The sequence below is a fragment of the Oryzias latipes genome, chromosome 12, assembly GCF_002234675.1.
Source record: "Oryzias latipes chromosome 12, ASM223467v1".
In the NCBI taxonomy this organism is placed as follows: Eukaryota; Metazoa; Chordata; class Actinopteri; order Beloniformes; family Adrianichthyidae; genus Oryzias; species Oryzias latipes.
Genome location: NC_019870.2, coordinates 2,059,133 through 2,164,548, shown reverse-complemented (window position 1 = coordinate 2,164,548; position 105,416 = coordinate 2,059,133). Strand labels below are relative to the sequence as shown.

Here is a 105,416-nt window from a genome sequence, read left to right as displayed (position 1 = left end):
TAAATGGATGGAGTTTGACCTGACTTGTGTTTGGCGCCACCTGGTGGTCACGTGGTGAACTGATTTTCTCAGGTGAATCAAACTGAAGCCGTTTGGCGTTGAGCTTGTGCTGCGTTCAAGTGCTCAGAAACTGATCCGTACGTCTCAATTTACTGAAAAATAAGCTAAACCCGTTGCCATGGTGACTTTAAAAACGGTTCCAACTGTGGGACAGATCTAGAGGGGTCTTCTCCTCCTTTAAAACTCCGCCCCTTTACACTCTGACCAATCACAGGAATAGAACTTGACCCTTTGTGTTGCGGAAACACCAAAGCAGATTAAATGGAGTCTCTCCAGCACAGCCTACAAAAAAAATCCCCCAAAATAAAAGTAGGAATTTTCTGAATCGTCCTCTCATCATAGTCCAACTGTCCAAAGAAAACCATACACTTAAGCCCCGCCCCCAGGTTTCTCTACATCATTGAAGTTTGGGGGCGGTTCCTAGACTCGATTTAAAATTGAGCGACCACAGGGTCATTTTTTGATCCACCTTCCAGAGAAAAAACACATTTTAAAATGTAAAAATAAGAAAACAAACTGCAGAGGAAGTCATCTTCTATTGGCTGTTTTATTTTGGCGGGATGTTCTGATCGCCATTTATAACCTCCACTGCGAAGACGACCACGGAAGTGGAAAAAGAATTGATGATAAAAAACAAAAACAAAATAATCGATGATGTCACGCAGCTCATTAAAGATGACCGTAGACCTCAACCAATGAGAAATCATCAGTCTGGAGCTCCGCCCCCAACCTCCAACTCCTGCAAATTTAGTAAGAAAAACAGATTTTTCTGATCACGTGATTAGAAAGCCCCGCCCCCCCGCAGCAGACAATGACCGCAGACAGAAGGCGACACGGAAAAAGGATTTTATTCATGAACAGTTTGTACGAGCAGCCCGACACGTGACGTCCCACCGGCGTCCGCAACAAAACCGTCCAAATCAAAGAAACGCTGTGGTCATCACGGAATAACATAGTCGATCAAACATCAGCGCCATCGTGAGCTTCATCTCAAAAACCCAAAGCAGTAGTATCCGTGTTTGTGGCGTGACAAAGACGTCGGCGATGGATCCTCTACGGCGAGCGCCGCCGGCTCGCTCCAATAAATATCAAAGAGTCCGAACAAAAATGGTCGTCCGGGACGGGCAGAGACCAGGTCTCTAACGGGTCTTCACCACAAGCAGTTAAGGTCACACGGACAGCCCCGCCCCCCACCAGCTCATCTCCTCCTCTACGTTAAATCTTTTAAATAAGCCTAAAGCGTTTCGTCATTTCATATACACATATATTTATATATACTTCGATTTTTTTACTCTAAATGCCGTCCTCTGAGCCGGAGCGCGTGTGACGACCGCGGGAGTCCGGGGATGAGCGAGCGGGAAATGGCGTTCCAGGAACCAGGGTCTGGCACGCGCCACATTTGGTCACAGTTTGGAGCTCCTCGCCAAAAACCACCGGGCGGGCGGACGGACGGCGTGACAAGCTCCGGTTGGCCCCGCCCACTCTCTGCGACAGTTTTTTGGCACATCGACAATATTAAGTAACACATCGGGCTAAAAAGGTGCAACGACAGACGAAAACCATAAAAACCATTTTGGTTTACAAAAATAAAAGACACCTGCAGAGGTGACCGCATTTCTCTAAGACGAAAAGACCCCCCCCCCGACAGAAAAGGCTAAAACCCAAACGAACCCGATGTCGCCACCCGCCGCTCCGGAAATGCACGGACGCCACAGACGAGGACGCACTACTGCATGGAAAATGAAAAAACCCTGAAATAAATCAATGTTACTGCGTAACGCCGCCGCCCACTTCCTGTCCTTCTGAACGAACATCATCGAGGTTCTAGTGCGGCCGTAAACGCCCCGACGAAAACCATAAAAAAAAAGCTCTGCACCGAGTCACCACGGGTAAAAGCGCCAGAAAAGAAACGTCTACGGGAAACACTGAAAAGGAAGCGTTTGGCTGCGCAGGCGGGAAATATTCAGCAGACGTCCAGAAACAGAAGACGGGCGGCGAGGATTTCCTGAATCTGTTCCGAAACCAAAGAGAACGCAGTAGAAACCTGAGCGGCACGCCCAGCAGGTGGCGCCGCGCTCAGAGCAGCAGGCCACAGGTGTGAATGGCGGTCTCCACGCCGCTTCATCTTCAGCGTCCTCGCCAACGTCGCCGTGGATTTGTCTGAACAGCTGATCGTCTACATGATTGACGGCGTCTATCGGGAAAATGTCAGGCTTTTAAGTTGCAGCGTGGCCTTCTGGGTAACGTAGGAGACAAAAGAAGAGTTGGATCTGTGACTTCAAACGGCGATCGTTGAATCCTAAACCGAAGCTCCGCCCTTCCCCCTCCCCCACAGGTACAGGCGGACAAACACTGAACTGAAAAACACAGAGATGGCTGTTTATATACACCCCCCCAACCCACCCCGCCTGCTCTTCACACACACAGTTGCACCGTCCACCATGGCTGTCCAGGGTTGCCATGGCGACCGGCTGCTGTTCGACAGCCAATGCGGTTGCTGTCTCCATGGGAACTGGCTGCTGGGCAGCCAATCAGAAGCAGTATGGAATGATCACAGTCCCCGCCCACAAACAATGTCCAAGGGAGGGGGGGGGGGGTGTTTGGCAGGAGGCCCCCCTCCCCCCAGCCCCACTAAAATGTCCACATTGGCACTTTATGCACTTCAGTGTGTGAGGGAGGAACACGTGGAGGGGGGGGTGGGGTGGGGGGGGGGGGGTGTGTGTCCATTCTCCCCCCTCCAGGGACAAAGGTGGAGGGATGGGGGGGGGGGGGGGGGGGGGCATGCAAAAGTTCTACACATGCGGACCGGTCCTCCCTTCATCCTCTCCGGGTCGGAAAGACAGAGTGAGCTTCACCACTGGCTGGCTGGCGTATTAGGTGGGCGTGGCCGGTGTGCAGAGTGGGCGTGGCCGGCGCATGGTGTCAGTCCTGCAGTGGTGAGGGGGTGCGTCGTGTGTGTGTGTGTGTGGGTGGGGGGTCTCTGGGTGCGCGTGTGCGTTCACAGGCCGTTGCTGTTGCGGTGTGTGAGGGGGGGTTTGGGCTGGTCCATAACGCCGGCCCGGCTCTTCCCGATCACCTTGGGGGCGCGGCGCAGCAGCTTCTGGGCCTCCGTGAACGCCTCCGTCAGCTCCTTCTTCCACTGCACGAACTCTGGGTCGCTCTGCAAGGACAGCACAGACATGAGCGCCCCGACCGGACCCGACTGGACCGGACTGGACCGGACCTGCCGCGGCGCCGACAGCCCCCACCTCGCACTGCAGCACGAACTGCTTCCCTCCTTTGATGCGCAGCAGGATGCACTTCTTGTCTTTGATCTGCGTCTCCTCCACCGTCACGATCTGCTCCATGGTCAGCAGGTTTTGCTGTGAACACAACCCACCAATCAGCTTTCAGCTATCGGAGTGGGGCGGGGTTCCAGCTGCAGCTAAACGTCCGTCTGCTCCGGAACCGGAGAAGAAAGCGGTTCTGGAGCAGACAGAACCGTGGTTCTGTGGAGTTTGCTGCTGTCTGGACTCGTGACGTCGTCAATCTGCATGGTGGGGGGGCACAGACCAACACGGACCCCCCGGATCGCAGCGCTCCGTTTCTAACAGCAGGTCTGAGCGAAGCTTTTTTATTTCAGTTTCTACGGTCAGTGTTCCTCTAATTGCTCACAGCAGGGGGAGGACGGAGGAACCCGACGTCTGCAGGCAGGGCTCCAGACTAACCTTTTTCACTAGGAGCACTGTGGCCCCCAAAAACTTACTGGTAGCACATTCTCAGATTTTGGTCTCAGTCTGGAGCCCTGGCAGAACCTCTGACAGGAAGGGTTGGTAGTTTTCCCTCAGCATCACCGTTGTGCTCCATCAAGACTTTTGTCTAAGTCACTTCTCTGACGTCTGCAGCAGCGGGTGGGGGGTGGGGGACAGAAGCGGGGAGCTGCTCTGCATCTACCTATGCAGACAGCAGCAGGACTGCGCAGACAGCAGCTGCAGACTCACCGTGTCTCTGTGCTTCTGAAAGTGTCTGAGCCAGCCCTCCTTCGGCGAGGCGGACACACACACAGACACCCGCTCAGCGCGTCCCGTGTGATCATGTGACTCCGCCTGCCCCCGCCCGGCACCGGCGGCCCGACTCACCCGCGACTCGCCCTCGCCCCTCCACTCCACCCGGTTGGGGAACAGGTAGAAGTAGCGGCGCTGCCACTGAGTGAGGAAGGGATTCCCGAGCTTCAGCATGTAGCCGTGCATGATGCAGTCCTTCCCCAGGGCGTAGTCTGCGCTCGCACACACACACACACACACAGGGGTCAGCAGCTGCAGGCACTCGTACCCGTGCACGTGAAGCCGGCCCTCACCTTCCTCGTGGCCCAGCTGCTTGTTCTTGGCCCGTTTGCGAGCTTCGATCTTGTCCGTGTCCGAGTTGACGGCCTCGTAAACCGTCTCCGCCACTTCCTGCTGCCAGCGCTCCGATATGACCAGCGGGAAGTTCTTGTACAGCTCCTGGTCGCTGTCCAGCAGCTGCGGGACATGGACCGGGTTCAGGCGGGGGCAGCTGGGCTCACAGCCGGCCCCCTCCCCATTCACTGACAGCCCACACCAACCTTTGTGCACCTAACCCCAGTCAGCCTGGGACACGCCCACCTCAGGTCTGATTCTGGAGGCTCCTCCCACTTATTAACCCCAAACAACTTCCTGTTTAACCCCTTTCAGTTCATAAAATCAGTTCTGCTTAAAAATAAATACGTCTGAGGAAGTCTTCCACACGTGCGCTCACACGTGCACGGCGATGCCCTCACCTTGATGCCCTTGGTGTCCTCCTCGTCGAACGAGCCGATGTCGAATGCGTCTGCAGCGTTCACCTCCCCCCTGGGGGGGATCAGAGGTGGGGAGTACTGTGGATGGAGGGGGGGGGGGCAAAAGGACAGGAAGACACTGGTCAGAGTGGAGTGGAGGCGACGACCACCTCCCATGAGTGATGTGGTAACCACGGCAACAGCGGCTGCAGCAGCTTTAGACAAACAGCGGACTGGAAAACCTCAAACTGTTGCGTTCATGAACCGTCAGGAGAAAGCAGCTCTCAGCAGACGCTCAGATGCTCTGAACCTGTCAGTACGTTACTCTCACTGCTTTAGTGACAGATGTAGCGCGGTTCTCGAGCACCCGCCTTCTTCTGTCCTGATGCGTACCGTGAATTGATGACATTTTATGACAGGGTCACAGAGGTCAGAGGTCAGCCTCACCTTCTGCAGGTAAACCTGCTGCCAGTCGATGCCCTTGAAGAAGGGATGCTCCTTCACCTCCGCGGCTCTGCAACAGAGACGGACGTTACAGCAGCTCAGTCACAGTTACCGTTTGATCAACGCCATCCGACCACAGGGGGGCGTCGTTGATCAAAGCGTGCGGCGCCGTACCCTCGGCCCTGGCAGCCCAGCCTCTTGGCCACGTCCCGCTGCAGGAGCCCCTCCAGCAGGTCTTTGAGTTCGGCCGTGAACGAGTCGGGCAGCTCCACGTTCTGTGAGGAGGAGGGACACACGTATGAGTGACAGTCACGCCCCTCGTGTCAGTCCACGGGGAAAAGGTCGCCGTTGCCGTGGAGGCAGAGTGGAGGCGGCACACAGCCTTTCATCTTTCATGATCGTAGAATCCCGTCCAGGCGGGTCAACGACAGAATCCTTTTAGCAGATCTGCAGCTGCGGTTGTGTTCAGGTCCTCAAAACAGCACATAAACAATCATGTGTGTGTACTACAGCTCACAAACATCACAGATGGAAAAATGACCCCAAACTGATCGACCAATCAGCACCCGTCTGCTCTCAGCAGCCAATCAGGGCACAGATCGTTGGATCTAACGGATCTCTTTTCTTAATTTTTTTAAGTGTTTTTTTTGTCTGTGGATCTTTGTGTTTTTGTTTATGTGCTGTTCTGAGGACCTGAAAACCTTTTTCCAGCTGCAGATCTTCCAGAAGCTTCCAGATGCTCCACCGTCCCCCTTAAACCCAAGCGCTTGAAAAGGAAGAACCCCTCCAGGAGGGGACGATGCTCCAGTTCAGATTCCTTCTTACAGCATCTTTTCAGACAAAAAAATATAAATATATTTATTAATCTGCAGATAAGTTTAAACTCTATCCTTTGAGTTTCTTGGTGGTGTAAAAATCTCATATTTTCTTTGCATCATTCCTTCGTTTAGTTACGTTAGTAACTCCTCACTGCACACTTTAGCCACTTTTCTCTCTTTTTTAAAACCTCAGAGTTCAAACCTTCATAGAAGACTACGGTCAGTTTGATGGAAGGAAAAAGATCAAAGGTTGTTGTACGTGTAGTAAACTACGAATGGCAGGCTTACAGCCAATCAGGACGGAGAACACAAAAACGACCTGGGCAAAGTGTTTCTTGTGAAAATGCTGACTCAGCAGGTCACTAAAGATGCTGGAATTTGACTCCACTGCAAGAAATGATTTCTGCTGAAAATGTTTCACAAATAAAAATCGGATCTGATTTTTCCAGCTTTTTTTTATCCATGTTTTTTTCCCTGACGACTTCAGGAGGGTGGAGCGGGTGGAGGAAGCTCTCAGGTGTGGAGCGGCCGGGTGGAGGTGATGCTAGGACCTCGGGTGTGTTCTCACCATGGTCAGCGTCATGCGGTCGATCTCGTGTTTGTCTTTGGTCTTGTGCTGCCTGAAGGGGCTGTGCCTGCAGAAAGGGGAGGGGGGGGGGGTTAGACAGATACTCCACATGGTCCAGACAACGAGAGACCCCCCCCCCCCCCACACACACACACACAGTCTCCCTTCAGAGTTAACCCAAAAACACCCAGTTTGAGGTACGATGCTTCGGTCCTGCGTCTGCAGATCCTCAGGTTTTACACATCGACTGTATATGAGAACTGGACCGAGCGACTCCTCCACCCTGGTGTTCTATGTACCAACAGCACATCAACAATGAATCCTAGAAAAACTCCAGGTGGCCCATCCGTGCTCCTGGACCTGTAGTCTGCTATCAAGTGGCGGGGGTGTGGCCTTCCAAAAGGCTCACGCCTGATTGGTCTTCCAAAGAAAACCGGACTCAGACCAATCACTGCTTACTGCCTACGTCTGGCTCCAACATGGCGGCGTCCGTGTGGCGACTGAATTGACTTCACTTGGTTGGAGCCGGAGGGAAACGCTTTTCCGTGGACGACGTCGCTCAGTCCAGTTCTCGCATACGGTCACCGGCTGGACGACCCAGATCTGCAGGATCCGCTGCGGCGAGTCGGTTCTGGGGGGTTCTGACTAGGTCTGCTGGTTCTGACAGATTCTGCCGGGTTTGCTGCTGGGAGTGGGCTCTGGTCAACTGTGAAAATGTGTGTGTGTGTGTGTGTGTGGGGGGGGGGGGGGGGGGGGTTAAACTGAAAAAGAAAATCCACTAAAACTGAATCTGAATTTGATCTGGAAACAGAATATGATGTAAAAAAGATTCTGGGAATAAAACCAACATTTCCTTCGTTTATTCCACGTCTTTTTTCATAGAGTGAGATTTATCCTCCAAAAACGACTTCAGAAAATTCTACTTAGTTCCACTTCATCTATTGATTTCATTTTGCTTAGGAATAGAAAAAAACGGTTTGACATTTCCAGTAGAAGATCATTTGATTTGATTAAAAGTTTAAAGTATTTAGAAAGAATTTAAACGTTTAGCAGAGAGTGAACGACGGCGTTCACGTCCCCGAATTGGACCCCATAATCCAGTTTGATTATTTCATCTAGATTATGCTTTTAATCCAGATTAGCTGTGAGAATTAGGTAGATTTAAATCTGCATATTCCATCATAGAGGCACTGTGACGGCGTGCTGGCTCGGCCTCGCCGTGCACGCCCACACGCAGGCGAGGCGCGTTTTCACGGCAGATCAAACAGCTGCACTCACTCGCGGGTCAAACCCACGGGAGGCCGGAGCGCCGCGCTGCGCCGCGCCGCGCCGCGCCATAAGAGGTTTTGGAGCAGACAGTCAGGATGAAGAGGCCTCTGAGGAAGAGGAGGGGGCGGAGCTTACCCTCGGAGGAGCTTGAACAGCATACAGCCTAAAGAGAACCAGTCTGCGCTGCTGTCGTACGCCGTCCCCTTCTGCAGAACCTCCGGCGCCATGTAACCATGAGTGCCGCTGCGGAATGAAAGACAGCTTCATCGCCTTCATCCTCATCCTCACTGAAAGTCTGCAGCCGGATGAAGACTTACACGCTGGCGTGCGGCTTTTTCTTGGAGAAGTCGCAGGCCAGGCCGAGGTCGGAGATCCGGACGTGGCCGTGCTCGTCCAGAAGGATGTTGGCGGGCTGCACACACACACACACACACACACACACACACACACACACACACACACACACACACCCACACACACACACACACACGTGAGGGGAGGCTGACACTCAGGATGACAAACGTCACAGGATCGAGTCCCTGATGAAGATGTGGAGTGGAGGAGGGGGAGGGGCGCGCAGACGGAGCGTCTGTATGCTGCTCCACTGTTTATTCAAACCTTCAGACCTTTGCAGCAAAATGAATCCATTATTATGGCAACCAGTCCAAACAGAGCAGGAGCAGAGTCAGCCTGAAAACGTGCACGTGCCTTCACGTGCACATGCATGGGAAGAAGAGTGTTCTGCGCTTGTAGCCGGCGTTCAGTTCCCTACAGCATTTCATGACGCCATTAATGTGAGCAGCAGTTTAGAGATCAGACCTGCTCTGAGCTGCAGTGCCTGCAGGCGGCCACCAGGTGTCGCTTTTCTCTGTCGAGCAGAAAAACTCAAGAAACTTTGGCGTCTTTAGACTCAACTGGTTTGGTTTCCTCTCTGCTCCATGTTACCTGTTAGGAACATGCTAGCCGCCGTTCTTACAGAAAACTATCAATGGAATTCCTGCTACAGGTTTAATACCTGATGCAGAATTCTAGATTTAGATCCTTCTAGAACCTCTGAACTGGTAAAGGAGGAGGACATAAAAAGCCTCTGACTGCATTTAAGGACCTGGTTTCTCCTTAAATCTAGAAGCTTCTTCCTCAAAGATCTAGCGGATCTGGATCAGGCTCTACCTTCAGGTCTCTGTAGACCACGAAGCGGTTGTGCATGTGTTCCAGTCCCAGGATGATCTCGGCGGCGTAGAAACGCATCTCCTTCTCGCTGAAGACGCCGTGCTGAGACAGATGGTAGTGCAGGTCCCCTCCTGCACACAAACGCACACACAGAGACACAAACATAGAGACACACACACAGAGATACGCACACAGAGACATACACAGAGACACGCACACACAGAAACACGCACACACAGAGACACGCACACAGAGACACACACAAAAACACACACACAGAGACACGCACACAGAGACATACACAGAGAGACACACAAGAGACAGACACACACACAGAGACATACACAGAGACACACAGAAACACACACACAGAGACATACACACAGAGAGACACACAGAGACAGACACACACACAGAGACACACAGAAACAGACACACAGAGATACGCACACAGAGACATACACAGAGACACACACACAGAGACACGCACACACAGAAACACACACACACAGAGACACGCACACAGAAACACACAAAAACACACACACAGAGACACGCACACAGAGACATACACAGAGAGACACACAGAGACAGACACACACACAGAGACATACACAGAGACACGCACACACAGAAACACACACACACAGAGACACGCACACAGAGACACGCACACAGAGACATACACAGAGAGACACACAGAGACAGACACACACAAAGACACACACACAGAGACATACACAGAGACACACAGAGAGACACACAGAGACAGACACACACAAAGACACACACACAGAGACATACACAGAGACACACAGAAACAGACACACAGAGACACACACACAGAGACACGCACACACAGAAACACACACACACACACACAGACACGCACACAGAGACACACACAAAAACACACACACAGAGACACGCACACAGAGACATACACAGAGAGACACACAGAGACAGACACACACACAGAGACACACACACAGAGACATACACAGAGAGACACACAGAGACAGACACACACAAAGACACACACACAGAGACACACACACAGAGACATACACAGAGAGACACACAGAGACAGACACACACAAAGACACACACACAGAGACATACACAGAGACACACAGAGAGACACACAGAAACAGACACACAGAGACACACACACAGAGAGGCACACAGGGTCATCACTGAAAACCACTGGACAGAAAAAAGGCGGAGCTTGCATGTGGGGGCGGGGCTTGTCCTACCGTTCATGAGGTCCAGGATGAAGCAGAGCTTGTCGGGGGTGTGGAAGGCGTACGTCATGCAGACGATGAAGGGGCAGTCCTGCAGAGACAAACACAGACTCACTTCAACGGACATCAGAACCTGGATCCGTGTTCAGACAGGTTAAAGGTCGGTGGATTTAAAAGGGATGCGTGGGGGCGGGGCTAGAGCCGGACTCACCCCGGTGCTGACCAGCGACAGCATAATCCTCTCGTTGAGCGCCAGAGTCTCCCCCTGCTTCATCTTGATCCTCTTCTTGTCCAAACACTTCATGGCGTACCTGCAGCAGAACGCCACCCGTCACAAACACGTCCGTCTAAAGTTTGGCGTCGATCCGCCGCCACCTCCTTACATCTTCCCCGTGTCGGCCTTCCTACAGCCGTACACCTCCCCGAAGCCGCCGCGGCCGATGATCCGGTGAACGCTGAAGTCGTTCATGGTCAGCTGGGGTGGGAAGGGGGGACACGTCAGGTTTGTGAAAGACGCTCTGACACATGAATCAGTTTGTGACCTCAGCGGCGCCCTGAACCCCAGAGGGCGTGGGGCGGGGACTCACGTGGATGTTTAGCTCCACGTTCTTCCACTGGCAGAACCGCGTGAACTTGTCACTGCGGGGGGGGGGGGGGGGGGGGGAGCAGAGAGACAGAGGGGGTCATGGGTGGGGTCGTCATGGGGGGGTTGTCACGGCAGAGCCGGGGAGAGCTGCACACCTCACCTCTCAATGAACTTCTGGAAGATCTTCCCTCTCAAGCTGTCGCAGATCTCCACGATGTACGGCTGCAGAGGAGCAGAGAAAGCGTCAGCAGGTTCCCGCACTGCAGGATGAGAACGCCAGGAACTCGACCGGAACCGCAGCTCCATTCCCTTCCAGCAGCAGAACTGCAGCTGCCGTCACCTCAGACAGAAAGACTCTGGACGCCGAAGCTCCAAACGTCACGAAGTCGCCTCGACGTTTGTTCAGGTAAAAGCGACTCTAAATGCGCCGTGTGGGAACCTCAGCAGAACCGGCAGTTCCGTTTCATCAATCCTGACTACCAGAGGCGGAGCATGAAGCACTGATGCTCCTCCTCACGCGTGGATAGTTGGAGAATTTACGGACAAAAGCCTATGACCTCCCGCGACCCCCGTTAGTGTCACATGAACCCGGGAGCGCGGCCCCAAACACCTCTCACGAGAATGCAAGGAACCCGAGGGACCGGGAACTCTGACGGGATTCATAGAACTGTAGTTAAAAACGTTTGATTTTCAGCTTCAAATAGACCTGCAGTTTTTAGAACAACCTCTAGTGGGCGACAGCTCTGAAAAAGATCCTAAAGAAGCAGTAATTCTGAAATGAATGAGAAAAAAAAAAGATGTTCGGACCCGCAAGATCCTGGAATCTCTTCCAGTCTGCAAAATGTTTAAATGTCTGGATGCTCACAGGCACAGCTGTGTAGGAACACCAGCGAACAGCGGGTGGCAGCACGGCGGCGTCTCATTTCACCAGATTAAGACGCTTCTCTTAAGTCTTTTCTCGACTTTCCCTCATTCTCATGGAGATTCACGGTTTCTCCAGAAACGGAACCGCCGGCCGTCCAGAACCTCTGGAGGACAAATTCCTTCATTTATTGGAGGTTAAGGGTCACGTCTGTCTGGAGACTCACTTTTATCATCGTTTTCCTGTTTCTCTTTCTTTATGCTAGCATCTTTTTGTCGCTTAACTCCTCCTACATTTTTTCATCTATTTCAACCGTTCAACTGTTCAAATGTTCAGCTCTTTCAGCTTTTTCCAGCTGTGACTTTTGGTCCTTTAAATCCTTGAACTTTTCAAGATATCCCAGGAGTTTTGCCTCCATTGAAATACATGGAGAATCCTTGGTGCAGAGGCTCACCGGTTCGATACCCGGCTCTGGCATTTTTCACAAAGATATCTTTGTAGTTATTGTGCTGTTTTCACTTTTATGGTCAACTTTGATCTTTTCACTCTTTAACCCTTTAAGTTTCATTTTCATTCAGCAATAAAGCATCAGTCCTGCATTTTCATTCTGGTTTTTAAACAGGATTCTGTTTTATGTGAATAAATGTTGTGTAAACTTTGTTCTCTTTGGAAGCTAAAAAAACATCTCCCGTTTCTACCTACCGTGTATTTGTTTTTTTATTTCTTTTCTTTTGGGGGAACTTTGATGCAAACCGTCGTTTTGCGAGTCGTTTGGCGTTTTTACGTGACCCTGCTGAGCAGCCTGGATCCTCAGAGGCCGCTTGGCTTTTATTGAGGAAGTTTCTCCAACAGAACTTTTGATTTTCTTCCCCTCGTTTCCATAAGCAGGAATATTTCTCTCCGGAGTCTCGATAAATCGTAGCTCCTCAAATTAAAGCGCCGGTAACTTTTGGCTGGAATCATAAACGGCCGGTTAACGCGCCCCCAGAGGATTGTGGAATTGAAATTCCTCCCTCCTTTCATAAAGCGGCAGCCCACAGAGGGACCATCAGACGCCCTCTCCTGTGCGACCGTCCGGATCGAAGGAGATGCTTCCTCTGTGGGGGGGTCTGGGGGGGCCCTCAGCTAAACTCTAGCTTTGCCTGCAGCACAGGAGCTGAAGGGAAACAAAGAAATCCTTTCCGGATTGATTTCAGATGTTCTGGTTTGTTTTTAGAGTCAGACGGGTGCACCCCCCTTCAGTTTCTCTGGACGTTTGTGGTTTTAGCTCCGTCCAGGACCTCAGCAGACCTTCAGCAGACCTTCATTCAGTTTAAAGTCAGAGTGACGCGTCAGAGAAGGAAAAGCAGCTGACTAGATGAAGATCCAATAACGTGGAAACACCCAGCAGATCATTTCTGACGAGTTAAAAATGAAGCTTTGAACTTCAGTTTTAGTCTGAACGAGCCTGAAACGGTCGACGAAGATTCAACTTGAAGCCAAATTCTGAATGTAGAAGCAGCATTAAGAGAAATGTCCAAACATTTGTTATTAAAGCTCATTTCTTCGCCTCACAAACCGATTTACTGCTTCCTTCCATCCGAATTCAAATGTCAGTTTTTCATGTCAAAACAAACGACAGATTGTTGAAGAACTGCTGCCAACGACGGAGTATTAAGGTCACCCTAACAGAAATAAATATACAAAATTATGAGAAAAAGCCGTAAAATTATGAGGAAAATGAAACAAAAAAATGAAGTGAAAAATTTAAATCTTACAAGAATAAAGTTATAAGGGATTTTAAAAGAAAGGAGCAAAGATATTAGGAAAAAAGTCAAACTTTTATCAGAATAAAGTTGGATTTTATGCTTTAAATAGTCTCATCTTCCATTTATAATAGAAAAACTTGTGCTTTATTAAATCTAAGCTTCTACATTTAGCTTTAAAATGTTTAAACAAAGACAACGAAACGTTACCTCTTTTTTGTGGTCAAACCTTGAATCCGCTCTTTCCTCGTAACGTTAGGACTTTACATCATAAATGAATGGGTTTTATTTTCTTAAAATGTCGACTTCTTTCTCAAATTTATTTCTTCGTTCATGGTAACAGAGCGACGCTGCTGATGGCTTCAAACTAAACTTTAACAGACAAGAAATCAGGTTTTCCAGCGGAGAACAACTAAATCTTCGCTGCCTCCATTTTTCCTTCAGCGTTTTCACTTGATCCGATGTTTGGAAGGAAGTGGATCGGTGCCGCGTGAAGGAGACGACGGGAGGAAGCTCGCCACGTGTGAAACTCTTCATTAACGGACGTCATCAGGTCCGTGCATGTGCTCGTGCATGTGTGTCATTTACACCCGGGAACGTGAGACCTCGGTCATCACGGATTCCTGTCCCGACTCGCAGGCTTTCATCTGAGCCCCGTGACGGGCGTGCGAGCGTGTGCACCGGCGGCGGCGGTTACCTGGAACAGGCTTGGGGGAACCTGCTTCTTGGCCAGGTGGCTCTGCACGTGGTCCACGGCCTTCTTGGAAAAGGGCTGCAGACACAGAGGAAACGAGAAGACGGCGTTTCGCTTCTGCTTTCTCTGAGCGTCCCCCCCCCCCCCCCACTCAAGCTGCATCAGCTGGGTGTGAGTGTGTCGCATCACTTCCCCTTCAAACCCCCCACCTCTGGAACAGCAATGTGCTAAAGCTTCTGTGACATGTGAATTATTCAGCTTTCATGCAGCTTGCTGTAAATAAATCAAGACTTTAAACAAAAAGCAGAGAGCCGTTGGTTTTACAGAGGAACCCAAACTATTCCCCCTGATGTCACCTCACACCCCCACTATAAAACTGAGGACCGAGGAAGTGGATAAAAAGACGGCGTTGATTAAAACGTGACATGAAAGTCTGGATCGGGCGAGCGGGACAGGATCTTCAGGCGGCGGCGGCGGCTCCTCACGTGAGAGCAGGACAGCAGCTCCTTCATGATGTAGACGTCATAAATCTGCCGGCTGCGGCTCAGACGCTCCTCCTCCGAGTCCAGCTTCTCGTACTCCTTAATCTGAAAGACAGAGGCCAGAGGGGGGGCTCTCACTGCGCTTCCTGGGAGGAAGAAGGTGGATTACCTAATCCCTGACCTAATCCCGCCTGTCAGACGTACCTCTTCGTAGAACTTGAGCTGCGGCACGGCTTCGTCGATCTCGTTAAAGCAGAAGTCCTTGAACAGCAGGAAGCCTGGAAGGACGACATGAGGAGAAGTTATGGAGGACACAAACACATCAGCTGCTGGCAGATGTGTTCAGCAAACACACAGACCAGTCTGATGACTTCCAAACAAGACGGCCCAACTTCAAAGTCCAAATCTGATCGTTTTGACTAAAGTTACTTTTTCAGAGATTTATCAAAGAAATGAGGAAAATGTTCAGATCAAACCTGAAACCAGAAGCATCACGTGACCCAACCTACATCCACCAATCAGGACACGTCATGGAAAGACGTTTATCGCGAGGTCGTTGACCCACAAACCCCAGAGCTGCAGCTCCGGCTGTGCACGAGGCGGCGTGGAGGTGTCCACGTGCACACACACACGCACAGACCATAATTAACCAGAACAGAGCCGGGTATTGATCCTGCTAAGAATTACTGGGAGTGGGATCCTCAAAGTCGCTGCAGACGGATAACTGTGCTGCAGCGGGTCGCCTCTGAGGAGGGGGGGGAGGGCTATGATGCCTGCAGAGATGAGACGCTCTGTCGCCATGGTAACTGCATCCGTGGCTGCTAGCTATGTGTGAACACGAGTGGAGACACGGATGAGACGTTCAGGGGGTTTAAGGGTGCTGCCCCGCCCCCCAGCTGCTGCATGACATCATTCCAGCATCAAAGGCGTCACAGCTGCTGCCGTTGTCAGGGCCTGCATGTTGCGTGCAGCTGAAGCAGCTCCGCACTGATCTTCCCCTGATGAGCAGATTTAAAGTCTGATGGGATTGTCGGCGACCTTCTGAGCGTCACGTAACGCCGCCAGGCCCTAACGGCAGAACACGGGGGCCACGTCTGCTGAACATCGGTCACAGACGGTTCCCTCCGACAGCAGTGTGTCATCGGGATAATTTAAACATCAATAAAGTTGAATTGGAATTGAGCATGAAGAGTTCAAGCGGCTCTAACCGCTGCATCACAGCTGCATCTGTGACTAAGGGTGTATTCAGACTGGAAGAATCCATCCAGACTGAGTCCTGAACCTTGCCTTTGGTCTGCAGTCAGACTGCTGCCAAGCGGAGATTTCTGTTCCGGACCAAAGATTGTAAACAAAACCGCATGACTAAAGACCTCTTCAATCATTGGCCAGGAATTGAGGGGGCGGGGAAGAAACAACAAGAGGCAGAAATCATGGAAGTCCAGTGCTTTGCAGGCCTTGTCCTATAGTTCAAACTTTAAATTTCAGACCAGTTTTTATCGTCTGCATCGTCAGGTTGAACTCTTTTTACTGCTGCAAGGCGGTTACTATGGAGACGTCAGCTATGAAGGTTTGCTGACACGTGTGTACGACATACAGGATTTAAGAAGCCATGTTTATCACGTTAGAAGTGAATTCATCCGATCACATTTAAATGAGTTGCTGTGTCTCATCTTTGTGGTTTATGGCATTGTTTAAAAAGACTTCATAAGGAACTACAAGGTCGCTGTTAGGATGACGTCACAGCGGCGACAGCCGCATAACCAGACACAGAAAAGCGGGTAAGAAGCGTTTTGTGTCTGATAACACGCCCAGTGTTGCTTTATATCTGGCGCGGCTCATCTGATGCGTCATTCCTATTCTGTTAAAGTCGCCTACGGTGGCCCTTTTGGTCCAGTTGCTCCGCTCCGAGGACGGATTGTATTCAGACTGAGGAATGTCAGAGCAAACAGAGAGCGGTTCCCGGTCCCGGACCAGGATCAGTTTGGGTGTATTCAGACTAGGCCTGCACAATAAATCACAAATTTATAGTTATCGCGATTTCAATCTGTGCAATATCCAAAAGTCTGCAAAAATCGCAATAAATGGTAAACCTCAAATGTTTTAAGACAATCTTATGGCAGCTTGAACTATTTAACGAATCACGTAAGTCCCTTTGACCAATCAGATGGAGCTTTTATGTTAGACGCTACCCTCCTGATTAGACGAGGGTCATTTGGAGAACAATTTAAGGTTGTTTGACTCCTACTCAAATTAAGCTTTTGCAGTGAAATGTAAACTTTTTTTCTGTTGCTATTCATTCATTTTTCCCAAGTTATACAGTCATCGCAATATTGAACACAAATATCGCGAGTTTTCCTCATATCGTGCAGCCCTCATTCAGACTGAAAAGTTGTTCCGGATTATCGGGGGAAACGATCTGGTTCACTTTTAGGAAACCAAATGTGTCCCGTCTGAATCCACCCAAACCGTTTTAAGAAAAGAACGTGTTCATTTATATAAATCTTTGATCACCATAAGATCTTTGTTTTCCTTCTGTAAAACTGTTTTCTATAAAGGCTTAAAGTTTGAGAATTTCAACAGAAGAGAAAAGTGTGAAAATGTTCATGTGTGCCAAAGAAAAGTCTATAAAGTGTGTAGTGAGGAGTTTTACAGCCTTAAAAACATCCATCAATATGAAAATAAAGATGAATTCTTTGTGGATTTCATTCTCACAGGTTTATTTTTAAGTGAGGGAACACTGTAAAGAGGCATGTTTCTGTTACTGTCCTGCCCGTTTGTAGTGGGTTTTTTTTTTTTAAACACCAGGGTTTGATGACATCACATCCTGTTTAAATAGCAAACACTTAAAAAAACATTCAAAGCTGAGCTGAGAGTGTTTAGAGGACTCTAAAGAAAATATAACAAGGAGTCACTTTAATTAACGTGCAGTAAAAGCTATGCAGGACTGTACAGGTGCTGACATTTCTGTCCAAATGTGACATCTTAACATGTTGCAGTTGGACGCCAACATGAGCGGGTTCCTCTGAGTCTGGGGGAGGTTAGACGGCCGCTATCGTGGGTTCGCACTCCTTCCCGTGGGCTCTATCGCGGCTGCAGACGGGACGCATCACTTCCCCTTTGCTCCGCTGCAGACGCTCAGGCCCGTCCTCGCATGTCGAGCGCGCAGCAGGGCGTCCGTGTTTGCAGAAGGGTGCCACTGAGCTGACAAATCCCCCCCGCCCACCCGCCTGCTAATGAACGAGAACAAACAGGTTTTAACGGCGAGGACTGAACATGCCAGCGAGGCGTCAAAGGGGGGGGGCAAAAGGCGATCCTTACATCACCCAGGATTAAGCGTAATCTCTGAACACTTCAACACTGCCCAGCTAATTCAACACACGGCCTCTCTCCCTGAGAACACACACACACCTGGAGCAGACATGTGTTCCTCGGAGATTCACCTCATTAGTGAGATCACCTGAAGGCTCTAAAAAACACCAGGCGGCTCTGTGTTCTGTCACCGGGTCCAACTGACAAACACGGGCGCGCGCCGCGGCGTGCATGCACCCCTAACACAGGTCTGGGATCAGCGAAACCACCTTCAAAACTAGTACAGCACGTTCCTGAAAACCTGTCAGGAATGATCCTCCAGACGACAGCGTCTGTGTAACCGGAACGTTCCGACAAAAAAAAAAAAAAAAAAACTCTACCGCAAAACTTTTTCCACCTTTAGCTCAGTAGATTCAGTTGGAGTGGGCGGGGCTTTTCCCACACCTTTATTTGGTTTGTTTTGTTTTCACTGGAACAGACCAAACCCCCTGAAAGTGCCCCTTAAGGGGGTGGTACCTCCTAAAGCAGTAGGTACTGAGAGACCCGTTTGGTCCACGCCAGGAGGGTTCGTCACATAACTCATGTCAGCACCACGTTCTGGACCTCAACAGAACCAAACCATCACAGGAAACACCAGCCGCAGTCCGGACCGGTTCCTTCTGAGAGCGCCCCGTTACTTGGACTAATCTAACCTCTGGTCAGATTTCTGCTGTGCCGTGAGCGTCTGCGCCTCACCTGGGTTTGACCCCGCGTGTCTGGAGATAAGATCTGAGCTGGGAATAAAACACGGCTGGCTGCCTTCCTCCTGACACATAACAGTGATGGAGCGGACAGAGGACGCTGCAGCGTCAACCTTCACTCTGCAGGGACGCCGCCACGTCACTCCAAGCAAACACCGGAGGCAGAGAAAGCCGATTACAGAAGAGGCTTCCTGCAGGTTTCACATTTGACTCCAAGTCTGTTTAGTCTGATTGTAATCAGCTTAAAGTAGATCTTTAAGACTCACAGAGTCCTGATAAAGTTGAGCAGACCAATCACTACAAGAGTTGGAGTTAAATAAGCAGAGCAGAGGTCACATGATGGTGTGATTCTATGTAGAGTCTATTTCATGACCATTGACTGTATCTGAGGTCTGGAACTGAAGCTAGAGTCCCACAGACTTCTATAGAGAAACAAACAGCTGTTACTCTGCCATTCTATTGGTCATTCTTGTGGCTCCGATAACTGAAGTACTTCTGAAGTACTTCAAGTTACAAACTAACCAATCAGATTGCCTCAGTAAAAGTAGGTGGAACCTGCTGGTCACCACGTCCAATGTCCAAAACGTTTGATTTCGTGCAGCCTGCTGTCAAGTAGTAGCAAGTGGTGGCCTTCCAACAAGCCCACTTCTGATTGGTTTGCCACAGTAACGTCGACTCAGACCGACTTCCTGCTTACGTGGCTCTAAAATGGCGCCATCCGTATCACAAAAAAATGGCCACTGAATTGACTACATTTAGCTGGAGGCGATTTTCTATGGGTGACATCCCAGCCAGTTGCTCCAGGTCTCAGGTACAGTCAATGGTCATTACAAAAAAAAGAAATGTGTCGTCTGCATAGACTCCAACCTTTTTAGGGAAATATCTCCTTAGAAACAGCGAATGAACATGTGCACCTCTGCAGTTCGTGTGTTGTATGGTTGTCCTGAAGGCAAATTGTTTTACTGAAAGAAATGGATTTAAATAGAGTTCAATTCCGTTCAAAGCAGACCTAAACTTTCTCAAATGCAGAGTCCGTGTGTGTTAGTAGTATTAGTAGACATGGGGCTGGGTTAATAAAAATCGATCAAATTTGAATCAATTCAAGCTCAATAAAACAATAATCTATCCATAAAAATAAGATATTCATCTTTTGTGCCTTTCCTTTTCCGCAAACCTAAAGCTTAACAGCAGTAAAGCGAACGTCCGCTAGCTTGATGCTAACGTATAATGGAATGTCCCATAGGACGGCTAATGCTAACAATTGTTCAACCTAAACAAACATTTCTGACAGCTTTAGAGACTCATAGGCAGGAATTTTCCAAACTGTCTTAAGGAGGGAAAATATTTTACAGTAACCTTTTGTGGCTTTTTGCTCAAATCTTGTGGAATAAAGTGTAATGCTATAGCGCAAGCTAGAATATTATTGTATTTCTATACCAATATTTTTAAATGTGTAAACCGTGTAAATTCATAATTGTATCGAATCAAATTGAGATGATTGAAAGAATCGTTCCAGACCGGGGAATCGAATCGGTTCTGGAAGTTATTGGTGATATTCAGTCCTGTGGTAGACAGTGCAGTAAAACTGTTTAAAGAAACATTGTTAGCTTACTACATTACAGAAAAAGTAACTACCAAATCTTTTATTTTTTAAAACGCTGTTACTGACTCTTGAACGTTATGCAGCACTTTGAGTTGATTTAATGAACTGTTCAAACCAAAAACAGTGATTATGGACCCCAACGATGGAAAATGATCGTTTTTCAGGTTGTGAGACACGAGACTTACTTCAAACTCCTTAATGTCAATGGCAGGAATGCCATGTAGAGAGAACATTATGACCAGAAGAGAAGAATTTGTGGAAATCCATAACACAAGTATGGGTGTTTACCAAACCAAACATGGGGAAAAAAGAGCGTTTTCTTTCATGTGACGCGGCCGTCGTCATGCTTCGAGTCCTGGCGGGTGGTTCCACTAAGCTCTTCTTCTCAAATGTAAATGTGAACTTGTTTCACTGCTGCTCCGTCTGAGGTGACAACGGCGTTAACATGAAGACAGAAAAGGTTTCTTATGGAGGGTCGGGTGAGTCAGACGATGACTTGACTGTTGCATTAAACATTTGCTGACCTTTACAGAGCAGCAGAGAGACGGCGTCTGTGCATGCATGATGGGACAGAAGTGCATCCCATTTAAGATTAGTAAACAGTGTTCCGTCTTCTCTGGGCCGGGCCGCTCTCCGGCGCTGTTTATCAAGTGCAGAGGCGACGTTGGCTGCAGGAATGCAAATTGAAGAGCTTTGACAACTTGTTTCATGCGTCCACGAGGTGAGTAATAGAGACAGGATGAAAGCATGCTGAATAAATCCACCATCAATCAGCTACAGGGTGCGGCGCCATGAGTTTTCACTGCTTGGTGTTGCTTGACAGCTCGCTCTTGTACATCAGAACGACAGCGGCAGCTCCTGCGTCCGCTTGGCTCCAACAACAGATCGTTTCTGTGTTTACGCGGCGGATGCCGGCAAACATCCCGGAGCAAACTCTTTGTTGAGTTAAAGCCAATTGTTGAAAGCAGGCATGATGCTGGTTTGAACGTGAGCTGCCCGTTCCCAGCGGGCAGTGAACGCCTCTTACAGTGACATCAAGAAAAGACAAAAGAATTCCTATTGCACATTTTGTGTGCTTTAAGAGAAACATTAAAAACGTTACAACAAAAATACGATAAACATTTGAGGAGTTAACATAAAAACTAAGGCTGTCATGAGTAACTGAGTACTCAGGTATTCGCAATCTGTCCCAAAAGTACAAGTATGAATACTTGTGACGTCAGATATCGCGAATTCGCAATCTTCATAAATCTAATAGTTTTATGGCCTCTAGAGGTCACCATAGTTAATGTTTAAGGGGCGCCCACCTATTATGGCCACTAAGGGCCACCGTAGTTTGTGTTTACGGGGCGCCGCCATTTTTGAGTTGCGGTTTTAGAATCTTGCTAAAAGTTTCTTGCCTTTTTTTTTTGACGTGGTGCAGACAGAAAGTGAAAATGAAAGAATTTGTGATCGTCTCCCCAGCGTGGAAAGAGTTAGTTCTGCTGTTATTGGAGGATGAGTGGACTGAGTGCAGGATTCACAGTTTGTCCACGTGTGTATTTTTGTCAATAGTGTAGATGAATGAAGATGTGCATGTGGAGTTTAATATCGGTTATGTCTGCACAATGGAATACTTTGGACAATAGTTCAGTAGTTTGATGCATTTTCTCCCCCAAAACATTCTGTATCGACAGTTTGACCGTTCCATTGGAACGACCAACAGCTACACCAAGGGACATTAAACTAAACAACAACCACGTTAATGCAGTGACTTTTATTGCTACAAATAGAGCGTAGTAAAAATACACTTCAGATAATGTAATTATCGCTCTAAAGTGCAAAATAATTTTGGATTTTTAGTACTTAACATGAACCACGATGTACTTTGGTTTCTAAACCAGCAACAGAACGTCCAGTTAAAGGCCTCAGAACTGGACTGAGGGGACCCAGTGTTTTGGTCCTAGTCAGAACTTGAGCCGCAGAGTTCTGAATAAGTAGATTTCTGGGGGGGAGACCAGTAAAAACAAAGTTACAGTAGTCAAGTCAACTGAAGATGAAGACACGAACTAGTTTTTCCAGATATCAGATGTTGTTCATGTTCAAGGATTAAGTGTCACTAAACCCTCCAGATGTAAGCAGAGAAGCACAGGCTGCTGTTGTGTTAGCTAATCTAGACAATATGTCGACACTATAGACACAAGCAAAGGTCAATTCTAATGGTTTTTACTAAGAAACACAAAGAGGTCAAAGTGCAGCGTCTTCTCTTTGCTTGTAAGTTTGCTAAAACAAACAGAGATTGTGCATCAGTTTCTTTTTGGTGTGTGTTTAAGCACAAACACAATGATAAACATTTGTTTACGTTAGACAGCTGACGGTCCGGTCTAATAACCAGGAAAATCCGCCCGTTTCGATCTGGGACAGTTGATACGGGTTTGTGCACATTCCAGACACCTGAGGGCGTCTACGCCTCCCCCAGGGCTGGAAAACGCCGCGTCAGCACTACCATCTCTCAGTGATAACAGCATGTTTGCATCAATACTTGATGGTATTACAGTAGAGCTACTATTGGCAAAACATCTAAGAAGATGTTAAAAATGACTTTTTCTGTTTGAGATTCATTTTACCCTCCAAGATGGAAAAGAACAAAAATCTTCTGCGTTTATTTCAGTCAAATTTCTTCCATAGAAACTGTTTTTTGTCTTCACGTAGCAAGTCAAAATCCCGCGGCACACCAGCATCCAAAAAAAAAAAAAAAAAAAAAAGCAAAAATTCATGGTCTGTATTGATCGACAGCCCCCCCCCCCCCCCCCCCCCCGCAATCTCACGTGGATTTTTGTGATAATTGTGGCAGAAAAAGCAGGAAGTTGCAGCTGTTTTTTTCTAAGAAATGAACCACCAGCTAAAGATGAGCTTTAGCTGGTATTTTTGTTAGAACTGAGCGACTTTATCAGCAGGATTAAGAACAAGGAAGTGAAGACTTTAACCACTTCTGATTGGTCAGACTGATGACATGTGATTAAACCTTCAAGAATGATTGGCGGAGACAGTTAAAGGGGCGGGACTTTTTCTTACACAGTTATAGCTGCAGCTAAATCGCGGTACCGTGATTCTTATCAAAATGTCTTTAATAGAATTAAATAAACACAAAGAAAAAGTAATTTTAAGATCTTTTATATTCCTAACTACTCAGTGTTTTATCAGGGCCTGTTTGGATGAGCAAAGAGCTGATTTCCTGGAGATGGGAAATGTTTTTAGATCAGTGAATGAGGGCAATTTCTCCACGGCACACTGGTTGAAAAACACTGCTCTAGAAGACCGGAGTTCATCTGTTTGGTCCAGACCAGAGTTCAGGTGAAGTCTCACAACTGCAGAAAGACCTGGACCAGACCAGGACCAGACCAGAACAAAACCCGCCAAAGTGGATGGGTCCCAAAAGACACAAAGTAGCCAAAAATCTTCCAGACTGAGCTGAAACATTTTAATTTATTAAGATAAATTTCAATTAACCCAATAAAGTGCTTTTTCTGGATGTTTTTGTTTTGAAAGAAGTCTCAATTTGTTTTTATTGAAGGATCATAAATGTATCAACCCTGTTTCAATCATCTATTTAGGTTTTTAAAATGTATTTTCCAGATCCTGTGGCCTTAAAACCAACAGCTATCTTCCTTTTTAAAGTAAAGTTTAGATCCAGATTTAGATCCAGACAATCATGGATCTGTTTGTCTAAAAGTGGATCCATCAGAATGGAGCGATTTCACAATGATTTGAAAAACCAAATACTGGGAAATGTAACTTGAGCTTCATTTTCTTTATAAATGTTAGAGAAACTTTCTACTGAATGAGTTCATGGGTTTAAAATGCTCAGGCGTCAATCATCTGCAGCTGAAAATCTCTTGCTCAGAGGCAGATGGAGAACTTTTTCTCCAGCTTGGAGGCCGAGCGTCTCTGCAGTCACTAATGTGTGAAAACACAACAATCGCTCTTCATGCAGGCGGCAGCAGCTTCTGCCTTCAGGGTCAAGTGGAACTTAAGTGCTGTAACTTAATGGAGTTGTCGTATGGATCTCCATCCATTAGGCAACCACACACTTGTGTAGTAAACACATTACACAGCAGCGACGAGGAGATCAGTCGGCAGAGGAGATGGTTCTGATGATAATAATAATAATAATAATAATGGATTGGATTTATCGGCCCTTTTCCAGATGCTCAGAGCGCTTACAGTGAATGTCCATTATTCATTCACACTTGGTGATGGTGAGCTAGTGAAGTAGCCACCGCTGCCCTGGGGCAGGCTGGCAGAGGCGGGGCTGCCAGTACGACCTCTCTGACCATCACCGGGACATCCAGACGCATTCACACACCAGTGGAGGCAGGGAGGGGGAAGTCTCGCCCAAGGACACGACGACGGTTGACCGAGGGGGAGCGGGGCTCGAACCGCTAACCCTTCGATCACTGGCCGACCCGCTCCACCACTGCCGGGGTGAGTCGGCTGAGGAAACTATCAGGACATCAGGATTCCCATTCATCTGCTGTGCGCCACGTTTCTACGGCAATAAAAGCAGATTCATTGAAAGGTCTTCACGCTGGAAACACGGCGGCAGAAACGCTGCATGATGGGATCTGTAGTTCATTTGTTTCCAGCATTGCATATCGCCGGGCCATTAATACCAACAATATAAAATGACATTGCGTGCCGGATATAATGGCCCGCGGGCCTAGAGTTTGACACATGCGACGGGGGGACATCCGGGGTGGAGGGGGTTGCCCATGAGGCCCTATGGGGCTAAAATGGTCATGTGATCACAGGTTGTACATCTCTGACAGTTAAAGTGGCTGGGTCAAAGGTCACATCTGGACCCCTCTTTAATCACTGGTTATAAAAGAACAACTGGATGTACCGCAAATTTATCGTTATCGCAATATCCAGCTCTGCAATATGTATATCGCAGAAGATGGCGGAAATCGCAATAAATTGTAAACCTGAAATGTGTTCAAACAACCTTATGGCAGCTTGAAGCATTTAACGAATCAAATGAATCTCCTTATGGATTTGACCAATCAGATGGAGGCCTATTACGTTAGATGTTTGTCACCTATGTCGACGAGGGTCATTTGGAGTATAATTTTTAAACTCTTATGTTTTTACTTATTTTGCTATTTGTTTATTTACCGCAAATTATATCGTTAATCTCTAATCTCTAATATCGCGAGTTTTCCCCGTATCGTGCAGCCCTAAAATCCCCTGAACGTGTGCCGCCGGAGCACGCCGGTGATGGGGGGAGGTTCCTGTAAAGCAGCGCTCGCCGTCCTGTTCGGGTGTCACTGCGTTCGGCGCCTGCAGAGCTGCTGTCATCCGCCCGGCACAGCAGATGAACAAACGGGCAGGTGGCCGCGCGCAGAGATAAACATGGCGGCGGTTTTCCGTGAGCGCACAGAGGCCGTTTCATGTTATTGCTCGTCTTCAGCAACCCCCCACCCCCGCTTCGCACACACCTCCAATTCTCATCACCTTTTTTATTTCTCCTTTAATCAGTTTCATTTCTCCCTGTTGACAGCACACCCCCCTCCAAAAAAAAAAAAAAAAAAAAAAAAAAAAAAGAGAAAGGATGGCAGCAATTTTGCTGAGGTTGCCACAGCAACCGCAGTTGCCAGGCAACGCACAACTCCCCATCTTCCATTCCAGAAGTCTGACAGATGGAGAGAGAATAACGAGGCAAGAGTGACAGAGCCAGAGAGGAGACGAGGCCACGTTGGGAGAAGAGGAGGAAGGAGAGAAGAATGGAAGGAGAGGAAGAGCTGCGAGGCGGACAGGCGTGCATGATGCAATCCCAATCGACTCGTCGATGACCCTCTCTGCGGATGAAGCCGTTCTCCGCCTGCAGCTCCCGCAGCCCTCCGCTTCACGCTTTCTGCTGGTTTGTCTTTGTTAATAAGCCGCTGTGAAATCGGCGGAGTCGGATTATGAATCAAAGGTCGCGTCAGACTGTGAAGGAGAGCAGGTGCGGGTCGGATCCAAAACAGAACCGTCTCCAGATCCATTCGGGGCCATCTTTTTCTCTGACAGGACGCCTGGCAACCACGTCATCATCACACAATAATACACACCTCCATAACCTGCTTCATGTCGCCTGCAGGGCGCAAAGCTCTGGACACGCGTGTGTCGGCTAACAGGCGATGTGAACATTTTTACCCGGGTGGAAACGGCAGAGAGCGGGTTTCAGAGTGGATGCCACTTCCACTGAAGCTGATGAGAGATGTGAGGCCCGAATCCAGCAGGCCCACGGCAAAGCGGAACCGAACCAATCAGCTAAAGAGGCGGAGCGGGCCGTGACTCAGGGCGGGACCGAACAGAGCCCACAGGTTTCACATGGACATGATCTGACAGACACGGAGGCCTCGGACACACATTCTGAGCACCAAGGCCTTCCAACAGAAGCTGATCACTTTGTTCAAATCCAGCATGGAGCCAGCATCAGTCGGTTCTGCAGCATCAAACACTTTGCTGATGATCAAATGTTTTTAACCTTTAAACAACTTGAGCAGCATCTTGTTGCTGCTGCAGGACAGACGAAGCGTCTGCAGGGTTTTGATGGTTTTCCACTTTTTTCTGAAGTTTCAGATGGAATGAGCTTGGTTCTGCTGAAGTCCTTTTCTCTGCCAAATATAACCATTAGCTCAAAATTGCATTTCTGAACATTCCTTTAATCAAATCGTTGCGAAAAAGACAAACATGTTTTGGAAGCTACGGCCACAAGCGGCCTGCTCCACTCCATTCTGATGCATCATCCACTAGCAGCAGCTTCAAACCGACCCGGGTTACGATCATGGCTCAAAACGTCATAACGGAGGAAAACGGATCAAAGGATGATCGGAGTGGGACTTTGAACTTCATTACTTCTGGTTTCATTAAACCACAATTGAAGCTGGTCAACAGAAACATGTTTAAACAGAAACAGTCCATTTCTTACGAGTTTATGTCAAAGTTAAAACAATTAAAGCCCCACTCCCAGCATCCTCTGATCTGTTTCCAAAGCGTTCCCAGTGGCTCTTTTAATTATGATTATGCTTTTCCAGCCAGAGTCAACTAACGTGTCGTTTTTATTAGGACTTAGTTTCTGCAGAGCCGAAGAAGTTCATCGGAAATTCCCCTCTGAGTTGTGGGCGGGACTGCTGGCGGGCAGAAATCCCACTCCTTCCACTCCTCGTAGCAGAGAGTTCTTTGTTTACACGCTCTCCCGATAGCTTACAGCCCCTCACTCCCCCCACCTAACATTATCGGTGCAACAAAAATGGTTTATCCAGCTCTATCCATCCGTACAGTTTAGATCCAGATTCCAGCTCGGACGAGGAAAACAAAGACATTCCTGGATCTGTTCGTCTGCAAGTGGATGCATCGGAATGGAGCGGAGCTGGGAGCTTGTGGCCCCGCCCAGCATGTTTTCTACAACACAAATACAAGCTTTTTCCAACTGCTCCTGATTCACAACAATTTGAATAAAGAAATATCCAGAAATGCAGTTTTAAGCCTAACTTTCTTTATATTTTGTCTCCACTATCTGAGAATTGCCCCGAGAACATGTTAAAAACCCTATTTTCATGAGAGTGGGTCTTAGGTCAACAGTGGAGTCGTTCTGCAGTGGAGTCTGGTCTGGTCGGTCTGGTCGAACTTCTCTCAGTTGATCCCCGAGGATCTGGACCTGCATGCAGATGTTTCTCCTCCTAAACTGTAGGGGGCAGTATCCCTTCCTCTCCATCCACCAACAAATGGTCTTCTAGAGCCACAACTGTTTTATATTTTTGTCTATGGTCTGTCTTTATAGCACAATGACAACACAAACTGTTACATAACTGACTTTGCTTTAGAGCAGAACCTCACGGCGCCACTGTGCTCTGGATCTCCTCTGCAGCCACAATCGGCCCCTAAACTTTCACTTTCCCTTTTTTTTTTAAATGGTCTGGTTTGTTCATTGAGTTTCCTGATCTGGATTCCTACACTAAACCTAAGAAAACCTCGGTTCTGGAGGATGAAAGCATTCCAGCAGCAGCCTCTCCCTCCTGACCTTGGTTGCCATGACAGTCAGCGAGGCTCGTCGAGCCCAAGGACGAGCTGCTGTGAGGGATAGAAACCTGCTGCAGGTTGATTCTGCTGTGAACAAACTGTAAAAAAAAAAAGTAGGAGCCATGGACTAGAGAGGCAACAACAAACGTCAGCGCAGAGAGAGGTTCTGATCCGGGATTTGGGCTGTGGAGTAACAGGAGAACGATTGTCCGCTCCTCCTTCTGCGTGTTTGCAAATGAACGGCTCCCAGGTTCTGCAGGCCGTGTTTGCATGATGTAAAGTGTGGCAGAAACAGCTACCTCTTGTCACTAAAGCCCCACATTTGACATTCAAATGCTGCCTGTCACGCTCCACACCTCTGCAGTCAGAGTTTCAGCTGACCCAGAACCGGTCTGAAAGCAGGCAAACAAATCCAAACGCAGCTTCTGAATCAGCTGTTTGAGCTGCAGCTGAAAATCCAGAGGAATCCAGAACAGGCCTGGTTTTTGACCGATCTGTCCTTGTTCTGACCCAGCTTCGATGGGATCACTCGCTTAGTAACCCCGAAAAGCCTCCACCACTGTGACGGACGGTTCTGGAGCGCCGTGTGGTCTTTGTTCTCACAGTTGGAGATGAATTTTGCAGCTGGTTCAGACAGAAAAGCCTTTCTGAGCCCGGCAGAACCCGGCGGCCTCACAGACGTGCTCACACCACCGCATCAGCAGGACTCAGCTGCTGGTTTCACTCTCATCACACTCTACAAAACAACTTCAACACCATGTGTTCCCGCTGACCCGAGGTGACCTTCGTCAGACTTTAGGGGATGTGAGGAACCACAAAGAGGATCCAGTTCTGGTTCAGAGCTGAAGTTCTGCACGAGCTGTTCCGGATGGACTTTACAGATTCACACATCAGGAACGTTTCAGGAAAAGCAGAAGATCCAGTAAACGCTCTGGTTCTGATCAGGACCGTTAAGGTTTTCACCTGCAGTCTATTGATCAGTGATCAATAGACTGCAGGTGAAAACATAAAAAGCTAATATTTGATATAGTTTTTTTTAATAAACGTGTTCATTTATTGATTACTGCTCCTCACTTCATTGAAAACTGAAGTGAGGTCAAGTTCTGACCTGCAGACAACCTGACCTCAGCTTATTCAGCTGCAGAAGGACGAGGACCCGAAACGACGTCTGCAGACCTTACAGCACACGGAACTGATAAAGATTGACAGCTGTCAATCAGGCAGCAGAAGCAGGAAGGCCGACCTTGGCCAACGGACAGAATCTTTTTATTTCACAGCATTACCATATCATTATAATATTAAAATCAATTATTGACGATGGCTAAAGTGATTGGTCTCTAATCATATCGCTTCATTTTGTTTCCCATAAACTGATTTACATTCATGATTTTTCTGATGGAAAATAATCTGCACATATTTTTGATACTTGATCTGCTGTAATGATTTCTGAAATGACATAATTATGAAGTACTTCATCTTTGTCCTGGGATTTGATATTTAAGGATTCTTAATGACCTGAAACTGTGTTGGTAAGGTATACAATTCAGATTAATGATAATTCATGAAAAGAAACTGGTATAATTATATAAATTTGCTTGCTTCCACTTCTTTCAATCAGCCTATGGTTTAATAACTAATTATCGTATTGTTTTGTAGATTCTTGCAGATATTGCTTGCAATAAACCATTTCCTAATGTCCGAAAATCATAGATAAGTGCCCATATTAAATGCTCAGAAGCACTGCATCATGGGAGAATGATTACATTTCACTGAGGAGTTGAACCTGCACTCCATAGGGAGACAGAGCAGCGCACAGCCAAGGGAACGGAGAAAATGAAGAGAGCGGCACAGAGGAGAGCTGCAAACGAAGACGAGGAGACAATTAATGCTGGCAATCCTCACGGGGACGAAGAGCGCAGAAAAGTAAGTAAACCTGCCGCAGCCCCCCCCCCCCCCGAGACGTCTCTGAGTAAGGAGGAAGCTGCTGCTAACCAGGACACACAGCAAACCCGCCACGGGTCACGCGGGTCAACCGAGCCAGGCCAAAGAACCGAGCAGCATCCTGCAGGACTTCAGTGATCAAACTGATAAAAAACATCCGAACCGCAACGTTCAGGCCTCCGTGCTTCTGAATCTGACAAAGTTAAAGGCAAAAACATTTCCTTCCTGCTGTGCAGAGCGTGACGACTCAAACGCAGCGATGTGGAAACCTTCAGCGAGGACAACGAGGAGCAGATTCACAGAGTTGCAGTGTTGGTGTTTGTCCTGTGGGGGCGCTGTGCTTCAATAGGGATAATGAAAACTGCTGACTTACCAATTTTCTGGTTGAAGATTTTGTCAAACGTCAGTTCGTCTCTCTCCTCCAGGTACTTCTGCATCACGCTGCGGATGCTGCGGACACACAGGAGCAGGAAGAACAAGATGAATGACCGTCCGCACAGACGCTCGGACCGCTTCCAGGATCCCGGTGGGATTCTGGACCAGGTTTGGGACTGACCGAGTGGAGTGGTGGGGGACCTGGAAACATTTGCGCCACCACGGGAACCGGAAAGAATCAATTACCACCCCCATCCGACCCCCAGAGTCCCATTAACACTCCATCAGCACCGACACACATGGCACTGAACTCCACCTGCACCCACACCTGGGCAGGCACTCACTGAGCATGTGCAAAACTGAGCCATGAACTGAGGGAGCGGTCCTTCTGTGCACGTCCTCCTGATGGAAAACTCTATCCGATCAAAAACAGCTGTTTTTACAGGAAACTAAACATTAAAATGTCAAGATTTTATCTGGTTTACCATTTAAAAAGCAAAATAAACAAACAACTACGTCTCTTAGCAGCAAAAGTCTTTTTCTCCCTCTTGGAGAGCTGTTGCCGTGGAAACCATCAGAGTCTAGATAAAAAGTCCTACTTAGTGTCTGTGATCCAAAACTGTCATAACGTAGAGGTTTAGTAAGGTGAAGGAGGGTTTAGAAATTCATTGAATCCAATGATTCACTTCGTCAGATCGATTCCTGAAATCCTCAGACGACCTCTGATCATTCTGACGAGAAAAGGTTTCGCTGTTGGTTCTTCATAAAAGCAGTCGGCGTCAAACGCCTCGACTCAAACCTAACATAAAAACCAAACCAGTCCAAAACCTCTCAAACCTGTGACGTCTCCCTGAACCGTTCTGATAGAGCACAGACCCGGCCCGTCTGTGCACACAGAACTCAGAGGACACACCCTCCATCTAGACTCCGCCTCTGCTGACGGATGTGCAGTATATACTGGAAATATAGATTTATTGCGACAATTGCGTAAGATTCACGTAATAATCGAGTAGGAACTATGATTTCATCTCAACCGATAAAAAATTATGAAACGATTCACGTCAAGACCAGTCGGCCAAAACGTCTACGCACATCGACGAACGCAAGAAATGCTTATGAATTACGTGCATCAGGCACGGATACCAAAAGAACGACATTTCATAGGTGGAAAATGTACGGCTGTGTGACACGGGTTTCAGGAAAGCCGTCGTTGTTTTCGGATAGCTTTCATCTCCAGCACATTGCCATGGCCCCGCCCCTAAACCTTCATCTAGGTTGGGTCTGTGCTTCCACCAAAGACGGACTCGGTCTCAAACGTGTGAGCATTCGCAAATTTGTGGTTTCCCACAACCGTTCCACGCATGTCATGTACCACGGATGGATAACTTTTATGTTGCTTATGCGGCGCACATTTCACCTTCAAATTACAGAATAAAAGCACGACTCAATAATGAATTGTGGTTAATTTGTACTTCCTGCATGGTTCTAATGTAGTTCATTTGTGGTACATCTGTGGAAATTTCACGTAAAGACCACAACTTTTCTCACTTTTTCCATGCACATTATCAGATCTTTTCGTACAGTTTGAGATCCTCTGGCTCTGGTCTGTTAACCATTCAGACTATAAAAACCAAAACCTATGGAGAGGCTGCGTTTCAGCACTATGGCCCCCGTTTCTGCCAGAGGACCTGAGAGCCGCAGAGAGCATTAATGCTTTTAAGAAAAGACTCAAGACCCATCTTTTTAACCTGGCTTTAAGCTAATTTTTTATCACTTTTATTTATTTAGTTATTTACGTATATATTTATCCATTTTATCTTGTTTTATGAACTTAAACTAGATTTTTAACGCGTTATTTTAATTTACCTTATTTCCGTGTTTTATTGTTTTTATCATTATGTTGACTTTTTCATTCTCATTTTTATTTCCAGTGCCTCCTCAGTTGGGACCCCTCCCTCTGGGTCGGCTGCCGTTCAGCCGCTGCGGCTCTGGATGGGGACCTGCATCACTGCCTAGCTGTGGTGGAGCGGTCCCCGCCTGTGATTCTGCATTTGGCTGGTTATGCTGCTGTTCACGGAGAGGGAGGTTCCAATTATTAGCGTTTCCAACATCTTGTTTTAGGGCTCAGCCTGTTCCTCACTGTCTTTCCCCATCAGTTAGGGGGTGGGAGGTGTGAAAGGAGTGGGGGGCTGTGTGTAGGTACGGGAGGGGGGTCTTATTTTTAAATGTTTGTGCTTGTTTTTTTTAATTGTCATGCTTGTTTTTATGTTTTGTTTTAATGTAAAGCACTTTGTTTTTTACCTATATATGAAAAGTGCTTTATAAATAAAGTTTTGATTTGACCCATTTCCATCTGTCCAGCATAGACAGAATCTATGGAATGTACATAGTGGCTGTAGGATTTACCATCTTCCTCCAAATTTGGCTGTTTTGTTTGTCAGACTCAGTTTTCGGTTGACGTTGATCCCACGTCTCTAATTTGATCTGAAAGTCTGAGCGCGGCGGCCACAGCTGCGACGGGCCGGAGCCTTAAGCTGGTGCTGATGCCAGACGACCACATGCGAGCGCCACGCATGAAGACAGCAGGAAACTGCTGGGGGGTCCAAACTTCCTGCTGGTATCGTCATCAGCTGAATATTGTCAGCTGGAACCAGCAGAAGAGTCTAGAGAACACAGATGGGACATCATTCAGGAGCAGAAAGACCCCCCCCCCCCAAACAAAACCTACAGTAAAGAGACAGCTGTCTGAAGGCGCCGTTGACCTTTATCTGGTTATCTGGTTTTTAAGTAAAGCGGGCTGCAGATGTGTGATATCAGGAAACTGCATCAGCTTGCAAAAATCAGCAGCCGAGTCGTCGGCGCTAAAAAAACAAAAGCAGCTTTCGCTCGGGGGGGCATATGACCGACATGGCAGAGACATCCCCCCCCCCCCCCCCAAAGACGCTCCCTGATAAGGCTGCGTCTTTTGGGGGGGGGGGGGGGGCGCTGACAGTTTATGACGGGATGGGAGTCTGACTGCAGCAACAAGCCAGCGCTCACTTAAGGCGTTACGGGTCGCCTTCGGTCTCCAGAGGTGGTCACCCCAAACGGTGACCAGCTCCCAGTCTGAACGCTGGTGAACGCCTGACGTTAACCCCAGGATGCAACAACAAAAAACTGTGGGTCTGATGACCACAACCGCCAGAGGCAATGGAGCTAATGCACTTTATGAACCAAGAGCGCTGCAGGAATGAAGACAGAGCCGAGCGGTGGAGGCCAAGAAGAGCTGCCATCTTTCAAACTCCCACTCCAATGAAGCTGAAGTCTGAACTCCTGTTTGTTCAGGTCTGCATGCCAACACTTTAACGGACATCATTTTTAGCAGTTGAGTCATGGATGAGAACCATCAACAATTAGCCTTTAGATCAGAATTGTCAGCTCCTTTGAAATCTGCTAAGCTATTAGCTAACGCTTTTATATTTGTAATAGAGTTTCCTGCATTACTCAGACATCTGCAGCTTCTTAACCTGATCACAGAGAAGTTCGACATAAAAAGCAGCAGTTGCACTTTCTGCAAATTTAGCGTTAATTCATAGTAAGGATGTCCCGATCGGGTCTTTTGGGCCCCGATCCAATTCTGAATCATTGGATTTTTAAAATCTACCGATACCGACTCCTGACTTTGTTCAGTTTTTAAAATTGTGTTACATTTCAAAGGCAAAATGAACAGATTTCCCCCATATTTTTATTTTATCCGCCTTCTGTTATAATTTACCACTTAAACAGGGCACTTCTGTGAAGTAGCTCGAACAATCACGTATAAATAAAGCAACTATCAACTAGAAAAAAACGTAACTAGTAAAAATAGGTGATAATTAGTCACGTGAGAAAGTTTGGTGACTAAAGTTAATGTCTTCAGAACGAAACATTAGATCCATTTTGTCAAAGTCCTTCTTAGTCAATGAATTAAATAATAAGTCTCTGTGAAAAACCAGTGTGCACTGATGCTCAGTAGATCGGCAAATATAGACCACAATGCATTGCGTTGGTACAATTTTAGCCAAAAAAAAAAGTATTCCAATGTAATTTTTTGATAAACCAACGTTTTTATCTTCAGAAAACAGTGGATTCATAAATAATCGTCGCAAAACGCTCATCAATTAGATTTTAACTTTGTGAAATCGATGACGTCATATCCGCTGTTTGAAAAGAAAAAATCAAGTAGTGATCGTGGCGTCCGCGTTGCTTTTAAAATTCAGGGCACTAAGATAGAGTCGCTATATGGTTTTTTAGTAGTTAGAGGTTAGGGTGGGAATTTGGACTTTTTCTGAGTCTACTAGCCTTAACAGAAACTTGACTATGTCAGGCTTATTGACCCCCGCCAGGTTATAATAACTGTCAGAAATCCAGGATCTCAGGGGAAAGGAGGTGGTTAGGCAGTAATATCACAGTCTAGCTTACTCCTTAGAACTAAAGTCATGTTTATAACACCTTTGAGAACATTATATTGTCTATATTTATTGTCTTCTACTGTTTTAGATTCTGATCAAATTATAATACAGAGTACAGAATATTTCAGAGAGTTTCTTCTGGGTCAAACTCTGTAAGAAAGCAGTAAATGTTCTGATTCTGGTCTGTGCATCCATTTTCAAACTGCTGGCTCAAACTCAGACAAGTGCCCAGATGATCGCAGGTTCTGCAGAACAGGTTCTTACAGCTTAATTGAAAGAGTGCATGAGAGCGGGTCGATGCAGACTCATTCACAGACAGTTTGAAATACGCCTGTAGCAGCTGTCCAAACATCTTCCAGGAATTACAGAAAGCATCCGCCAGTGAGACATTCGAGTCCTGCCTGCGAGGAGTAAAACCTCGGTGCCAGCTGCTGGCTTTATGCTGACCGGATGATGGGATGCAGATCAGGCCTGCTTGAACTCATTTATCTTTCTCCTGGCTGCGTTTCACCACCGCGGCCTCGGCCGTCAGCTGAGGAGCTCAGCGGGAAAACATGCAAATCCTGGCCAGAAGCGTCCTGCTGCCTCCTGGATGACCTTCCCTGAAGCCGTCGGTTGTTTTTTCCAGCATGACGAAGCAGAACCCCGGCCGGCGCTGGGAGACCCCGCTGCTGACCCCATTCGCCGCCTCGCTGCCCTTCAGCGCATACTTAATCTGTCTGATTTATTCCAGACAGCACACTTGCGTAACACAATCAGCGGAGTCAGGTGCTGAAGTTTACATCTGTTCTTCGTCTTTTTGTTTTTTGTTTTTCATGTTCTGTTTCTAAAATTTACACTAACAGAAGAAAAGATGAATGTTTTCTGCTTACATAAGATCAGATCGTAACAACAGTTTAGTAAAGATCCTTTAGCTGCTCCACGTTTTTCCGTGAAGTCACACTTCATCAGTCCTGGAGTTGAACTTTCCTCAGATTTTTTTGAACATCTCAGTGTTCAGTAAAAAAACAAAACATTGACAGGATTCATTGCCAATCGAGTGCACATTCTAGATTAGATCTTATCCCGAATCACCTGTTCGGATACTTTTCAACATCATTATTCCTCCTTACACAGTTCCAAGCCTGTCCTGAGAAACAAAAACCCTGCAGCTGATGTAGAAGAGATGATGCGCATTGATTCACCGACAAACTTTCTTCCTGGCCTGGAAAACGCCCACAGCGGCATTTATTCTGGGATTATTTTGCATCATATTTTACTGCTGTGTTTTAGTTAAAAGAGTCAAACTTGTTTGGATTTGTTTCCCTGCTAACATGAAACCTATTAGCCTTTATTAGCACGGTCCATGTCCACATCTATCACTATCAATGTCACCAGATGTCGCAAAATAAAAAATAAAAAAGCAGTAACTGTTCCAGCTTGTCCTGCATTTCCAGTTCTTACCACTAGAGTGAGGTGTTCTAGAATAAAACTGCCACATAACACAAAGGACTATGTTTCTCGCTGTACCTGCTCATCTTAATAAATGGAACTGAAGCTTTTAGAGTCTGAGATGCACCTCATGGGTTTGGTTTCAGCTAAAACAGTTTTACCAACTGAATCAATTCTAGAACATGTTTTGCTGTTAAAAATGTTTGTTTTTTTTAAAGACTAGAGCAGGGGTGCTCATCACGTCGATCGCGATCGACCGGTAGATCTTCAAGGACATGAGGGTAGATCACAGGCCAGCAAAGATAAATATCCACAATTATAAAGGACTTCTAAAAAATCTATCAGCAAATCAGAATCCTCACCGCGAAGGACGGGACTTGATTGACATACAGAACGGCCAATCGGACATCCTCCGATACATACGTCACTGCACATGCGCGTTTAAATTCACTGAGCGCAAATTCTGTCTGTCATCAGAAAGTCGCTTTTTCCCCCGTGGCAGGTCAAGTCCCCGGCAGAAGACTTTGACTCTGGTCAACCGGAGTGTTTAATGAAGCCGCCCCACGTGTGTCCTCCTGGTCGATAAATACAAGCTCATTAAGGAAGCAGTGTTTTCCGTGACACGTGCTTCGTACGGAGCCAGCAGCGCCTTTGAAATGCCACGCTCCCCCCCATTGCATGGGTTTCAACAGAGCATGAGATACGATAGGCACTGCTTTCTGTCTTTGCAATAAAAATCTGTTAATACTAAAGTATCTTTGTGTAATCTTACTGTGTAGTTTTTTAATTATCAATGACATTAACAACAATGTACAAACAAACATGTAACTGACAAACATGTACTAATAGTGTGTGCGTGTGTGTGTATATATATATATATATATATATTCACACTCATACACACATCATCTGTGGAACAGCTTCCTCATAGTCTCATTTCAGTTCAGGTCCGGCTTTCATTTACGCTCCACACAGCACAAAGTATGTATGCATATATGAAAATATTGAGCTTGAACAGGAAGTGGATGCTGCATGAAGTGTGTCAATGAGCTACAACGTGGCTGGGTAAATAATCAACCCGGTCTTGAAGTTGTTTGGACTCGTCTCACACGTTGGTCTCTTATCTCCGCTGGCTGAATGTCCCTGCATCCGTACCGTGACGGTAAAAGGCTTGATCAGCTAACTGCTGGTTTATTTGACCTACTGAGGCTTTTAAAGGGATTTCCGTCACTTTTTATTTGAAACAAAAAGCTCTAAACTGTCTGAAATGATAAAGAAATAAAAGAAAAAATACTAACAAACACCAGAAACAGAGGGAAGAAGCATCCAGAGCAGAAACTTATGTTCATCATTACAGATCAACAACAGATTTGTAATTATTGATCAAAATGATTTTTTCGTGGACTACACATAAATTAAGGATATTACATCATCAAAGAATGTTGGGGATTGTCAAAGACTCTTAGACCAAGCCACAGCTCCTTTCTAGATTAGTTCATTTCTCATCTAATTTAATTTATCGGACCATTAAACTTTTATGTCTACAAGGTTTGATCTGAAGAAGTCAAACCAGCAGACCAAAAGTCAGCGTTTTTGGAGGTTGTAGACCCTGAGCAGTCATCAATGATGGAGAAGGGGACATCCAAATGTCCAAATTCATCATTTCTGCAAGACAACCACAAACACATTTGTGACCAACGCTTATTTGAAAAGATCGGCAAACATCTGAGCTGCTTGTGCTGCAGGGAAGTGATGGTTTTTAATAAAAAATAGACAATTCTATTTTTTATTAGGATGATAAAAATAAAAAAAAGCACACTGGGAAGAAGTGGTAAAAAGTCTGTGTCAGCCTCAGATATAAAGGTCTGTGAGGAACAAAACAAAGAAATAGAAAACATCTGTTTTTATTTTCTAAAAACCAGACTTTGATAACGCTCCGTCACAGGAATAATTTGCTCCAAAGGATGTTCTATCTCGCCGTCTGCTCACATGAGGAACGTTTGTGCTCCAGATTCTGACCAACACCTGAACAACTTCAGGACATTCTGAGGTAAAAACAAACTGTTGCTGTTGACGCTCAAAGCAGTTCTTCTGAACATGAAAAAAAGTTGCCTTTTTGCAAGATCTCACTTTTGCAATCAGTACAAACAGAAAAAACAAAAACCTTCACCTGTGTTGTAAGGGTGTGAGCTTATCAACCATCTCATCTACAAATGTTAACAGGAAGCTTTAACTGCTTCTCTCACAAAATATCTGAATTTAGGGATGGGCCAATATAATTTCTTCCGGCTGATCCAGATAACGGACATTTCCCCTGCATCTGTGGTTGATAGCCGACATTTGCAAATACCAATACTTAAGTGTCTACAGTGACACAAAGTTTAGATTTCCTTTTTGTTAGAAATGCACAACTTTTCTTTTACTGGACAATCACATTGTACTTTTGCTTTTTAACAGACAGCAAAGGATCTCATAGGAACAAGTATCCCTTTCAAACCTTCATATAAATATATCTGAAAGCATTCAGACCATGTATTGAATATTGGACATAACTAACCATAAGCTCCCCATTGATCTATTAGGAACAATGTCTATCTCTATCAAAAATAACATTTACCTGAAAACAGTCAATTACTGACTGGAAACATAAGCTTCCCAATCTATTAGGACCAAGTATTCATTTAAAAAATAAAGTGTTTCTAAAAACAGTCAGAAGAATATCTGTAGATTTTTTTAAATCTTTGACCAATACTGATAAACTCAAACTATGCAAATATCGTCCGATACCGATACTGGCACCAATATATCACCCATCCTATCTGAAATAGATTCCTGTCCTGTCAGGGATTTACCGATGGTGGGGCTCATGTTTGAGGGGTGGGTCAGCTGGACCCGTGTTTGACGTAATGAGAGGATGACGGATGGTCATCAGAAGCTCAGTTTTCTTCATGGAGTTTTGAGGCTGTGTGTCGGAGCGCTGGCCCTCAAAAGAGGAACTTAGCATGAGCAGGAGATGGTCATCGAACGGAAGAGACCACCAAGCTGCCGAGTAAGATTTAGAGTTTAAGCTCTGGAGAACTAAGAGACCGATCATCCAGGGGGCTGTGCACAGACCTGTCCTTGTTCAATTTTGATTTCACAATGATGTTTTAGATTTTAACAATGGTTCCTGTTTGTCCCAGTTGTCTTAATAGTGAACTTGAGGTCAAATTCAAAGTTCAGTATCAATGGAAGAACAACGGCGGGTTGCTTTTGGTAACTAGTTCCCTGGTTGTAGCCTACAGAGTATGACAACTAGTCAATGCTTTAACCTTTGAACAAATATTGTTCACAATGCTTTGCTTGAGTCCTTGTTTTGTTTTTAAATCCAGAAGCTTGACAGAAACTATATAAAAAAAACAATAATTTGATTTCTTTCCTGCTTTTTATTCCCTTACCTTTAAACTAACTGCTAAGAGCTGCAGTAAATGTGTGTGTGTGTGTGTGTGTGTGTGTGTGTGTGTGTGTGTGTGTGTGTGTGTGTGTGTGTGTGTGTGTGTGTGTGTGTGTGTGTGTGTGCTTGCTCGTTGCCTTGTATATTTTACGTTGTTCATTGTTTTGACATGTGTAAGGTTTGCTGAACTGTATCTGTCGGTATTTGCCTGTTTTGTTGTAAGTTGAGGACCCCCTTGAAAACGAGATGACACATCTCAAGGGGCTTAGCCTACAAACAAATACATTGAAATTGAAATTGTTTGGCTTCTATTGTCAGACAGTTTAGAATCGTCAGATAATTTGCAGACGACAGCATTTATTTCTGGGTGACTCTACATCTCTTTAAAGCTTTCTGGTTTGGCCCCCTCCACGACTCTCACCTCTCTGTCAGAGTAGCAAGGCCCGGCCCCCCTGAGAATGCGGCAGTGCCGGCTCTCACCAAAGTGCCACATTGAAGCACCACCCCCCCACCCTTAATGACAGCAGTGTGCACACAGCCTGCTGCAGCGAGCACACATCTGCTCCCCTCTCCTTTTGTAAAAGAAAACGCTGAAGTTAGCTCAGAAATGAAAGCGTCGTCTGCTTACATAGAGCAGCTGCTGCATTCACCAGCCTGCGGTATAACAGGAGTCTGGATGCTGATCTGCAGCCGCATCACTCAGCTTCTACCAAAGCCTTAGCTTAATGCTTTATGCACCTCTGAAACCACAAACCTCAGCTGCTCATTTCTGATAACCTGATGGGAACAACAGGTGATCAGAGGCCAACATGATGGTTAAAAATGGTGATTAGATGGTAAAAGCTGATAATATGAAGGTAACAACTGGTAACCTGATAACAACTCATAGTAACAGCTGGCCTCCTGGTATCACCTGGTGATCTGATAACAACTACTTACCGGATGTAATAGCTGGTAACCTGATGGTTAAAATAGTGATCAGGTGGTAAAATCTGGTGATCAGATGGTAACAGCTGATGATCTTAAGTTAACAACTGGTAACCTGATTACAATAATAACCTGATGGTAACAGCTGGCCTCCTGGTGGTATCAGCTGGTGATCTGACAAAAACTAATAACAGGATGTAATAGCTGGTATCCTGATGGTTACAAATGGTGATCTGATGGGTAAAGCTGGCGACCCAATGGTCACAACTAGTAACATGGTTGTAACAGCATCCCATAGAAGATTGAGGACCATCAACAATCTTTTCTGGATTTGGAAAAGGAGTGAGTGACTCCTCACTCTTCTCTCTAGGGGGGCATCCAGCCCCCCAGCCAAAAAAACCCTTTTAGCCGCTTCTAATTGGGATGTTATTTTGGTGAGGACTGAAAGGTCATGACCGGTGAGGGTAGGATCAAGAGCTGTGCCTTTCTGCTAAGCTCCTTTTTACTTTGAATACCACTGCAACTATTCACCTGTCAATCTCACAATCCAAATGAACAAAATCCAGGAACTACTCCCCTGAAGGTGGGTGCTGTCCACCAACCCGGAGAGGGCAAACCACCCTTTTCTAGACAAGAGCCTAGGCCTCCCACTTGGAGTTGCTAATTCCTGCTACACACTTGACTGCAAAACGCTCCAATGTTGATCAAACATCCTGGTTTGATTAAGCCAACAGAACATCATCTGCATAAACCAGAACTTGTCTTCTGACCCTCCAGTGCTAATGTTTGCGTAACTGTGGTTCCAAACTAGCACGGTTGGGTTCAGCTGACTTCTGTTTGTGACGGCAAACAAAGGAGTCCACACCTACTCCTGGGTGTAGACTCAGCTGTGGATTATTACATGAATTCGTACAAAGAGCTTCTGTAAAGGAAACTTTCCCATTCAAACCCGCCGGTTCTGAAAAGATGGACACCGGAGCAGCCGCCTAATTTCTCAAAGGTGCAACTGATAAAAATCTCACTCTGCAATTGTGCACCCAGCTGCTCTAAAGTAAAAAATAAAACCTGTGTGACACTGGAAGTTAACCTGCGGTTGGGGTAAGAACACAAAATAAGGCCACATCAGGGTCCAAATATTCCTGTAAGTGTGCAGAGTCGCACTGGCAAATGCTGCCATCACAGGGAGGCGAGTAGCTAGCAGTCCAATAAACAGAGTTTGTAGCCTCAGATGATGAGAGCAGAAAGGTTAAAAGAAAGATTAGAAACTTTTTTGTTAAGAATGATCCATAAAAAATGATTGAGACTTGGTCTGAGCACGTTTATACTCTGGTTGTGCGGTGGCGTGGACTAAGCGGTGGCACTTTCTGCTGCTTCATAAATGGAGATGACCGTTTACTTCCACAATAAAAAAGCTTTTATTGTGGAAATGCGGTTGTTGTATTTGAGCATCAATAAAACGGAGGGAACATTTGATAGCAAACAGTTTGAAGTGTAAACTTGATGACAGCTGAACAGGAGTCCATATGCGCTCAGTGGATACAAACGTTTTCAGGACAAATCCGTTTTTTCCTCGAATTAATTCTCTTCAGCATTTTACAAAAACAGAAACCGGTTCAGGTGAGGATGAACTGCTTTTAAAAATGTAACATTTCATTGTGCAGTAAGATGCCACATGGTGACAATTGTTTTTGACAAACTAGAGGAATGTTGAAAATAAAGAGAATGACAGTCTGAGGGTCTGGAAAATGGAGTTTATGATTTAATAACTGCTGAATTTGACTTTTTTTCCCTTGATTTTAATAAATTCCAGCTGTTGGTTTTAATGTGAATTTCATTGTGGTGTGAGGGAAGAAGCTGCAAGAGAGAGAAAAGGAAACATTCACACTTCAAAAGAGAAAGAGGTATTATCAATGAGGGCCTGATAATTACATAAAATCTAACGTTTTGTTGATAATATAGTGAACTATATGCAAGTGTTTGTGTGCTGGGGTTGTAAACCTGAAATCTCCTGTGATGTTTTCTGTTTTTTAATTTTATTTATATTTTTGACAGGGAATATCAACTTTTACATCATTGTTACATTGTTTCCAAGTTACACATCAATTTACATCAAATATATTTTCAGTCAGTAAATCAGAATGCGTGTTTTTGACCATTTTGTACTCTTCCCCTCTTTTTTATATGAACAAAAGAAAAACAGAACAGCTGTCAATCACACTCCTATCCAAAAAAAAAAGACGAATCAATAAAATAAACCCACATTATCTGTTATCTTGTAATAGAGAAGTATTTTATTGTTGGAATTAAAGAAGGTTTGGTCTATATATTTGACCCATTTTGCCCATCATCTCAAACCTTTATCTGTTTGCATCTTTATCGCAAAAGTTAGTCTTTCCATAACATAAATGTCATGTTTTGTTTTATACCAATGGCTGTAACCACTTTCTTGTCACTCCTGTGGTGTTTTCATGTCAAAGGCAGCGGCTTAACCAGTTTCCTGCCCGTACCATAACTCACTGCATTTATTGCAAAGACTGCAGGAGGACGGTGGCTGACAATCCAGCTTTAGCGACTGCTTCTAACATTTGAAAGGCGTTTCGTGCTGGTGTAAATGCGCTGCCTCTTCCTTTCAGCAGCAAACAGACAGAAGGATCAAAAGTGACTGTAAAACTGTGCAAAGAAATGCAATATGGGTAAAAATGTGTAGCTTTTGTCCCGCTGCAGTAAGAAAAAGTCAGTCTAAAGCTCTGGGAGGATCTCGAACTTGAAACTGGTTTAGGTTTTGATGAAGTTCGAGGCTTCCGTTCTCACAATCCGCTCCTGAAAAAAAACTGAATCGGTTTGTTGGCGCTTTATGTTCACTGTTGTGTTTTATTTTTTCCTTCTGCCCACACGGCAGGAACAAAAGCAGAGTCTGATGGTTGGTGTGTCTGTGCTTCATTGTAGTCTGTGTGAGTCATAAAAACACAACATAAATGTGAAGACGGTCTATCAAAGCAGCCTGATGAGCTGAATGGATCCCAGCAGAATCAGGTTGAGGGTTCACTCTTTTTAATCAGAAGGTCTGGATTTAGATTCATCAAAGCAGGAGCAGAATATTCTCACGCAGCTCACCTTCAGGTAAAACACCTGTCGGACTCTCAGTGGTTCAACGTCAGACAATATTTTCACGGGGCTGAAGTGGCCGTCTGAATTGCATATTTTTCTTATAGCTTCGTGTTTGTTTTGCCTTCTGAGGGTAGAGGTAATCTTCTTCAGTAAAATACCTGCAGTTGCTTTAAACATTATTTACTCACTAGATTTCATGTAGCTAAAAAGAAAAAGAAAAAACAGTCGCTAACACTAGGTTTGTCTGAACAATCATAAACATGCACAACTTCATTAGCAGCCTCCTCGTAACATTACAAAGCCAGTTCTGAATAATCTGCATTATTATTATTATTATTATGGTCTGTGGGAACAACTGTCACAATGAATCCATATTTGGAGGAAAGACTTCTGATTTATTTTGAAATCAAAGGCTCTTCTTCATCTCAGGATATTTTCTACAAAAAAAAAAAAAAAGAAAACTTTCTAAATACGTTTGTTTTTTGTTAACTTTGCTAGCTTGGGCGTTTGAATTTAGAAAATAGCGGATGGATTTTGGCCATGTGACCGAGCGGCTTGACATGTGGAGGGGAGACACCAGTAGTTTTACAAAATAAAACTTTCTTCAGACTCAGATTATATATAAAACAAAACAAAAAATGTAGGTTGTGTGTTGTTCTGTGCGGCCCGGTACCAACTGCCCCACGGAGCGGTACTGGGTCTCTGCTGAACCAGCAGAGAGGCCAGCCTGCTCCAATTCTCAGTAGATCCTTCTTCACGTGGAACCCAAGTCCCACTTTGACTCACCACCAGCTACAAACCATTGTTTGTGTGTTTTAACGGGGGTGTCTTCCATCCAGCTTCAAGTTTCTACAAGCTCATTTTGAAAGCAAACTGACGTAGAGTGAAAGCGCGAGCGGCCGGCCGGCCGGCCGGATGGAAACATTTATCAGCTTTCAGAGGATCACTAATGGTTTTCAGTTAATGCAATCACCGTTGAACGGGATAAATGATGTAAAACTCAGCTCCTAAACTGATTACACGCCGAATACGCAGCAGTTATGGAACAATAAAAAGCACTTGGAAGTAAATGCACATCAGCTACAACTGACATATCTGAGAACACGATCGGCTACTGCCGAGAACTGCGAGAGACATCGGAGACCCTCAGGGGAGGAAACTCGCACCGAGGAACCAGGGAGAGCTCCTTTTCATTCTGGAACCTGAAGCCACATCTGTAGGGGCTGGAAGGATGAAGGGGTGTGGGAAAAGTAAAGGGAACGTTAGGCATGTGACTGGACGGACCTCTGACTTCAGAAAGGATTGAGAGATTCTGCAGACTCTCTGTGCACATCAGGCTGCACCTCCGTTCTTTCTAACAAACTAACAGCACAGAACCAGAGCTTTATGGTTTGGTCCAGAGTTCAGGTCAAACCAAACACGCCTTTAGCGTACGGTGTTCACACTTGACCGTTGCTACCAGATACTAGCGCATGGACTCACGGATGGAAGAGGCTTGGCGTGAAGTGTCAAAGCGGTGCAAATCTCATGAATCTGCTCCAGGCTTTTTCCTTCACAGCTCTATCCCGATATGCACAAGACTGTCGAATAATTTCACCCAATTTCTCCTTCATGATCACTTTTTAAAACGCCAGAGTTTTAAACGCAGAAGCCCAAAACGGGGATATAGGTATGTTTACATTGACTTTTCTTAGAAAATTGTCACGTTTCCAAGCCTGGTGTGAACGTAGTATGAAGGAGAAATCCCTGCATGGACTCTTTAAGAATCACACGTGAAATATAAGTAAAGACTGGAAGGAAAATCCAGGTGTTGAAGCAACATCTGCTCCAGTCCAGACTCTGAAGAGGATGAGGAAGGGAGCTGCATCCTTCTGGACGGCAGCAGGTGATGCTGAACCGTTCTCCCCTCCCTATCACACACCTGAGCATGTTCCAAACACCTGCACATAGGTCTCTCCAACATTCGCCGTTTAGTTCATATGAGCCACAAACTGCAGAAAATGAGAGACGATCGAGTCTAACAGTGAAGCTTCGACAAAGCTGCAGACGTGGAGCTGGAGTCCTGAAGTGAACAAAAAACACAGCAAACATCTCCACACTCCAGCTTCACTGAGACCGTTTGGTAAAATTCTGATTCTACTGCTGTGAATGTGTAAATAAACAGGGATTCACACGTATTTCCCATGATTCAAAGCATCAGGACGATGTGACACCAGCGTTAAACCAGAGCAGTGAAGCGTCAGGGTTACTGCGGGTTAACTTCAGCCTCTGCTGAGTGAGCACGTTTCCAAACGCAGCAACCATCCAGATCTGCTGCACGGGGCTTCGACCTCAGTCATTTCTGCAGCTCTGACTGAGGCCTGCAGGTTCACAACGCCCCCCCCCCCCCCCCCCCCAAAAAACAAAAACATTTTATGTATAAATTTATCTCCAAATTTCAGCCACATCCTGTTCAATCACTTGCAGTCTGACTCAGATCCTCAGATCAGAGGCGGTGGGGGGGGGGGGGGGGGGGGTATGTTTCCACAGAGATAAAGCTGCATCAGCACCACTGGAGCCCCCCCTGCCTGCAGGAAACGCTGACACTGTTCCCACACTTCCACGCAGGTGACAGGTGGAGGCGGAGCCAGTCACGTGGAGGAAAGCTTGTTTTCATGGCGGTTAAAGGAGGAAACGTTTGCACAAGACTGAGCACGCGGGGTGTGAGTGGGGGTGGGGGGGACAGACAGCAGAAGCGGCGCGCGCCTTACCTGGGCTCCGGAAGGATGATCTTCTTACTCGCTCGCGCCGCGGGGGTGGACTTGCTCTTCTCCATTGCCATCAGATAACTGACATCGGCGAGCACCGCTTCCAGGTCCGCCATCTTTCCACTCACAGGGGGGGGGGGGGGGTCCAAACAGCCGGGGTTGTTTTTTGGGGGAGGGGGGGGGTCCTTTTACTTTCGGGAACCAAGAAAAATCAGCGTCCTTGCAGCAGACCGGACCAACATCCAGGACCGGAACCGAGCCTCAAACAACCATCACGTGAACAGGGGGAGGGGGAGAAGAGGAGAGGGGGGGGTCATCCAGAGATCGATCGGTGTTCGGGCCCAAAAATCACCGGTTCTGTAATCCCATTTAACGCAAAGCTACGGGAGTCTCAGGGGGCGCGTTCGGAGGAAGGGGGGGGGGGGGGGGGGGGGTTGAGGCCGCGACTTCCTCGTTTCACCAGACCAGAAAACAGCTGTCAGGTCGTCTGCGTGTCCGGGGGCGTCCCTGCTGCAGATGATTCCAAACGTCCCCGGTTTGGCATGAGTTTCAGATGGGGGGGGGGGGGTCCTTCAAATGTAAACAGGCAGTATTTTCAGTAAAAAAAATCGTGGGCTGGGGGGCGGGCTCCTCCGGTGTGTCCGGTCCCGCTGGTGTCAAACCAGCAGTCAGAGAGGGGGGGTTAAAAGAAGAGTTTGTTTTGTTTTTTTTAGGGGGGGGGGCTCAGATTTGTGCCTCTAGTAGTCTTCGGTTAGGCATCAAATAACGCGAATGTCTCGCGTGGGCTTTGGCACAGATGAGCGCGTGCAGGTCTCAGGTGAAGCATGAGCCTGGACTCGTGTCTCACATAAATCCGAGCTCCGGGTCGGTTCGTCCTGACGTCGGTTCAGGCTTCCTGTTCAGGCTGAGGTGTTCCGCGTCCGCGCATCCATCAAGACCGGAAAAGATGCAGATTAACACCTTGGGAGGTCTCGGCACCAAAATCCAGTCGGGGCAGATCGGCGGGATTAACTAATCAGAACCCGATCCCGCTTCCTCCGCTCGCGGGCTGGCTCGGGTCCCGCTGGCTCGGTCGATATTTGGGTTCGCCTGCTAGTTAGCCACACAACGCTAGCTAGCTAAATGAACAGCACTAGCCAGAACTAGCTAACCAACAGTGAAGCAGTTTGCACCTAAAACTTTGATGTGGGGGGGCGCCCTCTATTGCCGCTTCAAATCGCGGGAGTGCTAAAATGCCCCCCCCCCCGCCCCGCCGCCGGTCCCAACCGTATCCACTCACTCACTGACAGACGGGCTTGAGCTGCGCGCTGACGGACGCCGAGGCTAACGGCTGCGGCTCCGCTGCCGCCTCGTTTATGGGGAAGTGCCGCTGCGTTTCTGGCGAAGCAGCCCTCGACGGTCCAGCAGGCCCGAAAACCATCAGCAGCGTCCGGCAACATAATCCATGGCTTCTCGCTGGGGTGTCCCGGGCTCGATACGGAGGAAGGGGGGCGCGCTTCCCATGAGGAGAGCCAGAGCAGGGCTCCGGACTGAGGGACGGCTGTGACGCGGACGGCGGAGGGAGATGAAGAGCGGTGGTTCGCCTCTGCAACTTTTCCTGAAGAAACTGAACAGACACGGATTCCCGCTCGTCTTTGGTGGGGGGTTAGCCGTACCGTGCCTCCAAACCCTCCTCAGAAATATGAATTAAATAAAAACCGGTATCGAACCCCGATGGGTCCTGCTTGTCGGGGTTCGGGGAGTCCTGGTTCAGTCAGAGCGGCTGCCTCTCCGAGTGTTGCCGAGCGGCGATGTCCGCTTCCTGCAGCCGAACTGTTCGTTTTCCCGCAGTAACACGGCTCACGGTCAGCGCGAGCCCGTCTTCACGTGCGTGTTTTCTGGGGTTTTTTCTTCAGAACGGCGGCACCGCTGGCTTTGTGGTTCGACTTCCTCCCACTGCGGCGGGGAGAGGCGGGTAAAACGCGGAGCGGCTCTTCCTTTGGGCCGGAGCGGCATTGGGCTGTTTTCTACCGAAAAAACCTGCTTGGCGTTGCGGCTCTACGGAGAAACTCCCGCCGTTTTCGGGGTTTTCACTCCGACCTTCGACGAGACGACGCGACGATTGGCCGAATAACGGCAGAGAACACAACCAGAAATTCGCGTTTTCCTCCCTGAAACTGCACAGTCACGAAGCAGCGCCTTCCTACATTTATGTTAGAACAGTTTCTGTCAGATTGACCCAAAGGCACGCGGAGTCTGGCGGACGCGCAGCGCCGCCGCCTGGCCGGCCGCAGTACTGCACCAACACCGCAGAGGCAGGCCTGCAGACGCAGAAAAACTGGTTTAGGGATAAATATTTAACAAGTTTCACCTGAGTGAACGCCTGCAGCGTTTAAAAGAAGGAAACAAAAATAAAAAACATCGCCAATTATAAAAAATATATGTATAAAAAATTCCATATACATATATGTAAACAAATGTATCCAAATTTTGAATTAACATTTAACAATTACCTACATTTTTACAGTATAACTAATTAAGTATTTTTCTCTATATTTGTTCACGCTCTACGTGATTCCCACATAAAAAAATATGTCTTAAAAGTATAATATTCCTCTCTTCCTTCAAAAACTGCACTCTCAAGGCAAACCTGCTTTTAATGGCAAAAAACAACATTTCCAACATTCTTATCCACCAATTTCATTGTATAAGATTTTTTTGTATAGTATAGTCATAGATTCCTGAAAACCATTCATTCATCCGTCTTTCTTAACCTCCCAGATACTGTTGGGCAAAGGCAGGGTATGGTCTGGACGGGTTAGGGACGCATGAGGGGCTGTAAGCTATGGCGAGAAAGCTCTCGGCAGGAGACTGGGAGCAAAAAGCACCTGAACATTCAGTGAGCTCATAAAACTATGCAACATGCACGTGAGCTACAGCGGCGTTCAACAGACAAAGGTCACTAAAATGCATTTTTATTTAGAGTTTAGTGTTTTCAAATGATCATAAAATTCTTGCTTTCATGTTGGAATTAAGAGCAGAATTATATTGTATTTTAAATATTCTGTTATAATCTCTAAATAAACATAATTTAAGCAAATAAATGTATATATATATATTTTGTTTCTATAATATTTTCTGCCTTAGAGTTTTATCCATATCAGTAGCTAAAGTTCCTGTAAAAATGTAAATGTTGACGTTTTGTGTCAAAAAACCCATAATCTGCTGTTTTGGCGAAATTAGAAACTTTTAAGCGCAGATCTTCGGTATCAGAATCAAAAATAAGCAGAAAAAAAATGGAACTTCCTCAATTTTACCTTTGGAAAATAAACAAAAAAACCTGATTGAAAATTTGTGTTAACTTTTGACAGTACAACATTCAAAATGTCCATATTTTTACTTTTAGAACGATATTTTGTATGAACTCTATTTTTTCCTGAACATTTTTTCAGTTACTTTTACGCCTTCCACGAAACTCCGCCTTCCTTATCACACATTCATTTAATCTTCTTCTTTTTTTTACAAATATAAACTAATTGCCTTCTGTATTTGATATTTTCTCGTAGATTTGACGGGAAAGAGCCACCCCCACCCCACCCCCCCCATGAAAAAGAATGTCTCATCCACTTGTCTCACTCTTTATTTTCAGCCCAATTTTTATTGGCGGGAAACCCGCGGACAGGAGCGATCCAGGAGCCTCACAGAAGCAGAAATGTTGGTGGAGGTCAGTCATGTTTAAGAAAAACAGTTTATTCAGCACTGGGTGGCAGCGGCGGGCGGGGGTGAAGGGTCACAGGGGAGAACGGGTTCTGGGTCAGCCGTTACTGCTGAATGCGGCGGATGGACTGGATCTGAGGGGTCTGGCAGTGGGACCCGAACTCCCTGAAGTGTTTGTACTCCCCACAGTGACGGTCGCACTCCATGATATACTGGTATCCACGGTAACCGGGGTACTGGTAGCACACAAATCTGAAAAGAGAGGAGGGAAAGTCAGAGGAGGAGGCAGGGGGTGGATGGAGAGGAGCTGGGTGGAGGTGGGGGGGGGGGGGGGGCACTCACGCTCCAGACTGGATCCTGAGTGAGCCGACTTCGTTGTTGCACCATCCCATGGCCTGGAGGGAGGGGTAATCGTCGCTGAGCTCGCCCTTACGGCCCAGGAAGTTCTCACGCTCGTAGATAGTCATCCGACACTCTCTGTGGTTCTACGGGGGGGGGGGGGGGGGGGGGGGGGGGGGGGGGGCACAGAGCAAAAGATCCGGTCTGACGGGTTCTGAACGAGTAAAGTCGTGTCACTTCCTGAGGGGGAGGGACTCACGGCACAGGCGATGGGTCTGAAGGAGGTCATCCTCTCGATGTGGTAGGCGTTGCTGCCCCCAAAGGCATTACACTGGGGGTACTCCCCCCTCTCCAGGATAAACTGCTGCCCCTGGTAGGAGGCGTGCTCATAGCCCACCCAGCTGGGACAAAAGCAGGGACAGAGGAGTTAGGGAAAAGGGGCCGCGGCCAGACCCGACCCGAGCACTACCGTGTGCGGATGGACTCACGCGCCGCTCTCCACCCTCAGGGAGCGCACCGTCTCAAAGCCGAACTCCATCACGTTGCAGCACTCGGAGGTGAACTCGTGGTGGCGGCCCTGGAAGCACTCCTCATCGTAGACGATGATCTGTGGAGGCAGAGGGGAGAGTCAGGTGCTGAAGGCCGCCCGGGTTCGGGTCTGGCGGCGGCCCGGGACACTCACCTTCCAGTGGCCAGAGAACTTGGTGCAGTGGTGAGTCATGTTGTCTGTGAAGAGAGGAGAGCAGCTCTTAGACGTTACTCAAGATAAAGACTGAAAAACCCAAACAGCCCAGCAGCTCAGCTCATGCTGGACCACAAGTGTCAGTGCGGGCAAGCCCCCCCGGCTAATGGACCATCCTGGATGTGATTCCCGAAAAAACGTTTTTAGTGTTTCCATGGAGATGACTCCTCTCCATCAGAATTCCTTTGGCTTCTTCCGTCCACTTGATCTCAGTTTTCCACCATCTCCTGTCCTGGTGTTTGTTTGGGGGGGATGTAAGTGGGGAGGGTGCATTCGACTAAAGGTATGTAAGTGCTGAGGGGGGGGGCGGCTCTACCCCGGTTGCTGTCCGGCCGAGGGACGGGGACTCACCTCGCATTGATGCCCTCAGGTTGTCCTGCCGTGAGAGTGAGAGGAGCCACGCGCCCCCACCCTTTTAAAGCCTCCCCTGGCAGGGGGCCACGCTGAAAGCCCCGGCTCAGCAGCAGGGAGGGGCCTTTTTTTTCTATCTTTGCCCCCCCCCACCCTCCCCACCCACCCACCGACAAAAGCAGTGTTAATCTGTGGAGGGGCAGAAGTGCAGACACCACATTATCACCGGGGTGGGGGGCACAGGGGAATATAAGAGAGAGAGGGGGAGGCGCCAGCTCCCAACCACTCGGGAAAACACCGCCGTCCTGAAAACATCAGAACACGGAAACAAAAGCATCACATCTCAGAATCTGACATTTTTAGATTCAGTTTTCCTCTATTAGAAAAACCCTCACTCCAAAAAGGGGCGGGTCAAAGCTAGACTCCACCCCCTAATTACAGATGCCATAACTGAGGCTGCTCAGAAAAAGATGGAAAACACTTTTACTAACAGACATGACATGTTCTATGCCATGGTTTTCCGTTTGCTCCGCCCACTTTTGCCTGTTGGGTTTTTCGGCGGTTATCTCGCCACTTCCCATATACGCCCGTATCAAAGAATAACACTGAATAAGAAAATTTCCCTTTATGCAAATGATGTGTTATTTATATCAAAAGCAGAGACATCTATTCCAATTCTACTTCATATTATTAAGCAATTCAGCCAAATTTCCGGGTAACCTTTCCACTGGGGAGCCACAGGGAGGGAAGGGACCCTCCTGCTAATTTTCCTTTTAGGTCGTCATATGAAGGCTTTTCATGCTCAGGTTCAAGGATATCTGCAAACACCTCAGAGATGTATAAGTTAAACTTTAAGATGGTTTTGAAGTCTTGACGGTGGTTCGACCTCCCCAGGTCACTGATCACTCACTTATTAACCCTTGTGCTATCCTATGGGGTCAAGATCACCATTGACGTGTTCTCCCTACCATGACAAAGGTGGATAAAGGTGGAAAGATTACATGTAATCCATGGACACCAGTGAGGAACACAATTTATTGAAGAAAAAGGTTCAGTGCACTGTCTTGTGGGTCTAGATGACCCAACTCCCAATGTTAAAGTGCCTAGGATAGCACAAGGGTTAAAAGCGTAGCCTTCTCCCCGGGCTTAGACTTTGGGACATTTAACAAATGGCATGATAAGGGATTAAAACATGTAAAACCTTTTCGAAAAAGGATATTTTCTGTCTTTTGGGCTAATTCAAGGCAGATTCAGAACATCCCACCAAGATTTGTTAGATTTCCTCCGGGTGAGACACTTTGTTCAGACTGACCCCTCTTTTCAAGGGTGACCAACCAATCTTACATTCAGTAGAAATTTTTCTTCTCAAATTCAATGAAAATGCCATCTCCAAGAAGACATTACTCTATATCTCTGTTATGCTCAATTAATGGCATTGAACCCTCTCACAAGTGAGAAATCTAAGCATCGTTGGAAGGCAGATTTGGGGATTGAACTTGATGTGGAAACTTGGTCAAATGCTTTTACAACTGCAAAAAAACAAAAACATGTTACAAACTCAGGGAAAACCAATATCGACTTTTCTCCAGGACTCAATATATTCCACAGGTTTTACATAGGATTCAACCACAGCACTCAGCTCTCTGTATAAAGTGTAGACACACTGTAGGAACTTACTAGCACCGTGTTCTCCAGTGTCAGTTGATCTCCAGATTTCTGCAATATGTAGCATCGGAGCTCCGCTCAATTTTTCATGGATCTTTTGCCCCAAACCCTATTTTGTTCCTTTTTGGCCAGTCGGGGAGGTTGCCTGTGTTACCTGGACAGATGAGGCTGTTCCAAAAACTTTTACTCCTGGCTAGGAGATATATACTACTACAATGGACACAAGTGCAACCTCCATCCATTACACAATGGTACAGAGAGACTTTTAAGGTTTTTCCAATGGAACGCCTCAGTGCCCCATTAAAAGGTAACTCCGACATTTTCTACAAGACGTGGTGGGCTGATCTGGATCACCTTCCTTGAGAAATAGCTGATATACTTTGTAAATACTTTGTAAAGGAGGCTCACATTTTGTATTTCAAAGTATTTAGTTAGTGCTTTAAGAAAACATCCCAACATGTTATTGGGACGTAGATTTTGTGTGCATCTTTTACTAGTTAGACATCTGCTGTGCTGTTTTGTGTTGTGTTCTTTTCTTGAAAAGATAATAAAGTACAATTACAAAAAAACAATGCTTAAATAAAGGCGGATTTTTGAGCTGTGAACTGCTGACAAGGCCTCTCCCAAGGTAAACTCATGCTTGCGTGTTCTGAGAATATCAAACTAACCATGTGGGGCGGGGCAAAAGCTAATAAAGTTTGATCAACCCTTGTGCTATCTTAGATGACCCCCCCTTACATTGCCGTGTTCTCCCTACCATGACAAAGGTGGATAAAGGTGGAAAGATTTCATGTAATCCATGGACACTAGTGAAGATCACAAATCATTGAAGAAAAAAGGTTCAGAGCACTGTCTAGTGGGTCTAGATGACCCAACTCCCAATGTCAAAGTGCCTAGGATAGCACAAGGGTTACAAGATAAATAATATAGAATATACTCAGACGGGCTTGACTCCAGCTGTTGTTGAATAAGAACTTCAATAGATCCAATGTATAAGAGAACCAGACTGAGTGACTCCTCCCCCCTGACGTTCTAAACAGGAAGTGGCTCCAAGAAGCCATAATCCCGTAGACTTCTGTAGAGAAATAAACCGCTGTAACTCAGTATTCTTATTGGTGAGAAGAACCATTCTGGCTCTGATACGTTTTATGTATCATGTTCTTGGTAATCGACATATTTGTCTGTAGTTCAAGTTTTAAACTGTCCAATCAGATGCCTTTGCGTAGCCTGCTTTCAAGTGCTAGAGGTGTGGCCTTCCAGCAAGCTCACTCCTGATTGGTGAGAGTGGTTGCCACAGAAACGTTGACTCAGACCGACTCGGACCAATCACTGCTTACCGACAACACATGGCTCCAACATGGCGGTCCCTGTTTTCCCCAAAAACTGGCGACTCAATTGACTTCATCTGGTTGGAGCTTGAAGTAAACCAGTTTCTACGGATGACATCACGCTCAGTCGGTACGGAAACAGTCCGGGTTTTACAGTAACATGCAGTTTAGGCATGGGGGGTTAGCTCTGCTAACAAGTCCTGACTCTAAGCCAAAGAAGATTGTCACCGTTTGCTTATTTTTTTTCTTCCAGAACAGGTTTTCAAATATGAAAAAAACATGTCAGGTCTGTAAAAAAAAAAAAATCGGACAATTGCAAGTCATGGCTCCGCCCATCATATGATGTCACTGTAGTGATCCATGATCTGAATCATTTAAAAGTAAACCTACAGCACATTTTCTTCTCACCAATGAAGACAAAATGTCTCCGATCATCTTTGATCCATTTTCAAAGCCTTCCCAGTGCTCTTTTCATTACCATGATGCCGAAAACCTGGTTTTCTAGGACATAGTTTCTGGAGAGCGGCAGGAGTTCAGTAGAAATTCACCTTTGAGTTGTGGGCGAGACTGTTGGTGTGGGGTAACCCCGCCCCCACTTCTGAGAGCTCTACAAGAGTCTACAAGAGCTTCAAATACGATCATTTTTAAAGTGCACTTTTTCATCTGCTCTTGATTCACAATAATTTAAATCAAGAAACACAGAAAAGCAGTTTTGAGCTTTCCTTCTTCATCAGAAAAATGCTTCAAGAACATTTCAAAAAACACTTTTCATCTAAGTGGGTCTTTGAAGCTTTCAGCCCAACTTTGTGGGCGGGGCAACACTAATCACAGGTTGTTATAGGAAAAAGTAAGGTCAAAATATTTACTTTGAGATGGAGAGAACTTCTGCTGATGCTCATCAGCCTCCAACATTAAAACAACGCTGTGTTTTTTATGGACCATCGTCTGCATGGAGGTTATGGTAAGGAAGTGAGCCCCCCCGCCCCCGTTCCTCAGAAGCTTCGTCTGGACTCATGGAGCTGAAAATGCTCCTCAAACTCAAATAAACCTAGAGATGTAAAAGAAACCTGCGTCTGCATGAACCCACAGAGAGAAGACACGTCACATGAAGCAGAGCTCATCACGGGTCAACAATTGGAATCCTTCTTTGTGCCACGGCGTCTGCAGAGGCTGCAACAGCTGTGCGCATCCGTCCGGCGCTGCAACCACAAATATCACAGCTTCCCTGCTCTAAGAAATGACAAACATCTCGCTCTCAGAACACTTTTTTCCTTCTTTCGAGTCCTGCAGAAAAATGGAAGAAACCGCCTGGACCTGAGCGCCGGTTCAACCAAGAGGCTGCAGTGCTTGTGTGTGTTTGTGTGCGTCTGTGTGTTAGCGGCGGCTTACATAATCAACGTCTTGTAAACAGGAGAGAGGAAGCGCTCGTACAGGCAGCTCAAATTCCTAGACAACAGCTCCATTTCCTGTGAGCCCAGAGGACTTTCAGCCATCTCCAGATCTGCGGTCAGTGACGACATCACAGCCGCCATGTGACCTGGCGCCCTCTCCGCTCTTTCAATCAACCCGGAGACTTTTCAAAACATCAGCGCTCAGATTATAATCTGATCTTCTGCAAACCTTTGCATGAAGACGGTTTGAGCAGCCATGTGGAGATGCTGGAGAGAGCAAAGGTCCGTGAGTTCCTGCCTTTGTGACCGTGAAGCATCAGTGTGAGCAGAACGGCTACCCGGCTCAAAGGATTCAGAAATCCATCATCAAGAATCGTACCATGCTTGTGGGTCTGAGCCATTTAATGTCCAAGAATCGATAAGAACGTATTCAAATAAACTGTTGGTGTCAAGCTGTGTTTAAACAAGTCTTCTGCCTCCCGCTTACATTTGGCGCTCCAAGCGGAGAGATGTGGAAAACTTAAGTTGTTGCTAATCGTGAAACAAGTGACACACACGTGTGTCGCAGGTCACCCTACTGACGTCATGACTTGACTTCAAGACGTCACCTGAACGAATGAGAACCAACATGGGCGTGTTGTCTTTTTAAGAAAAAAAAACAGTTCAGAATTATCCTATGTTCTATTAACTCACCTTGTTTTGGTAAATTAGTCCAAAGGGAATAAAATCTTGACTGAATTACCAAAATTATATCAATCCGCTCCAGACAAAAGTCCCAAACATCTACCGCTTTTCTCTGTTTCAACTAGCAAAAACTTTTTAAGAAAGTTGAACATGTGACTCTGTAAATCATTCAGAAATTTCTAAAACATCTGAACTGGCTCATAATTTTATTTACAGAGCACAAAAATAATCCTTGACTGCATTTGAGTTTTTGTTAAAGTTAAATGTAATAAATTAGAATTTAGAGCGCCAGAACACGCAGAGGGAGTTAGATGACACGGCGGGATTAGTCCACACCTAATCTGCATGTATCACACGCCGAATAATCCATCTTCATACGAGGAAATCATCACAGCAGAGGTGACATAATCCAGATTTAATCTGCCATAATCCCTGAATAATCACCCTCCTTTGGTTCACCACCGAAAAGCGACCGGATCTGTTCTGTTTACTGCGGCGGCGTTCATCAAGGGTGAACTCTTCTCTAGCGTGATGATGTTCCGGTTCAGGACCAACAGTACCTCAAGTAGAAAAAAAAGGACAAGAAGTATATATTCCATCAAAAAGTTTTCTCTACATCTTCAAATAAAGTCTGTAGAAAGACAAAACTTTTCAAAAATCTTCAACTTCAGTTAACCTGAGAAACGGCAGAATCCTCACAGGAAGTTAAAGACCCTCTCCGGTTATCTTTTTAACTAATTTCAAAGCGTTCCCAGTGGTCTTTTCATTTAAAAAAATCTAAAAACCTGTGTCGTTTTCTAGGACATAGTTTCTGCAGAGCGGCAGGAGTTTATCAGAAATTCCCCTCTGAGGGCAGAACTGTTGGCGTGGAGTAAGTCCACCCACATTTCCCATCATCCATCTGTTTAAACGCCCTCCCACTAGCCTACAACCCCTCACACCCCCAACAATCAGCGGTGCAACCAAACATCGTAGCCATCCAGCCGTCCGGTTCTGATCCAGATTCCAAACAAAGACGTTCATGGATCTGTTTGTCCGCCAGTGGATGATCAGAAAGGGGCGGAGCCGGGAGCTTGTGGCCCCGCCCAGCATGTCTATTATGTCACAAATATGATTTTTTTTTAAACTGCCATTTTTCGTCTCCTCCTGATTCATGATTTGAATAAACAAATAGCCAAAAATACAGTTTTGATCTTATTTTTCTTTCTATTTGTCCTCCATCATCAGAACTTTTTAATAACACTGTTTTCATCAGAATGGGTCTTTAAGAATCAGTTTATGACCGTTTGTATTAAAGGGCTTCATGAAAGACAAAAAAACAACACATGTTTGCTTGTTATAATCTAGATTAGTCCAGATTATTATAATTCTCCTCATTTACAAGTAACAACAGATGTGAGGGATTGACAGATAACATGAAGGGTTTTCAGTTTAATCCTCATGCTGAAGAGCAAAAGAAGACAGTGGAGAGGAACGGTTACACTGTGGTGTAGTGTCTAGTGCTCTAGCAAAAATACTCTGGTTCAAATCCCAGATGGGCTCTTGCCGTGCGGAGTTTGCGTGTTCTCCTCTCACAGCCCATAAACATGCTTCATAGGTGGATTGGCGGTTCTAGATGGTCCCCCTCGGTATGGCCCTGTCCCAGATCTGTCTGAGGTGGACCGCACCTTTGCCCATCAGTGGCTAGGATAGGCTCCAGCAACCACGTGACTGTGAAAGGGCTTCAGCTGCTTTTGCTTCAGCTTCTTGTTGTCCCTAAGGCGAGGACCAAAGCTCATGGCGAGGCTTCGTTCCACCATCACGGTCCTCGCCTGTGGACCAGCAGGAGATCCTCAGGGCCGCAGAGACTTTAGAGGTGTCAAAGTTGAGGCTCAAGACCAACCCTTTTTAATTTTGCTTTGAGTTGATCTTATCTGCTTGTTTATTCTATTTCAATACATAATATTTTACTTAATTAATCTTATTCTCAATTTTATGTTTTTATATTCATCTTATGTCTTTAATTTTAGGATATTATCATGATTTCAGCCCCAGTGTTTCATGTAGGGACTTGCCGGCTTGGTCGGTGGTTGTTGCCCTTGCTGGGGCAGCTGGAGTTCAACGTTGCAGCCTCACGGCTGTGGGTTGGACCTGCGGCGACGCTCCTACGACCGAGCTGCCCCTGGTCTGAAGAGATTCCCAAATACCTCACAGCAGAGCCAAGCCTTACATTTCTTTTAGAAGTCACTTTTATCATTATTCGTTGTGTTTTGGGTCATGGGTCGCATGTTTTAACACGAAGGGTGAAGGGTGGGTTTTTATTGTTATATTGTGTTTTGTTTTTTTGTTGTTTTGTTCGAAATGTTAAAGCGCTCCAAGCTAGGCAATGCATGAGAAGGGCTTTTTTTTTTAATAAATAAAGTTTGATTTGACTTGAAGAAAGAGAGCAGAAAGAAGAATGTCTGATTTCACCAATACAGCCAGCTGTAATGCTCAGTCATTTTTTGCTAATAAAGTTGTAGGATTCAAAATAAAACCTTTTGTTTTTTCCAGTCACGGAAAAAGTGAAGCAAAACAAACATAGGAAGTGCAGGAACACATGCAAACGAAAGGAAAAGGGAATCTTCTGGGAAAAGCTTGTGGAGTGGCAGCATCAGCGAAGGACCATCCACCTCTCAACATCCTCTGTGGTCGTCATGGAAACCGTCATTCCTGGGTTCTCAGTCGTGTTCTGTGGCTTGGTTCTCGCTGCTGTTCCTCAAAACCCCAGAGGCGCCTTTTCTTTTTTTTTTAAGAGTCAAAAAGCAGATGCTGTGTGTGGGGCTGTGGTGGAGTGGATGGCCTCTTTGTGTCCTTTGAAGCACGGCAGCACGCGGAAAAACGCCTGGCTCAGTGATTTCCTTTGACTCTGAAATGCTTACAGGCAGGCCGGTGGGGGGGTGGGGGGTCACCGCGTGCCCCCGCCCCCCCCGCCCCCCCCCCCGGGCTTTGGCAGAGGCCAACTGTGATGACGAAAGGTTTTTTATTGTGAAGGGAGCCCCCGCGTCTGGTCTTTGCCAGAGTATAAAAACCTGCGCCGGGCGCTGACGGGACCAGCACGAGCCAGCCTCCTCTCACGGCACTGCAAGCTGTACTGACGCAGGTAAGGACGCCCACACGGCCGGGGCCCAGCGGCCCCCGGGGCCCCTGCAGCCCGGGGAAGTCTGGCTCCCAAACGCACACAAACTGCAAACCCAACGTCATCCAACCCCCTTCCCCTGTTCACTCCTCTGTCTCTGACCCAGACTCTCCTGAAGCCCCTCGCCATGTCCCAGACCGCCAAGTCCGCCTCCAGCCAGGGCACTGATGCCAAGGACAAGGGGGCCCCCCATCCAGCCGCCACCAGCAAGGCCAACAAGACCGGAGACCCCGGCATGGGATCCTACAGAGTGAGTGAAGGCCGCTCCTTTCAGGACGGATGAACAGCTGATCGCCGGTGCAAATGGTTCCTGTGGAACATTTAAGAACGGAACGGTCCACGTTGAAGAGCAAAAAGAAAAAGAAAAACAACAAGAGACTTTTGTTTTAATGATGCGTTTCAAAAAATCCAACAAAATAACCAACAGCTGCATTGTACAATAACCGTACAGTATTTAGCTTTTACTTTGAAATTCTGCAACTGGATATAAAAGTAAAAGCTCCTTTGATGTCAAAAGGAAAATGATTATTTACGTCGTTTAACCAAAAAATCAGATTTCTGAACTAAAAGGCAGATTTCAGGTTTTCTTCAGGTGGTTCTTGTTCACTTGGTGAACATTTTTGACCAACAGATTCATGCGTTCAGTACATCTACATAGTTTACCTTTAAAAATAAAAGCAGATTTTTTTTGGGGGGGGGGTCTAATTTGGAACAAACATAATAAAAAAAGCATTTAAAGCATTTTAACAATTCTTGTTAAATCGTTGGGAAAACCAGCGTTTATTTATTTCACAGTTCCTTTAAAAATGAATGAATATTAGAGTTCTTGATACATTTTTTAGGAAACTTGCTCTGAAACTAGTTTAAAGCGTCACGTGTGTGTTTGTAAATGTGGTTTTATAAAAGACAAGAGAACAGGTTTAAACTGAAATGAATTGACCCGCATCACCAGATAGTTTTAAGATGTAGAATTTTCTAACCATGGATTTAGAGCAAACAACATAAAAATTCTTCAAGTATGGAATTCTAGTGGTGCCCAAAAAAAAAGCTTTTTGGTGTAAATTTTGAAAGTGTTAGACGACATATTTTTTAGGAACATTTTGTTGTTTTGAACGTTTTCTCATCCGGTCGATGGAAGTTTCCGCAGACAAACTGCTCCATCAGAGCTGAGAACATGTTGAAGTGGCCCCCCCAGGCGTAAGCGCGGCGCCCGCTCTGCTTCCTTTCTGCAGATCATGCTGTTCGACCAGGAGAACTTCCAGGGCAGGATGATGGAGGTGCAGAACGAGTGCATGAACGTGTGCGACCGTGGCATGGACCGAGTGCGCAGTCTGATTGTGGAGTGCGGCCCGTAAGTGGACGAAACCGGCTCAGCCTCTGCTCCCGTTTCCATGGCGACGGTACCCCGCCTAACGCCTCCTCTCTCCCCCGCCATGCCTCCTGCAGCTTTGTTGCCTTTGAGCAGACTAACTTCCGTGGGGAGATGTTCATCCTGGAGAAGGGAGAGTATCCTCGCTGGGACACCTGGAGCAACTCCTACCGCAGCGACTGCCTCATGTCCCTCAGGCCCATCCGCATGGTGAGTCCGTCCCAGCAGGACCAGAACCCAGATGGGGTTCTGAAAAACCGGAAACCAGCCGCTCCTGCTGGAGTACGAGGCTGCCACCTGCAGGCTGAGAGTTGACTCAAACAAATGATTCACTTGCTGACCAACTGGTTCCTCATTGCAGGACAGCATGGAGCACAAGATCTGCCTGTTCGAGCACTCCGACTTCAAGGGCAACAAGATGGAGATCCAGGAGGATGACGTGCCCACCCTGTGGGCGCACGGCTTCTGCGACAGAGTGGGCAGCGTGAGGGTGCCGGGAGGATCGTGAGTGCACACGTTCACAGCGAGATCACGCCTCAGAGTCACACACAGATTCACGCTCGACCGCTTTTCACACCCGGACAAGCCCCGCCCGAGGGCCGACGGGACCCTCAGAGGAGACGTCTGACCGCTAGAGTTGATGATCAGGGGTTAGAGTTCAACCACGAACGCTGGTGGTCAACGCAGTCTCCTGCAGGTGATGCTTCACCGGCTCTGCTCAGAACATTCCCAGGGTCTCCTCACACCTTAACAAAGACCACAGAGACCGCTACACCTGCTTTAAAGGCAGAAAGGCCTCCGACGTGACCTCTGGGACCTCCTCAGAGATCCTTCAGTCCGCCTGCAGATGTTTCTAACATAAAGTAGAGCCTGAGGAGGGCTCAGAGCTCCAGCACATCTGTGGTCCCTCCTGAAGGAACACCGGTGTTTTCAGTCATGAGAGATGTTCTACGCTGAGGAGTCATTCCAAAAAGGTCTTTAAGATCCCAATGGAAACTCCTCCAAGAACATTTGAACACGTGAAATCTCAGAGAAGAACTCAAAACTTTGAGCTCCCAGAACCTCTGATGGACTCCATCCCTTCCTGATGGACGTCCTCTTTGAGGCTGGATTAGACCTCCAGAACCTGAGCTCCTGGTTTTTCAGGGCCTGGTTCTGATGATGCTGGACCCCAGGTGTCCTGGTCCGACCTACAGATGATAACCCACACCAGGTTGTGACCGAACCCACCTGATGGGGTCAAAAGAGCAGGAGGGGGCTGAACTAAAACCACAGCGTTCTTTCTTGCACCACGTTCTCCTGATCTCTGCGTTGTTCCAGGTGAGTCAGACTCTCTCAGTAACGGTGGGCGTGTCTCCCTCAGGTGGGTGGGTTACCAGTACCCCGGTTACAGAGGTTACCAGTACCTGTTCGAGTGCGGCGACTACAGGCACTACAACGACTTCTGCGCCTTCCAGCCTCAGATCCAGTCCATGCGCCGCATCAGGGACATGCAGTTCCACCAGAGAGGCTGCTTCACCTTCACCACCGCCAGCAAGTGATCGCCCGCTGCTGACGCCGCCGCCGCCCTCTCAGCCTTTTACCTCTCCAGATGACCCCCTCCCCACATCCTCCTGCCCCCTCCTGGAAGCCTTCCATCACTGCTCCATCCCGAAGGAAAGACAACATGAGAGCAAACACTGGACAACTTTAAGTGACTTTTTATGGTGCTAAAAATAAACATGTTGTGAAAAACCTGAACCTCCACTGAATGGATCCTCTTTTCTGCAGAAGTATTCAGGAGTGCACAGCTGGACACTGCAATCAACTTATAAAACTGTTCAAATACAAATAATCTAACTTGTTTTATCTAAGTAGAAAGAGAGGAAACAGCGGCATGATCAGCATCCTGACATTGATCTTCACCTTTAGTCTGCAGAAAAATGAAAGCACTTCTATTTTTTTTGCTAGCAGATTTTGCATCAACATCGCTTGGAATTAAACTTTTATTCATATCCAGGATGTAAAAAAATATATGATAACTGCAAAAAGAACCAAGAGGATCTGCTATTCTTTAGTTTAGTGAATGTGGAATTAAGAAAATCTAGAAATAATAAATTCACAATAATTCAGACTAAAGCAAAAACACGTTAAATTCTCAGTTAGAAAATACTTAAAAAATGAATCCACTTGCATCATGAATAACAGAAATTGCACAATTACATAAAAAATAACATTTATAAATATGGTATTTCTGACACCTGAGACAAAAACTGCCAATAAATCCAAAGGGATCAAAAGTTTAGAAACAACTTTATTTGTTTTTCATTAAATAATCCTTTTCTCTTTTGCTTGATAAACCAAAATTGATAATTCCATTAAATTACTATAAAAAGATTAAATTCATTCAATAAGCCTGAAATAAAACATATTTTTTTCACATTTTATTTCACATTAATAACACAGTGAAACATGCTGTGTTCGAGGAGAACATAGAGCTCAGAGTTTCAACGGCAAGAAATGATACAAATTAACCTGGTTTCATTTAAAAAACTATCAAAACTAATTTATTTTATATGTGTGTTTTTATAAACAAAGATGTAACCACGTTTTTTTTAACTACAGTTTGTTCTTTATACAATAAACACCAAACACGTAACCAGAAGTCAAGTTTGACCGAGGTACAGTAAATGCAACACTCAATCACGTGATCGGTCCATTTCATAACCCTTCACAAACCACAGATTATTGAACTCTCACGAGTTAAAAGTGTGTCTATTACGAAACAAACTCCGAAAAAAAATAGAAAAATAAAATAAAAATGTCATGAATGTTCTTTAACTGAACTCTAGCATTTGCTTACATCGACCACCGCGGGGATACCTGGGAAAACTGGCGTTGAGTTTTCACAACTGCATGACATCTGACAGTCCCTGAACGCAGCAGCGTGTTTCAGTCTTTGGCGCAGAGGAAGGAAACATGTCGGCGCTTTTCAGAGCTAGAAGAGGTGAGGAGGCGCAAACTGTTGCGGTCGTCATCTTCTGCTCAGCTGTTCAACCCGTTACCATGGAGATAGCCTGCTGATAACCCGCTGCTGGTGGTCGCTGCGGGTTAGTCGTTAGCTTACCTACAAACTAGCTCGTTAGCGGCTCTACTAGCTGTTTCTCTGTCTCCGGTTCCGATTCGGTATAAAAACGTTATTATTACCCGGGAAAGAGAACGGAGTCGATCGGTGTTCAGTTCATTGATTAGGAGAGAAGGTGACTGAGGATGAGGAGGGTGACTTTTCACCTACATAACGATGCGTTCAGAGACAGTCCGTACAGCAGAGACTCTGTCCTGTTGAAAACAAACCAGGAGAACCCAAGAACTAAACTGTGTTAAAGACACGACGCTGAAGTTAGCTTCCGATTCACAGCTTCCGATTCGCGAGGGCACTAAAGAAACATTCCGCTGCATTTTTCGCACTAAGACCACCCTAAAACCGGGTCCTGTTCAAAAACCGCAAGACCTGGACTGCCCAAACCTGGATTAATTTATGCATTACATACTAAAGAACACATTAACACAGTTTCTGATTTGTGAAACCATCCTCTGATTTGTGAAAATGTGAAATAGATTGGTTTTTATCGCATTTTATGCCCAGAGTCCACATTAGACTAGGTCCTGTTCAAAAACCGCTATACCTGGACTGCTCAAACCTGGATTAAATTATGCATTAGATACCAAAGAACACATTAAACACAGTTTCTGATTTGTGAAACCTTCCTCTGATTTGTGAAAATGAGAAATAGATTGATGTTTATCGCATTTTACGCACTGAGTCCACCTTAGACCAGGTCCTGTTCAAAAACCGCAAGACCTGGACTGCTCAAACCTGGATTAAATTATGCATTACATAACTTCAGCGTCGTGTTAAAGACCCACTTCCAAGGAAAATGCCGTTTTTAACATGTTCCTGTAGCATTTTCTGATGGTGGAGGACATCAAATGATCATAACTTCATATTTCTTTTTCCAAATCGTTTTGGATCCGGACCAGACAAATTCTTTTTTGTGTGGTAAAAGATCGTATTTGTGACATAGAAAATAAACCGGGCGGGGCACAACTCCTAGAAAACGTCACAAAGTTTTAGACTTTCTGCTAAAAACGTCATAATCTGCTTTTAAGAGAGCACTGGGAACGCTTTGAAGATAGATCAGAAGATGATCTGCTAGATTTATTTCAGATTATTAAACAGAAAAAAAATGTTTTTTAATAAAATATTGCAGCTTGTGATGATTTCAAAGGCGCTAAAATGAATTTTAAATGGTTTTTGCGCATTTTTAAAAATAAAAACTGAAGGTTTGTTCTTGATTTTCCTTGTTGCCTTTCTTTTAGCCACCAGCTGCAAATAATGAATACTCCACCTCCATGCCTCACAGTTAAAATAGTAATTTAATTGTTTTTTCTCTAAATGTTATCTGGGAAGATCTTGGGTTGTAGAACCCGATGTTGATTGTTTATAGTCCGTCTGTCGCTGAACTGAAGGACCGCCACAGGCACCATCAGCATCGGTCATCGGTCTGATCAGAAACTCCCCGGTCCTCCTGTTTGTGTCCTCAGCTGTGGTTCTGTGTCTGGCCGGCTCTCGGACTCTGTCCCAGCTGGCGGAGCTGCCAGAGACGCATCAGCTGCTGAGGCAGACCTGCCGGGACTTCGCCAACAGAGAGTTGATCCCCGTCGCCTCCAAGCTGGACCGAGAGCACGCCTACCCGGCCCAGCAGGTACATCCCGAAGGCTCCTCCCACTTTTCATAGCCGTCAAAGCTGAACCGGGACCTCCTGCGGGTTCGAACACTCTGCTGTGAATGTCATCCAGATCAGAGAGCTGGGGGCGATGGGTGTGATGGCCATGGAGGTGCCGGAGGAGCTGGGCGGGGCCGGAATGGACTACCTGGCGTACAGCGTGGCGATGGAGGAGATCAGCAGAGGCTGTGCCAGCACGGGGGTGGTGGTGTCCGTGAACAACGTGGGTGCCGTTCGCCAGCGCCGGGCTCCTGCACTGGGGGGCGCTCTGATGCAGCTTCTGTCTCTGCCTTCCAGTCTCTGTACATCGGACCCGTCCTAAAGTTTGGCACCGAGGAGCAGAAGAAAAAGTGGATCACACCGTTCACCACCGGAGAGAAGGTGGGCTGCTTCGCCCTCAGCGAGCCAGGTAAGGGCAGCCCCTCCCCCCTCGCGTTTTTCCCCTGAAGTCGGAGTGGTCACGGCGTTCTGAACCGCAGGTAACGGCAGCGACGCCGGCGCAGCCTCCACCACGGCGCGTCAGGAGGGGGACGAGTGGGTGCTGAACGGGACCAAAGCCTGGATCACCAACAGCTGGGACGCCTCCGCCACCGTGGTGTTCGCCACCACGGACAAGAAGCTGAAGCACAAGGCACGGCCCGCCACGCCGCGCCGGATCTCCTCAGGGGGAATGGGTTCGGTCTGACCGCCTCTGCTCCTCTGCAGGGCATCAGCGCCTTCCTCGTCCCCATGCCGCACCCCGGACTGTCTCTGGGGAAGAAGGAGGACAAGCTGGGAATCCGGGCCTCGTCCACCGCCAACATCATCCTGGAGGAGTGCCGGGTCCCGCTGGACAGCATGCTGGGCCCCCGCGGAGCCGGGTTCAAGATCGCCATGGTAACTCGCAGCCTCCTCAGCGGGAGGAAACCGTTTTCAGGATGTTCTCCCGTTCACCCGTCTCCGTCCCGCAGCAAACCTTGGACAGCGGCCGGATCGGCATCGCGGCTCAGGCTCTCGGCATCGCTCAGGCCTCCCTGGACTGCGCCGCCGACTACGCCCACAAACGCACGGCCTTCGGGGCGCCCATCGGAAAGCTGCAGGCCGTTCAGGTGACAGCCGCCGCTTCATCCGCCCTTCGTGGCTTTGGCGCCCCCACCTGGTCTGGGGATGAAAAGACTTCCTGACAAACACGCGACCCCGATCCGGATCTCATGTCACGCACACACAGGTCATGTGACGTGCGTTCAAGAACGTGCTAAACAGGTGTTCTTGGACACACGAATCCAAATACATTCACCGCTACCAAATCCAGGTCCCTGATTGGTCAGAGCTCGACCTGGTAGTTCACGCGTAGCTACGTTGGAACTAAAGAGTTTTGAATGCCGAAACTGGCATTTATGCACGTTTATGTCGACTTTACAGTTGAAGTGGTCACTTGAACGTTCGGTGCTGATAAAATTTGATTTGATTTTTTTCATTTAAAATGGTTTATTTCAAGCAATCATGTAAGAATAAAGCACAAAACGTCCCAATCAGCAGTTTTACATTCAGACAAAGACGTATCAAACTTAGGATAATCAGACACTTATCAGACAATATTACGAGGAATCGAACCTTTCACGCCGCTGACACGTAAACACACGCTCTTCGACGTACCGGAGCTCATCCGCTTATTCTGACGTGGAGTGTGTCTGATTTCACGACAGAATCAGCGGAAATTTCTGAAATGGCGTAAACGGATCAGGAGTTACGGTGAAGCTCCGGCGCTAGCCTCACGGCGTTTAAACGTTTAAAATATTTCCACATTTTAAAGAAATGCATTTACCCTATTTTACCACCGGGGGGGGGGTGAGGTGGAAAGCAAATGCAGAGTGGGCGTGGCCAAACACACAACAATGAGTAAAAATCTTAATGAAAAAAAACTAGTTACAGGAAATTCTGATCTTTTTTAATGTAAAACATTTGCGATACAAAACATCAAAGGTAACTTGCTCTTGTCTAAATGATTGGGTTTTGTTTTTTTCAGACATGTTTTTGTTTTGCCGTAACACAAAAACCTAAAGGACCTTCTGAATTTGTTTTTTTTAAAATCCTCCGTCTCCGCTCTGCTCAGTTTAAGCTGGCCGACATGGGCGTGGCCCTGGAGAGCGCCCGCCTGCTCACCTGGAAGGCGGCTCTTCTTCGGGACTCCAAGAGGCCCTTCACCAAGGTACAAACGGGCTTCTGGTTTAAGCTTCAGGCCACTTCCTGGAGCAGCGGCATGACTCCGCCTCTCTGTGCGTCTCCCGCAGGAAGCCGCCATGGCCAAACTGGCAGCGTCAGAGGCCGCCACCTTCTGCTCACACCAGGTAAGAACCTCTGATCGGCGAGCGTCACGACGCGCAGGTGCGTCTTTAAACGGTCCGTTTGAAACCAGGCCATCCAGATCCTGGGGGGGATGGGTTACGTCACCGACATGCCGGCTGAGCGCCACTACCGCGACGCGCGCATCACCGAGATCTACGAGGGCACCAGCGAGATCCAGAGGCTCGTCATCGCCGGGCAGATCCTGAAGGAGTACCAGCCGTAGACGCCGCCTGAGGCGCCGCCGGGACTTTGGGGGTGGGGGGTGGGGTATGTTTATGAAGAAAAGGTTTGTTTGATACAAAGTGACTCGGGTTGGCGTCTGGAGGGACAGATCCCAACAGAACTCTGACTAAAGACCCCCCCACAGCAAAAATGGCTTAGTGGGTCAGTTCATCTCAAATCTATATTTTTATATCAAACGTTTGTTTTTCATCTGAACGTCAACTTTTAAAACAACTTCAAAATTAAAAACAATTAATTGCAAAAGTGAAGCAAATAGGCTTTTATTCTGAAAATCACAAAAAACAAGAAACTAAGATTAATCTGCACAATATTTAAAAATTTGACACATTTTCCATTTAAAATTCACATTCTTTGTTTGTTTTCTGACAAACTTCATGTGTTTGTTTAAAGTTAAATTTAGAAAAATCCAAAACAATATATAAAATTATATTAAATTGTTAATTGAATTTTTCCTTTCTCTTCGTTTCATCAACATCATTAGTTTTTTTAAACATTTTTTTTCCGGTTGTTTAGCGTGGAGCGCCTCCCTGAGACGCCATGGCGTCCTGACGCTGGCAGACGGAGTCTTTTTACAGTATCTCCGAAAGTTTATCCACGTTTTGCTAACAAAATAAAGGCACAGAAGAAAAGCTGCTCAGTAATGTGGGAGGAGTTACATGTCGTCATAGGAGGGATCAAACCTGTGATGGCCCGTTCTCGGAGCAGACACTCCAGCACAGAGCCGGACTGAGGCGTTCAGGAATCTGTTGAACTGACCCTTTAAGCCCCAAACTCCCCTGTTGTGTTTCTGCCTTCATGCTGTTCAGCCACCAGGGGGCGGCAGAGTGCCTTCATGGGCTTTGACCCACTTTGGCCGGGAGCTGGCTCGGTTCGGTTCATCTGTTAATTATGTGAATAAAGGACTGAGGGAGTCTTGTACAGATTTGAATGTAAATTATTGTGAGCTGCTGAAAATAAACACAATTTAAAGATGTTTGTTTGTAAACAATCTGTGACCAACCCCCAACACAACAAAACCTGACATTTTCCCAGCTTTCAGGAGGGCCCTGAACTCATCAGGTTTTTGTGTGAAGCGCCACCTGCTCTGAGTCTGGTTGTGCCCGTGCACGTACGTGCTCGCTCTTCCTCCTGGCCGGCTTCCGGTCCAGATCAGGGCCCGGCTTCCTGCGCTGATTGCGGCGCTCTCGATGACAGGCGTTGTTTGCTGAAGCTCCGTGGGGTGGGGGTGAAGGGGGTGGGGGGTGCGAAAGCAGATTCTTCACTCCACCTTTCTCCTGATTGTCGTCGGTGGAGGTGCAGCTTTAACTGAGGCCAAACGCCACTGCGTTCCATCTGAAGCTGCGTTCACACCGGTGGTGTCGACTGGCCTTTAAGCGGCCGCGTTCTATGAAGGCTGCGCAAACGCGCGCGTGGACCTGTAGGGCTTCCGTATCTGGAGCGCTCACGATCGCGCATCCATACGCAGTGCACACAAAAAAGAAACTGTGCCGTGCACAACATAAGAAGGCATACTTAAGACAAACAAACACGAACTATTTACATCAAAATCAAAGTTACAAACGCAAATTCCTCAGAGGTTCATGAAGGAACCAAACGGATCTTTGACGTCAACAAAGGGTTTTGTAAATTCTAAACATTTTTAGCACTTTACTGTTCTTTTTTACCCGGGACAAGTTGTATCTAAAAGGCTTCTGTGTATGTTTTAACGTAAAATCACAATAGTTAAGTCAAAAGTCATTTTTTTAGACCTTAAAACAACGTTGTCATCTGCATACAGGCTAATTTGGTTATTATTGTTGTTTGTTCAGCCGGAATTTGTCAATAAAGGTTAAATATTTTTAAATCATTAGGAGTTGAGCCCTAAAGTGAATAAAAATATTTTTAAAAAACCTTTTAAAAGAACAAATGAGTTTATTCTTTTTCTGGTGTTTCGCGCATTTATAAGATCCTTACTGGGCATGCGCAGATGACGGTCACGCTGGATTTTCTTTATGATTAAAAAAACACCAAAAATGATGAAACTTTTAGTTCATTTGTGTTTATTTACAAATCTGTACAAAGTGACAGGACAGAACTGTACATTTTTTGCAGCGCGCGCGCATCATTCCGCTGGCGCGCGCGCGCTCACAGGTGCGGAGGAAGAAGTCCGACTTTTATTTTCAGGAACTTTACGCCGAGGCTGGAACCGGAAACTCCTTCTGAAGGGACAGTCGGTTCGGTTCCGTTCGGCGCCAGAGCGTCAGACGTACTGCTTCTTGTCCAGGTCCCCCCCGGACGTGAAGGTGGTGGTGGGGGCGTATTTGATGGGGTAGGAGCTGCGGGAGTCCTGGGAGAAGGAGCAGCAGAGCAGCGACCCCCCCAGCAGAAGCAGCGCGGACGCCGCCCAGCCGATGTAGATGGACGCGCCGATCTCCCGCTTCTGAGACGCGTGCACGCGCAGGTCATAGAAGTCGGCGATGATGTTGTTGGCCATCCAGCAGAGCGGCACGAGCGCGCACAGCCCACTGACGATGAAGATCACTCCCCCTGCGTGCACAACCTTCTCCTTCACGCGCTCGTCCCTGACGCAGGTGGTACACTGCGCCCCCGCCACGGTCACCGTGAGCCCCACCACCCCGAGCACGGCCGAGATGACGGTGAGCGCGCGCGCCGCCTGCAGGTCGTGGCGGAGCGAGAGCATGGAGTCGTGGATCTTGCACTGCATCTGGCCCGTGCTCTGCACCACGCACGCCATCCACAGGCCGTCCCACGTGGTCTGCGCCACCACGATGTTGGAGTCGATGAAGGCCGTCACCTTCCACATGGGCAGCCCGCACGCGATCATCACCAGCAGCGAGCCTGTGACGCTCATCGTCATGCCCAGCACCTCCAAGCACGCGGACAGCATGGCTTCGGTTCTGACAGAGGCGCGCGTGCGGACGTGTGTCTGCTCCGGTCGGCGAGAGCCGCCGGCTTTATCCGAGGGGAGAAAACTTTGGACCAATCAGGGGCGGGTGCGCCTTTGCGTCTGCCAATGAGCGGCTGTTGCGCACATCCGCACGCGCCCCCGGTGTCTAGCGGGTAGAGAGCGCGTGCGGGTGGGGGAGCTTTCTTTTAAATCTGAACAAGAGAAATTCAGCAGAAACAGGAACGGAGGTTCGATTCCCGAACATCTAAAGCGGTCAGTAGGAGGGCGCGGGGGGGGGGGGGGGGGGGGTGTCATCTGGACTTTCACCCAAATACACCAAGTTAAGCTCCTTCTGAATGATGACGTCGCCCCCTCAAATTTTAAACAAGTCTCTTCCAGAGGCTTCACATCTACAGGAGTTACTGTCTGTGTGAACAGAAGCTGGGGGGGGGGGGGGGGGGGGGGGGGGGGGGGGATGACCCAGAAACAGGCCCATCAAGACAGAACCAGGCGGGAATTCTCCTAAATCTGTTTACCGTAAACGATCCAATATTCTGGAGGAAGTGGCCACGTCCTGGATGATGAAGCAAAGCAGCAGAAAATCACATGTTGGGTGGGGGGTTTAGGGGGGTGGAGGAGGAGGGGTCTAGTGGATGTTTATTGCAGACCGAACGATGCGTGCCGATGCGACCCCTCCCTCTCTAATGAACGCTGCCGTTTAGACCCGTAATCTCAGCGGCTGACTCATGAGCAGCTCGGGGGGTGGGGGGGTAGTAGTTCTTCACCTCACTCATCAGCAGAAAAGCTGGGTGGAGGCAGAGGTGCAGCGCCGAGATAAAAGAGCCCCCCCCTCCCCCGGTGACCTAATTCCAGTTCAGCTGGAAAACAGGGGGGGGGGGGGGTGTAAACGGGTTATCATCCACAAACCAGCTGAAGACTTTCTCTGACCCTCCGTTTCTTATGTATTTACTTTTATTTCAGTCTTTTACCTTTTATTGACTAAAATGAATGTTATTCTTTTTTATTTTTTATCTAGAAATTTCCTTTTTTATTGATCTACTGCAATCAAAATACTGTGGACACGACCTGCTTTTATCATGTTTATGTTGTTCTATTCTTAAAGATAAAATGTTCTTTTTGAACAGTTAAAGCACTTTTTCAAACTTGTCCAAACAACGTTGGCTTAAAATCCCCACTCTGATGAAAACGGTGTTTTGAACGTGTTCTTCTGGTGTTTTCTGACATTTAAAGAAACTAAAGATTTCTGCGTCTTTCTCTGTTCAAATGGTTGTAAATCAGCAGCAGGCTGTTGGAAAAACATCCTATTTGTGACAGAAAATCCCACGAGCTCTGCTCCATTCTCACGCACCCACTTGTAGACGAGACTGTGTTAACAGAGGGCTCTCAGGAGAAGTCACCCCCCCCCCAAAAAAAAACAACAACAACCAAGGGACAATTCATACAGGAGTGATTGATTTTCCTCTCCTTAATGTTCACAGAGTAAACTTGATCATCTGCATAGAATTCACGATTTAAACACTTTTGCGATAGCGGCTTTGTGGATCGTTTTCATTTTCGTCATAAATGTTCTGTTAGATTTCATCATCACCATCATCACCATCACCATCATCACCATCACCATCACCATCACCATCATCACCATCATCATCAGTTCAACAGACTCCAGCTGTGTTGGTTTCCGTCTCAGAGCACCAAGCGTCCTTGGTCGTGGTTCTGCCGTCAGACACAGACGTGATTCTCCACACGTGTGGAAGCGACCTCTCCGTCTTTGCTGGCTCCACGCCGGCGCTCCGTGACGGTTTCGTGTGGTCCGTGGAGGTCCAGCTGGCCGTTGAGGGATGAGACGCAGGAGTCCTAGGATGTCCGGTCTGTCATCACTTCCCTTCGGCTCCATTGTTCTCCGATCCAGCAGGAATCCTCCTTCTGTTTCGCGTGAAGTCTCTATATTATCCACAGCGAGGTGTCACCTGCTCCCGCCGGTGTGAGGCCTTTCATTGTGCGTTTGTCCGGTACCAGTGTTCGGCACGCCGTAATTGTTTTGGCCACCAGGCTTCCTTCTACATGTTTATCCTATTTAGGCCGTTTTTCTGAAGCACAATCTGTCAAATAGAATCCAGTTTGTGGATTTTGGAGACGTTCAACAACAGGGGTTTTCCTCAGGGGGTTGAACCCAACCCCCTGAGGAAAACAGGAAAACAAGGTCAGCTGGAAAACCACCTGGAATTCAACGACCTCCTTCTCCGGGACAAACGGCTGGAGACGCGCTGAGCTCCTGATGACATTGACCCCGCCGGGTTTGAGCATGTTTGGCTGCAGGGCTGGAAATCCTGTTGAATGATCCAAGCTGCACTTGTTTTGATGAATTTCCTTTCAGCAGCCGCTTTTCTCCTGCCAGCCGTCTGGACCAATCAAAGCCCTTCAGAAGAGCAGGACGGCGTCTGGCGCTCTGGTCGAACATCGTGATCCACCACCTGTCTGGAGAAAACGAGACCAAAACACACACACCCACACACACACACACACACACGTCAGGCATATCCAAAGGACGGTTTGAAGTTATTATGGGATGGCCACACGATAGCGCTCGGCAACCATCTTGGGTCAAAGTGGATACATTTGGCGATTTTCACATTGTTGCACAATATGGGTAAAGAAAACACGCGCCACCACAAATGAATTTTTGTTGACCTTTGACCTCAGGAAGCCGCAGCCAATGTGACATTTCCCCCCAAAAATACCCTCAAACGTTCGCCTCCTCTAACTCCTTAAGCATCTTTGGGGATCTACTTTTAAAACAGTTTTGAATGGAGTTAGTGTGGCAAGCTCGCCAAAATGGCGTTCCCCTTTGGCTCACATATTTGTTATTGAAATGTTGGGATTTAATTTTTAAAGTTTGGAAAACCCTTTACATTTGAAAAGTTCTTCATTTTGTTTAAATGAGAAACCTTTTCTCAAAAGGGGGGAAATCTCTGAAAGTGATTGACAGTCACTTTTTGGAACAAGGCAGTTCTGTTTCCGTCAGTTTGATTCTGTAATTTCTATTTGTCAAAAGACTGTGGCTTTTATTTTGAAAAACTTTCTGAGTCTAAATGTTGTGATAATCATGATGTTTCAATTATTTTTGTAATTATCCTCCAATATATTTTTTCCATCCGACAGTCATCTTTGACACGTGTAATTTTTTTTTATGTTTGTTTTTTTTTCTATTAGAGTTTCTTGCTCAAATAGAAGAAAAGCTTTAAGGAAACGAACACTTCACTCTCCTGTCACTAACGGAGAAAACAGATGAAACCTCGGGAACAATTCGATGTTTTTGGAACAACGCAGAGAAATCTGAATTCATCTTTCTGAAAGTTAAAATCTTTCTGATCTTCTGCACGACTTTCAATTTGATTCTGAACTTCAGAGCTGGCTTTATTTTGAAAACTTGTCTGAGTTCTCATGATTTGTGTGGTTTTTCCCAGATTTTTAATAAATAATCCCATAAAGTTTCATCTTTTTCATCAGAAAGTTTGGAAAATCTTTAATATTTTTTGCCCAAAAAAGGGGAAATCCTCGGAATCAGCTGCTCTTCACTTTCTTAACATGAAAGGAGAGAACAGATAAAACATTTGATCTTCTTGGATCCACACAGGAAACCCGAAGCGTCAAAACTCGGTGCGGTGAATCTCCTGCAGGACCTTCAGTTTGGGTTTTTTCGGGGGCGGCGCTCCTCCCCGTCCCTCAGCTCACTCCGCCTGTATTTGTTTGAATTCCTGGAGCCATTTTCCCGCCTTATCTGCAGCATCAGCTCGTTTCCTGCGTGTAACGGCACCATTTCCTGTCTCTGTGGAGTCCAATCCCAGAGATAACACAAATGATTCTCCTTTTTTGGCTGCGTGTTTCTCCTTCTGTTCCTGAGCCGTGCACGTCACCCAGGCCTTCATCTCTGAAGCCCTAAAGTAAGCAAACAGGAGAAATGGACCAAAAGGGGTTGCTTGTGTGTTTATTCTTGGACTTTGACACATTTATTTCCCCCACAGGGACGGTTCATTCCCAGAAATCCACACAGCTCCATGTGTTGTTGGGTTTGTCTTCTTGGTATTCCTGCCTCTCTTCCAGAGAATAAATAATCTGGACTCCATTGTCCCGGTGCCAGCGAGCAGGAGAACAGGCTTTCGGCGAACAATAAGCACTTCCTTCTGTTGGGTTGCGAGCTCGATGGCAGCTGACAAGTCAACGGCCAGCGTTTGCGTGGACCATTGTGCGTCGCTGAGCTCCGACCTTCCTGCCTGAGATGGCGTCCCGGCTGAGGTCACGCTGTCTGCCGGGAGGAAACGCTCGCATGCACTTGTTCCCGAGAACGGCACATTCAGGGAGGTTACGGCTCGTTTGTGGAGACGTCAATGCACTTTTATCACATGTGATTCTAGCTGACTGGGTTCTGGGAATCAGTTCTGTATACCGAACACGCTTGAGCCCAGAATCCACTCAGTTTGTGGTCACACTGTTTTGTGACAGAACCGTGAATCCGCCTGATGTTTGCAGGTCTGCTGGGATGGATTCACCGACGTAACAGCGACCTAAACGGTGGAGACGTTTCTAGTGCAGCCTTCTGCATCTGGCCGGCTGGTGCGGGCCTGGAAGTCCATCACAGGAAAGGTCCAGATGTTTAGAGGATCCTGCTGGAGGACGGCTGAAGAAGGAGCCAGCTCATCAGTTTTTCTGTCTTCACATCCTGATGGTGTCTTCAGTCAAACTTTTGACCCGCATTTCCTCATTTTTCACGCCTCCCTCCCATCCGTACAGATGTGTCATGAGGGTCAGCTTCTGCTTCCAGCACTTATTACAAAACGTTCTGGTATCTGTGATCCTCCACAGGCTGGGCCTCCATCTTTAATCAGGGAGGGGGTGACTCCTGTTGTGTTCGCCGTGATTAGGGTTTGGGTCATTTCCTTTGGGCCGGTCCTGACCAGAACCACAGACAATAACTCATTAAAAACGTGTCTCACACTTTCAGCTGCTGAAGTACAAAAGAAATGAATAAAAACAGAAAAAAACGGCAGTTTTTAAACGTAAAACCAGAGAAAACTGGATTTACTGAAGAGATGCCAAAGTGTTCAAGTCAGTGAGTGGAACGTCGTCTGGAAGAGACTAGAGAACATTTCTGTTTATCTGAGATGGGAGGATTTCACTGAGAACCTGATTCATCGCTTAACCCTTGTGCTATCTTAGATGACCCCCCCCCCCTTCCATTGACATGTTCTCCCTACCATGACAAAGGTGGATAAAGGTGGAAAGATTTCATGTAATCCATGGACACCAGTGAAGATCACAAATCATTGAAGAAAAAAGGTTCAGAGCACTGTCTAGTGGGTCTGGATGACCCAACTCCCAATGTTAAAGGGTTAATAATTACCATGGAAGTGTTTTATTATTATTATTTTAGAACAACTGACTTTTTGTTCGTTATTATCTCCCAGTCAAGAGTCGAACAGCCCAAGCAGACACACCTAAGTATGAAATAGAAACACAATAAATCAAAATCTATCAGTGGCCATTTGACTGTCTGTTAGCTTTTTAAAGGCTGTTTTTCTACGTTTAGTAGAATGAATTTTATAAATATAGTTCATGCTTTTTGTGTGCCACCCCAAGATGGCCCCCTACCGGCCACCCCATGAAGAATTTCTGGAGGCACCACTGCTGCAGTCACAGCCGCGCACAAGAACCGCCATTTGGTTGGGGTTGATACACCGCCGTGCGTAACCGTTACCTTAACCTTAACCTTAACCCCCCCCCCCCCCCCCCCCCCCCCCCCCCCCAGGGTCCAAGCCACCCAGAAACAAGTTCAGCACTGACTGCATGTATTTAGACAATGACATGCCAATAAATAAGTTCTAAAAAGGAAAGTAAGAAAGTCCTCAATGTGGTCCAGGGAAGGGGCTGTCAGGTTTCCCTAAATGTTCCCCTGTTTTCAAGGCCAGTCAGTGTCACACCCCCAAGAGTCATTTACCCCACTGTGATTGGTTGGTTCTTCAGCTCTGCACACAACACTGAAAAAGTGTCATTCACACAAACTGGCATTAACATTAAACTTTCTTAATAAGGTGGGGGCCGCGAGTTTGAGATCCCTGGTTTAGACCCTCCTGAGATCTTTAGGGTGTATTCGGACTGGAAAAGTCTGGACCGAGTCCTGAACCCAGGGTTTGGTCTGTATTTTGACTCCCATCAAGTGGACTCTTCTGTTTTTAACCAAAGCTTGTAAACAAAAATCACATGACTAAAGATCTCTTCAATCATTGGCTCAGGAACTACAAGGGCGGGACAAAACAACTAGAGAGACAGAAATAAGGAAAGTCCTACGTTTTCCCGTCCTTGTCAGGTTAGTTCACTTTTTCAAACTTTACAGTATATTTGGCCAATTCTAAACGTCTGTATCAACGTCAGGTTGAACACTTTTTACTTTGGTGCGATGGAAGCGTTCTGCAAGGCGGTCACTATGGTGACGACGGCTAAGAAGGTTCACTGATACGTGTCTCTGACATGTAGATTGTTGGGAAATCTGCAAGAAGTGATGTGGATCACCTTAAAAACTGTTGTAATGAGCCTGAATTCCTCCAACCACATTTCAATGAGTCCCTGTCCCTGATTGCCATTGTTGCCAATATTCTTACTCTATATCTCATAATGGCCTGGTGCGGTGGCCGTCTTGGTCCAGTTACTTCGAGAACAGATTGTATTCAGACTGAGGAATCTCAGAACAAACTGGAGCTCAGTCCGATTGGAGTCTAGGATTTATTGTTTCAGTTAGTTGTTGATGATGGACAAGGACCAGTGGGTGAGTATGGATGCTGAATATCCAACAGCGTGGTAATTCTGGAGAAGCGGCTGGGAGCAGTGGTGTGGCGTGGAGTCGTGGTGTGGCTGGAGGCTTTGGATCTTCGGTGATATTCAGTCTGCTCGTGTGGAGATTGGACCCAGGTCGGCACACGTGGAAACTGTCTGGAGAACTTGAATTTAGTACAAAGCATGGAAAGCCTAAACTAGAGAACAAAACTTGAGACCAGGTAATGCACCATAGAGGGGCAACGAGCTGGCGAAGAATGCTGGAGAAGGTTCCTCTGAAGAAGAGCAGGCAGGATGATGAGGTGAGTGCCAACAGCTGGGTCCAATCTGGAAAGCAGAGCAGAGAAGGGAGGGGGGAGGAGAGGACTCCAGGAGGCACCATGACACCACCTCCAAAGATGGGTCAGAATGCGGTTCCTGGTCCTGGACCAGGGTCCACTTGGGTGTGTTCAGACTGAAAATGTGTTCTGGATTATCAGGAGAAGGGAACTCTGGTTCACTTAAAGAGAACCAAATGTGTACCGTCTGAATACACCCTTACAGTCATCCATCATGACAACAGTGTGTCGAGTTGTTCCTCTTATCACTTTTTGTTGTTCACTTTGGGTTTGTTAAGTGTTTGTGTTAGTTTGTGTGCAGTGTTCTCCTATAAAACCCTTTTCCTGTCTGTCTGACTCGTCTGGACCGTTTCTGCTGATCCGGGACCAGAACAGCGTCTCAGACGTTTGGATTTCTCCTGATCAGTCCCTTGTCCAGCTCGGCCCTGCAGAAACCACAGCTTCTGAACGGCCTCGGGGGTTTTTGAGGTCAGGGAGAAATACTGCAGAGGTGGGGGTGGGGGGGCTCATTGTTTGACCCTGCCACCCCATCAGATCTACCAACACAGGAAACAACAGCGATCATGGCGCCCTGCTCCCTCTCACGCTCTCATCATTGTTTGTGGCTGACGCTTCAGGTAGTCGTCCTGAGAGACGCTTTCAGTCCAGACATCAGCAGATGTTCTGAATGTGGTAAAAAAAACTATATTTGATCAAATCCTCTCACTGTGATTCACATTTTTCTTATCTGAAATCATTCACCAAATCTGCCGTCTCTTTTACCGAAGACACTTCATTTCCAACATTTTCGCTCCACGTCTTTTTGAAACAGAAGATGAAAACAATCGTTGTGAGATAATAATGATGACATGTCAATGTAAGGGTGGGGTCATCTGGACCCCATAGGATAGCACAAGGGATATGTAGTAAATGACAGATGGAAGCCCTAAATGCTAAAGGTTCTCTTCTGAGAATACTGTGACTTTTCATGTTTATATTCCTCTTTATTGTCGGTTGCGTTTGTTGTTGTGTGCTACGATCACCGTCTCCGTTTTTTCAGCAGACTCCTGGCAAACTAGAACAAGCCCTGATTTTAGGAGCAGCTTTTGTGAAGATTGAAGCTTTTCGTTCAGAAACAAAGTCGTTACAGTTTCTGGGTCTTCTGCTTTCTGACGAGAACGTTTCATCAGAGGAACCTCATAAGCATCTTTTATGAATCCAAGACTTTCATAGGACAGCCCTTCAAATCTCCACAGACCAGCGCTGACACCTGCTCAGTGCGGTACTGCCCCCCTGTGGCCAACCAACCAAACCCGTCCCTGCGTGCGTGGTGGCCTGGGTGGGGCAAATCCTGCAGTCACACTCATGGATTCCCCTCATGGGTTTGATCTGATCTCATATAAAATTGCAACCAGATGATTCACTGAAACACACAAAGATTTTTCTGGCTGAGCTGTGGAGTAGTGGTTAGCCTTCTCACCTCACAGCAACAAGGCTCTAGCTCAGACCCCACCTGGGACCCTGCTGTGAGGATTTTCCATGTTCTCCGTTAAATGTGGTACAATCCACCGGCTGGAAAGAGAAACACTTTGATAAAGAGAATGTCTCAAGGTGTGAATGTGTTCAGGTATGTTCAGACTTAACTCCGCCTTTGCCCAACAGTTGTTAGGATAGGCCCCAGCACCCCTGTGACCCAGAGATGGATGGATGGATGAGGGTGTATGTTCCGTTCTATAAATGAGTCACGTCTGTGGATTGTGTTCTTCTCTTTATACAAATGTCAATTTTTACATGAACGACTGGGCTGCATGGTGGAGTAGTGGTCAGCACTTTTGCCTCACAGTGAGAAACCCTGGTTTGAATCCCAGCTGGGAGACTTTCGTGTTGTCCTCATTCACATGTGGGTTTTCTCTGGCTTCCTCCCACAGTCCAGAAACAGGCTGATAGTTCAGAATAACCCCACTTTGGACTTTTTTAAAAAGGTGATCAACTTATTGTTGGGTTATTTTAATTCAGAAAAAAGAAAAGAAAAACCACAAATTGGGTTAAAGTGAACACAAAAATATTGCATTGCTCCAAAAGAGTAACCCCAAAATACTGTGATGTGAGTGATGGACTGAAACTGTCCAGGATGAACCTTCACCCTTAAGCAGCTGGGATAGGCTCCAGCAACCCCTGACCCTGAATAGGAACAGTTTGTTTAGAAAATGGATTTATCCACTTTATCTTTTGTTTTTAATTTTTCTTTTTTATTTCTGTAAGTTTGGATTCACAGCTGGATACGATAACAGAAACACTTTTTTTTATGTGTCTATTTTTGGAGTTTTTTTTATTTCGTTTGGACTCAAATGGCCTTCCATACATCACGTCTGTTCATTCTAAGCAGAAGATCGGCTGGCTTTGAGCCTCCGCGGGGAAACACTGCCCCCACCTGTCCGTCCTCCCCCACAGCAGGCGCATATCCGCCTTTAGACCAAGATGACGTCCAGCAGCAGGTACCGGAGCCGCGCGCCTCGTTCGGGTAAGCACCCCCCTGTCAGGTGCCCCTCACGCCTTCCTCACACATGTGGTGAATGAGTCCCCGGTCCGTGCGCGGGCACGTGCACTAATCCGGGCCTGACGTGTTCTGTGCTTTCTTCCGGCCGCGCGGACACTGCTGCGGTCCGCGCCTCGCGCCTCCTGGAATCCGGCCGAATCCGCAGATGATGGGGAGGTAAGGCTCGCGCAGCGTGTGCGTGTGGGGGTGGGGGGTTACAAATGAACGAATGAACCTGCCATCGTGCTCGACTGCAGCCTTTGTTGTAGCGGCGCGTGCGGGCAGGCTCTCAGCTGTTTGTGCGCACGCGGGTCCTCCACGCGCGCCCAGCTGTGGACATCTGTAGGATCCATTCAGGCAGATGAAGCGTGGACCTGCTGGAGTTTGAGTCCAACATGCAGTCCGCCCCCAGCCCCCCAGGCCTGAAGCATTCAGCATTCAGATGAAGGAATGACCTCATTCTGGATATTTTCACTAAGACCTGCAAACTTTGACAGAACCGCTGTAAACAACAGAACCCTGAAGAAATAGTGGAAACATATTTTGACATTTGTGATCAGCTGATTGATCACATCTGTAAACATCTTTGTGTTCATGCAGCCGAAAGCTCTGCTGACGCAGAAACGGAAAACATTGGCTGCATATTCAGACCAACACATGGACACAGTCACAGGAAGTCCCTTCCACCTTTTCTCCATAGGAAAGGACCGGTTCTGGTTCTGGTTCCACTGCTTTCTGGAGATGACGTCTTTGTGTTCTTCACTCGGGTTCTCCTGTCCATGTCTGATTATCAGCCCATAGAATGAAGGAAATCCCTGATTCCAGTTTTCTGAAACACCGGAACAACGATCCCAAAGTCAGAAAACACGACGTCAGTCATCTGGACCAGTTCGGTTTTAAAACGTTCAATCCGGTGATGCAACTGAACTAAAGAGGTTCTTCAGTTCGGACCACTTTAGAGAGTCAGTAGGAGGTGCAGATGTTCTGGTTCTGCATCATCCGTCCCACATCCCAGTCCTTGGGTCTGGGAAGATGGTCCATGTGAAACCAAACCATCTCAGAGAAAGACTGAGTGCACAGCAGATGTTTACTAAGATGACTAAATCCAGTGAAGCTGTGACAGAAGCTAGTAGCTACGTTGTGGCTTTGGAAACGGCCCAACGTAGCGAGACCTTAAGTGACAGGGGGGTTTATAAAAACAGTAAATGCTGAAAGTAGCTGACATTGTTTGTCCAGAGCAACAGAAAGTCTGTCAATTGATACAATTACCAGAGGAATAGAAGATCTGGACAGCAACCTCTGGGAAAACATCTGGAGGTTCTGCTTAACTGTGCAAATGACACTTGGTCATTAAAGTCATTAAAAACAACTTTTTTTTTAATCTTTTTTTTTCCACCAAAATTGGTTCCCAGTCTAATGTGGAGTTCCTAATCTGGCCCTGTTACAAAAACTTTGAGGACCCTTGAGCTAAAGAGCTAAAGTGAATGGAGACGCCTCAGTAAAAACACCCCTTGTGGTCACTTGGTGAACTGCACCAAACTGTAGTGATGGACTTTTTCGTTTTGTTTTTTATTATTTTTTTTTAATTTGCAAAATTCAACCATAACAAATAGAACAAAAACGTAATTATTTATTTTAATTTCTTTCAAAGACAAAAATTGGAGACAAAACCAGACAAATCCTGTTGGAAATTTTTGGACAGTAAATATTCCTGCATGAAGAAAATGGTATTTAAAGGCTAAACTCACGTCAGGGTTTGGTCCTTTTCCCACCACAATGAACTCACGTTTATTTGAAATATTACCTCATAAAAATTATTTCTTTTACTAAAAACAAGTCAGAGGGAAACTCGGAGGAAACTGGGCGCAGCGACGCTTCGTCTGCAGCGCAGAGACGGAGGAATCCCCGCTTTCCTGCAGTTTCAAACGCACCACATTTGGCTGCTTTTGTGTGGGTGACACTTTCAAGCGCTTCCCTGGACGGAAATGTCAATACACAAACACACACAGACTCACAAACACACACACAGACTCACAGACACACACACAGACTCACAGACACACACACAGACTCACACAGACTCACAAACACACACACAGACTCACAAACACACACACAGACTCACAAACACACACACAGACTCACACACAGACTCACAAACACACACACAGACTCACACTCCTTCTGGTGGATTTAATTTTCTGCTCCACATTAAATCCAACGTTAAAAGCTTTGCTGCTTCCCACAAAAACATGGAATGCATTCGGGGGTGGGGGGGTGGGGGGGGGGGTGGAGCTCCCGTTTTCTCCGTTTTACATGATTCAAATGCCCCCACCCCCCACCCCCCGCTACTACACCCGCCCCATGCATTCTGAATCCTGCTGAGACCCTTGGGATCGCTTCCCTCCTGTCCTCCATCTGCCTCGTCAGTGAAAGGAATCATGGGAAATGACCTACTAACACAGCACCCCCCACCCACCCCCTCTCTGCCGTGTTTGTTTGTTTGTTTGTTTGTTTTCAGGATAAAGAATATGTCGGCTTTGCGACTCTGCCCAACCAGCTGCACAGGAAGTCGGTCAAAAAAGGCTTCGACTTCACGCTCTTGGTGGCAGGTGAGTGTGTGTGTGTGATTTTGTGTGTGTGTGTGTGTGTGCACAGGTGTGTGATGACATCATCACCGTCTGGTCGACCATTTGTTTGTTTATTTGGCAGGAACGTTGCACGTTACAATGCGTCTCTGCAAATGTACCAGAGGTGGCCAACAGGCCCTAAAAACGACATGACAACAGCAACAACAACAACACAACACAGACATACACAACAGTTAATGTAACGACATTATGAAAGGAAACAAATGCTCTATAAATATAAATGAGCAACAGGAACAATAGTAACAGGTAATAAATATGAACCAGAACAACAACGTACACCTATGAGCTAGAAATTACGGTGGATACGGTTGGATACACGTGCGCGCGCGCGCACGCACACACACACAATGAATGAAAGAAGGCCGGTCCGCTGAAGCAATATTCAATACTGTCCTCCTTTTATTAGATCAGGAGAAAGAAGAATACACAGCTTTCGTTGAGTTTTCCCCTACTGGACTGATTTAGCACCCGATCCGATGATTTTTCAAAATAAAAGATAGTTCAGACTAATAATGAAAGGATTGATAAACACAGACACCGATCCATGTAGCGATCAGACCATTCATTCTTTGTCTGTGTGTGTGCGTGCGCGCGCGTGTGTTGGGGACTTCACGTGCATGTGTGAGGGGAGGGAGCGGAAGAAATGAGAGCAACGCGCGTGCAGCGACAGAGAGGGTTGGGAGGGAGGAGTGTGCCTACATATTGTGTGTGTAAGGAGAATCGTCATAGAGAAAGTTTCTGGCAACACTGCTGCTAGCTTCTCTTGTAGCAATAACATGCTCCCTCCACAGCTCACTGTGACATTACCTTCTGTTGAGTAGTTAGCCGCTCAGCCCAGTGGACATTTCAGAATAAAAGCACTTCAATTGCTGCTTTACTTCCGTTGTGAGTTAAAGTGTTGCGAGGTAAGTTAATGTGTTGTGTTTTGACCCTTCTGGGCCATGAGTTAATGTCTTGTGTTGTGAGTTAATGTGTTGTGTTGTGAGTTAACGTGTTGTGTGTAAAGTTAATGTGTTGTGTTGTGAGTTGTTGTGTTGTGAGTTAATTTGTTGTGTTGTGAGTTAATGTGTTGTGTTGTGAGTTAATGTTTTGTGTTGTGAGTTAATGTGTTGTGTTGTGAGTCAATGTGTTGTGTTGTGAGTCAATGTGTTGTGTTGTGAGTCAATGTGTTGTGTTGTGAGTTATTGTGTTGTGTTGTGAGTTAATGTGTTGTGTTGTGAGTTAATGTGTTGTGTTGTGAGTTAATGTGTTGTGTTGTGAGTTAATGTGTTGCGTGTAAAGTTAACGTGTTGTGTGTAAAGTTAATGTGTTGTGTTGTGACCCTTCTGGGCCACCGTAAGAAATTGACTCTGTGAACAACAACAACAACACTATTAATAAACAAACAAAGCATTGATTGAAATATGAGCAGATTTTTAGTGGAGAGATGCTGCAGAGACAGAAAACTGATAGTTTGAAGAATGAAAGCAGCAGAACAGATTCTGTTCTGCCGTCATTAAAGCAGGTGATGTGACGGCAGAAACACAATCACTAAAATACTAAAACAACAACACAAATACACAATCCTCACAATGATACGCTGATAGACTGTGACTGTTGATCCACAAACATCAATCACAAAAAAGTAAAAAACTCCTGACACAATATATAGAAAAGTGAAACGAGGATAGCAAACAGAAAATAAGAAACTGAACAGAAATTCTGCAAACCTCTAACAAAATAAAAGCTTCTAAGAAAGAAAAAAAATGAATAAAGGCTGAACAAATGCAGAATGTACTGAAGATATTTATGGAAACAGGAATAAAAATCAGTCAAAATTAGTAGTTGATTAATTAACGTGAAAAAAAAATGAAGGAAAAAAGGAAAAGGAAAAGGAAAAAAACTCAAATGTTTTTTGTGTTGAATTAGTTTATAATATAAATAGAGATTATTTCACTAAACTGCATTTTTATTTTGTGTCAGACGCTTCAACAAAAGTGATAAAACTGAAGGCGGACACACGCGCACACACACACACACACACACACACAAGCACACACACACCTTCCTCTCCATCTTCTGTGAAATTGTGTGTTTTTGTGTTCAGACTTTAAAGGAAGGAAACGCTTCACACTCAGAGTGAGAATGCAGCTCTAAGCTCAGAGAGGAATAAACTCAAATCTCTACATTTTTAATGATCCGTTTAGCTTCTTTTTTTCATTCCAGAGGCTTAAATCTTTCAAACATATTCATTTATTATTTATGGCAGACTTCTGCCATATATAGGGTTGGTCTTAAGTTAGAACAGGAGGTAATGTTGCTTAAATTAAACGTTTCATTGTATTTTTGCAGACTAACTCACTAAATCAACAGTTTGACACCCCACTGTAGCCAAATGTTGTAGATACCTTCAACAAAATCAATATTTCTGATCTCTGCAGGCGAGGCGGGTTTGGGGAAATCCACACTGGTCAACAGCCTCTTCCTCACCGACTTGTACAAGGAGAGGAAGCTGCTGAACGCTGAGGGTGAGGGCGGAGTCTAGCCGACCGCCGCTTTGTTTCCTCGTCTTTTAATTCGCTCTAATGTTCGCCGCTCGTTTCCGCCCGTGAAGAGCGCATCAAACAGACGGTGGAGATCACCAAGCGCACGGTGGACATCGAGGAGAAGGGCGTGAAGCTGAAGCTCACCATCGTGGACACCCCCGGCGTTGGAGACGCCGTCAACAACACGCAGTGGTGAGACGGAGGCCTGCCTCTGACAGCCGGCGCTTTACTTTGAAAATCCTCCCACAGGAATGGAAAATTCTTTTTAGTTAAAAATGAGGTTGTACTTTTGATTAAAAAAAAAACTTTGTTTTTTTGAATTAGTATTCCTTGCCATAAACATTAAACTGAGTTGATGTAGTGTTTTAAAAAGTTCAAACTTTAGCAGCAGAGCTTCGTCTTTACTGACTGCAGTCTCAGGGAGGACACTCTACCACAAGGCCACTGAGCTGGTGGGCAGACGTAGAACAGTTGGCTGTTGACCTTTCTGATCAGAAGATTGCCGGTTCGGTTCCCACGCCCAACAACCCTTGTGCCTGTGTGTGGAAGGGTTGTTGGGCAAGACCCGGACGCCCACGTTGCTCCTGGTGGTGATCGGTTGGCGCCAGTGTTCGGCAGCGGAGCCACCATCAGTGTGTGAATGTGTGTGACCCCACTCCCAACATTAAAGTGCCTTGGATGGCACAAGGGTTGCAGGAAGGTAGAATATATTAGTATACTCCATTTACCAGTTCTCATTTACACTGATGACCTGTACCAGTTAATGATGTTTTTGGACCGTGGCCCTAAAAGTTCATTTTGTTGCCGTTTATTTTAAGACGGTCTGAATCTCAAGCAACAGACCGACAGAAAGACGTGGTTGTTCTCGTTGGCAGCTGGAGGCCGGTCACAGACTATATCGACCAGCAGTTCGAGCAGTACTTCAGGGACGAGAGCGGCCTGAACAGGAAGAACATCCAGGACAACAGAGTCCACTGCTGTCTGTACTTCATCTCCCCGTTTGGACAGGGGTAACTCAAACACGCTCTCGCGCCCCTTTGTACCCTCACACGACCTCACCCGACTTCTCCTGCAGGCTTCGTCCGATCGACGTGGAGTTCATGAAGGCCCTCCAGGATAAAGCCAATGTGGTTCCAGTCATCGCCAAAGCCGACTGCCTCACTCCCCTGGAGATAAAAAAACTCAAAGAGCGGGTAAGACCGCAAAGAGGGGCAGGTGTTGGACTCTGCTCTGCCTCTGAAGGCAGGAGGACACTGACCTACATCGGCTAAACGTACCATCTGATCGCTCTTTCAGGTCAGGGAGGAGATCGATAAGTACGGCATCAAGATATATCAGTTTCCTGACTGTGACTCAGATGAAGACGAGGAGTCCAAGCAGCAAGACAGAGAGCTGAAGGTCAGATTTGTTCTAAGTGGCTGACTCTAAAAGACTGAGTGGGTTTCAGTTGTGGGGGAGCCGCTGCAGTGAGGTTCCCCAGACCTCCCACTCCCAGTTGTGGCTCCTACTGAGAGAAACCGAAGCATTCCTGCGGGACGATATCTCCTGCATGCCCAGAATCTGACACTGTGGCCTCCCATAAGAGGTCTGAGCCACCCTAAGAAAGAAGCTCATTGGTCACCTGGTTCTGTGATGTCTTACAATTCACAGCCCAAGGACCAAGGTGAGGGTAGGAGGTGAGAGCCTTGCTTGACCACTGCAGACCTGCACTGGTCCATTGGTCAAACCACTCCAGCGATCACTCTGGGTCCGAACCTGATGAGGCCAAAAGCAGCACATCTGCTACAGACACGCTGCCAAATCCAAAGACTTCCTCAGTTTGGCTACACCAGAAAAAAAATGTACATGAACATTTTCTCTCTCCAGGTCCACTGAGTGGTCTACAGCCTTGATATTTTTTGCGGGCCCCGTAGAGGTTTGTCGATTTTTCACTCGTGTCCACCCATAAGGACAGTTGGGACAAAGGCTTTATTGGGGCACCCGAAAGGGTAACGTGGTCAAACACCATCTTCAAGTTGAAAACAACACGTGTGAAACAGATGTACCACATCCTTTAGAGGTTCCAGTGTGGCAGAGAAGGTCCAGTAATGGTTCCTCCAGAACAGAGCAGGTCCTGCTGCTGATTCCACCCCCAAAAACACCAGCTGCTCCAAACTGAACTGTAAAAACATGGATGACAAAGACGGTCTTGGTTTATGTGTTTCAGTCCTGCGGAAACATCTGACATTCGTGGGTTTTTCTGTTTTTCAGGAGAGCATCCCATTTGCCGTGATCGGCGGGAACACAGTGATTGAGGTTCGAGGTCAGAGAGTGAGAGGGCGTCTGTACCCGTGGGGCGTGGTGGAGGGTAAGACTCAGGACCGAACGCCGCCTGGCTCGGCCTTCGTGCCCGGTACCGCTGTGATGTGGATCTCCTGCTGTTTTCAGTGGAAAACCCGTCCCACTGCGACTTCGTCAAGCTGAGGAACATGCTGATAAGAACGCACATGCACGACCTGAAGGACACCACCAACGACCTCCACTACGAGAACTACCGAGCTCAGGCCATCCAGAACATGACCAGGTCTGCACGGGGCAACACTCGCCAATCATTTTATTCCTGGAGAACAAATTACAGCAAAAAGTCAATTAAAGTCAATCAGGAAACACATGGGGCACAATTTAGGAGATCAACCAAACGCCCGCCTTATTGCCCCCAATCACCTGGATCAGGTGACTTCAGTCCGTCCGAGTCCGACGTTGTCTAAAGCAGCGATAACTGGAAAACAGGCGGATTGGTTCTGTAGATCCAAGCGGGAACATTTCCACTTCCTTCTTCAGGCTGGTTGGAAAATAGGAAGTGAAGCCAGAGCACTTCTCTTTGTCCCCACTAGGTGGTTTGGTTTTATTAACACTCTGTTAGCATTCACTGCATTTGAAAACGGCCCAACAGATAAAATGTTTTTACTTTGGCTTCAACCCTTTTATCTCTTCCTGTTTGGAAGTCAGATACTTTTATTTTGAAGTTAATTTACCTGATTGATGCAATGAGTTGTATTGTAAATCATAATAACAGCTTTATATATATTAATTAAAGTCTAAATCGTTTATTCTGAAAAGTTCAAGCGTGCTGTATTCAACATTTTTTCTATTGTAAAAGATTTCGTTTCTTTTTTTCATCCAGTTTTTTTATGACTTAGAAAGTGTAAATCATTTGTAGTTGCCTACGTTTCACAGATTCATTTCTTCAATTATTAAGCCAAATGTTATTTTGGATCAGACAAACTGTAAAGCTTTAAATGTTCTGAGTTCAGCAGAACCCGATCAGAACCGGAGAACCATCAGGAGCAGATGAAGGTTTAGATCAGAGGTTTTTGGAGAAGGTCTCAGCCACAATGTTGTTTTTTTCTTTTGATTGTTTTGTAAAAATAATCAGAAAGGTTTAGGTTGCATAACTGCTGGTGTGTGAGTTTCAGCAGGACTCTATAGCGCCCCCTGCTGGCCGCCGGGGTTCTCAACCAGTTTTGTCTAAAAAAAAAAGGGGGAATGTTTCTTCGTCTTCATGACCTTTAACGGAAAACCGCTCACCCTGAAGTCTGAGACTGACCCCCCCCCCCCCTCCCCCAATGTTCTCACCCTGCAGTAAGATGAATGCAGACAAACGGGTTGAGAGTCCGATTCCCATCCTGCCACTGTCCACGCCAGACGCGGAGACCGAGAAGCTCATCAAGATGAAGGATGAGGAGGTGAGTCGAAACGCCGCAGGTGTGTGAGAGACGCCGCCGGGCGGCTGACGTCTGCTTTTCTGCGCAGCTGCGGAGGATGCAGCAGATGCTTCAGAAGATGCAGCAGCAGATGCACGAGCAGGACCTGTGACCTGTGACCTCCTCGGGGACCGAACCGCTCCCGCCTGCGCACCGACGAACCCACCAATGACGAACCCACCGATGATGGCATGCTTTCATTTTTACGCAGTCTTTAGCCAAGAGAGTCTTGTCAGGCAATAGAGAGTAGCTTAGCGCACAAGAAGCCAACATTCTGTTTTCTACTTGAGGCGTTGCAGAGGAACGAAGCCGCACTTCTGTATTGTCCCGCTGTAAACGTACACAAAATGAGGAAAATGCTCAGAAATGAATGTGCCAATATCAAACTTTCAACAATTATTTATGCCTGCTGAGAAAATTCAATATCTTATTTCATTTGTGGAGCTTTTTAGGTACAAAGAGACAAGAACACATTTTTTCTTCTTCTAAGCTTTTACATTTTTGCAAACGTGTCCCTAAAAATCACAGCCGTAAGGTCAACTTTACACAACAGCTCTAGTTTTCACTTTTAGACTCCTCAAAGGTGAAGAAGTTATTAGTCAAAGACACAAAAAGCAGATCTTTCCGTCACTTTTTTGTAGTTTCTGAAGTTTCCAGGATTTCTAAGCATCCTAATCACAAAAGCTTTTTTATCCACTTTGCATGAAGGGAAAAAATGACAAGAGAGGCACGACGGAGGTGGAGTCCTGATATGGGACTGAACTGAATGCATGGTTTTATCACCGTTCTGAGAAACTAAAGCGTCCATAGAATCATTTTAAAGCAGGAGGCCTGCTGTGGCAGTGCTGCAGTTTGGCTTTTACTTAAGGATGCAGATCATCTTTTAGTTTAAGTGAACGTCCGTTTTCTCCTGTTCCATCCGTCTGGATTAAAGTAAAATAAAAAATCTTTACTGAGAAAATCTGTAATATCCAACTTATCAGCAAAACATCAATCATTTTTTATTTCTGAACATTACCTTAATTGTGTTTGTAAAAGGTTCAGAGCAGAGATGTAGTAGTTTGTGGACTATTTATCCCACAATAAAAAACTGAAAGTTTGCATTTTGGTTGAATGATAATAAAATAATCAGAATAATAAATGGATGTGCTGCTTTGTTGTCTTCTTTTATCTGTTTTGCTTATTGTGTTCGGATTTGGTCATTTTTTTTAACCTTTACATGACGTAATTTTCAAAAATTTTAAAAACTCCATATTTAGTTTTGTCTGAATAGGATAAAAAAAAACATTTATGCATGCAAGAATAAAAAAAAGTGGCAAGTTTTATTTAGTTTAAATGATTTTGTGTTTCTAACAGATCAAATACACAGACAATAGTTTTTGATAATTATAGAAAACGTTAACTGGGTTGAACACTGAGGTATAGCATTACATCATCTGCATAGAATTGGACTTCTTTGCTGTGGCGCCTGATAACTGACCTTAAACACTGCAGGTTCATGTGTCGGAAAATTGAACCATTTCCCTTTTGGAAACATTTGCCTGAGTGTAGTCCAAACAAACAAATCTCTGTCATTCATTCTGGTTTACAACTTTAGTTTTTCTGCTTTCTTCTGCTGAAATCTTTACATTTCTTTTGTGATTTTGGAGGGGGGGGGTCCATGTTCAGTTCCACTGTGGGACAGTTCTGTGGATGCAGATCTGTCCGCGTCAGGACGGTGCGTAGTCGTGGTTGGGGGGTGGGAACAGGTTCTCAGAGCAGCTGGGAACGGCCCTGCACCCCCCCCTTCCCGCCACTGCTGTGAATGTTTTTCCACAGAAAGGGGGGGCGTCTCCGGGATCCGTCCTGACAGGACCGTGAACATGCCGCGGCTCGGCGCCGTCCCCTCAGCGCGTCAGTGAGCGGTCGGACTCGGGGCCACAGCCGCACGCCGGGATGGAGCGCAGCGACGGCGGCGACCATGACAGCGGCTCCCCGCAGAACACGATGTGGAAGCAGATCCAAGCCCGCGCGAAGCCGCTGCTGCTCAGCCCCAAGCTGGGCAACCGAGACCCGGACGAGCGCAGGGAGCGCAGCGGCTGGGTGTTCCGGAAGATCAAGCGCCGGGACCACGCCGCTCTGGACCGGGTCATCTCGTCGTCGCAGCCCGACCTGCTGTCCGCCGCTCAGGTGGAGGCGGAGGAGGAGGCGCCGCTCTGCGGCACAGCGCCCGGTGGCGGCGGCGCTCCGGCCCGGGAGAAGCTGCACTCCTCCGTTAGACGCAGGTCCGCCGCGGGCGGGAAGAAGCCCACGGTGGCGCAGCTGGTGCAGTCCCACCACAAGAGCTGCTCCGTGGGCTCCGCAAACCTCGAACTGTCCGAGCCTGCGAGCGGCGGCGCGGCGGCCGCTGCAGCGGCGGAGGCGGCGCGGGAGCGCGCCGGGCCGGTGAGTCTGGTCCCGGTACGGTTCGGTTGGGTTTGGATGAGAAGCTCCGGGGCGGTAAACTCCTGAAAACAATCTATAAGCACGTGCGTAAAAGAAACAGTGATTTTAGGAAAGAAAAAATATTAAAACCAGTTGGAAAGATGTTGGAGTCTCAGACATCCATCATCCATCCATCCATCCTTCCTGAAAGGAACAGGATCGTTAGGTCTGAGGAACATCTGAGAATTGATGAACTCAGATTTGGACTTTTTACTGTCACTTTCCTCTCATTGGTCATATGATGGGTTTGTCATCTAAGACCCCACAGAACCCACATGTGGTCCCAGAATCAAGTTCCAGTAAAACCAACAACAGGATCTGACCTCCATGATTCCAAAGTCTGGATTCTTTTTATAGTAAAGAAGAATAAAAATGATTTGAAATTTTGGCTCAAAAAAAACAAACGTGTTCAGAACTTTTTGGGTCGTTGGTCCTTGACCTGAGGAGGACCGGCGTGAAGAGGGAACTTAGCCTTCCGTAGGATTAGGAATGCGAGTAGCGATTGATTAGTGATCAGAAAAGTGTGCCTGAAAAAAAAGTCTTTGGCGATGAGGTCTTGGGATGAAGTGAGATCAAAGGTGAATAAACATCCAGGTGAAATCCGGGCTGATGAGAAGTCCAAAGTGCAGAGAGAGAGAAAAGCATTCACGAATTTAGAGGTGAACATCTGATTCTGATTGGCTGAGAGGAAAGGCGGGAAATCTCGCTGTTGGTTCAGAGTGAAGGCCTAACTGATGATGGCGACGCAACAACACAATGTAGCTGGAAGTGAGGTAGATCTCAGGAAAGCTCCACTTAAACATGGCAGCATTGGTATTCGTGTACCAATCAGTGACGTGCAGACGAGTTTAACGTTTTAACACAGGAGATGACGCGCAACGAACACCGATTTACCTCAAAGTCCGTTTTTCCCCGCTGTTTTTATCTTTATTGATTCTATAAAGTTAGCAGACATTAAACCTCATGAACCCCATAGAATAGCAAACATTTTATTTCAAGAAAATAATTGATTTTCAAAAACAAGAGCTGAATGTTTCCATGGAAACTAGGACAACTGGAGCGTAGCGAACTGCCAGAGATGGTGGGAAATGTTCTTTGACGGACACCAACAAAGTTGAGTGGTTGATGTGTGATTGTACCTTCATATAAAATAACATTCAAGATGAAAATGCTTAATTAGCGTTTTTGGGAATCTGACATCACAAAAGCAGCAATTGATCACTTTTTGATGTGGAAGCAGAACAAATGGATGAAATGTTCTTCTCAAACTTCAGCCTCAGTTTTTTTTTTTTTAGATAAAATAATCTCAGCAAAGGAAAAAAATAAAAATAAAAGAAGTTTGTGGAAAAATATCAGCACGGAAACTTAAAATGAATATTTGCTGAATGTTTTGAATCTGTAAACCGTCCAAGGCGGAACCCCAACCTTCACCCACCACTGGGATAGGGATAGGCTCCAGCAACTCCCAAAGGGAGTGGGCAGGTTTGGATGATTCATCCTGGGGTCAGAAGGTCACATTGTGGTTTGCTAACACAGCCTCTAAAACAGCTGAAGACACCAGAGACGTTGAACTTGGTTGGACCCGTTCTGGTCAACTTTTTAGCTAAAGGTCTTTATTTGGGGGGAAAAAAGACTGAAAGCCTTTTTTTTTTGCTGCTATCAGATTACACAGCTGTCAATCCTGAAGGATTATGGGTAGGGAAAGTTCAAATGTTGATCATCTGAGCAGAGATGACATCCTGACTGTCAGGAATGACGGTTCCTCCTGAGTTTAGTTCTGGTCCGGTTGGTCTCTCATGTCTGCGGCTCAGACACCGAAAGGGTTCAAAAGAGCAGCAGAAAACGACCGCGGGAGTCGTTTTTGTCCTGAAGGAGGGAATTGTTGGAGGATCGGAGTTACTTTTGTTTACAGCTGCAGCTGAAAGCAAAAAAAAAAATCAGACCGACAAACAAAGATGGAGTCGTTGCAGCTGCCATCTGCTCCCCGGTTTCTGCTGCACACGGACTAGTTTTTTCAGCCGTGTAGGAGTACCGTCAAGGGAGACGAGGATGTGGTTCTGATTAGACCCAGATGATCTACTCCTGTTAGTGGGAGAGCAGACTTACATAACTCTGCCTCCTGACTGACAGAAGAGCAGAAATCCTCAAACACAAAGGCGGTGAAACTGAAGAACCAGCTGCAGACCTCAGTGATTGGTCCACAGGCTCCCCGTCATTGGTTCCTGTGGTTCAGCGACAGCACTTTTTCAAACTGTTTGGACATTTCTGGAATGGCTGGACAGTCAGACTTTGTCCTCCATGAAGGTAACGGGCCGACAGCCAATCAGCTTTCTCCTGCTTTTCACAGCAATGTTGAGGAACCAGCTTAGTGTGATGTCAAGACACACTTGTGGGTCATTTTCCTGATGGAGGACATATGTCAAGAAAATTAAGCTTAAAAAATGTATTTCTGAGGATTTCTTTATTCAAGTCATGAATCAGAAGTAGACGAAAAAAATGGTGTTCAGAGAAAATCGTATCTGCGACATAGAAAATATGTTGGAGGGGCCACAAGCTCTCAGCGGCAGGGAGGGGAAGGGGGGCGGGGTTGCCCTAGGCTAATGTCTCTGCCCACAACCGCAGGGATGAATTTTTATTTTTACACACCTCCTGCTGCTCTGCAGAAACTATGTCCTAAAAAAACAACATCATCATCATGAAAAGACCACTGGGAACGCTGTGGAAACAGATCAGAGGGAGACTTTAACCCTTGTGCTATCCTATGGGGTCCAGATGACCCCCCCTTCCATTGACGTGTTCTTCCTACCATGACAAAGGTGGATAAAGGTGGAATGATTTCATGTAATCCATGGACACCAGTGAAGATCACAAATCATTGAAGAAAAAAGGTTCAGAGCACTGTCTAGTGGGTCTAGATGACCCAACTCCCAATGTTAAAGTGCCTAGGATAGAACAAGGGTTAAACACGGCAGACTTTCATCTTTTTGAGAACGCCTTTCAAAGTATTCCCACAAGTTTTTTGTTTTTTTTTACTTAATGTAAAATAACACATGGACCATCAGTAAAAACACAATGAACTGGGTCTTTTTTTATATGAATGAGGACGATAAAGTGATGAATCTGACAGCAAACGGACCGCTTGTGTTTACTGGATGCAGGAGAAATGTGGGATTTCCTGCTGTGGGTGATGGTGATTGGATATTGAACTCAGGACAGTGAGAAATGTTGATCAACCTCACATCCTCCAACTTTCAGTTTGAAACCAAACCACAAACTGAGTGAAGCTCTGAGGAAGGTCACCTGTTGGACTGGCCGTCCTTTTTAATGCACGTTTATTCTTGTTCAAGCAAATTCAAAGTTCAAATAAAGAAACTTTATGGAAAAAAAGTTTGATTTCATTTGAACTTAAATAGCTAAAACAAGTTAAAACCATTTAACTAACCAACTAAATTTAATTATTTACAGTATATTTTATAAACTCAAAGCAAAAATAAACACTTAAATACAGTTTTTTTAAATCAATGCTGGTATTTAGGTTTTCTTCAGCTCTTTTGTAGAATATCAACCCAACATGCAGCATTTCAGTCAACATTTTTAAGATTGTTCAACTTTTCACTGCGTTTCCACTCTTTGGTTAATTTAACATCAAACTGTTCAGTTGGTGTTTTTCTGTTGTTCACAGTTTATGAGTCTCAGATGAAACTACAAGCAAACGTCACGACGTTTTTCCATAAACAAACTGAACAGAAGAAGAAAACAGCTCAAGTCGGACGGACCTGAACCAAACTGAACTGAACTGAACTGAACTGAACTGCAGGCAGAGCCTTGAATTCTGCTTTAGGGTCGTTACCAAACGGGGAGCAGCTGTGGAGACCCAAAACCAAATCAGGTGTGAAGAAGACACCTTTGGTTGAATAAAGCAACAAGTCCTGACTGAAGCTTATGGCCTTTTCCACGTTTCAGGCGCCATCAGAAGGAGGTGAAGTCAGTTAGTCCTCCATGTTCACATCATCTACAGAAAAACACGGTTGGATAAAAAAAAAACCTGTTTCTGAATATTTATCAACTGAATCCATGAATTTGGAAATCATTCAAGCAATCAAAGCAAAAATAATAATAAGATGAAACAGACAAACAGCAGGGAAAAAAATACATATATATCTATATCTAGATTATATATACATACACATATATACATTCATGCATTTTTATTTATACATAGATCTATCTATCCATCTATATATACATATGGATATATTTATGTAGATGTAAACTTTATAAAAAAATACATATATGAACATTTTTCAAACTCAATGCATGGCAGTCTTTACAGTCTTTACTGGATCCGTAAAGCTAGGTTCACATCCGGCACGGAAACAAGTGTCCAAGCGACCACTTTCAATGAAAAGTCTATGTAGACACACGTATATGTTTGTTTCGGGCTCACTTATTCACATGTCACTAAGTCTGTAACCCTTGTTCTATCTTAGATGACCCCCCCCCCCCCCCCCCCCCCCCCCCCCCTTCCATTAACGTGTTCTCCCTACCATGACAAAGCTGGATAAAGGTGGAAAGATTTCATGTAATCCATGGACACCAGTGAAGATCACAAATCATTGAAGAAAAAAGGTTCAGAGCACTGTCTAGTGGGTCTAGATGACCCAACTCCCAATGTTAAAGTACCTTGGATAGCACAAGGGTTACAAACGTTTTTGGACTCTGTCGCTTCCCAATCTGTAACGGCTACCCGATCCGTCCATTTTATGGTCAGGGTATGTCTTCGGATGTCAATTACATCTTAAAATTAACTAACCTCTTAAAATGTTTAGAATAAGGAAAAAATACTCCTCCCCCAGGGGAGGGGTCAAATGCGGAGAACAAATTTCACACACCTAGAAGCATGGGACTTTAACTTTAACGTTGATTGTATGCTAACATTTTTGTTTACATATTGACAACAACAAAAAAATGAAAGAAAAAAGAAGTGCAATCTTGCTAAAGACTGCAAATGTTTTCTTCTTCTTCTGTTTTGTTTGACGGCAGTTTGCTCCCCAAGTAAGAGGATACAGCACCCCTTACTGACATTTATTAACTCAGTTAACACAAACACGTCATGACCGGCATAAGCGGCTGCAGCAGCCCAGGACATCTCCTCAGAGTTAAATAAGATCACTTTTTCTCTTTTCCTGTTGCCAAGACATAAAAAATCAAAACGATCGGAGAGAATGGCTCCAAGATGCGTGATAGAATGGCTGTCATTCTGTCTCGCATCTTCGAGATTTTCATGGTCTGCAATGACAACAACCTACAGTAATACAGTGTTGCATTTGGGCAGCTTTTTATTTTATTTTTCAGAGCTGTAATCCTGACGGTGGACGCTCTCCATTGCTGAGGAAAATATAAATTCATGAGTTAATCGACAGTCGTAACGGAGGCAGAACTGTTGGAAAATGTTACCAGTGGCTGATCTTTATTTCTTTTTGATGTTTTGATAATGAAATACTGTACAAGGTTTACAATCTTGAAAAAACAAAAGTACTAAATGTCACAATGTTGGTTAGATAGACTTAGTGGAAGTGGCTTCATATTTGCGCATTCGTGGACGGATCAGGTAGCCGTTACGGTTTGGGTAGTAATCTGAATCATTTGAACTTTGACCAATAAGGGACTCAACTTTGGTAGTGATGTATGAGTACGGTCCTTTTTAATTCACTGATGTACCAACCGTTTAAAAATAATCAATCATAAAGGAGAAAATATCAATTACGGTTTATGCTGGAATTATATCACACCAAGTCTTTCGTGTATCGGAATAAAGCATTAAAAAAAAAGTCTGTAGCAAGATATACAAGATTTGCTCTGTTATGACATTTCACACCCAGCCTCTTCCAACTGCAGGTGGCAGACATGCGCTTGTATCAGGTAGCAACGGTCTAAAGTGAAACCCACATGCTAAACGCACATTCAAGAACGCACCACACACGCTCTGTGTGTATGTGGCATGATGGCTACATGCGTGAAAATGCATCTACGTCCGCTAAAGCATTTTACAGTCAGAGTATGTCTTCAGATGTTAGTAACAAAAAACAACAAATACAGTAAACCCTTGTTTTTCGCGGGGGTTACGTTCCAAAAAGAACCCGTGATAGGCAAAATCCGTGAAGTAGAAACCTCTATTTTTTTTAACAAGTATTATACAATTAAAAACTCTTGAAAAGAAAGAACAAACCATTTAACAGGCTCAAGCATTTGTTTCACAAATAAAAGTACTTTAGAAATGTTTTTTTCCCCCACAAACAACTTCTGTACTGTCAAATAATAATTTTAATCATCAATGTGAACAGAAGGCTTCAAATCGCGGAGGTTAGCCCCGCCCACCGCGACCCGAGAGTAATTGGATTAAACAGGAGAAAATTTAAAATGATTATGAAAAAAATACAAAGTACAGTCGGACTAATAGTGACTCAGGTGTATTTCACTGCTCTTCACTGAACCGCTGCATCCTGACTCCGCTCTGCAGTGTTTTCTTCTTTTGAAGCCCGCGGTGCAGCTGTGTTTGTTCGGGAGAAGAACATAGTGATTGACAGTTGTTGTCGCTCTTTTTTCTATGGGTTTTAGAGAAACTCAAAATTGCAAGAGAATTTGCACGTACGTAATGTAAATTTGGCAAGCTGTTTTACGTACATGAACATATTAAACTGCAACGTTATTGACTCACAGGTAGAGAAGAAGCGGAGTGACTTTTTAGCCAATCAGAATGCAGAACACAATGCACGATGCAAATCCGTGAAGTAGCGAAACCGTGAAAAGCAAACCGTGTTATAGCGAGGGATTACTGTATACACACAAACATCCAACAAAAATAATTAACATAAAGTTTATCCTCAAATACAAGAGGGGTTTATATAAACATGCACCTCGCATGTCAGAAGATTTACAACTCATTATTATGAAAGTAAAATCTGCCTGAAACAAGAGGCCTTCAGCTCCTTTAGCGGAAAAAAAGAAGTTTTTCACAGAGACTTCTGTGAAATTTCCAGGGCACTGGATTGGGGCACTGTGGAATAAGACACCCAGAAAAAAATGGCAAAAGCCCGATCTACTTTAGTGCAGTACGTAGTGAGTAATAAAGAGGGATTTCAGTCAGAAACCAGAGTGCCCTCCAAGCGCTTTCATTCCTTTCATTCTTTGAACGCTTAGAGGAGGAGTCTGCAGACATTCTTCCTCTCTTCCAGCAAAGCCTGCATTCCACCTCAGCGCTGCATGTCTGCACCTGCATGTCTGACACGACTTATGATTACGTAGAGTTCAAACTCAAAACCTTTATTTACTTTTAATGACTTCCTTTTTTGTTCTAAATGGCAAAACTGAAAATAAAAACAGTTTATTTGTGCCTATGCTTTTTGGATATTACTTTAAACAGACCACATGCATGAAAAAAGAAGGTTACGACTCAGTCGCTCGGTTAGCATGGCGCTTGCGCGGTTCTAAGGTTCGCTCACTCAGTTCCTGAAAACACTCGCTCAGTTATCTTTGCGCTCGTTCAATTACTGGCAGCCATGAAACACTATACCTGATCTAGTGTCGAGGAAAGTTTAGCTTTGAGTTTGTACAAAATGTTATAGATCAGCGCGGACTGATTAGTGAGTAGTTTTGTCAGATTTAGCCAACTTTTATAATATTATTTTATTACCTTTGTTGTAGAATTTACTACAAAACTGCAGAATTTCTTGATACAGTAGATTGGGCGGGGTTGACCATTGAAGGTTCCTTGATGGGTGTGGCTAACTTTGCAGTATTTCTAACCATGTCTATACAACAGTTAGATTTAAAAACATTTATGTTTCCCTCTTATATTCAGCCTCTAAATCCGAATGCATTTAAAATATACTTAGTTAATTTTGACACAAAGGTGATAAAAATGCTGCTAACATTAGAAAAGTCACCTAAATTTGACAAAACTATTAGTTAATTTTTATTTGCTGAAATTTTACCTTTGTTTGTATTTACGGCTGGACACTTGGTGCAAATGTTTGGTGGGAGGTCCAGCTGGTAGTTCTTTAGGACTTTGGTATCTCTATTTGTAACCAGAGCAGCGTCATCTGCGTATTTTGCAAGTGGCATTTTCTAATTTCTGCAAATTATGTTGTTAGTGTACACTGAAAACAGAATGGGGGACAGAACACAGCCCTGAGGGATCCCTGTTTTTAAAGTATTGGATCTAAAAGGATTGAAAAACACATGTAGTTTTTTTTTTTTCATAAAATCAATGTGGGGCAGACCTGGAGGCCTGACCTGGTCTACTAATTTTTACAGAGAGAAAAAATTGATGAAAAGTCCATAAATCAAATACTTGTTGGTGGATTTAAGTCACTTTGTTTACACTTTGTTTTTTTAAACACATCTGCTGGATTGGTAATCATTGATAGTTACTGTGACAGCTTTAGGTGATAACAGGTTGATTAACTGCTTGCTTGGATCAGCAGAAGTGGGACGCTCTGGCTTAGTTTATTGCTGGTAAATCAAACCATCAACCTCTGGGATCACAGGTGCTTGGACAAAGAAATGAACGTGACAAAGCTGTGATTGTGAATCAAGTTTGTAGAAAGAAAACAAAAATGTCTGATGGAGAAGAGAAGGAAATCCCAATGTGCAGCCTTTGAAATGGGATGGTAATCTCACAAAGCATCAGTTGTGTCTGCAGACCCTTAAGTGCTTGAAAATGCTGGGGGGGGAGGGGCTCAGATTGTAATCAAGGAAGTCTTTAGTTTGTGTTGAGACCTGGAAAATCTCAAACTCATTTGTGGAGACAGGAACGGTCGAGATATAAAGTCTGCTGCTTCCTGTTTCCCAATCAGACATTAACTAACATTTGTACATGAGGAAGTTTCCTAACATGAATGTTAATCAGAGCATCAGAAATAAATGTTTAAAGACTTCAGCGTGATAGAACATTAAAACAAACGCAATTCCATGAAAACAAACTGATCTGACAAAAACACAAACAGACCAAGTTCAGGAAAGGACCTCCCACTACCAAGACATGGCAATAAACTCTGAAAATTCTTTACAGTAATCAAGAAATCACATTTAAAGTGTTGGAATCAGTTTGAAAGAGAAAAGAAACAGTTGTGTAATCTGATAATGCTGGCCGGCGTGATTTTTTTAAGGCGAGTTTAAATCCCGGACAAGACCCCAATCTTGATTTTCCCATTTTAAATTTAAAATGTACGTTTATCAGCAACAATTTAAAGTAAAACCACAACGTGAACCAAACTGAAAACAGCCTTGTGTACAAAAAAGAAACTTTGAAGTTAACACTTTTTTTTGTTTGGCTTCCAAGCCCTTCTTCTTTAAGTGATTGGTGGATGGTAGACCAATGAAAAGATAGAGTGGGACTATCGGAAGACTAGCTGATTATGTGTTTTTTATTTTTATTGAATAAAAACAACATGCAGCTGTTGTACATATGAGATGTTTTCAGGTAAATTGGTCCACTTAGGTATAAAAACGAACTAAAGCAACAAATGTGTAGAAATATTCAGCAGTTCCCTCATTTCCACTCATGTCCTCAAAAAGTAAATCAACCCAAAGACCAAAGCAGACCCAATTACCCGGAAGACATTGTTATATTTCAGACGTCACTCACTTGAGGGCGCTACAGCCTGACCAAGGCTGCAAATAAGAAGCTAATGGTCCAATAGCTTCCTGTTCCCTCCTACACAGTTACTCTGTTAGACATTTGACAACTTTTTGTGAGTCACGCTTCTCCAATTTTCCAATGTTGGTTATTCCTTTTTCCCCTACTACTTATTATACGAATATGTAACGTCATTTACTCCCAGCTCTTATACATGGCTGGATGACTCAATTGGTTAAGTGCAGGACTGGTATTGGAATTTAGGGTTAGATTCCCAGGGGGCAAAATTAGCTTCATCCAGTTTGGGTCCTTGGGCAAGACCCTTCATGCTACTGCCTATGTCCCTACTGCCCAAGTCTGCCCTGTGGTGGTCCCCAGTCTGGATAAAATACAAGGTTGTGTCATGTAGGGCATCCTATGCGAAGATATCTCCCAAACCACCTGTTTGAACCAGTGAAAGCTGATTGGCTGTGGTGACCCCTGAAGAGGTATGCCAAAAGCTGAACAACAACTCCCTGCACTTATCAGACCAGGGTTCCCTTGTTTGGTCCACACCAGAGTTCAGATGAGCTTTTACGCCCTGCCAAATAGCTGGAGTCTCTGAACCAATGAACCCTGATGCAAATCAAACCATCCATCCAATTTCTTACCCTCACCCGAGGCTGGGTCAGAAGGGCAGCAGTCTAAGCAAAGATGCCCAGTCTTCCCTCTCCTCTGCCACTTCCTCCAGCTCCTCTTGGGGGGGGGACTACGTCTCTCGGCTGGTCTGGGTCTTCCCAGGGGCCTCCACCCAGTGGGTTAGCATCCAGGAGGCATCCGGACCAGATGCCCGAACCACCTCAACCGGCTCTTCTGGATGTGACCCAGCTTCTCCCCGTATCTCTAAGGGAGCACCCAGCCACCCTGCGGAGGAAGCTCATTTCAGCCGCTTGTATTCAGGACCTCGTTCTTTCTGTCTTTGTTCTTGACCAGAGAAACGTAGTTTGTCTTTTCTGGGTGGGTGGAGTGCTCTTGCTTCAGGTGGATGAATTTAAATATCCCTGGGTCTTGTTCACAAGTGAGGGAAGTTTGAAACGTGGAGTTGACAGGTAGATTACTGCGGCAGCCGCCTTCATGTGGTCACTGGACCGATACGTTGTGGTGAAAAGAGAGCTGAGCCAGAAAGCAAAGCTCTCAATTACCGGTCGAACTTTGTTCCAATACTCACCTATTAGCAAATAAAACCAATCAAATCAATGTTGAATGGACTAAAATCTCCAGGACTACCTTGGTCTAAAGGCTCCCTAAGAAGCAAACTTGTGACATCTTTGGTTTACTTTGTTCCAGCATTTGTCTGCATAAATACTGCTGGTGGTTTTCATTTGGTCTCATTCAAATCCAAAGGCGAAAAGAAAACAAAGATTGAGTTTATCATGTCAGACTGTTCTGACTTAAACAGAGCTGTGTCTCTTTGGGATGGAGGTTTAAAACTCCTGCTGAGTGGAGCAAGACACTTTGAAACAGGACAGGGGAAAAAATCCACCAAATTCCTCAGTTGAAGTTGTTTTTAGATGTTTGACCTCCAACTTTGACTCCAACCCATAAGAAAACCATTTTTTCATTGTCTTTTAAACATCCTTCCTCCTTGCTTTGTGTCAGCACCCTGCAGTTCACCCTTTCAGTCTGACTTAATCCCCTGGGAAAGGATTATAATCCAGCCAACCAGCTCCATTCATGACCGTCCCTCCTCCCACTTTGATCCTCGACTTCTTTACTTTCCACATTTGCTTCATAGTTCGCCTTACCTAAAGGAGAATATAATGTCTCCCATAGTGCTGACGTTCTACCTCCCTGAGTAGTGCCCCCTCTTTTTGTCCCGCCTGACCCTGGATCTTCTATTAAGTGAGGCCCAGGAGTCGCACCACCTCGCCATCCGAGGGCTGCTTCGACGTGCCTCTGGAAATGACTCGTTTTCCCTCGCCACGTCCTGCGGACGCCTGCTGTCGGTGAGCTCTGTGAACCTGACCTTCCTCTATAGAATCACTCCATCAGTTTTTTTATAGGGTTTAGGGTCAGTCTTCACTGCAATGACTAAAACACCTCAACAAGAATGAATACTTTAGGAAATCAACAGGATAACCACATACAGGTTAGGGCTTTCAGTCTTCTAAGTGATCAGTCCAACATTGATCAGTGATCACCTAACAGATCAGATGAGATTTGATCAATACTCGTCTCCTCTGTGGAATCGGTGAGCCAGACACTTTCAGATGGTAGCAGCCTCAGACACTCCGACCAGAGAGGAAAAAGGAGACGAAGACGGTTGAGTATTGATGAAAGTACATCAAGTCACGTCCAGAACAACCCAACAAATTAACATACCGACGTCCTGCTAGTATAAGAACACATGAAATAAAATTACAGCCACATTGTTCTTTATTAGAGATGCCTTCAGTACACTCACAGCCATCTTTTTTCATAACACTCCGTTTATACATTTTCTAAAGGTCATAAATGTGTCTAATTGAGATTTTCAGATGTGGATGTTTTAATAAACAATAGTTCATGAACTGACCTGCAAAGGGTCTACTCAGCTTCGCCCAAGAGTAGCTGGGATAGGCTCCAGCAACCATGTGACTCTGAAAGGGATTAAGCAGGTTTAGGACATGGAAGGATGGATGGATGGATGGAGAGATAGTTTGTGAGGTCATTTGGGGGCTTGAGCTCAGACCAGTAAGTAAAATAAAGCAGGAAGAAGACAAGTGATGCTCTTATAACATTTTCAAAGTTTTTGCTAAGTTTTGTTTTAGATTTTCTTTGCTACTTATAATGGGGCATTTCCGTCATGTATTGCCTTTGGTTCAGTTGGGCTCTCTGATCCACGAAGGTCCGCGTTCAGGCTGCAGAGTACAAGTGAACTATTCTTAAACCAAGCAGGTCTGCATGGGTTCATCACCAGCTGAATTTATT

At 46.1% G+C, this 105,416-nt stretch overlaps 7 protein-coding genes across 16 annotated transcripts in view; 4 read left to right on the top strand and 3 right to left on the bottom strand.

The window, feature by feature from the left end:
• Window positions 1-2,935: 2,935 nt before the first annotated feature.
• On the bottom strand, window positions 2,936-49,052 carry grk3 (G protein-coupled receptor kinase 3). Of its 2 annotated transcripts, XM_023960439.1 has the most exons (22): window positions 46,987-49,052; window positions 46,807-46,943; window positions 30,726-30,802; window positions 14,921-14,994; window positions 14,720-14,821; window positions 14,238-14,312; window positions 11,094-11,155; window positions 10,935-10,986; window positions 10,731-10,822; window positions 10,559-10,658; window positions 10,360-10,438; window positions 9,104-9,234; window positions 8,251-8,345; window positions 8,069-8,176; window positions 6,665-6,731; window positions 5,453-5,553; window positions 5,282-5,348; window positions 4,838-4,933; window positions 4,397-4,559; window positions 4,179-4,315; window positions 3,309-3,422; window positions 3,059-3,220 (listed from the first exon to the last, which is right to left on the bottom strand). In XM_023960439.1, exons 2-22 carry the CDS (start codon window positions 46,917-46,919, stop codon window positions 3,059-3,061), a joined length of 2,067 nt encoding a protein of 688 aa, XP_023816207.1. In that variant the 5' UTR covers window positions 46,920-46,943; window positions 46,987-49,052. The 2 variants fall into 2 exon arrangements, with proteins under 2 accessions (XP_023816205.1, XP_023816207.1); XM_023960437.1 differs by having other exon boundaries at window positions 2,936-3,220; window positions 46,807-49,050.
• A 1,352-nt stretch (window positions 49,053-50,404) lies between these two features.
• On the bottom strand, window positions 50,405-51,998 carry cryba4 (crystallin beta A4). The gene is made up of 6 exons (XM_023960440.1): window positions 51,932-51,998; window positions 51,521-51,564; window positions 51,327-51,445; window positions 51,098-51,239; window positions 50,842-50,984; window positions 50,405-50,751 (listed from the first exon to the last, which is right to left on the bottom strand). Exons 1-6 carry the CDS (start codon window positions 51,936-51,938, stop codon window positions 50,604-50,606), a joined length of 603 nt encoding a protein of 200 aa, XP_023816208.1. The 5' UTR covers window positions 51,939-51,998; the 3' UTR covers window positions 50,405-50,603.
• A 7,995-nt stretch (window positions 51,999-59,993) lies between these two features.
• On the top strand, window positions 59,994-63,265 carry crybb1 (crystallin beta B1). The gene is made up of 6 exons (XM_004074471.4): window positions 59,994-60,120; window positions 60,263-60,406; window positions 61,389-61,507; window positions 61,603-61,735; window positions 61,887-62,029; window positions 62,889-63,265. The coding sequence occupies exons 2-6, from the start codon at window positions 60,284-60,286 to the stop codon at window positions 63,064-63,066; spliced, it is 696 nt and encodes a 231-aa protein (XP_004074519.1). The 5' UTR covers window positions 59,994-60,120; window positions 60,263-60,283; the 3' UTR covers window positions 63,067-63,265.
• A 956-nt stretch (window positions 63,266-64,221) lies between these two features.
• acads (acyl-CoA dehydrogenase short chain) lies at window positions 64,222-69,832 on the top strand. Of its 2 annotated transcripts, none has more exons than XM_004074470.4 (10): window positions 64,222-64,511; window positions 66,110-66,270; window positions 66,365-66,514; window positions 66,589-66,700; window positions 66,771-66,922; window positions 66,997-67,167; window positions 67,242-67,379; window positions 68,384-68,479; window positions 68,562-68,618; window positions 68,687-69,832. In XM_004074470.4, the coding sequence occupies exons 1-10, from the start codon at window positions 64,484-64,486 to the stop codon at window positions 68,837-68,839; spliced, it is 1,218 nt and encodes a 405-aa protein (XP_004074518.1). In that variant the 5' UTR covers window positions 64,222-64,483; the 3' UTR covers window positions 68,840-69,832. The 2 variants fall into 2 exon arrangements, with proteins under 2 accessions (XP_004074518.1, XP_020563084.1); XM_020707425.2 differs by lacking the exon at window positions 64,222-64,511 and adding an exon at window positions 64,517-64,614.
• A 1,043-nt stretch (window positions 69,833-70,875) lies between these two features.
• Window positions 70,876-71,802, bottom strand: LOC101166566 (claudin-5). Its single transcript, XM_004074469.2, has one exon. The coding sequence runs from the start codon at window positions 71,744-71,746 to the stop codon at window positions 71,099-71,101; it is 648 nt and encodes a 215-aa protein (XP_004074517.1). The 5' UTR covers window positions 71,747-71,802; the 3' UTR covers window positions 70,876-71,098.
• Window positions 71,803-81,311: 9,509 nt separating this feature from the next.
• Window positions 81,312-91,509, top strand: LOC101166318 (septin-5). Its single transcript, XM_004074468.4, has 12 exons — window positions 81,312-81,430; window positions 81,612-81,622; window positions 83,967-84,057; window positions 86,517-86,603; window positions 86,690-86,813; window positions 87,497-87,631; window positions 87,697-87,814; window positions 87,918-88,019; window positions 88,872-88,968; window positions 89,049-89,184; window positions 90,244-90,346; window positions 90,414-91,509. The coding sequence occupies exons 1-12, from the start codon at window positions 81,388-81,390 to the stop codon at window positions 90,474-90,476; spliced, it is 1,110 nt and encodes a 369-aa protein (XP_004074516.1). The 5' UTR covers window positions 81,312-81,387; the 3' UTR covers window positions 90,477-91,509.
• Window positions 91,510-91,614: 105 nt separating this feature from the next.
• Window positions 91,615-105,416, top strand: part of LOC101161253 (multiple C2 and transmembrane domain-containing protein 1) — a 34,529-nt gene continuing 20,727 nt past the window's right edge. For 7 of the 8 annotated variants that reach the window (XM_023960561.1, XM_023960560.1, XM_023960559.1 and 4 more), the window contains exon 1: window positions 91,615-92,788. In XM_023960561.1, coding sequence (XP_023816329.1) covers window positions 92,300-92,788 — 489 coding nt within the window. In that variant the 5' untranslated portion in view covers window positions 91,615-92,299. Of the gene's footprint in view, window positions 92,789-104,236; window positions 104,453-105,416 lie in introns of those variants that run through there. The other variant, XM_023960563.1, reaches the window with a different exon arrangement.

Excerpts from the sequence above, each read along its gene's own strand:
- grk3 (XM_023960439.1), bottom strand. The coding sequence starts at position 46,919 with ATGGCGGACCTGGAAGCGGTGCTCGCCGATGTCAGTTATCTGATGGCA. Across the intron at positions 8,177-8,250 it reads AAAAAGCCGCACGCCAGCGT|CGGCACTCATGGTTACATGG; the intron begins GTAAGTCTTCAT and ends TTCATTCCGCAG. Across the intron at positions 4,934-5,281 it reads AGCAGGTTTACCTGCAGAAG|TACTCCCCACCTCTGATCCC; the intron begins GTGAGGCTGACC and ends CTCCATCCACAG.
- cryba4 (XM_023960440.1), bottom strand. Across the intron at positions 51,446-51,520 it reads AGTTCTCTGGCCACTGGAAG|ATCATCGTCTACGATGAGGA; the intron begins GTGAGTGTCCCG and ends CTGCCTCCACAG. Across the intron at positions 51,240-51,326 it reads CTGAGGGTGGAGAGCGGCGC|CTGGGTGGGCTATGAGCACG; the intron begins GTGAGTCCATCC and ends CTTTTGTCCCAG.
- crybb1 (XM_004074471.4), top strand. The coding sequence starts at position 60,284 with ATGTCCCAGACCGCCAAGTCCGCCTCCAGCCAGGGCACTGATGCCAAG. Across the intron at positions 61,508-61,602 it reads CTGATTGTGGAGTGCGGCCC|CTTTGTTGCCTTTGAGCAGA; the intron begins GTAAGTGGACGA and ends TGCCTCCTGCAG. Across the intron at positions 61,736-61,886 it reads CCCTCAGGCCCATCCGCATG|GACAGCATGGAGCACAAGAT; the intron begins GTGAGTCCGTCC and ends TCCTCATTGCAG.
- acads (XM_004074470.4), top strand. The coding sequence starts at position 64,484 with ATGTCGGCGCTTTTCAGAGCTAGAAGAG. Across the intron at positions 66,923-66,996 it reads ACAAGAAGCTGAAGCACAAG|GGCATCAGCGCCTTCCTCGT; the intron begins GCACGGCCCGCC and ends GCTCCTCTGCAG. Across the intron at positions 67,380-68,383 it reads GAAAGCTGCAGGCCGTTCAG|TTTAAGCTGGCCGACATGGG; the intron begins GTGACAGCCGCC and ends CGCTCTGCTCAG.
- LOC101166566 (XM_004074469.2), bottom strand. The coding sequence starts at position 71,746 with ATGCTGTCCGCGTGCTTGGAGGTGCTGGGCATGACGATGAGCGTCACA.
- LOC101166318 (XM_004074468.4), top strand. The coding sequence starts at position 81,388 with ATGACGTCCAGCAGCAGGTACCGGAGCCGCGCGCCTCGTTCGG. Across the intron at positions 84,058-86,516 it reads CTTCACGCTCTTGGTGGCAG|GCGAGGCGGGTTTGGGGAAA; the intron begins GTGAGTGTGTGT and ends TGATCTCTGCAG. Across the intron at positions 87,632-87,696 it reads ATCTCCCCGTTTGGACAGGG|GCTTCGTCCGATCGACGTGG; the intron begins GTAACTCAAACA and ends CTTCTCCTGCAG.